At 35.1% G+C, this 144,179-nt stretch overlaps 1 protein-coding gene across 5 annotated transcripts; it reads right to left on the bottom strand.

The window, feature by feature from the left end:
• Positions 1–40,430: 40,430 nt before the first annotated feature.
• DNAAF11 (dynein axonemal assembly factor 11) lies at positions 40,431–141,007 on the bottom strand. 5 transcript variants are annotated; one of them, XM_074265413.1, is made up of 12 exons: positions 140,932–141,007; positions 115,190–115,357; positions 111,022–111,099; positions 104,175–104,347; positions 98,261–98,493; positions 90,615–90,800; positions 85,106–85,183; positions 78,922–78,987; positions 76,555–76,624; positions 71,731–71,826; positions 47,878–47,960; positions 40,431–41,977 (listed from the first exon to the last, which is right to left on the bottom strand). In XM_074265413.1, exons 4-12 carry the CDS (start codon positions 104,241–104,243, stop codon positions 41,800–41,802), a joined length of 1,059 nt encoding a protein of 352 aa, XP_074121514.1. In that variant the 5' UTR covers positions 104,244–104,347; positions 111,022–111,099; positions 115,190–115,357; positions 140,932–141,007; the 3' UTR covers positions 40,431–41,799. The 5 variants fall into 5 exon arrangements, with proteins under 5 accessions (XP_074121514.1, XP_074121504.1, XP_074121477.1 ...); XM_074265403.1 differs by having other exon boundaries at positions 140,871–140,960; XM_074265376.1 differs by lacking the exon at positions 140,932–141,007 and adding an exon at positions 129,366–129,468.
• Positions 141,008–144,179: the final 3,172 nt, after the last annotated feature.

The raw sequence follows: 144,179 nt of genomic DNA, 5'->3' as shown, positions 1-144,179 counted from the left end.
AAATCAAGTAAACAAGCATTTATTAAGTGCTTACTAAGGGCCAGAAATAGTGCTGGAAATAGAAATATAAATATATAGAAGGACAGATCCTACCATTAAGGAACTTTCCTCTCCTGGAGGAAGACAGAACATAAAAGGGTGAGGAGGGAAGAAGAATAAAAGTATCTGGCCAAGAGCATTGTAGAGAAAGTCCAGGAGAGTAAGGAGTAGAGTCTTTCCTTCAAATGAAGGTTCTGCCAGTAACCTAACAACCAGAGAGATAAGCTGAAGGTTCATTATGGAGGGCATGTTCAATATATGAAGTTCATACATATGATAAATTTCCAGAGTGAAGAATTTCTAAGGCATTGCAAACGTAATTCCAAATTCAGGAGAGAAGTGAAGATAAAGAGAGGGATAGCAAAGATGATATTCTTGTCCTGAAGAAACTTATCAGCTAGTCCAAGGGCTCTTAAGCTGGAGTCTATGAATTAGTTTTGTTTTGTTTTGTTTTTAGTTCTGATAACCATATTACAATATGATTGGTTTTCTTTTTAATCCTATGACATTTATTTTATTAATTTAAAAGCTTTATGCTAAGAAGGGTTTCAAATTTCACCAGGCTACCAGAGAAGTCCAAGATGCAAAAAAAAAAAAAAAAAAGTAAAGAACTCTTACTGTGGTTGGAAAAACTGAAGTCACATTAAAGGAACAACAAAGAAAGGTATGAAAATATGATTTGGGGATAGTTGGGAGGAATAACTAATGCAACAAATGGAAGAATTGGGATCCAAAAAGATTTTTAAAAGTTGGAATTGATCAGATGACATTCACAAAATGAAATTTAACAGTGATAAATGGAATTATACTTAAGTTAAAAAAAGAAAATAAAAACTTCATACATTCAGTACTAAGAGCATTCACTGGAAAACAATCATGTGAAAAAGATTTAGAATTGTTAGTGGAGTGAACTGATCATTAAACATGACTCAATATCATGTTGCGGCAGCCAAAACATCCTACAACCCAATCTGATCTATTATTATTTCATTGTTGTTGCTGAAAATCCTTTCACTGATGAATATTATAGTCCATTGGTAACTTAGTAAGTTGTTTTTGACAATTGCTGAGGATGCAAAATTCGTCATGATATGAGTATCAGGAGCTTAAGCAGATCACCCTCAGATATGTAATCCAACATTGTGCCCATCACAATCAGTCTTGGCAGCGTTGAAGGAACTGTTAGCTTGTGCTAACCTGGTGTAGCCTTCAGAATTCCAGGTTCATTTCCATGCCATGCTGAGGCATCCAAATGAAATTATTTTTTATTTTATTCTGAACTTAAAAAATAAAACAGGCATTTCCATAACATAGTAGAATAAAAAAAGATGAATGCATGTGAAATGCAAATTGTACTGTACTATATACATATTTTATTGTATTATATACAACTTGCTATTCTTTTAAAATATATAATTATATATCATATGTATTAAATATATAATAAAGGTTTTATGTGACTTCCTTTTTTTTCTTCCCTCTTCTCTCTCCCCATGCTAGAGATGGCAACCATTAGACTCAAATATGTAAAAGCATTCTAAATATATATTTCTATTTATCAATTCTTTCTCTGAATGAAGATAGAGTCTTCCTTCATGTATCTTTTGTAGTTGATTTGGGTATTTCTAATGATCATAATGATTTTGTCACACAAAGTTACTGTTAAAATGATATTGTTGTTACCTGTACACAATATTCTCTTGCTTCTGCTCATTTTGATCTTCATTATTTTATGCAAGTCTATACATCTTTTTCTAAGATAATTGAGCTCATAAGATTTATAGCACATTAGTACTATCATTAGCACAATCATATACCACAACGTGTTCAGCCATTCCCCTATGAGATTTTAATGGAGGAATACAATCTGAGGATGAATTAATAGGAAATCTAGTAAACAAAGCAAGAGGCCATAGTCCCTTTGTACTCTGTTCTCATCAGTCCAATACCCAGATCTAGATATCACATTTTAAAATGGTGTTGATAATCTGGAATATATTCAGAGGAGGGCAGCCAGAATGCTAAGGGAACTTAAACCCAGGAAATATACAGATTGTTTGAAAATATCTAAATGATTAGTTTATTTTTAATAGTTTTTTTTTATTTACCAGATATATTCATGGGTAAGTTTACAACATTGACAATTGCCAAACCTTTTGTTCTAATTTTTCCCTTCCTTCCCTCCCCCCCATGGCAGGTTGACTAATATATGTTAAATATGTTAAAGTATAAATTAAATACAATATATGTGTACATGTCCAAACAGTTGTTTTGCTGTACAAAAAGAATCGGACTTTGAAATAGTGTACAATTAGCCTGTGAAGGAAATCCAAAATGCAGGTGGACAAAAATAGAGGGATTGGGAATTCTATGTAGTGGTTCATAGTCATTTCCCAGAGTTCTTTCACTGGAATACACATTTCCTTATGAATTATGTTGGGAGAGAAAAATCAGAATCAAATGGAAAAACCATAAGAAAAAAATAAAAACAGAAAAAAGTGAACATAGTATGTGTTGATTTACATTCAATCTCCACAGTTATCTTTGTGGATGCAGATGGCATTTTCTATCCAAAGTTTATTGGGATTGTCTTGGATCACTGAACTGCTTAGAAGAACCAAGTCTTTCATAGTTAATTATCACATAATCTTGCTGTTACTATTTGCAATGTATTCTTCTTATTGCTTGTTTCACTCATCATCAATTCGTGTAAACCTTTCCAGACCTTTCTAAAATAAGCTTGTTCATCATTTTTTATAGAACAATGATATTCCATTACTTTTATTTTATTATTCAGCCATTGCCCAAATGATGGATATCTACTCATTTTCCAATTCTTTACCACCACAGAAAGAGTTGCTACAAATATCTCCTTTTCCCTCCTTTATGATTTTCTTGGGATACAGACCTAGAAATGGCACTGCTGGGTCAAAGGGTATGTACAGTTTTATAGTCCTTTGGACATAATTCCAAATTGCTCTCAAAGTGCCATTTTAAACAATAAGAAACAAATGATTTACTTGTATATATGGATATGGATATATGAAATAAAACAAGATTTCAAGGGTTTATCAACTTTTACAAAAGTTTTACCATATAATTTAAATATGCAGATGTGAATCTCATCTCTTTCTTGATTATCATTTTTTAAAGATCCATTGGAATTTATTGTAATAGTAATAGGAAAGCTAGAAAGAGATGAGTGATCTGGGAGAAAGATGATGAGCTCAGTTTTGTCCATGTTGAATTTAAGATGTCGTATAGGACATACAATTTGAGATGTCCAATAGGCAACTGGAAATGTGACTAGAAGTTAGCAGAAGGATTAAAACTAGATGTGTAAATCTGAGAATCAGTATAGAGATTATCGTTGGAAGCAGAAGCTAAGATTCCTAGAAGGAGATGATGAAAGGATCCCGAACAGAGTCTTGGAAGACATTTGCCAATAGTAAGCAACTTTGATGGGTTATCTGTACAGATGTTTAAAAAAACATGTACAGATGTTTAAAAAAAAGGAAAACTGAGAAAAACAATTTGATTTGGCAATTTATAAATAATCAATAACTTTGAAGAGATAAGCATCAGTTGAACACTAAAGTCAAAAGCCAAACTGCAGAGAGAGAACAAATTCACAATTGGTGTATGAAAGGGAAGACTTGTGGAAAAAGAGAATTGGATTGCTGAATGATATCTCCTACATGCATACCTTCCTCTCCCATCCATACAACCATCACCATTATTGAGTTTTATCACCATTACTTGGACAATTACAATAACTTCATAATTGACTTTTTGGCATCATATTCCCACAGGGTGTTCCCATAGTCATTAAAAAGATTTTTTAAAAATATGTTTGACCATGTTATTATCTCCTGCTTAATAAACTCCATTGGTTCTATGGATTACCTGTAAATTCATATATAAACTCTTACATTTGACATTAAAAACTTTTTACAATTTGAAATCTTACAATTTTACAAAAAACTTAAAATTTGCAATTTTATAAACTTGAAAGCTTACAACTTTATAACTCCAAAATACCTCTTCAACCCTGTTACACATCACTCACTTTTATGCACCTTATAGCCTATCAAACTAGTTTTCTTTGTATGCCTCATATGTGATACTCATTTACTTCTCAAGTCCTTTCTACAAGAATGCCTGGAATATATTCACACCTCTCCTCCACCTCTCAAAATCCCTGATCTTTTTCAAGATTCAGTTTATTCTGCTTTCTAAAAGAGGGCTTTCCTACTAGTGCCTTCTGTGCTCATCACCTTAGAACTGTTTTTATCTATTCTGTGTTTTTACCTATATATACACATGTAGCCTCCTCCATTAGCATATATTTTTTCAGAAACAGTGATTAATTTTTCATTTTGTTTTTATGTTTTCAGTACTAAGCATAGTCTCTCAAACATAATAGGAGCTTGGCTTATTTTTTTAAGGAAGTGATGTTCAAAAATCTCTGCCTGAATCCCTTTGATAATGAAAAACTCATTGTGCTCTGAAGCAGCCCCCTGTGTTTTTTATCATGCTGGGCCAAAATCTGTTTCCCTGTAACTTCCACCCATTGGTAATAGTTCCAAATACAGAGCCAAATAGTGCAATTCTATTCTCTCTTCCCTAGGACAATTCCCTCCCTATTTGAATCCTATGAAGATGCCTCTATCCTAAGTATAGTTTTTCTCAGGCTAAAGGCTCTCATCTTTAGTCCTTTCAACTTCTTGTATGATGTGATTTCAAATTCCTTTGATTATTTTCCTTTGGTCAAGATGCAGCTTGCCAATATTCCTTCTAAACAATAGTGACAATAAATGGATACTCAACTCCAGATGTGGTTTAACCAGGATAGAACACGGTGGGTCAATTTTCTCCAAAAAACACTTAATCGGATTCTATTATAGTTCACATCTTTCCAACTTGCAATGCGATAGCAAAGAAAGTGATGGGCTTGGAGTTAGGAAGATTTCAGTTCAAACCTTACATTAATAACTTTCTGGCTCTATGTAGTCATGGGCAAATCCTTTGTGGTTTCTCAGTCTTGGTTTTCTTACCTATAAATTGAGCAAGCTAGACTTGGTCTCAATTTATAGTCAGACAACAAACATTTATTAAGTGCATAGTATGTGCCAGGTTGTGATATAGTTCTTGGGAAAACTGAGCAATCTCTCTCTCTCTCTCTCTCTCTCTCTCTCTCTCTCTCTCTCTCTCTCTCTCTCTCTCTCTCTCCTTTGTCTCTCTCTTTGTCTCTCTCTCTCTTTGTCTCTCTCTCTCTTTCATACTTAATATATATTTATATATATATATAAGATTTTTTTCTTGACTTTGAGTATAGTTTTCTATCCACTTTGCCATTTGGCATCTTAAATACGCATACACAGAGATATTTATATATGTAGATATGTAGTTAAAATTATGCATTACTTGTATTTCAGCTTTTGTTGCATTCTAAAATTGTTGCATTCTAAAAATATTACCTCACAGATTTTAAACGCACCAATTGGGCAAGCCTAAGAACCATTGTACAGGTCCCTAGGATCATAACATTATAAGATTTGGAGTTGAAAGGCCTATAAAAACTATCTAATCTAACTTAATTTTATCTATTGGGGAACCATGGCTGTGAGATAAATATAATTTACTCCAGGTCATAGTGGGTAGCTAGGTGGCTTGACACATACAGCTTTAGGTCTAGAGTAATGAAGACTTGTCTCCTGAATTCAGCTCTAACCTTAGATATTTACTACTTGTTTGATCATGTTACCCTGTTTGCCTAAGTTTCCTCATCTGTAAAATGAGCTGGAGAAATAAATGGCAAATAACACTGGTATCTCTGCCAAGAAAACCCCCAAAATGGTCACAAAGAATCAGACATGACTGAACAATAACAAGTAAAGGTCACATAAATACAAAAGAGCAAAGTTTATCCCAGATTCCATAAGTCCAAGCTCAGTGTCCTCTCTAGTATAAGTTTCAAATTGAATTCAGTGACCTCATCACTCAATTCTAAGAAAATTGGATTTCCATATTTCAAATTATGCCAAAATCAGGGGAGTTTTGTTCCTTTGGGGGCTTCCAAAAATATTGACAGGTCTTGGAAAATGTTCAGTACTAATTTGGGGGCCTTTCTTCTCTGTTCCCTGGCGACAGCTTTCCCAGCAGCAAGAAGCCAAGAATTTCTGCTGTCTAAATGGTGACTGAAAAAATATATAATGATCTCATCTCAGATTCTCTGTTTTTACTGGATTGATTCTAGAAGATGCCCTATATGCCAACCTGGATAATTGTTTGTTGTTTTTTTAGCAGTGGCATTTGGAAGGCTAGCACATCACAGTAATAGTTTTAATATTTTTTGGAGGTCAGCTTGTTATTGAGTAGAAATAGCATGGTGTGGAGGGAAAGCACACTCTCCCTGAAGACAGGAGGTGTGGGTTTGAGTACTAATTCTGCCAGTTATTGATTGTTTAAGCTTGAGTTAATTAGGTTAAATCTTTGAACCTGTGTCCTGACCTGTAATTTATGTGCTTCCTATTCCTTGAGGTTACCCTGAGAAGGCTATGCAGTAATAAGCCTAACAATTTTATAATTATTAAGCATCATCCAAATTTTACTCAGTTTTAAAATCTAGTTTTGTGTATGATTGCCCATTAAATTCTAAAATTATTTTGCCAGCATTATTCCTTTTGCCAAAGACAGGGAGTGGATTAACATGCATGAGATGTGACCCTAAAGGAACAAGATTGATTTTATTGTTTGCTTCATTTCTTGGCTCTGAAGGTAGTTTCCAAAAAGGAAGCATATTTTGAGCACTGGCTGCACTGCTGAAATAAGTGTCCAAAGGACAATACGCATTTGGATGCATAAGCTCTGGTGTCTTTGCCAAAAGTTCAGCCTTATTCCCGCTCTTGTGGCAGAGACCACAACTTTTCTGCATTCTTTATCTGAATTTTGTTCAGTCTTTCAGTTGTGTCTGACTTTTTATGACCCCATTTGGGATTTTCTTGGCAAAATACTGGATTGCTTTGGCATTTTCTTCTTCGGTTCATTTTACAGATGAGGAAACAGTGGCAAACAAAGTTAAGTGACTTGCCCAGGGTCACACAGCTAGTAAGTATGTGAGGTCAGATTTGAACTTAAATCACCCTCATTCCAGACCTAGCTCTCTATCCACTGCACTGCACTCAGCTGCCTCATTTATTTGAGTTTATTAGATTTTGTAATTTCACTGGGGACACCAACATGACATAAAACACGCCTTCACAGTTTTTACAGTCTGCTATGGAATGAGCAGGGTCCAGTGGAAAGAAAGTTATACTTTATGTCACAAAGACTTGCATTCATGCCTTAAATCAGATACTAGTTATGTAACCCTGGAAAAATTGTGTAGTTTTTCTGAACCTCAGTCATTATTTCATCAGAAAAATAAGGGAAAACATGGCATCTACTTCACAAGGTAGCAATAAGAATCAAATGATATGAGTGTGTAAAGCACTCTGCAAACTTTGAAGTACAATAGTGGTTGTAATTGTTGTTATGTGGTCTGCACAAATTATTATGGAAAATGGAAAAAATAAATAGAGGTAAAAGAGATCCAGGGAAGGTGCTATAAGCCACATTAAGGAAATATTTCTGTCACTAGGGTTATCAAAGAAAGAGGTAAGAAAATCACAATGGGTGCGCTTCTCTCTTTTGTAACAAATATTTTTCCCTTGGTTCAATATTAGAGTAGTTATGGCTCTGGTCAACATCTCTTGGGAACCACTGTAAGTTTTATCTCTATTGTAAAGACTATTGTTTTGATTTTCAACATCTTCTCAACTAAAATAAACTCATATGAATCATAGCATTGCTCTTCATCCATCCTATTTTGGTGATTTTCTTACAGTTGCTGTCAAAAGATAGAGACATTTGCATCATAAGGAGTGAAGATTGGATACAAGCACAGCCAAGTGATGGAGAAGTACTTCCTCTATCATTCACCACACTGTAAGAAAATTTATTGAAGGGTTCAACTATTTACAACGTCCACTGATGCATGGTGAGTTGACAATATATAGTAGATGGGCCAATCTTACAAATAGATGGATTGTGAGTTTATTATCGATCTGGTAGAATAGATACAATGGAAATGTCTTGCTTGGTGTAAGCAGATCAATTATTCTTAATAAGTGGAGGTCCATTGAGGTTTAGGTTAGTGAACCCTAAAATCTCTGGTCTTGGGTCTTCCTGTTTTATTATCATTATAGGATAGGGAAGTTGTTCATGGGTAGCTGATTTGGTTTTTGTTTTTGGCTTGCACTTCTTCAATACTGCCATAAGACATTTATGAGAATTAAAGAAGCAAGAAATAATGAAAACTTTGTCAGAGCTAGTATAGATTTATATTAGAATTGTAATAGCCAACTTAGATTCTAGTTCACTCCCATGGGAAAAGTACTTGGAAGGCACTATTTCTAATATTTAACCTTTGGCTTCCACAGTTACTTAGAATCACCAAATCTTAGGGTTCAAAGGATCTGAGAGGTACAATCAACCAACTAGCCAATCAATCGAATGTAATCTTACATAGAGCATTCATAATGAGAGATAGGACATTCTTTATAAATTTGTCTCTATTCAAATACTTTCTGTGTGTTCAGTTCTGAGTACTGAATTTGAGAAGGGGTATTGACAAGGAGAAATATGTACAGCTTTGGGCAATTACAGTATCATAGCCAACGACATTTATCCAAGAAGTGATTATTGTTCATTGAGAAGGACATCCACTGGAAGGCAATCAGAACAGTGTGGGAACATGAAAGAAAATGGTTGAAGGAACCAGGGCTATTTAATTCAATAAACATTTATTACATGCTTATTACAGATAAAATATGTAATAAAAACTATATTATGTCAACTGCTAGTTAGCTATAATATTTAACTAAGAAATGATTCTTTATCATCATAGCTAGCATTTATAAAGAACTTAAAGTCTGCAAAATGCTTTATATGCATTATCTCATTTGACTCTCATCCCAGTCCTATTGGATGGATACTCTTGATGCTCTTTTTATCTTTATTTTGTGAAGAGATTGAGATTAAGTACTTTCCCATTAGTCACACAGCTAGTAAGTATCTAAAGCAGGATTTACCCGAGGTCTTCTTGACTCCAGATCTAGCATTTTATCCATTGTTCCACCTATCCACAGTCCTTCAAAAAAAGGAGCCATATCTCTTTCCTTGAAGATAGAGATATGGGTAAGCACACTAAATAGATGTGAACCAAATACTATGTCAGGTCTCAAGCTCCAGAAAAAGTACTATGGGTACCCTGAAAAAAAATAAGATTTAATATTATCTTTAAATATTTGAAGGAGTCATATAGTAGTAACTCTAAAAGTTAATGTAGCATTTTCTTTTTTTCTTTTTTTTTTTTAGTGCAGGAAGGATTTATTTTACATTCTTGCAAATATGGGTATCTAGATGATTAGACACACCTTTGAAACTCCAAGGCAGCATTTTATTTCCTATCCTGAAGCACAAATCCTTTCCTTGATTTCCCCATTAAATGGATGTTACAGAAGTTTAATGTAGGATTTTCTTAATTGACAGGAAGATAGAATTCAACTCAATTTAAGAACTTTCTAATAATTAGAGAGTTCTAAAAATCAAATGTACAGTCACAGAAAGTAGTGAGTTTATTATCAAATGAAGGTTGAAGAATCACTTGCCAGAGATGTTGTAAAAGGGCATTCTGCTTTTGGATAGTAATGGAATAGAATAATTCAAGTACTTTCAAACTTTTTCTGTTATGTTTTAATATTTGGAATACATCCTTAACTTTGCAGGTTAATGTGAAAGAGTACAACTTGTTTGGAACTCTGCTCAGGTTAAGGAATTTGAGGCATAGTCAACTCCTTTTCCCATATAGCAACTCTATAATCTTTAACAAGTGATTAATAAGAAGAGTGATAAAGTGAAAGCACCATTTACCTTTAGTGCCCTCTCCCCCTTCATTACTTTGCATTTGCCTATATGAATACTTTTTTCTTGAAAGTGATAAAGCTAAATAATGAGAAGTTGCAAGCATAAGGAATGGGACAAAAGACCTACTTTAATACAAAGATAATAGGACAGAGTGCTAGATTTAAAGTCAAGAATTCCATCTAAGATACTTCTTGTGTTTTCTAAGCAAGTCACAACTTTTCTGGGATTGTTTTCTCATCTCTAAAACAAGAGAGTTAGGCAAGGTGTTTTCTAAGATATCTTCCATCTTCCAACTCTCTGTTTCTGTTTCTCTCTGTGTCTCTTTCTGTGTTTGAGTTTGTGTCTTGTCTCTCCATCTGTGTTTCTGTTCCTGTCGCTCTCTCTGTGTTTGTCTCTCTGTCTCTGTCTCTGTCTTTCTTTGTTTCTGCCTGTTTGTCTGTCTCTCTCTGACTCTGTTTCTCTCTGTTTTCCTGTCTCTATTTCTGTTGCTGTATACATCCCTATAAATTGAGGATATTGCTATTAACAATCACTACAAACTGGAGATATCTCCAGCAACAGAAAGGTGATTGGAATCAATATATGTACTAGGTCACATTGGCCATGCCCTGTCACCCGTTTATGAACTTTCTCAATTTTAAAGTAAATGGGGAGATGGGAAGAGAAACATAGAAAAGGAGAAAGAGAAAGAGAGATAGACAGGCAGAGACAAAGAGAGACAGACAGAGAGACAGAGAAAAAAAGAGAGTATATAAAATTGACAATGCAAAATAAATAACTGTGGGAAGATAAGTTTTGGTATAATGAATATGCCCATTGGTTAAAAAAAAAAAAGAATAGTCACATTGAAAGCCATCTTTCATTGTCTTCCCAGACTGTGTGCTTCAGGGGCTAGAAATCTTTCTGTTAGTCCCTAATCCTAGCTCTAAATCTTTGCATTCTCAGTGGTACCTAGTATAGAGCCTTGTACTTAATAATTACTCAATAAGTACTTGGTGAATGAATGACTGAATGAATGAAATTTGAGAATTCAACATTTTGATCGGTGATTTGGATGAAAGTATTGATAATGTACTTGCCAACACAGCTTGGAAGGATAGCTGATATACTGAATTTTAACAGATGGAAATATATCTTGACAGGCTAGAACAATAGCCAAGACTGATAAGGTAAAATTTATTAGGCATAAAGTCCTGTAAGTGGGTTAAGAAAGTCAGCAGCATAAATAAAAGTTGGAAAAGGTTTGACTATACTACAATTGTAGTGCATTGCAAGCTCAATATGAGTCAACAGTATGACATAACTGCTGGAAAAGCTGATGTAATCCCAAAATGCATTAAAAGACCTCAGAAAGGAGCCCAGCACAATCAGTACATGTCCTTTGGAGGATATAGGGGAGAACCAAAAACAGACTTACAAACAAGGAAAAGATATGTATAGGCTATAATATACATTGTTGGAGAGAGTACCCATCAATTTTCAGAAAGACTCAGTCAATAAGTATTTATTAACTGCGTGCTACATGCCAGGTGTAATGTTGAAGGCTGGGGCTACAAAGAAAGGCAACAGTCTCTGATTTCAAAGAATTCACAATCTTATGGGGGAGATAAAGATTCTGGTTTATTTTGTCTCAGACTGCATACAGACAATTATGCTCTGAGAGCCCCCATCTCAATTTTTTTTAAAATGTGCATTATGGAAGAAAAGGTAGAGGGGTAAAAGGGTGAAGAAACTTACTCTCTCACATTATTAAGGTATCCAAGCATAAGACTACAAAATAAGAAATAAAATGATAGAATAGTCATCATTTGTATGTCACTTTTATCTGAATTATTCAAAGTGGAGGGTAGAACATTAAAACACACACACAAACTCAAAGAAATGGGTATAGAAATATATTCAGTCCATTACAAAAAGAAAGAGAACAAGAAGGGAGAAAAAAGCATTAGTCATATGTAAAACTAACCTTAGATTGTAGATCATGGAAAAAGGTTTTCAGAGAAAAAAAAAAGGAAAGGGCAAAAACCTTCAACTGGGATCTGTATAAGGGGAAAGAAAGAAGCGTTGGGGGAAGAAGGTGGAAGCAGATTATATCAAGCATAGATCATGATGCACATTTGTTTATCACCATCCTCTTCTTCATACACAAGTGGTTGGGGAGGGGGATTGGAGCACTAGCCCTGAAGTCAGGAGGACCTGAGTTCAAATCTGGTCTCAGACACTTAACACTTCCCAACTGTATGACCCTGGGCAAGTCACTTAACCCCAATTGTCTAAAAAAAAAGAAGTGGTTGGGAAGCAAAAAGAAGGAAAAGTATAGAACAGAAAGGAGGCAAATACATAAATAGCAGTTAAGTGGCAGAGAGATATGCTAAGGCTGAAGTCAGGTAGATATGGCCTCAGACACTTACTGGCTGTGTGACCCTGGGCAAGTCCCATCACTGAGTTCACCTCAGTTTCCTCACCTGTAAAATGAACTGAAAAAAAAAATGGCAACCAACTCTGAAATCTTTGCCATGAAAATCTCAAAAGAGGTGATGAAAAGTCAGACACAATTGAAAATGATGAAATAACAATACACATATAATTAAATATTATAACTATGAATATGAATGGAACTGAATCACTCATGACACAAAAAGAAGAAAGTAAAATAGGTTAGAAAGCAGAATCCAACAATATATTGTTTACAGGAAACAGATTTGAAGAATAAAAATAAATACACAGTTAAAATAAAGGGCAGGAGCAAAATAAATTATATAAAATATCTAGTTCCATACTGCCCTGCCCTTTTCCTATTCGCTTACCCTCTTATTTCTTTATAAATTTAAAAGACTTTTGTTCTCTTCTAGATGTGTATGTTGGTTTCTTTAACTCTGATGTGATATGAGTAGGGTGCCCTTTAAAAATCTTTCTTTCCTCTCCCCTCCCTATCCCTTTACCTTTTTATTTCTTTCTAAATTTGGTTGGGGAGGGGGATTGGAGCACCAGCCCTGAAGTCAAAAGGATCTGGGTTCAAATATGACCTTAGACACTTAACACTTCCTAGCTGTGTGACCCTGGGCAAGTCACTTAACTTCAGTTTCAAGAAAGAAAGAAAGAAGCAATGTTCAGTGTATGATTCTTTCCACACTTTGAGTCTATCCTTTCTTTGTTAGAAAATGAATGACAAACTTCATTAAATGGTGCTTATTTTTATCATAATTTTTAAGTCTGATAGGTTTTTTCTTTATAATATCATTATCATCATATAAATTGTTTTCCTAGCTCTGTTCCATTCATTCTGCATCACTTTATACTACTCAGGATTCTCAGATATCATTTTTTTTAAAAAAAACAATATTATTCCATGACATTCATATATATGAAAATGAAGAGATTGTACAAATGATTCCTAAAATCTTTTATAGCTCAAAACCCTATGGTCCCTATAGGCTAATCAATCATTTCACATCTTTGAGATTCTATTTCCTAATCTTTAAAATGGGAATAATAATACTTGATCTCTGTCTTATGAGGCCATTATAAGGAAATTTATTTTGTTAATTGTCAGGTATTCTATAAAATTAAGCCATTCTTGTTATTGTTGCTGATAGAATGCCAGGGTCTAGAATCAGAAAGAATAGAGTTTAGCCATCTTCTCCTGAGTAATTCACCTAATCTCTCTTTCTCTTAGTTTATTCATCTATAAAATGGGGATAATAGTCCTTGCTTCCCCAGGGTTGTTGTGAGGAAGATAATGTTTGTAAAGCTCTTGGCATAGTGCCTGACACTGAGTAGATATTATATAAGTATTAGTTATTATTATTATAAATTAATGCCTCTCCTAAATTAAATTTCACTTCTATGAAGTTTACTTAATTTCACCCTTAGCTAGAATCAGACTTTCCACTGTTGGAAATCACATTGCATCTTTTACACAGATCACTAATTGGTTTGTCATTGATGTTATGCATTATAGTTATTTGTTCATATGGAAAATATCATAGAGTTTATATGTTCCAACATCTTCATTCTACTTATACTACTAATTCTTAATAGAAATTAAGTGAATTGCTTAAAATCACAGTCAATAAGCAAGGAATGAATGAGTGAGAATAAATGAATGAATGAATAAATGAATGAATGAATGAGTGGTGGATTGATTTTTGTGCTTTGTTCTCAAAGAGGACCAAAATGACATCACTATGTTAGAGTCGAATTACAGTGTGTCCCACTGTGCCTGATCAGACAATACAAGCTCAAAGGCACAGGTCGGACACCCATAGTCCATATGGACATATATGGCTGGACTAACTTTGCACATCTGGCGTTTCTCTTGGGCGAATTCAATTCTACTTTGCTCATCAAGCCCACCTTCTCTGATGAGGGCACGCCATGCTAGGAGATCTTGTGCCATTGTCTCCCATGGAATACAATTGATTTTAAAGTTCTTAAGAGATATTAAAAGTGTGCCCTTGTATCATGTTTTGGACCACCTTATACACTCTCCACAAAATAATTGTTTTGGCAAGTGTATCTCTGGCATTCAAACAATCAGGCCAGCCCAACAGAGTTGTGCTCTTTGCAGTGGAGTAGGAATGCTTAGCAGTTTAGGACTTCAGCTACTGGTATTTTATACTGCCAGGTGATCTTCACAATTTTCCTAAGATAATTCAAATGGAAGCGATTCAGACAGGCGTACTGTCCAGGTTTCACAGGCATACAACAATGTCAGCACAAAGGCTCTATACACCTTCAGTATGATAGTCAGTCTAGTCCTTTCCTCCCCCAGACTTTCCTTCAGAGCCTCCCAAACACTGAGCTAGCTCCTGCCAATGAGTGTATCAATTTCATTATCAATATGGACATCCCTGGAAAGTATACTGCCAAAGTAAGAGAACTTATCCACAACATCCAAAACTTCACCATTTACTATAATGTTGGTCCCACATATGGATAGTGTGGTACTGGATGATGGAGAACCTGTATTTTTTTGTGTGTTAATTATTAGGTCAAAATTAACACAAGCAGCAGAAAATTGATCCATTCTTGGCTGCATCTCAATTTTGGAGGCTGCATTGAGTGAATGATCATCTGCAAACAAAAAATCTTGCATCTTAACTCCTTCTTCTTTAGTTTTGACCGTAGCCTTTTCAAGTTGAAAAATTTACCATCAGTGTGTTAGTTGCTTTTGATTCCATGTTTGTCTTCATTGAAGGCATTTAACAACATGGCTGAAAACATCATATTATAAAGCATGGGAGCAAGCACGCAGCCTTGTTTCACTCCATTGGTGACTGGGAAAGCTGGAGAGCATTGCCCATTGTTTAGAACCTGCGCAAACATGTAATCGTGAAATCGAGGTCCTGTACTGAAGAACTTCTCTGGGCAACTGGATTTTGACATAATTTTCCATAAGCCCTCAGAACTTACAGTATCACAGATCTTTGTCAGATCTACAAATGTTGTATACAGATTTCTGGTCTGCTCCTGGAATTTTTTCCTGAAGTTGTTGGGAAGTAAACACCATATCAACTGTTCCTCAGCCCCTTCTGAAGTCACACTGGCTCTCATGCAGATGACCCTAGGTGTAGGGTCAACCTATTAAAGAAGACGCTGCAGTAACTAAGAGAGAGATCCCCCATGATTGTCACAATATAATCTATTCCCTTTATCTTTATAAAGATGGACAACAGAGGGAAATTAAACTTCTAGGGCATAACTTTCTCTTGCCATTAATCTGTAAAATTTCAGTCAGCTTTTGTATGCTCAATGGACTCCCTCACCTTGTAAATCTGAGCTGGAATAGAATCAGTACCTGGTGCTTTAACACACAAAAATAGCCTAATGGCATCCAAAATCTTTTCTTCAGTTGGAACTTCAGCTAACTAGTGATTGATTTTAACTTGAGGTAAATGGTCAATAGCTTTAGCACTGATTGATGATGGTCTCTTGAGAACACTATGGAATGTTCAGTCCATCTCTCTAGTCATGTCCTTATCACTAATCAGCGTGCAGCATCATCACTGAGTAGTTAAGATTCACTCTAGGTCTTTAGCCATAAACAGCCTTCAGTGCATCATAAAAATGCATTGGAGTGTTGCTATCAGCATAAAACTGAATTTCTTCTGCCATTTTACTGACCCAAGAATCCTGCATCTCTCTAAGTTTTGATTATACTTTACTTCTGATGAAACTGAATTTAGAGATAGATGAACTGTCCTGCTGGTACACACTGTGGAGTTCTCATTTTTTTATTTGATAGCTTCTGAATTTCCCCATCATTCTCATCAAACCAGTCTTGATGTTTGTGAGTGTTCTAATCCCAGATGAGCAAATGCAGTGCTGTATACCAGTTCTCTGGAAGCTGCCCACTCCTTTTCTGCTCCACTGTTGCCAATTGTGTGTATTGGCTCAACTTACCCTCCAAGTTAGCACTCTTGTCCCAGAGTTCCTTCGGTAACCCATGGGGAAGGAAAGGGAGAAGAGACCTAGTAAAACTTTTTTAGTCAAAGTAATTAAATGGGCCAGTACATCAAAGGGCTGAGCCACGAGACTGATGAGAGACTAAAATGATTATTTTGACTATAGTCCTCTTCTCTGTTTGAAAGTTTGCCTCTGTTTATAACATCTATAATATCTCTATTTTATAAAGAAAAAAACCTGAGGCAGACAATGGTTACGTGGTTTGCCTAGTTAGTAAGTATCAGGTCAGAGACCATGACCACTTTGTCACCAGCCACCTTGTCTCAATAAAATCCAACATCTCCTAATACTTTTAGAATAAGAATTAAATTATATTTGCCAATTGAATTTCATTGCAAACCTGTCCTAAACCTACTTTTCCAATCTTAGTATGCCTTATTGTCTCTCATGTTCTCTTATCACTGAGTCAAATTAACTTTCTTACTGTTCCCCATAGATAGCACTCTATCCTCCAAGATCACTCCTTTGCACTGGCTGTCTTGCATGCCTGGGATGTATTTCCATCTCTTTGAATTCCCCAGTTTCCTTCAATGCACTCAAGCACCTTCTCCTACCTGAGGTCTTTTCTGATTCCTTCTCTCACCTTGGATCTATTTTTCATATACTCAAATGTGTCTCTATTGTCTCCCCCAACAGAGTATAAGCTTTCTGGAGACAGGAATGTTTCTTTTTTTACCTGGGTATTCTCAGAACCTAGTACAGGGCCAGGAACACCAGAGGTAAATGTTGCTATTCATTGACTGATTCTTAAATCCCTTCCCTTCTATACACCTCAGTTTCCTCAGCTGTAAAATGACAGGACTGCACAAGCTTTTTTTCTAAGATTCCTTTCAAATATAAATCCCATAGTCCTCCTTCACTCTCCCCCGGAATCTGGACATGAAGAAAACATTGTCAGAGACCCATGCAGTCTCTAAAGAAGGACTGCCCAGATGCTTTATTGGTTTTCACAGGGAAGATACTGAGCTGAGACTATATTTTCATCTTTTCTGCAAAAACCCCAGTTCTGGTTGATATGTAGGAATTTCTGCCACAAGGACATGGGCAGAAATCACCTGCCACACCTCTAGCAAATCTGGCTCCTGCCTTTCCATTTCACAAAGATGGAGACCACGGCTGCCCTCTTGTGGTCCCAGGCTTCCACAGCACATCCTATTCCTTATAAATCTGACTTTCATACAAGCCTAAAATACCTGTGTTTCAGTGACTGTGAATAAAAATCTGACCCCAGAAGTAGAAAGAGGCAAGAACAACTTAAATCCTATTTCATTTTATTTCCTTTTTTCCTATGAAAGGGATTATTTGTCCATGATGAGCAGAGAAGGATAAGAAGATGGGAAGGAAAGATTATCTTTTATTTTATTGACTTCCTTTGAAAATCTGAGAGAGAACAATCAAGAATATAGTTTTTATGTAACTTAAAGAGAATTGGACACGAAATTAAGTGAGGTAGGTTCAAATGCAAGCAACAACATTTACTATTTCTGTGAATTTTGTTTCTACAGATCTGTTTCCTCATCTCCAAAAAGGGAATGATATTAGTAATACCCTCCTGCATGAGAATTCACAGGGATGTTATAAAGATTTAAAAAAATGTGTCTAAAAATGTGCCTTTTATTGTTATTACCAGTCATTCACACAGTTTAACATTTACACCAGACCCCTATGTCACCACTAGGTCCCCCTAGTAACCCTAAGTTTGTTTCCCTGTAAAGGGGAGCCTGAAACATAAGATAGTGCTTTGAGTCTGGAAGACTGGAATGCACTGTAAAAATAAGACTCACAATTGTATACTATTGTATATGTTATCCTGTGTTTAAGGGGCTGTTGTAAGGAGAATGCCTCTTCAGGGAACAAAAGGGCCTTGAATATTTTTTCAGCTTTGAGATTTTGAAACTAATTGGCTATGAGTTTTGCAACTATAAGTTTTGTCCAGTTATGGATTGGGTAAAGGGTTCTTTGGAGTCTGTTCTAACTTTGGGCGTCTGTGATTCTCTGAAAATCAGCTATTACTGCCCCTGAAAAAGGACCAGGCAAGTGTTTCACTGAACTGCACAAAACTTGCTTCTGCCTGAGAATCCTAAAGGATAAACAGTTAAAGAAGCAAATCTAAGACAATTCTTTCAGATCCCAAAGAGCGAGAGTTCAAAAATCCACATCTGCCAGTAATCCCTGGGTTTCTTGTCAAAAGGATGCTCTCTTCCTTTAAGGCTCTAATACATTCCAAGAAAATTTCTCTTCCAGGAACCAAGTTCCTATTGTATATGATTAAAAAACAGCTACAACAAACAAGAACAACAACAATGGAGATGGTGGTGGTGGTAGGAATAGGATTTAGTAGTAGTAGTAATAGTAGTAGTAGCAGTTGTACTAGCAGTAGCAGTAGTAGTAATAGTAGTAGCAATAGTAATAGCAGTAGCAGTAATAGTAATAATAGTAGTAGTAGCAGTAGTAGTAGTAGTAGTAGTAGAAGTAGTAGGACTAGTAGTAATAGTAGTAGTAGCAATAACAATATTACTAGTAGTAGCAGTAGTAGTAATAGTAACTAGTAGTAGCAGTAGTAATATTACTAGTAGTAGCAGTAGTAGTAACAGCAATAGTAATAGCAGTAGCAGTAATAGTAATAATAGTAGTAGTAGTAGTACTAGTAGTAGCAATAGCACTAGCACTAGCAATAGTAGGAAGAGTAGGACTAGTAAGAAAGAATAGTAAGAATAGTAAGTAAGTAAGAATAATTGTAGTGGCAGCAGCAGCAGTAATATTAGTATAGTAGTAGTATAATAGTAGTGGTAGTCAAAGTAGAAGTAATAGTAGTACTGGTAGTAGTGTTAGTAGTAATAGTAGTGGTAGAAGCAATAGTAGCAGTAGTAGTAGTAGTAGTAGTAGTAGTAGTAGTAGTAGTAGTAGTAGTAGTAGTAAAACACAGATTTCAAAAGTAAAATAAGTCAAATGCATATGACAAATAACTGCCCAAAATGGGATTTAGTCTTGATTTAGTTCAAGTTTCTAATACAATCTGAAACCTACAAAAGAATAATTAGGGAAGAAATCCAAGACCAAAGTGGAACCTGCACTTCTATCTTTCTAAACTAGCAGATTTTCCCAACTGACAGGTGCCTGGTCCAGCAGCAGCACTTTACTGCTGCTCAGACCCAAACCAAGGACAGGGATTTATAAAGCTCAGGCAAGTCAGGCCACAGTCAGACTTTGCTCTGAGGTTACCCTGAAATCCTGGAGCAATCCAACATTCAATACCCCAAGAAAGCAGAAACAAGCCCAAACCAGACCTTTCCTCCAGAAGTGTCTAGAATCCAGAACTAACTTAAAATCTGAAGAGAGATAGGGGGAAGGGGTGGAAGGAGAGAGAGAGAAAGAAGGAGAGAGGAGGGAGGAACAAAAAAAGGGAAAGGAGAGAGAGAATGAGGAGGAAGGGAAGGGGGAAAGAGAGGGGAAGGGAAAGAGAGGAGGCAATGAGAGGGGAAAGAGAGAGAGGGAGAAAGTTGTATATGTGAGAGAGAGAGAGAGAGAGAGAGAGAGAGAGAGAGAGAGAGAGAGAGAGAGAGAGAGAGAGAGAGAGAGAGAGAGAGAGAGAGAGAGAGAGAGAGAGAGAGAACAGAAATACATTTCACTCAGGAGGAAAATAGAAGGAAAAAGAGAGAATGAAGAATTAGAGGAAGGGTAGAATAAAGGCGAGATTGTTCCAAAAACAAAAAAACAAAACAAAGCAAAACAAAAAACAAACAAACCCTCTAAGAATATACAAAAATATTTATAGCTCCTTTTGAAGTGGCAAAAAATAGAAATCTAAAGGATTGCACATCAATTAAGAAAGAATTTATACAATACAAATGTGATAGAACACTATTATACTATAAGAAAGGATGACTTTCAAAGCAATGTGGGAAGACTTATATGAATAGTGAACAGAAGCAAGAGAATAATTTTTACATGGATAACATTACAATAAAAACAAATAACTTTGAAAGAATTAGGAACTTTGATCCATGTGATGATCACTCACGATTCCAGAGAACTAATGATGGTAATGGGGTACAGCTTCTAGGGAAAATGTAGCAATAATCCTAAAACCACCGGGCCTTGGGAGTAATGTAGTTAAAAATTATAGTTCTTCCTTTAGCTTCTAAGGGAGATGCAGCGATAACCCTAAGGTTCCCTGGCTTTGGGAGTGCTACAGTTCCACAAACATTACTGACAAGTCAGACAAAAATCTGTAGGTCAATGATAAAGTTTCTGAGACCAGATCACTCCTCAACTCCACCTCTAAGCCATAAAATTACCATATCAGTGACATGAAGTGCCTGGTCTCTCTTTTTCCTATAAATTTATCTTCTTGCTCCTGATTCTTTGATAAATTCTTTTGGAACTTAGCTTGCTTTAATTGGTGTTACAATTATAATAAACTTTGTCCCTTGATTTGAAAATGGGTCCAAGTCTGCAAATTCTTTTGAGACACCTTGCAGCATTAGTCTGGAACCCCAACTTTTTTTTGGGGGGGTCTCATTTGACCCCCAACATTGATATATGCTATTCATGTATTCAATCTTGAATGAAGGATTCAAAGTGAAAGATGAGATATTTTTCAGACATGGTAAATATGAAAATTTATTTTGCATGGTTGCACAAGTACAGATTTATTACAGAGGTGTTTCATTTTGAAAGACAAAGAAAAAGAGGGAGGGAGGGAAGAGAAAGAACAAGAATAGATTATTCTGATTAAAAATAAGTTTACTTTAAAAATTGAGGAAAGAGATGATGATTCAAGATTCTTTGTAGTACTCACATGCACATAATGTAAACACACACTCATATCGACCTCAGTTTCAGACACATTAAATCTCAAAGCTTTGGCTATGCAGGTAGGTTCATGAAAGAACCAAGGATCATGAAGGTATGTTCTACAATTGAATGTCTTCCCAAGGGCACCTAACTAGGGTGGTAGCCAGGTGATATAGTACATTGACTGTTGGGCCTATAGTCAGAACACCTAAGTTTAAATCCCATCTCAGATACTTACTAACTTAAACTCTGTTCCAGTTTCCTCAACTATTAGATGGGACTAATAATGGGACATTACTCTCAACTAAGCTAATGGATCAACTAAGCTAGTATTTGTAAAGCAAAATACCTGGCATGTAGTAGACATTATTTAAATGCTAGTTATCATTGATATTATTATAATTATTTTGGAACATTTCAAATGTAAATTAAAGATTTTGTAAAATTTTCCCACAATCTTTTAGAGGCACATAGAACTTTATGTCTGTGTATTTGCATATGCATATCTGTATGTATATATGTTTATTTATTTCTGTATGCAATGTTACAATAATCAAAGGAAACGCATCTGAAGTAAGTGATGTTTAAATAAAACAAAAACTGGACCAGGTCCAAATAATATCTCCTTAGAGAAAAGAATTGCTAAAGCTAGCATTTATATTGCATCCACTATGTGCCAAACACCATGAGAGGTGCTATTTTTATCTTCATTTTACAGTGGAGGAAACTGAAGTTAAGGGAAATGCCCAGGGTCACATTGGCTGTGACTAAGTTTAGATCAAATACTCCATCAACAGCACCACTAGCTGCTCTTTATATGAAGGTCTATGTGGATTTTAAAGTATACTGCCTATCCCATCATACTCACAAGCCACAATGTGAACATAGCTTCCAAATGAATAGCTCAAGGATAAAATCAAAGGAGGGATATCCTATTAGCAAATGTTAAGGGACCCTAACAGAGTTGTGCTGAGGAATGGAAGAGATTTTTTTTTATTGGATTATTAATCACCATTCTCTGTTGTCTAAAATTGTAACAGCTGGGCTGCAGTGTGAACATTCCTACATGTACTCTGTGTGTGTGTGTGTGTGTGTGTGTGCGTGTGTGTGTGTGTGTGCGTGTGTGTGTGCGTGTGTGTGTGTGTGTGTGTGTGTGTGTGTGTGTGTGTGTGTGTTTGGGGGGTGGAAGCTGCAGAGAATAAGCAGGCTTTCCATTATCCAATTAAATTCTGCCAACTCTGGTCTATTTTAATTAATTTACCATTTGGAAAATGGATCTCAAATTTGAAATATTTTCTTCTTTTACTATCAGTTAAAACAGCACTTACATCAAAGTGCCAAATGCCTTCATCAACATGGACACTGTCTCCAGATTAGTTAGGGAAAGTCTGTCTTCTGTTAATTCATATAAACATTTTAGTTTCTAATTAATTCTGGGCTTTTTTTTTTTGATTAGTCAAGTTCTTAAACTGGCATAGGCAATAGACAAGTGTTGCTAAAGTGCCCCCAATTTAATAGCACCTCATCAAGGCTGATAGAAGATGAGAAATTTTCTTTTTAAGTGTCACCTGAAGGCTGTTAACACCCCCATCAGGTGCTAAGTTCATATTTAATGGGCTTAAGCCAAGAACTCTGCACCTCTGTGATTGCCCTCAGCAAAAGCAGAGGTTCAGTGTAGGCAAAGTTTGTTATCTCCTTTCACCACTCCTGCTTTTAAAAAAGTGATTTCCCCATTTTCTATAAGATGAAATAAAACCTCTTTATTCTGGTCTGACCTACCTTTCCACCTTATTTCACATTACTTCTCTTTACATATTCTACACTTCAGCTTAGCTAGACCAAACTATCAAGCTATTCAAACTGTTAGTTTAATCAAACAAATCGAGAACATTTAAGTGCCTACTCTGTGCCCAGATACCTCCCCACCTCGGTACATTTATACAACTCATTCTCCCTCTTGGAATATATTCCTTCTTCACTTCTGCTTATTGAAATTATTCTCTCTCTTTCTAGTCCAGTGAAGATATTATCTCCATGAAGCTTTCTTTGAGCCTCCTTTATTGCTAACAACCTTTTACTTTTCTCATTTTTCAATGGCAATTTGTCTGGATCTTTCTTTTGATACTGTCATAGTCTTCATTCCATTTATGTACATGTCATATATCCCAGAAAGTTGTACAATCACCGAATGATAAACTATTATTTTCATATTTTATTCCCAGGTTTCCATGAGCCTAATTATCATTTTATGAACCAACATTAGTTACACAGGGTAAGAAGTGAGGAAGATAAATTCTATAAGGAATCTGATTAGACCCTTAAAATTAAGTCAACATATGCTTCAATACTTATTGATAACAATACAAAAGTAGACATAGTGAAGGATCTTGGCAAGTGTATCAGAAAATATATTTTGGGAGGGGCAGCTAGGTGGATAGAACACCAGCCTTGAATTCAGGAGGACCCGAGTTCAAATGTGATCTCAGACACTTAACACTTCCTAGCTGTGTGACCCTGGGCAAGTCACTTAACCCCAGCCTGGGGGGGAGGGGGGAATATATATATATATATATATATATGGAATAAAAAATGAGAGAGGCAGGAAGAGTCTGGTATACAGAGTGCGAGTACATTTCATCATTTGGTTTTGTTGTGCCAGCTCTTCAAGGCTCACCTATGGGCCACTTCCAACAGGAAGTCTTTCTTAAAGTCCTAGTACAACCCTCTATGTCTCCAAATTAAAAATAATAATAATAATAATAATAATATTGTATTTATTTATTTAAATATTGCATTCCCTTTCTAGAACGAAAGCTCCTTGAAGGAAGATATTGTTTTGTTTTTTGACCTTTGTATATAAGATATCTAGCACAGTATCTAACAGGGAGAACCTTCAGGCAGGTCTTACACATCATCAATACCTTATAAATATTTGTTGAGTTATGCGGTGATACAAGGCAACTCCAATAGACTTGGGATGGAAAATGCCATCTATATCCAGTGAAAGAACTATGGAGACTGAATATGGATCAAAGCATAATATTTGCATCTTTTTGTTTGTTTTTTTTCTCACTTTTTTCCCTTTTGGGTTCATATTACTGTAGCTTTCCAATAGTATTATTAGTATGCAGCCCAAAGAATAACTCTCTTAGACAGCTTACTACATACAGCCCTATTCCCACATAATAATGACCTTCTAGGGGCAGCTAGATATTACAGTAGATAGAGTACTGGGAGGATCTCAATTCAAATCTTACCTCAGATACTTATTAGTTGTATGATCCTGGGCAAGTCACTCAACCTCTGTTTCCATATATGTTAAAAAACAAACAAACAAACAAAAAAAAAAAAAACTAATAGCAGCACTTACCTCCCAAGGTTGTGGTGGGGATCAAATGAGATAATAATTGTAAAACATTTAGCAGAGTGCCTAGCAAATACTTAGTTATTAGTATTATTATCATTATTATTAATGCAGAATTAGGCAAAAAAACAAAGACAGTGGTCATTAAATTCTTTTGGTTACATGTAATGTCCTGTCGTCTCTCAACTGTAATCCTTCTCTGGGAGGAGGTTTCTTTTCTATATATTCTTTTCCTATGTGAGCAGGTTTCTTGAGAAGCTTCTGGAGCCTTCCCCTCCAAAAGTGTGGGATTGCTGGATTTGCGAATCCACCGGCCATCTTCTCTGACTCAATCCAGATTGCTCTCCTTCCAGACTGCCCTCCTCTTTTATCCTCCCAGAAAATGGGCTTGTGGGAACTCCTCCAACCAATGAACTTGCTCCTTTTAAAGGCTGTGTAAACTCCTTTTAAAGGGTCTGAACTAAAGATGTGAAAGTAGAAGAATTGTTAAGTACTGACTTAGCACTTAGTAAGAACCTGAGTCACACATTCCTATTAAACATTTATGAACATGAACGCACATATATGTACATGCATGTGTATGTATGTTTACTTATAAATGACATTCTATAATATTAAATTACACACATTATTAAAACACACATAAAATAGATATTTTAAAAAGATGAAATATTTGATCATAAAATCAATAAGGGAGCTACTTGAATTTTGAGGTTCAGGAATGTCATGGTCAGATTTATTTTTTAAGAAAAAATCACTGTCGTGTGAGCAGGGGAGACAATTAAGGCAGGAAGATGAATTAGAAGGTTATCTCTATGGTTCAGGCTAGAGGTTATGAGTCCTAAAGATAGAATGGTGGGCAATGCAAGTAGAGTGAAGGGGACAGAGTAGAGAAATGTGGTAGAAGACGTGATAGAATGTGACAATTGATTGGATATGGGATATGAATGAATGTGAGGAGTCAAGAATGACAGCAGAGTTTTGAATATGACAATTTCTTTAGCAGAAATAGGGAAGCTTGGAGGAAGGATGAGTTTTGTAGGAAATATTTTTTCTTTTTATAATTACAGCTTTTTATTTACAAAATATATGCATGGGTAATTTTACAGCATTGACAATTGCCAAGCCTTTTGTTCTAATTTTTCACCTCCTTCACCACCCCACCCCCTCCCCCAGATGGCAGGTTGACCAATACATGTTATATATGTTAAAATATAAGTTAAAGACAATATATGTATACATGTCCAGTTGTTTTGCTGTACAAAAAGAATCGGACTTTGAAATAGTGTACCATTAGCCTGTGGGGGAAATATATGGTAATGAAGAATAAGATGCATGGTTGTATAACCAATTCATGGTTGATCTTAGTGTACAATTTACTCTGTCCAACTGAAAAAGAAGGGGAAAGAACAGAATGGGGCAAAAATTACTGGTCATTGTCCTTGAATATAGAATCTAGCCCCCAGATCCTTGCAGAGGGGCAGAGTGGGCCCTTGGCTAAAAAAGAATTTTACTAAAAATATTTCTCATGGCAAAGTTATAATTCCCCTGAAGGTCCATTATCAACTGGACAAAGGGAGAAGCTGGGAGCTTAGATAGCCATGAAAAGCCACCAATGAGGAAGTGTTGGTGAGAATAGATGAAGAGGATCATGAGATAGCTCTGGAGATGAGCCTCTCACTGAATTTGAGAGAAACACGTTATACCGAATGAAGAAGATAATCCTCCCATTGTCTCTGTCCTAGGAGGGCCACATCTGGAGCTCTACATCCAGTCCTAGCTATGGATTTGGGGAAAGACATTGACAAACTGGGGCAATTTTAAAGGAATATAATAGCCATGATGATGAATGAACTGGACAATATGTCAAGTAGGGATCATGTGAAATAATATGAGATGTTTAACTTGAAGAAAACATTGGGAGGAGAAAGGACAAAATGATGGCTATTTTGGAGTATTGAAAAGGCCACCATGTGGAAAGGAGATTAGGCTTATTCTTGGCCCAGAGGACAAGGTTAGGATTAATATGTGAAAGCTGCACAGAAGTTGATTTCAGCTTAATGTAAGGAAATAAATCCCTTAACAATCTGAGCTTCAAAAGTGAAACAGCCTTTCTCAGGAGGTGGTGGGATTTCCATTTTTGACAGCTTTCTATGGCTGAATCATTACCGGTAACCATACCCTCCTCTAATCCCTATCCCCCCTCAGATGAATGGCTTTGCCTTTACTCCTCACAATTACACTCTTTCCCATTAAAAAAAAGGGGGGGTGATTCTCTGATGAATCTCTTGATCTCTTCCTAGCATAGATCCTCTTCAGCTTCTGATAATGTCCATTTCCTTCAACACTATTAACTCTAATGATTGGCCCCTCTCTTACCCCATTGCATGCACATCTTTTTTCACCATGAATCTTATATAATCTTTATTTAATCACCCTATACTGAGCCAGTTATGGTATGTATCTATTTTCCTTACAAACACTTATGCTTTCTAACTTTCAATACTGATGAACACCACAAGGTGAAAATTTCCTCAAAAACATGAATATTGCCTTTGTCCCTCAACAAAAGCTGATTTCTATTCAGCCCTATAAGTTCTCTGACTCTTAAATCCTTCAGGGTCAAGGTAGAATTGAGTTTGGTTGAATAATTGAACAGTCCTCAGTGAAAGAAATATGGACGCATATATAATGAAAGGAACTTCAGAAATGAAGTTAGAAAAACATGGTTTCAAGTTTTAGTTTTAGTTCTATGGCATTGGACAAGTCAATTTCCCTTTCTATGATGGAGTTTCTTCATCAATAAAATTGAGAGTTAGGCTAGATCATCTTCATATCCCTTCTAGTCTAAAATTTCATATTTAAAGCCCTACTATTTTTTAATAATATTATCCCTTGTATTCATTTTTCCAAATTATCCCCCCACTCCCTCTACTCCCTCCCCCCGATGACAGGCAATCCCATACATTTTACATGTGTTACAATATAGTCTAGATACAATACATGTGTGTAAATACCATTTTCTTGTTGCACAATAAGCATTAGATTCCGAAGGTACATGTAACCTGGGCAGACAGACAGTAGTGCTAACAATTTACATTCACTTCCCAGTGTTCCTTCTCTGGGTGTAGTTATTTCTGTCCATCATTGATCAACTGGAAGTGAGTTGGATCTTCTTTATGTTGAAGATTTCCACTTCCATCAGAATACATCCTCATACAGTATTGTTGTTGAAGTGTACAGTGATCTTCTGGTTCTGCTCATTTTACTCAGCAACAGTTGATTTAAGTCTCTCCAGGCCTCTCTGTATTCCTCCTGCTGGTCATTTCTTACAGAGCAATAATATTCCATAACCTTCATATACCACAATTTACCCAACCATTCTCCAGCTGATGGACATCCATTCATCTTCCAGTTTCTAGCTACAACAAAAAGAGCTGCCACAAACATTTTGGCACATACAAGTCCCTTTCCCCTTCTCGGTATTTCTTTGGGATATAATCCCAATAACAGCAATGCTGGGTCAAAGGGTATGCACAGTTTGATAACTTTTTGGGCATAATTCCAGATTGCTCTCCAGAATGGCTGGATTCTTTCACAACTCCACCAACAATGTATCAGTGTCCCAGTTTTCCCCACATCCCCTCCAACATTCATCATTATTTGTTCCTGTCATCTTAGCCAATCTGACAGGTGTGTAGTGGTATCTCAGAGTTGTCTTAATTTGCATTTCTCTGATCAGTAGTGATTTGGAACGCTCTTTCATGTGAGTGGATATAGTTTCAATTTCTTCCTTTGAGAATTGTCTGTTCATATCTTTTGACCATTTATCAATTGGAGAATGGTTTGGTTTCTTATAAATTAGGGTCAGTTCTCTATATATTTTGGAAATGAGACCTTTGTCAGAACCTTTGCTTTTAAAAATATTTTCCCAATTTGTTACTTCCCTTCTAATCTTGTTTGCATTAGTATTGTTTGTACAGAAACTTTTTAGTTTGATGTAATCAAAATCTTCTATTTTGTGATCAATAATGATCTCTAGTTCTCCTCTGGTCATAAATTCCTTCCTCCTCCTCAGGTCTGAGAGGTAGATTATTCTCTGTTCCTCTAATCTATTTATGATCTCATTCTTTACGCCTAAATCATGGACCCATTTTGATCTGATCTTGGTATATGGTGTTAAGTGTGGATCCATATCTAATTTCTGCCATACTAATTTCCAGTTTTCCCAACAGTTTTTTCCAAATAATGAATTTTTATCCCTAATGTTGGTATCTTTGGGTTTGTCAAAGATTAGATTGCTATATATGTACCCTTTTTTGTCCTTTGTATCTAATCTGTTCCACTGATCTACCGGTCTATTTCTTAGCCAGTACCAAATGGTTTTGGTGACTGCTGCTATATAATATAGCTTTAGATCAGGTACACTTAGACCACCTTCCTCTGACTTTTTTTTCATTAGTTCCCTTGCAATTCTCGACCTTTTATTCTTCCATATGAATTTTGTTGTTATTTTTTCTAGGTCATTGAAATAGTTTCTTGGGAGTCTGATTGGTATAGCACTAAATAAATAGATTAGTTTGGGGAATATTGTCATCTTTATTATATTCGCTCGGCCTATCCAAGAGCACTGAATGTCTTTCTAATTATTTAAATCTGACTATTTTTGTGGCAAGTGTTTTGTAATTTTTTCATATAATTCTTGACTTTTCTTTGGTAGATGGATTCCCAAATACTTTATACTCTCAACATTTGTTTGGAATGGTATTTCTCTTTGTATCTCTTGCTGTTATATTTTGTTGGTGATATATAAAAATGCTGAGGATTTATGTGGATTTATTTTGTATCCTGCCACTTTGCTGAAATTTTGAATTATTTCTAATAGCTTTTTAGCAGAGTCTTTGGGGTTCTCTTAAGTATACCATCATGTCATCTGCAAAGAGTGATAGTTTGATTTCCTCATTTCCTACTCTAATTCCTTGAATCTCTTTCTCGGCTCTTATTGCCGAGGCTAGCGTTTCTAGTACTATATTGAATAGTAATGGTGATAGTGGGCAACCTTGCTTCACTCCTGATCTTACTGGGAAAGGTTGCAGTTTATCTCCATTACATATTATGCTTACTGACGGTCTTAAATATATGCTCCTGATTATTCTAAGGAATAATCCATTTATTCCTATACTCTCAAGAGTTTTTAGTAGGAATGGATGTTGGATTTTGTCAAATGTAAAGCCCTACTATTGAAGAAAAATTCTCTGTACCTGAAGTTTCTTTGCACTACCACGTTGGATTGAGTTCAGTAATGACAATTGATATCAAGTTTTTGAGGTTAGCCTATCCCCATTATGGAAGCAGGCCTTTCTCAGAGGAAACTCAGAATGACCAGAAATGACTCTATGTCCTTTTTAGACCTTAAAAGTATTTCACAAAAATGAAAATCTCCAAATAACAATATTGTGTATAATGCTATTGAGTTCTGATATAAGCATATATAATTGGACTGTGGTATAAAATCCTTCTCCTTGATGGATGAGGGAGAGTCTGAATTGTTCCCAGGACTTGTCTATTACCTCTCTGGGGAAGGATGGTTTAAAATGTGAACTTTTCTTTAATTATTTCCTACTCCTCTCTATTTCCCCTTTTCTCTGGAGGTTTAATCAGACACATCCTGTTATAATAATAAACTCACTTTTCAGTCAAGGGGAACAGGATGGCCCTAGGGGTCATATGGTCCTTCCTTTACTCTCAAAAAAAAATTATATTAGACATGATGCTATTGGCACAATCACAATATCCTGGAGTCCCCAGTTATGAAAAATTCCTAACATTCAGAAAGAGTTTTGGCTCTCTGTCCTAATTTAAATTTTTTGTGTATCTCAAACTAAAATCTACTTTCTCTATACTTGAGACAAGATTATGATCTGAGGAATTTCAATGTAAAAGAAGAGAGAAGAGCTTATTACAGTGTGTCTTTCTCTAGATAAGCACAAGATGGAGGGAAATTGAGGAAAGATCAGACCTTTTATGGGAATTTCCTTGAGTTCCAGAAGAAGGGAATACAACTCAGAGCTTCAGCTCAAGCCCTTTGTTCCAAGATGCTTTCAGAACGAAGTGGTTCACCTGGGCTCATCCCTCTCTGCCATATAGTTTCATCTTGTTTCTCCTTTTGGTTTCTTCTGCTAGCTATTGCCCTTGTGTCAACATGGCTTTTATAGATCAGCTCATTATTTCTCCATCCTTTCCTTTCAGTCTGACCTCTCACAGGCTATAGATGTCATTTTTTTTAATGGATGTCACTTTTAACAATTCCAGGCTTGTCTTAAGTTTTCTTTCTGGTTCAGAGATTATTGTATGCCAGATCAATTTCAGAGTTTGCTAGGATTGCTTGTCCCTCTGAATGACAGATCCCAAAATGCCAATCACTTATCAAATTCCTATTATACTGGCACCTCAGAAAATTTCCACAAGGTCAAGCACATAAGGGTCTTTTCTAAACCATGTATCTCCTCTCAGTCTAGCACAATATTCTATCTACAGTTATTGTTGTCATTCATTCTTCCTTTTTGAAGAGGATCAATAACATCAGGAGGAGGATGTCTTAACATGAAAGTGAATTGGATTCAAATGAGGCAAGGTTGTATAACCATCTCTCTCCTCCACAGTGCAGTGGCAGGACATAGGTCAGGAAAACTGGCACTATCCCTGGATGCAGTGGGAAACACTGCCTTTTTAAGCTAATATCTTTCCCACATTTCAGTTTGTCTGAGGCACTATCCCAATAATTAAAGGCTAGGTAAGAATTGAAACAATAGATGACCTAATTTGCCTTCATAAATGTTTGTTGAATTAAAATTTATTCTATAATTTTCTATGTTTGAATTCAATAATCCAATTCACAGACATTAGTAAGCACTTACTATATGTAAAGCACTCTACTGGGATCTGGAGCAATAAAGAAAAAAAATCCCTTTCCTTATTCATATTACTGTAAATCATGGAAGATAAAATTTGCAAATAACTACAATATAAAATAGAATATAACAAATGCTGATGAGAGGTATGAACAAAACGATGTGAAAAATTTTGAAGGGGAAAGGAACACTTCTTCTTGAAGAAATAAATGGATACTTCATGGAATATGTGATATTTAAACTTGACCTTGAAATATAGGAAAAATTTCAACCAGTAGAAATATGGATAGAAAGGAAGATATATCCCCAGAATTGATATGCAGGCAGAAAAGGAAGACAATCGTAAATACTCTTGATGGCAAAAACCTAAAGTATTGAAAAAGGAATAATTAGAAATAAGGATAAACTAGAAGGTGCAATGGTCCTTGAATTCCAAGTTAATGAGTTAATATTCTATAGGTAATGGGGAGCCAATGAAGGATTTTGAGCAGAAGAGGGACGTGATGAGAGCTGTGAAAACATTACCTGCTGGGTCTCTAAATTAGATTATAAAGGGAAAGTAGAAGAGGCATTAAGAGGCTAGTCTAAAAATACAAGTGACTAAAATTATCAAAGTAAATTACTGCTGACCACAGTGTTAGAAAGTACATCATTAAGGAGTGCCAGAACAATAAAGTAGGTCATTATCTACTTTCATAGCATTTGGCTCTGATTACAAACTTTACCCACAGTGTCTTCAGCCTTCCAAGCAGAACAATCGAGATGAAGTGTCAAAAGGAAGTTAGAGGAAAAAATAATCCATCAATAAACAATTTGCTATATTTAGTGAGTGTCTATCATCATGTGCCAAACAACATGCTTAGAGATAAAAAGCCAAAAATGGCATAGACCCTGCCCTCAAGGAACTGACATTCTGTGTGGGGGAAGCAATACACACACACACACACACACACACACACACACACACACAAAACACATTTATGTGCACAGATGTATATGTAAATATATATATAGGTGTATATATACACATACCTATAAAACATATACATAATTCACATACATACAGATATACATATAGAGACACATATATACATTTATATTTAGTAATTTTATGCTTATATACATTCATATATTTATCCAAAGTAAATGTAAGATAATTTTGGGTAAAGGAACTTGACAGACAGCTAGAGGAATCAGGGATCATGTAGTGATAAATGTATTTACTATACATTCCTTGGACTAAGCATTGTTTACTTATTTATTTAATCTAACACTATTAGATAGCACTATGGAAAGGACTCCATCCTTTCTTCTTCCTTTTCCCTTCTGGAAAGGGCAGGAGCTAAATCTTGCTTGATTGTCTTACTCAAACATTCCACTCTGTCCCCATTTCTTCCTTATATGCAAAGAAAGAGTATTAATTAGATATACCTTGTTACAATAAGTAGCTCACTTTTTAATGTAGGAGAAATGTAACAAACCTTAGTTTCATGTGTTCCCTTTCTTTGCTGCCTTATGAGATTTGTATGAGATGAAAAGTTTTTAGCACAACCACAATAGCTTGGAACCCCAGTTTGGAAAATTGCTAGCATTAGAACTATTGGTTGACTATTCATCCAAATGGGTCTCTAGCTAACACTTGGCCTTTTGAAACAGCTAGGTTTCACTAAATAGAATACTGGGCCTGGAGTCGGAAAAAAAATACCTAAGTTGAAATCCAATTTCTTACACTTGCTGTGTAACCCCAGGCAAATCTTTTCACTTCTCTCTGTCTTAGTTTCCTCAACTGTAAAACAGGAATAATAATAGCATCTATCTCAGAGGGTTGTTATAATGATCAATCAGTCAAAAAATATCTATTAAACAACTACTATTCTGCAAATAAACACTGAGTTGAGTGCTGGGAATTCAAAAAAAAAAAAAAGGAAAAAAGATAGTTCTTGCTCTCAAGGAGATTACAATTTAATGGATCAAATGGGAGATTTATAAAACACTTAGTGCAGTTTCCTCCCTTCTTTCCTTTTCTATATAAACAAGTTACACAAAACACGTTGTGTCACATCCTAAAGGCAGCAGTTTCCCATCAGATAATAATTTCCAATCATATCTCAATATAGAAATATCTTAGCTATCCATAACCTTTTTGCAAATGGTAAATGCTTAGAAACCAGCAATCCTAAAGCCTTTGTTCTGTAGTAGGAAATAACACCTGATTTGAATCTTGAAGGATATCCCGAGTTCAAATCTCTCCACGGACACATACTTTATCTGTGTGACTCTGCAAAAACTTCAGTTTCCTAATCTATAAAATAGGTCATCTATCTCACAAGGTCATTGCGAAGATCAAAAGATGTTATACTAAAATACTTAGCAGATCTGAAATTACTATATAAATATGAGTTAGTACTATTATTATTATTATTTTAGGTATGATTGGCAGTTTCTGCAAAAGCACAAAACTGGGAAATGATATGTCATATATGAGAAACAGAAATTTTGACTCTTATATTGTGATTTGCATTGTGACACTCAGGAGAGTGTCACCTCTGGTCCATTCCTCTACCAAGAACTTTGGTCTTACACAGATCCAAGTTGGATCCTGAGACCTGATTGATAAAGAAAAAGAATTAATCATCAAATTCCTTAAAATCCTACCACAATACTAGTTTTACCTAAACCAAGTAGATTGAAATACAATTAAACATCAGTTAAATAGAGCTCTTCCTCAACTCTTTGTAAACACACCTCAATCCCTCAGTGACTGGAGCCATAATTCAGTATTCTAAAAATAACAATAATACAATTTTTGACTTTAATATAGGAATGAAGCTGTCATTTCATATGCTGGATAGATTTGACAGTTAACAGCTGGCCTTTAGAAGGTGTTTCCATTATGTGACCTAGGTGGAACTTTTACAATCTATTAAACAATAAAGAAGTTATAGGGCATTAACAGATTTCCCTTGAAGAGTTCCCAATGAGAGACAGTATTTTATTCATTATAGCATCACAGAATATTAGAGTAAGAAGATATTTGGAAATCATGTAACCTAATATCATAAATTTATAGGTAAAATTGTTGAGACCCAGAAAAATTACAATAATTATTTTCCTCCTTCCATCATGCCTGAAAGAATCAGTGTTTCTCCTTCTTACCAAGGATAACCTCTCTCAGCAAATTTTATCTATCCTATCCTTCATCTTAAAGGATTTTGTTCATTAATTATTCCCCCTTACATACATTTTCTTTTTTACCTTAAATTTTATTAATTTTTTTAGCATTCATAAGCTGTGAAGGACTTTGCTATTCTCAGTAGTACAATCATCCACAACTAGTCTAAAGGACTTATGATGAAAACTCCTATCCATACCCAGAGAAGGAAATGATTGTTCCTCAATTCTCTCTTTATCTGTATCTCTCTTTTTAAAAAAAAACTTAATTTTTCTTGAGGGTTGTTATTTTCATTAAGTTGGGTGATCTGTGTTTTTATTCATAACTTGACTTTTTATGGAAATGTTTTGCATAATAAGTGGGTTTCTTAATTGTCAATGGGGATAAGTGAGAGAACCTAGAACTCAAAAAAATTAAAAACAAACATAAATTTTCTTTGTTTTGAACAAAGGAGAATATTTGAACTGGGGAAACATTAAGTAAAGTAAAATAAATTTATTTATTTTTAAAATTAAATTTTATTTATTTACAGTCAGTGAAAATCTATCTTCTTACTTTCCCATCTACTTCTCCTGTTTAAATGAGAAAAAAAACTTCTGGTTACAAACATGTATATTCAAGATAACAAATTCCTATATATGTTGGCCATATCCAAGGCAGAGAGGGAGGATGGGAACCATATCTTAATATGCATCTGAATCTATCACCTCTTTTTCAATCATTATTTACCACCTACCAGATAGTCCTTTCCCCACATTTCTAAGTAAACCTTATCTGTCCTTCAAAGGGGAAGCAAGGTGATACAGTGCATAGACTTCCAGACCTAAAGTTAGGAAGACTAATTTTCTTGAATTCAAATCTATTCTTAGGCATGTTTTAGCTGTATGATCCTGGACAAGTTATTTCATACTGTTTGCTTCAGTTTCCTCATCTGTAAAATGGCCTAGAGAAGGAAATGGCAAAGCACATTATTATCTCTGCCAAGAAAACCTCAAATAAAGCCATGAAGAATCAGATATAACTGAAAAATAATTAAATAGAATATCCTTCAAAATCTGACTCAGATTCTCATCCATAGGAAAAGAGTCTTTCAGTTCCCAAAGCTTCTCGTGTCTAAGCCATTGAAAAAAGTTTCTTATGGATAAAGCTATTTCTCTTAGCAACCCTCTTTAAATAAAGCACAATAGCAAAGTCAACATCCAACATAACATACTGCTTTTTATTTTCTTCTCTTTTGAAAAAGCCTCAAAGATATGTACTCAGTCCTGTACCATTTTTCAAAGGAAGCATTTGTATGTCTTTTCACAATAAAACATGTGAGCATGTGCCTATACAGAAGTGGGAGTAATTAGAACTTCTTAGGGCAACAGAATTCTGGATTTAACAAAAAAATATAATTAATGACAAATTCATACTTAGAGAGTTCTTTGGTGGTTATTTCCTGCTTATAGAAGTGGTCTTTAAAACACTTACAGATGTAACTGTTAGAGAAATTTCTTTTGGAAAAACCATCAGGATAACTTAATTGGTTCTTTAAGACATATTATTTGTTCATTCTCCAAATGTCTGTTCATTTGACTAGAATGACAAATCAATCTGTATTTGCTATACCAATTGAATTTTAATATTTTGATTAAGTACAGAAGCGGTTGTCACATATCAAATCTCAACCTACTTTATTTTTTAAAAGCCAAGTTGTTTTTTTTCTTATTCAGTTCAGTCATTTTTCAATTGTATCTGACTTTTCTTGACCCATTAAGAGTTTTCTTGGCAAAGATACTTGACTATGTCCTCCTCCAGCTCATTTTACAGATGAAGAAATTAAGGAAAACAGGGCAAAGCGACTTATCCAGAGCCAAACATCTAATAAGTATCTGAGTCCAGATTTTAAGTAATGATTCCAGCTTTGGCACTCTATCCACTATACCTTCTAGCTGTCTTTTTTTTCTTATGGATATCACATATTTAGTATTTTATTATAGTAGTGGTAAAGAGAATGAGGGGAGATAGGGGACAAATGCCTATATTTTCCTTTAATTCTCTATTTTCTATTTTCTTTTTCCCCTTCTTTCTCTCTGATTAGCAAGAGAGATACAAAGATTGTACAGTGAAACACTAGACTAGAATAAACTGAATAGAAGAAATCTAACAGAATTATACAATAGGATATAATATTCTCCACATATTCTTTGCTTCATATGACTCTAGTTTCACCAATTGTATCCCCTGAACCTACCTCCTTTGTTACTGCTGCTCACCATTCTGCAATGTGGAGTCTCTATCTGTGTGTTTTCTATTAATTAACAGTCAGTTGACTCAGTTTTAAATTTTTATTCTAAAATTAAACGCCATATAAAGAATATTTCTATGTAAATGATAAAACACATAAAAGAGAATTATACAATTGTGAGGCTCCATTTCACACTACTTGCTTTTTAAAAATTAACTCCATATATTACTTTCAATACTGCCCTGCTTGTATGTGCTTCCTTCTAAATATCTATTGTTCATTTCTGTAGAAAATAGATTTTAGTAGCCCTTTAGGAACATAATTTTTCCTAATTTTAGCAAATTATCCTTTTTTCTCCCATAATCACCCTCACTCTGAATGAAGAACAAAGATGGGGATGGGGAAGCCTCTTGTATGAAATAAACATAGTCAAACAAAACAAATACACAGCATGTTTGAAATCTCTGTCAGGAGGCAGGAAACATGATTCAATTTATGTCTTTTATAGACACTATTGATCATTGAATTGATCTGAGTCCTTAAGTTTTATCGATTTGATTTTTGTTGCCTAATACTATTTCAGCACATTAATACATCACAATGTTCCCAACCATACCCCAATTAATAGACACCATCTCCTAATTTCTATATGAATTCTTTTATTTTAATTCCTCCTTCAGAATTAAAAAATTTATTTTGATCACCTCTTATTTCTTTTCCAATATATTTATTTTTAACTTCTTCATACACCAGATTCCCACCAGTTTCTCCATTGAGTTCCTGTATATATGTAAATTTGTATTCAATAGTCATTTGTCTGAGATTAGTGAGATACATCTGATGTCTGCCACTCCTTTTGTCATAGGTGGATACTCTTCTTCTCATTAACTTCAATTAGGGAAAAATAGTTAATTCCATTCCCTTTTTCCTCCTTTCTGTACCAATGTATTCCTTCCAATCTTTCATTTTATTTGCTTAAAAATCTTCAGAATAAAATCAGTAAACCCTCTGTTTTTCTTATTTAATTTCCTTTAAAGACATTACACTTCTGAAGAGACCCTTGTTTCTCCTCCATTAAAATGTTGTTACTGTATCACTATTAGTTTCCTTAAAATTATTCAAATAAATGTACATTTCTAGAATTATGCATACCCTTGCATTTATATTTTCAAGTTCTTAGTATGAGTCTTTTCAGCAGAACTACTTCTGCTTCTATTCCATTAATGATATCTTTCCCCTACATGCTTTGCTTTAAACCCCACTCTCTCCATAGATGATATTCAACTGTGAAAGGTGATTCATGGTTGTAAGCTTTAAAAACTCTTCTCTGAATTATAGAAGCAGCTTTCAGGTCATTCAAAGACCTGATTCTGATTTCTTGATACTTGAATGCCTTTTTGGATGCCTGCAATGTTTTTGTTTTTGACATGGAACTCTAGATTTTGCCCATGGCATCCCTGGGATTTTTCCTTCTAGAAGTAATCAGGGGATTCTTTTCATCTTTATTTAACTCTAGTTCTAAGAGATGTAGGCAGTTTTCATTTATGAAATGACATGGCCAAGGAATAAGGAAGATGAGAAAATTTCTTCTCCCATCATTGTTCTCTGCTATAGGTACATGGGACTTCCATGTGATTGTCTTTCACTCTCTACACTTGTTGACTACTTTTTCCCCCTATTTTTTTTTTCAATAGGACTAAGGAACATGAGTGATTCTCTCAGCCAATCACTGGGTGGTTTTTGTGTGGCATTGCTGGGGTTCAAGAAGTTAACCTATATTGTCATCATTGGCCATTTCCAAATCAATAACTTACTAAGACTGAGAATCATGCACTCAGGGCAGAGTTTGTTCCTTTCAGGAATTTACCAGGAGTTAGGAGTCAGAAACCCAACAAAGATATGTATGGAATCTGATTGATCACAATATGCACAGATTTAAAGGACACAGGATGGGTTTGTTACCATGGGAAGGTCCTAAAACCTTGATGGAATTGTGCATGTGGTTACCCGGAATGCATACAGAAAAGCCCACTGGAAGGTTGGGGGGATGTAATGACCATGTTAGTACACCTGGATATCTTAAAATCAGCTGGAGTCAGGATAAGCAAAAGTCTTTATTCTTGGTCTTTTGGGGTCAAAATCAGGGGATTAGATATATGAATCTCCACACCTTTCTCTCTCTCCCCAGCTAAAGAATGATCCTGCCTGTCCTACTCCACCCTCTCAACTTTCTCATATTTCTCTTGTCTACACCCACAGATCGAGCCAGAATAATTGGGCAGGGTCATCCTCCAAGCATATGGTAATAGAGTATTGTCCAATTTGTAATTAGCCTCTAGTGCTTGGTTGGACTCAGTGCAACTCTGATTTTCAACCTTTTATAGGGGGTGGGTGGGTAATGATATAATTACCCTGATTGGGCATAAATATACCCAGAGGACCGAAAAAAAAAAGTTCACACAGGCAATATGTCAGGTGAAAGATTAACTAAAGTTTGTAGTTTAATGTTCTGTTCTACATCCTATTGGTGCTGTTTTATTGGTCGATTTCTATGTTATGTTTAGATTTGATGATGAAATTATAGACCATGTAGATCTGTACCTGTACCTATCAATTAGTGATTGAAGATTTCTGTGGGTTTTGGGATGCAGAGAAGACCTATGGGCTAGGGGTCAACAATTAAAATCCCATCGGTATCAGTTACCCAGTTGCTTTAACTGAGAGCCAAGATTCTATAATCTTCTCAAGAAACATGTTTTTGTGGGATTGTATATAAACTCCTTAGCACTTGTAATGATATTCAGGGCTTTCTGCAAGTACATCAATTAAAGAGAAAGGGAGGTTTCCTTTACAGAGTTATAGTTTTGTCATTTTTAAGTGAATACTAATAACAAAAAATTAAGAATTAAAGGAAATTGGGATTAATCTAGAAAGACTAATATAAGAAAATAGCCAATTTTAGCTGTGGTCTTCTGGGAAAACAAATAGGATAGACATATTGGATTTGCATGCAGCCAATAAAAAGGAAGGCTTTTTTTTCTGTCAGATGTTCCAAGCAGATTAAAAGGGAAAAAAGGAAGATGACACATGCAACTACAATCAGAAGGGCACTTTTTCTAAATGAGAAATGCAAAAAAAAAAATTCTTCTTGCCTACCAGTGTCTTTACATTTACATATGGAAGTTGCAAGAATTGATGCTATCATTTTGGCCATTTATGTGATGTTTTCACAGCATGAAGTGATTTTGAATGCATTATCTTGTTTCATGTTCATAACTTTGGAGGATAATTATTAACTCCATTTCACAGATGAGGAAATGGAGATATTAGAGATGTTTCTACTCAGCTTTGATTCTGTTGCATTGCAATACTATTCCCACTATCATGCAGTCTTTAGATAAGAAGGGAAATCCTATTGAGAAGAGTTTCTATATAATACTTCCATGCAAGAAAAGCAGAATAGCACAAGACATAAGCCTATTTTGTTATATCAAACTTTTATTGAGTCGATGTATATCATTTTTATGTTTGAGAAAGACCTGATTTGGTATGTCAACACTGGCTTATAAGGTATAACACTGGCTGTATAAGGTAAGACGAATTGGGGATGGTTTTACTAAGAGCTAGAAAAGCTTTTGGTATAGCTACAATAATTACACACACAGCACAGAGATCTAATGAGTTTATTCTAAGTTTTCAGAAAATATGTACAAGAAATTAGATCTTTTCTTTTTCTTAGTTCCCCTTTTTTTTGCCTCTCTGGTAAGTCTGTTAACCCTTAAAGATGTGAATTCTCTAACTTCAGTTCTGAGTATAGATGTATCAAGTAGCTTTAAGACTAAAAGGCTAATCTTGACCAACAAAGACCATTGGAAACATTGTTCTTGTCCCCATCTTCCCTAATCAAGAGAAACTCACCAGCTTAAGACTTCCTTTCTGGGAGTTAACATGCCTACAATGATTTGAGTCACCTCCCAGAAAGACCAGTGGCTCCAGCTTTAGAAACTTTTGCACTTAATGAATTCTTCCTGTCTTGACTGTTTATTAAAGCAGCTTTATTAGTTGCTGAATATAATGATTGCTTCTGACTTTTGCCAGCAATCTTCCTCCTTTACTGTTTTCTTAGGTAGGCACCTCCGTCCCCTTCCCTTTGGAAGCCTTAGAGCTCTCAAATAAAGTTAAACTGTTGTGATTTCTGTCAACAACAACTGAACCCAATTCTCAAGCATAGACACCGACATACTACTTCCTCTTTCCCTATTCTAGTCTGCAGCCTCTGGTTGATCTCTCCTGGCTCTCTGACCATCAGTAAAGGCCAATGAAAAGCTCAAATCTTTTCAAAGACACAAGCCTATTCTACTTTGGGATCATATTGCTATGTTCCTACTTCTTACATCTCTAACCCTAAGAGATTAGAATACAAGTTCACAATTAGAAAAAAAATAAACATACAGAAAATAGATTCCTAGCTAACATTTAATTGTAGAATAATGGCTCCATATAAAGATAAATTAATGACTACTTTCCCATTCAAATAACTTTATCTTAATCTACTGACCATTTGCTTTCATATGTTCTTACAATATTCATGTGATTGATATGAAAAACTCAGTAGAAAAATATTATTAAATGTTCATAAAACAAATAATTTCTGATGTGTTACGACAGAATCAATAGTACAGAAACAAAGATATATGTTATTCTTAAAAGAAGATTATTCAAAGTAGGTAAAAATATAAGAGAAATTATTTTGCTACAAATTGCAATGCAATTTTAACTTAATATGATGACATTTTCTAGACTTAAAGATCATGCAGATCAGAATTAAGTAAAGTAATTTTTGAAGGTTTTAAATCAAAGGTGGAACTTCAGGGTTATCTTCAAAGTCGGAATTTTCAGCACAGGGTACAACTGGAGATTTAGCTTGGATTTTTCTGGAAGCAGGTTTTTTCTCTTGGACTATATTTGTCACATCAGGAAATGAATACTTGCTAGGATCTACTTCTAGTTTCTCAATTTGTTTGCTTCTAGAATAACAACAACAAAAATAAAGAAAATATGATTATGAAATCAGGTACTTTCAAAGCTATAAGGTGATTTAATTTAATAATTTAAATTAAAGTTTCAAATAAACTCAATTTAATTTAATAATCATGTATTAAAGATTGAATTATGTTCTGCATTCTGGGAAATATATCAATTTTAAATAAAACATGATGTCTTTCTATCAGAATAATAACTCATTTATATAGTGCTTTAAGAGTTATATAAACAATCCTTTAAAATGTGTATAAACAATCCTAGGAAATAAACAATGCACATATCTTCATTTTACAGGTGAGGAAACTTATTTGTCCAATATTACACAGCTAAAATTTTTACCAAAACTTCAGAACTTAGTTTTCAACTCAAAGACCAGTATTCTTACCACTAGAACCCATTGCCTCATTAGCTTACAATCTATTAGGGTGAGATAGCTCAACAAACTAGCTTATGAATCATTTCAAGAATATTAGCACAGACACTACAAACACATATATAGTCTGTTAATGGATGACAGTGGAAAGAATATCAACTCTGTCACTTTCTAGCATATGACTCTGAGCAAGACATGGAATCTCCTTGAGCCAGTTTCTATGAAATAATACTATCATGTCTATCCTCAAGTATTATTGTGAGGATTATTCTAAGTGATACAGTATATGCAAATATATTTATAGCTGTGAATGTAATATAATTATATGCTTTTACTTGAGAATGAATCTACGACTCATGGATGGACCCTCCAGTAATTCAACCAAACATCCCAATCTGTAAGTCTGGAATGTTTTCTACCATGGACTCTCTAAAGAGAATGCACCCAAAATGCCAGAGGCCTTTTAAGTATTTTTTAAATATATTTCCACATTTGTCATGCTGCACAAGAAAAATCAGATGAAAAAAGAGAGATAGAGAAACAAGAAAGCAAAAATAATATCAAAGTTGAAAATAATATGTTGTGATCCACATTGAGTCCCCATAGTCTTCTTTCTGGATGCAGATGAGTCCAATACAAGACCACTGGAATTAGCCAGGATCACCTCACTGTTGAAAAGGGCCATGTCCATCACAAGTGATTATCACATAATTTTGTTGTTGTTATGTGTAATGTCTCTTGGTTCTATTCACTTACATCTGTTCATGTCTCTCCAGGTCTTTCTGAAATCATCCTCCTGCTTGTTTCTTACAGAATGATAATATTCCATGACATTCGTATAGCATAATTCATTCAGCCATTCTCCAACTGATGGGCATCTACTCAGTTTCTAATTCCTTATCACTACAAAAAGAGCTGCTACAAACATTTTTGTGGGTCCTTTTCCTTTTTGGTGATCTCTTTGGGATATAGGCCCAGGAGAGACATTGCTGGATCAAAGGTTATGCACAGTTTGATAGCCCTTTGGGCAAAGTTCCACATTGCTCACCAGAATGGTTGGATCAGTTCACAATTCCACCAATTTATTAGTGTCCCACTTTTCCCACATTCCCTCTAACATTTATTATTATCTTTCTTTTCCTGTCATCTTAGTTGATCTGAGAAGTATGAATTGGTACCTCAGACTTGTCTTATTTTTAAATAATCAATAGTGATTTAGAGCTTTTTTCATATGAATAGAAATGCCATTAATTTCTTCATCTTCACTTTACTTTTCTGTCATATTAGCCAATTTAATCTATGTGAGATGTTGTCTCATGGTTATTTACATTTGCATATCTCTAATCAATAGTGATTTAGAACATTTTTTTCATATTTCTATAGAAATTACTATAGAAAACCTTGATTTCATCACCTGAAAACTACCTATCCATATCTTTTGACCATTTATTATTTGGGGGATGATTTGTATTCTTAGTTGATTCAGTTTTCTATATATTTGAAAATTGAGGTCTTTATCACAGATATTTGCTTTAAATTTTTTTCCAGTTATACTTACTATTTCCCTCCATCCTATAATTCCCCCATCTTTCTCTCTCTCCCCCTCTTCCTTCCTCCTCCTCCTCCTCCTTCTCCTCCTCCTTCTCTCTCTCTCTCTCTCTCTCTCTCTCTCTCTCTCTCTCTCTCTCTCTCTCTCTCTCTCTCTCTTCTTTCACCACTGTCCCTTATTAAAATTGTTTGGCTTCTCACTACTAATTTTTCTCAAAATACCTTCCTTTCTCTTAAGCCCCATTTCTTAAATCTTTCTCTTAGAGTAAGATAGATTTCGTTATTCCCACTTTGAGCCAATTATAATGAAAATAAAGTTCAAGCATTACCTATCACTCCTCTTTCATCTTCTCCTCCACTAGGAAAGGTTTTTGAGCCTCTTTTATGTGAGATAATTTTGCCCCCTTTTTAACCCTTCCCTTAATGCTTCCTTATTTCTGACCTTTTAATTTTATATTTTTAGATATCATCCCATGATAATCAATTCACATCAATGCCCTCTGTTTATATAACTTAACTGCCCTAATAATGATAAAGTTACAAGGAGTTACAAGTATTATCTTTCCATGTAAAGATGTAAACAGTTTAACCTTACTGGATTCCTTATGATTTCTCTTTCCTGTTTACCTTTTTATAGTTCTCTTGAGTCTTTGAAGTATGTCAGATTTTCTATTCAGTTCTGGGCTTTTTATTAGAAATGCTTGATAATCCTCAGTTTTATTCAATATCCATTTTTTCTTAGAAAATAGTGTGGCAGAAACTAGGCAATGAGCAACACTTATCAATCTTAAGCAAAATAAGGTTGAAATGGGTTTATGATTTAAAAATAAAGGGTCGTACTATAAGCAAATTAGGAGAACAAGGGATAGTTAACTTTCAGGTCTGTGAAGAAGGGAGGAACTTATGACCAAAGAAGAACTAGAGAACATTATGAAATGCAAAATGGATAATTTTGAATAAAGTTGCTTTTTAAGACATTTTCTTCTCTCATACGTTTTTGTGTCTCTTTTGTCATTTTCTGTTTTTTTAAGATGTTATTTTCTTCAGTATTTTTGTGCTTCCTTTGCCAAGCTGTTGATTCTTGTTTCATGATTATCTTGCCTCACTCTTATTTTTCCTCAATCTTCTCTTTACTCTCTTTTTTTAAATTTATTTTTTGAGGAATTCTTTTGAGATCATGAAATCAATTTTTGAGGGTTTTTGGTAGCTGTTTTGACTTTGTTATCTTCCTCTGAGTTAGTGTGTTGATGTTCTATGTCACTCTAGTAACTTTCTATAGTAAGGTTCTTATTTTGTCCTTTACTCATTTTGGTAGCCTATTTCTCAAGTATTAACTTTATGTTAAAGGTGGGCTCTTGGATGGAGGGGGTACTGTCCCACTCCCTACTGCTCTTCAACAGGAATATCCCATCTCCTTTTTTCTCCTTTGGCAATCTTCCTTGCCAATTATCTTCCCCTCTAACTTTCAAACTTTCAATATCTTAAGATTCTTTTCCTCATTTCTATACTTAGCTAAGATAGCTCCCATACTTAAAAAAAAACTACTCAATTTATCTTATCACTTCAAGTTATCATCCTACACCTCTCCCATCTTTCACAATAAGATTTCTAGAAAAAGTCACTTATGTTCCTCACATCCATTTCTTCTCTTCTCATTTTTCAATCCCTTTTCAATTGACTTCCAACTTCATTCCTCCATAGAAACAACTCTCTCCAAGACTACCAGTGATCTCTGTCTTGCCAAATGTAGTGGCCTTAAAGTGAACTTGTATGTAACTAGAATTTTAATCATGTTGTTCTTCCTAGACACTTTTTCTTTTTTGAGTTTTCATGATACTTCTCTTCTAAGTCTTGTCCTATATGATTGGCCATTCCTTTTTAGTGTCCTCTGATGGATCATACCCCATTTCCATCTTCTTTGTGTGCTCCCCCCTAGACCTCTATGCTGGGCTTCTTTTCTCTTTAAACTCCCTCTTTTGGTGCTTTAATAAGTCACCATGGATTCAATTGTTATCTCAAGGCAAATAACTCCCAGCTCTGTCTATCTATTTATCTGTCTCTTGAATTATGAACTATTTTCCATTTTCCAGTTGTAGGCACCTTAAACTCAAAATGTCCAAAACAGAATTCATTTGTTATTTTCCTCTCACTTCCCTCTATTTTCTTCCCAAATTCCCTATTATGACTGATAAACCCACTATCCTTCTACCAAATCCCCTCTTATCTATGTATATTTCCTCCTCCTCTCCATCACCCCAACTAATCAGTTACTAAGCCTTGTCAATATTTCTTTTTTTTCTTGGCATGGCATAGTGGAAAGAATGATAGTTTTAAAATCAGAGGAATTTCATCTGAATCTTGGCTCAAGCATTCTAATGCAGATACAAGGACTGGGCAGTGATTTCATTGGAATAAGGAAACTGGGTAAGAAATCTCCCTCTAAAAATGTGGGCTAACATTTTCTTTGCAACTTGGAGAGTTAAATTCAGAGGTGATTATTATGATTATGATTATATGAATATATGATTATAATTATAACATATATAATGAGGTGAGATAACTTATCTGGGGACAAAGGGCTAGAAATCAGGTGCTCTTCACTTTGAGGTAATAATTGACACTGAGCACTTTTCAGAAAAGTGTTTCATGTTCATTCTCTTATTTGATTCTCACAAAAATACTGATAAAGTAGACACTATTATTAGCTTCATGTTGTCAATGTGGAAACTGAGGCTCAAAAAAGTGAGAAAACTTGATCATTAGCAGACATCCAATAGGCAGGGAGCCAGGTTATCTGACCTGAGAAGCTGGTTTCTAAGGCACCAACATTTAAAACATCATTTTAGTTTGGAAGTAAAAAAGATTATTTTGAGTGAGGGAATGGTTGTCACTCCTGCTTAACTTAGTCCCCACAAGATCCCTGTCCATAAACTTCATTATCCACTACCTATATCTGTTATCCTTTTTTGTCTTGGCTTACCCAACTTAAATTACCTAGCCTTACCCAGAGGATATCCATCCATGCGATAAGCAAACTATGTTGACCAGGAAAAGGCAATGATAATGTCAATAAAATATCTCCTCCCAAATTATAAGCACCATAGACAGCCTGGGCAAAGACATCTTGAATGTGGCGATAAGTGATTGCAGCACTACTGAGTAATCAAGCTGATAGATTTCAAAAGGCAATAGTATAGTTAAGGAGGGCATGCATAGCTTGAAGAATCTTACTGAGAATTCTGTGAGAAGAGCAATCACTGCAGTAAATAGAGGTCCTGTCATCTGAAAGCCAGGCTCCTAATAAATTCGATGTTACTTGTCAGACTCAAGGTTGACACGCCTGCATAGTTCTTCTTCTTCCTGTGGCTAATCTTTTGCAGTGCTATTCAGCTACACTGACCTGGATTTCTTATAATTTACACATATAGTTGGAACTTAAATTGCTATGTGGAAAAAAGAAAAAATCCTATTTAACTGATTGGGAGGTAGGGAGATTACATTTCATCTAAGAACAAAGACCACACCTGTAGTTCAAACAAACCTCCTCTTTGGAAGCCTTTGCACAAACTCAGCTGTCGCCTTTAATCAGAGATGTGCCCAACACCTTGAATATGTTAGATTAGAGGCATAAATATAGCTTATTCATAAATATAGCTTACTCTTTTCTGTGGTTACAATATCGGCATACATATTTTCAAGGTATGTGCTGATGATAGGAAATCTGTAACTGTAATAATAATCTGTAAATAACTTAGTAGTTATATGTACTTTTCTGAGGCCATTGCAACTAGCACCTTTACAAATCACAATTTTCAAGTCTCATATTTCTCAGACAAATTTAATTATTTAATAATAACCATTTGTTCTTTTACTTTGTATAATTACAGGATTGAACAGTAATCTCCTTGCTTTGAATTAAAACTGCAAGAATGGAAAACTAAGGTTTTAAATAAAAATTTTTACCTTTTCTTTTGTTGCAATTTGTTTTTTTCATTATTTTTCTCAGGTGTACGTGCTTTTCTGTTAGCAGAGATTACTTCTCCTACCTAAAACAAAGAATGAATAATGTTATTTCTTGATATATCTTCCAAAACTACACAAAATGTGTTTGTATATATACATTGTTAAAGATTATTAAACATTAACAAATTTTCAGCTAATAGGGTCTGAAAGAATAAACTTTGGTATGCTTAAACTAAACAAGTAAGTACTTTTCAATAAAATAAGAAAAACAATGATTTCTGTGAGATCTGAGCTTAGAACCTTTAATTATGAGACAGATAACCTGTCTCTGCACAAAGACTTACATAAAAACATCATCCTGACAAAATATGATAGAAAGAGAATGTGGTTGGTCATGTAAAAAGAAAAGTCAATGACACAGGTGGTTCAATAAGGGAAGACACATATGGTTGGACAATACCTCCAGACCATCAATTATCACCTTTCAAAGTGGAGATAAATTCAAAATCTACATATCCAACTCAAATGTCTTCCCTAAGCATCATTTTCACATTTGTAAATACCTGCTTGTCATTTCCACTTGGATGTTCAAATGACACCTCAAATCCAACATACTCCAATTCATCAGATCCCTATTGATGCCATCAAAATCCTCCTGGTCAAAAAGCTGGTATGAGTAATCTTTGATTTATCTAAACACTTGCTAAATCCTGCCTATTCTATTTTAAGACTCTCTCAAGTTTATACATTCTTTTCCATTCAGACTGCCATGACTCTAGTTCAAGTTACCCTTATTTCCTGCTTAAACTATTGTAATGCCCTACAATAAGAGCCTGATAGGCTCCCTGACTTCCACTCCTGACTTACTACATTCATCCTTCACAAAGATGTCAAGATAGTATAATAGTCATCTAAAGCACAATAATCACCAGGATACTTCCATGCTGAAAAACTATTAGTATTTGCAGGATGGAATAGAAACTTCTTAGCCTGGCATTGAAAGCTTTTCACCATCCTGATCCACAGTATTCTCTTGTTCGCTCTATTATAACTTCAGTGTACTATCAGTTTTTTGATTCTGTTCCACACTCTTCTACATCTGTTATCTGGGCACATCTCATACCTAGAATTTAAGAAACTGCCATCTGCTAGAGAGAAAGTTGAAGGGAATAGAGGGGGTAGTTTTGGCAAGGAGAGGGTACTTCTACTTTCAGAAGCTGAAGGACAAGAGGAAAGACTGGAGATGAAGATTAGAGGTTTTAAGATGAAGATGAGTAAAGAATAGGAAGTTTATATCAAATGCCCTCAACTTTCTCGGTAAAGTAAGAGGCAATATCTTTGGCTTGCAGAGAGGGGGAAGTACAGGAGGTTTAGAATAGTTCCTGAGGGCAATGGAGCAGGGAATATATTAAACAGAAGTGTTAAAGAATACCTTATTAGGAAACTGAGAACGTTTCCCTATAGGGGAATCCAACCACAAGGTAAAACCATTTAGCTGGATATCTGTGTAGGTCTCAGGGAGTAAAGAGGAGCTCTACAAAATTTCTGCGGGATTCAAAGTTAGTTTTAATTACTAAGAAGAATGCAAACTACAGTATGATGCTATGGACATAGAGGATTTTAGGACTATGAAAGGCATAACTTACTGGAAAAAGAAAATGTTAGCATTTATTGCCATACTATTGAAAATTACTGAAGTATTTTTGTACATTATGTGAGATGGAATAAAAACTGCTATACCCAATGTATGTATCACTACTTTGAGTGTTTGTAAGGGACCTGAATAGTCCAGTATCTTTCTAACGAAAAAGGCTGGGGAGCTTGCTTCTGAGACATTGCCAAAATCCTGGTGATGTCTCAGGGAGGTACCTTGGAGAAACTGTAGAACAGGCACAGATGATCTATCACTTGTTCAAGTCAGTTAGCTTTGTATTGAATAGGAGGCTCTTGAATGGGTTGTGGAGGCATTTGTTGTTAGATATGTTAATTGGCTTACCTTTAGTCAGCCCCATCACTTTTGCTTCAGTCTCTCCTGAGGGAGCTCCTTAGCCTTTCAATCAACAAGTCAGGAAAGAATCCATGTCATAAGAGATATTCAGGACTTCTCCCTTCTGAGGTCACACAGTCCCCCCCCAAACGGGCCTTGATTTTTGGCTTTTTCATTTTATCTTTTCCACTGTAGGTGACAGTGAGATATTTGGAGCACCCCAGCATTCCAGACCAAAACTGTTATCTCAAGCAACATGGACCCATGCTAGTGAAGGTTGAAATGACTGGTGTGGCAGTACTAATATACGCACTTTATGAGATAAGCTTTAGGTACAAACTGAAGTTGAGCCTACTGTCCCACCCCAGATTGAAGTGACATAGTTGGGGAATGGTCCCAAAATACTGAGGGGGAATGCTTCTAAGTTTGTTCTTGTTATATTTTTTAAATAAATACAGCGTTAAAAAAGCTTATCAATATTAAGTAATTAAATGGAACTAGAGTAAGAATTACTGACCCCTAATAAATGGTGGTACAAAGTCAGTAGGATTCAAATTAATAACAATAGAAATAGACACATATTAAAAGGTTAACCTGACACTACACTTATATATTTGGAAGCTGCACATGAACCATATCAAGCTATAGTCTGGTATTTTCTAGCTCAAACTATGAGTGGGGCCAAAATGAGAAAGCAGGGGATCTAGGGAGTGGAATGGAAGGGGACCATCACAAGGTTGAATCTGGTTCAAATAAGTGCAGCTCTTAGGTTGCTAGACAATGGTTACATTCATAATTTCCACAGAAATCACAGAATTGCATGCTTTGAGATGAAAAGGACCTCTGCAACCATCTCCCCAATCAATCTGCAAAAGAAATCCTTATTATGAATATATGACAAAGTCATCTATCTTTTCTTCTTGAAGCACTCCAAAAGAATAGCCCATTTTACTTGGGGCCAACTCTAATTGTTAGAAAGGGCTTTTTGGTTTTGTTTTGATTTTTCTTCATGTCCAAATACAAGCCCCTTTGCAAGCCCAAGTTTGTCTCTTTGTAGTAGGTCACAGGCAACTTAATTCCATTATTGTCTTTCCACTGACCTTAAGGTAGCTTTCAATATTGATTTTTGGGGGATTGTGGGGTTATATGATTTGCAGCCACATAACTTGTAGAATATTAATGTTATAAAGATTTTTGTATATTTCTTTCAGGACAGGCCACTGAATTGTTGAGGTCAAAGGTAAGAAGGAGCTTCAGAAGTCTTATACTATAACCCCTAATTGAAACAAATTCTATCAACCACCAGCTAGAAAAAACATGCTGGGATGTGCCAGATACCTCATTCCCACCTAGAATGGAAAAGATAAAACTGAAAAAAGCCAAAAATCAATCTTTTTGAAGACCTTTACTGACAGAGACAGGGACTACCTTTTGAGAGAATGCATTCTATTTGCATAAAGCTCTAATTTCAGAATGTTTTCTTTAAATCAAGCTCTTATCTGCTTCACTAAAACTTGCATCCATTTCTGGGAATTCAGTCCTAAGGGATCAATCATAAGAAGTCTAATCACTCTTCTTTACGATAATCTTTGACTGAAAATAACTAAATATTCTCAAACTATTCTTTTAACAATATATTTTAAAATTTGCCAAGAGTTGAATAGAATTTGTTCATTCATCAGTATTTTAAAGATTAACTTTTAAAAAAAGGATAGTCTTTTTGAAAGTTTTTTTGTAAAGACTTTCTTTTTGGAGGGTGTAAACTAGGATAACGTGATTGCTTATAGTCCTTTTGAACTCTCCCTCCCATTTACCAAGACTCTTTTTAAAAAACTCTAGCAGTTCTTTCAGCTGCATGGGATATAATCCATCAGGGCATTATTACTCAAACTCTTGCTTGCTTATTATAATTTAATTTTAGTTTCTTCTACTTATTAGATTTTTTTATTCTTCTTCCAGTCTAAAGATTATTTTCCTTGGCAGAGAATAGAAACAAAATAAAAAACTGAGTAGTTTTGCTTCCTCTCAATCATTATTTGTCACAGTCCTATTTAACCAAAGACATCCTATCCCCTTTTTTGCTTTTTTGTCCCCTAAAGTAGCTTGAAATGCCATTTTTCTTGTCCTTGTCATTCACTAATCTTAGCTTATGAGAAGTTTTTAATCACTCCTACTACTTGGTTTCAGCATTGTGCCACTTTTGTATTCAACTTCAGTTTTCAGGAATGTCATTTTCTATAAATATGATTTTAAAATCTAAGTTTGTATATGATTTTCCTGTGTCCCTACTGATTTCTTTAGGCAGCCACTTTATTTCTTCTATGCGAGAATTATTTGAATCTTTATATCCAAATCGAAAACATTCTTTTAGGCAGACTTACTTTTCTAGGTATTTCTCTGGCCTCTTGGAAATCTGCTCTTCACAAGTCTAGCATGGGTTGGATCTTGTCCAACTTTTCCCTATCTCCATAGTAAACTGCAAGGTGTAGTGGTCATATCCTTCCAGGAGCAATTTGTTCCTCCTTATGCAAAGTCAGAATTAAGTCCAGAATAACAGTTCCCTTTATCACTTCCTCCATCTCCTGAACTCACATTGTTAGTGAAGCAAATTAAGAATTTAATTTGCAGTTGCCTATCGATGTCCATATAGTTAAAATCTAAAAACGCTACTACATGATGTCTCTGTGGCTCATTCTTTCTTACCTGATGATGATGATGTAGCACATTTTCTTCCACCACAATATTATTTGTGTTTGCCTTTCTACAGACTTGTATTAAAAAGTTTTGAACCAAGCTTCCCCAAATTATGAGCCAATCAGTTTACTATACCAGACTATTACTTCACTGTTTCTGCCCTTCCTAAGATATATCCTTCCACATAGACATCCCAGATATTAATTATCAAACATTCTTCCAAGTTCTTTCCCTCCAGGACCAACTGAAAGGCCAAATTCACATATTAATTCTACACATGAAATTGAAATTAAGAAAAGCATTGTTGCTGTTGAGTTGTTGCAATCATGACCCCATTTGAGGTTTTCTTGTCAAAGATAATGGAGTGATTTATCATTCTCTTCTCCAGCTCATTTTACAGATGGAGAAACTGAGGCAAACAGGTTAAGTGAGTTGGCCAACATCACACAGCCAGTAAGTGTCTCAGGCTGGATTTAAACTCAAGTCTTCCTGAATCCAGGGCTGAAGCTTTATTTACTGTTATCACTTAACTGCCCAAGAAAGGCTCTGACATTTTTCTAATTCTAAAAATAGAGAAATTACACTAAAAACACCGGTGTTTTTTTACTTGAAAACCATATGCTTTTATATACAATCTCCTATTTATAATGATTTCTGCACCTTCTCCATTAGCATATTATTAAAAAACCCTAATATTTACATTTTCACATAATTATTGTATTCTGTGATGATTACAAGTCATATTTACATGGATTAGGCTTGTTTTGTTTGGTCCCAGAGGGCAAAACTGGGGAGAGTAAATGGAAATTGCAGAGAAACAGATTTCTGCCTTACTATAAGGAAAATCCCAAGAATTGAACTCTTCAAAAATAGGACAGGCTGCCTCAGGAAATAGCAAAATTTCTATTGCTGGAGATTGTTAAGAACAGGACTTATCATTTGTTGGAGATATTGCAGAAAAGATTATTTTGGCATGGATTGGAATGGGTAATCTCTAGATCCATTCTAATTCTGTGAATCTTTGACTCTTTGAGGTCCCAACTTTTTTCTGGGACAACTTAAAACATTGCAGATGTATTAACAAGAAAATGGAACATGTGCCTAATTACTATCTTTAAAAAAAAAAACCCTCTTCAACACTATTATTTTTCTGTGTAATAAGCAAGGACAAAGATTCTCTGTGTTTAAAGAAATGCAAATAGCTTAACAAATTTAGAACTTTTCTTCACAGAAAATTTTGCTGCGCTCCAGAATTTAAGGTTTTTGGTTTGGGATTTACTTTTTTTTTTAAAGATCTCTCTGATTGATCTAGTCACAAAGCCTCTTTGCAGGCCAAAAAAAAAAAAAAAAAAAAAAAAAAAAAAAAAAATTCAGGATTAGCTCTCTGAATTAAAACCAGAAAAACAAAGAATTAACACCCAGATGCCAGGATTTCCACTATTCATAGTAATAGCAAGATAATATATTAGCACTATATTTGACTCTCCCCTCACTCTTATTTCTCTTGTAAAAATCTGTTACCAAGTCCTGTTGATTTTATTTCCATATCATTTGATTCTTTCTTCTCATTCTCCCTATTCATATGACCTTATTAGAACCTCTCATTAGCATCCATATGGACAATTGCAGGAATTTCTTAACAGTTCTTCTGCCTCCACTTTCCTCCTCCTCCAAACCATGCTTCATATGTAAAACTTCAGTCAAGTTACTCCCTATCTCAAAAATTTTCAGTGGCTCATCAATGAATATGAGTAAAGTTTATACTATTTTTCTGACATTCGAGGCTTTTTATAATCTTTTCCCAATCTTATCTATTGCTCTCCTACATGAACCCTACTGCTCCTGACAAATAAGACATACCCCTATTCTTCAAATTAGTCTTCTGCTTCCTAGTTTTCATACATGTATTTATTGTGCCTGAGATATCTGAATGCCTTCTTTATCCTCTCACTGATTTGTACTAATCCTTTAAAATATCTCAAGTACTATTTCTTCCAAAAAGCTTTTCAAAGATCTCTCAGTCAGTTTTCTTCTGACATTCATAAAATATGGTATTATAACTCTTTAAAATATTTGGCACTTATTATTTTGTATTACATATATACATATATATAACTAAGTTAAATGAAATCTGGGGAATTGGGAGATTTAATATCTTTAAAGCAGCAATTTGAGTATCAACTACTAATATAAGATGTAAGATATCCAAGATAGCTGAATATTGCAACACAAAGATTATAAACACTTTATGCATCCTCACTCCACCACATAATTGCCCACATTGACTGGCCTTCTTTCCTTCTTTCTTTCAAAAATACTTTAAGACTCAAATACTTTAAAAATTTATTCAATATAAAGAATAATGATTACTTGAACTTAATGGAAGAGAATGGAAAGTAAATAAATGCTACTATGTAGTAGCTTATTTTGTCTCCTTTGAGCCTCACAAAAATCCTGCGAGGTAGATACTATTATTTTATTTATTTTACAGTAGAGGAAATTGAGACAAACGGAGATTAAATCATGGAGAAGCTATCAACAATTACTTTAAAAAATGTTTAGACAAATAGTTCAATTGTATCATTAATCATATCATTAAATATCCTTGAATTGTGATCATTCATAAAGTACCTCAGGGGTCATCTAGCCTTTTATATTATGGAAACATCCCTGGTATGTGACCATCTCATATTTACTTGAATTATCCTAATAATAAGGAACCCACTCCCTATAAGAGGTACCTACTTGACTGATTAATAGAATATGAATGTATTAATTTTTAAATTCCATATCATATAAACTATAACTAAATATAGAATCAAAAGTAGAATAACTTGCATAATTTGCTCTGGATAATAAAGAGGTGCAAAATAAAAGTGATGGCCATAAAATGCAAAGCCACATGTGGAGGTCCTTAAAAGCTGAGTAAAAGACTAGACTTTACTCATTACTGAAAGAACTTGACATCATACTTTTATGTTATATATCAACCTGAGCATGTGAAACAATTACTCCTTTAAGAATTACATGTTCAAATATTTTATTTGCAGATTCTGCTTGATTTTTTTCATTCACTACTGTACATACATAGTTCATGCAATGTGATTTAAACCAACATAATTTTGCAATATTATAACCAAATTCTTTCATATCCTCTCAAAATTCTACTCAACTGTTACTCAGTATGTTACCTGGCAATGACTTGAGCTAACACTGAAATTCCTGCAAAAATAAATGCCCCAAGAATCAATCTTTTTAATGCTGCAATATTGTTTATGCTATATGTCTAAGGGGTTTCTTAGAAAATTGCTTCCAAACTTGTTTTTACCTAATGCCAAATGTTTAGAAAACTAATTAATGCCAGTAGGCAGAGTATTCTAATATGCCATTAACCCCTTTATTTGTACTGCATAAGTAAATTCCTACAAGAAATTTCTATTCCCAGTATTTTCAATCTGTCTAAATTGTTCTGATACCAAGAAATTGTGAGCTATTGCTTTGCAATTCAAAAATTAGTCATTTAGTAGAAAGCTCACAACAATTAGGCCTGGATATTAAAATAAATTATTTTTCTAATAATCCTTATATCAGTATCAATCTAATTCATTTGTTAATTGTTAATTTCCTTAAAATTTCTTCCTGTTGATACTTATCACCAAGTATCTGTAGAATGATGTTGAATATTTTAAACACTTGGGTTTTTAGGATAGAATATATATGTCACAGATAACTTCAAAGTTAATGAAAAGATTGTACTTGCCTCTCCCTTGTTTCATATTGAAGTTAATCAAAGTTCCAGGAGAGCATATTTTTCCTCACTACAAGGAAAAATGTCCTAAAAAATAAAACTATAAAAAAATGAAATTTCCTGAATTAGGATAATAGGTTCCTTCCTTCATCATGACCGGTTTAAGATATTATAGAAAGGAACCGAATTCAGGTGTTGAATTACTTTGGACCACAGGTCATTTTTAATTGTGAGATGCTGCAATTATGAAAATTTATAGTTGAAATTTGCTGCCTTGGTTTAAAAAGTAAAACCAAGGCCACTTTTTACTACAAATAGAACAACTTTCCCAAAAAAAATCCTCTTAAGGGATTTCTCTAGGAAGAATAAACTAGTTTACTTCTTTCAAAATCAGTTTCCTCTTCTCCCCTCTTCCTCATCTCCAGTCACTCAAGTACTTTCTGTCATTTCTCCTCCTTAACTCTTTTGTCATATGTTGAAGTGCTCTTATTCTTTACCAAGACTAGCTCCTCTCCTTGTTTGTTCAATTTATCCTATTCCATCCTGTCTCATCCAAAAGAGTGCCCCCTCTGTCATCCTCTTTCTTTCACTTATTTCCAAACTCAATCCTGTCCAAAACATTTCCTACTGGTCACTGAGGTCTCTTCCAACCTTCAAATTCTATGATTCTATGGGACTGGAAGAATAATAGTGGTTTCAGCAGGAATTATGAAGCTTGGAAGAGGGTAGAATTGAAGAGAAAGATGGTAAGTTCTATTTTGCACATGTTCATGTTTGAAATGAATTTGGGATATCCATTTCAAAATGAGGTAGTTACAGAATTAACCCTTAGAAAGATGGCTAAGGCTGGATATAGAGATATAGGAATCACATGTATAAAAATGGTAACCGAAACCATGTAAACTTGATCTCACTAAAGCAGGGGATAGTAAGGAGAGAGACAAGAGGACACAGGTCTTAGGGGACACTCATACTTAGAGAAAGAGATTCAAACACTTTAGCTTTGTTTTAACAGATATCCAGTTAGATGATTGGAGAAAAAATACTGGTAAAAGATAGAATTGCTGATTTTTATATAAAGCAATTATGTGTATATACATATCCATAAATGTTTTTTTTAATTAAACAAAACTCTCTGAATCAACTATTTTGAAGTTTGTCTTTTTGATGGTATGACACAAAAGATTATCAAAATATTATAGCATAAAGGTGGAAAAAATCATAAAAAATATTTCCTCCTCATTCCCAAAAATGTTTCTTGCCAAAGTTATTCTCAAAGAAGAAAATAGTCTTTCCTAACTAAACTGACTAAATTATCCTTGTTACTTATTTTCATTAGGTTCTCAATGCCTGTTTATTAAAAACAACAACAACATGATGATGTAGAATGGTTCACCAACACCAGATATCTCCCCATTCCTGTCTCTTCTCTGAACTTTGGCATGGTAGAAAAAACAGGAGTATTAAAGTCATGAGAGTTGTGTTCTGCTACTAAATGGCTACGGCCAAGTCACATAAACATTCTAGGCTTTGGTTTTCTCATTTGTACAGTTAGATAAGTAGTCTGTAAGATCTCTAAAGCTTCTCTTTTTTCCCACAAATTTAGTTCCATATCATCTCTCTTTTTAGAAAGTCAGTAATATATCACTAATATTATCACAGTAATTTGTCAGTGATGTTTAAAAAGGCAAGGTAATATATCACTCATGTTTATTTTGTCCTTTTAGAACCTAACTCTTTCTACAATCATCTTTCATCTGTTTTAATATGAATTACCACATTCAGAGGATTACTGAGGCCTGATATGGGATTGTACCCAAAGATTGCTTTTTTCTGCATAAGTTTTACTTATAGATATACAGGGATAGAAGTAACTGTAGATGATTGGAGAAAAAATACTGGTAAAAGATGGAATTGCTGATTTTTATATAAAGCAATTATGTTAGCCCAATTATTAGCCCTAGGTCATAGCAGCTGGTTTGATTTGCTTGGCCTGTCCTGAACCCTGAGGGTGCAATGACCTGTGCTTGCAATTTGTTCTGCAAAGGTCAGGCTCCCTGTGAGATCTAGGTATCCAACTCCTATAAGCAAACATCCTGTCATTTTCCCCAAAATCTCACATTGAATTATGAGACTAAGAATGTTTCTGCTCTCCTGAAGAATTAGGAACTCCTGTAAAGCTTCAAAGGAAAAAAAAATCACAACTATCTGTCTCTTGAGTAGCAGCATAGAAAAAAATAGGTTAACTACTTCAGTGGCAGAATAACCTAAAGAACCTTCAATTTAGTGTTATGGACCTAAAAAAGGAGTGGAAAATTCAAAAGAAATAATCTTTCCCTTTTCTTCTTTTCCCCTCTCCTTTGCTGGCTCCTTTCTCATAGATAAATAGGGATAAATTAAAGAAAAAGTTGTAGGATTCTCCATGAAAGGGAAATAATAATAAAAATGTAGAGGAGAAAAGGGTAGGGTTTCAATAATACATTTAGCAAAACATTTTATATTAAAATTGAAGTCATGTCTGAGCTAAGAGGATTTTTTCCCCTAGTAACCAGTTGAAGCAAAGCATCTTTTGTTTGCAAAATGTGTTGCATTAAAAGAAAAATTAAATTTGTAAATTAGGATAAAAATGTCTTTTTTATACTCAGATAATCAATAAATCAGGCACAATCTCTTTCAGTATGAACCTGGAGTCATGTATAACTTGAACCCAGGGTAAAAAGAGAGGATAAATACAACCTGGAACAGGTTGAGATAAAAGGCAAGTACCTTTTAGACATGATCACTAGCTAATGAGTTCCCATTTAAGGTACAAAATCCACCAAAGAAATAACTTCCTCAACTCTAATAGGAATCTTAACTAACAACAAATAAAACACTAGTGTTAAATAACTGCATCCCTGGCTCTGCTAACATTCCAAGGCTGGAGGAAAGATGCTCACCTTGAGACATCTAACTTTTGTCTCTGTTTCCTTAAAATAAAGCTTAAGCAAGTCAATCAGCTATGAGTACGATTCAGTTACATACTGCTATTGATTCCTATTGTTAGTTGCTGTTTTTCCAAATTGTATTTTAAGAGCTGGTACAGTGAACTATCTATTCCTCCAGATAAGTTTACTTCTGAGCATCACAACAACTTATGCACTATACCTGAACCGTAAAAGAGAACTGTCTGAAATCATACATAACTAACTTGAAATTTATTAGATTTTATGAAATATAATGTGAAGTAACTATCAACGTTTTTGTTTTGATTTTTTTCAATAATTGCATGCTAAGAGAAAGGAAAGGGCTCAGAACCATGTACCTACTTAGCAGAAAGGGATAAAATATAGTGAGGGGTATGTGTATGTGTATATGTGTATGTATGTGTGTGAAAAGCATTCATTTCTTATTCATGAAAAATAATGTAAACTTTGCATCTCTTCACTCACTAAAATTTTGCTGAATTCATATGGAGCTACAAGTATATCCACAAGTTATTCTGGATCAGAATGGATAAATAAATAGCAACTTTTTTAATCTCAATTAATTATTCTTAAAGAACACCCAAAAGGAAAAACCTTGAAATATCTCATGGAATGTGTCTCTAATGTCCTACTAGAGTATCTAAATTAGAGTTTAATTTAATAAATTGATGAAATTGAGCAAGTAAATTCAGATTTTCTGTTAAATAATTTAAAGTTTCATCTTTGTTGGAAACAGCCTCAACAATTCCAATGCTGGGTGAAAATGAATTTGAATATTAAGGTATGCAGGTATAATGTACCAACTTTTTTTTTGTCTTAATAACCCATTATAAACTGATGATTGGAAGCATTGTGCTAGATCCAATAAATGGTTTAGAGAAATATAAGACATAATTAACATCCTCAACAGGTTTACAATATAATTGGAAATGCTTGACTTCAATGATTAGGAAAAAAAAAAGTATAATCATATATATTTAAGGGCAATTAGAAGGCACATGAGAAGATATAAAAAGGAGGTCACTTATCCTAAGCCTCAGGGTTCAGTGAGAGCTTAAAATTTACCAAATAAGAACTAGCACTTCAAGTGTGTTAGCATAATCTCACTAGGCTTAATATCAAACTGCAACACTACATTAAAGCTCAATTCATCCCAAAATAGTTCATTAGCACTGGAAAAAAAAAAAAAAGGAAGGGAGGAGAGCTAGACAAAGCATTTGTTAAATTTTAAGATATATTCAAATTCTATTTCATTTCATTTATTTTTATGTTCTATTTCCTTTTCAGGAAGGTCCATACATAATGAAACAGGACTCCATTGTGGCCTCTAGTAATAATGTATTTTGGATTTAGCATATTCCCTGGAACATAGCACATGCTTAACAAATATTGTTGACTGATTAAAATTCATGAAAAGAGAATAGGGATACAAACTCAAATTTAGAAATCATGAGTATAGAAGTTACTGTGATACTTATGACAAACATGTGAAGCAGGTAGTACAAATTTTGATATTCCCATTATATAAAGAATATAAGCTAATTGAGGGTAGATACTATTACTTTCTTTGTTTGCATCCACAGAGCCCAATACAATATGAGGTGATTACTATTAATATCTATTTAATGGCAGAAAGAAGAGAACTGAGATTTAGGGAACTAAGATTTGCATCAAAGCCCGAGGGACTTGATCCTCTGTCTTTTGTTTCCACATCCTGGTTTCCTGCTGCCATATAATGCTATCAGGTTTCATGGGTAAAGAAGAAATTTAACTAGACCTTAAAGGCAGGATGGAATATAGATTAAATTAGATAAATATGTCTAATAATCAACCTTCCAAGAAGCATTTAAATGTGGCATCCACATCAGAGAACAAGTCATTTATTCAACAAATGTTAAATGTTTATTATATGTCAGGGGGACTATATTTAGTATTGGAGACAATGAAACAAAAGTTAAGGCAGCTCCTGCCTTCAAGGAGCTTACACCCAAATAGGAAAGACAACATGGACATTTATCCATGGACATGGATATATTTACATATATATGTAAAATGTATAAAATGAATACAAATTAATTTGGGGGAAAAAAAAGAAAGGTTTCCTGTAAAAGTATTTCTAGTGCTGTGTCCAAAAGAAACCAGGGACTCCAAGAGGCAAAAGTGAAAAGAAAATGCATCACAGGCATGCATGACAAGCAGTGCAAAGGCAAGAATGAGGAAATGAGTGTCCTGTGTGAAGGAAATGTGGAGAGAAAATATTTTCTAAATCTGATTTGGAACATTATATCTGAAGCTCTCAAATGTGTCCTGAAAGTGTCAGGATGGAAACCCAGAAAAATCATCCGACCAGATATGAACTTAAATTCTGTTTGAATGGTCTTATCATCAGAGACCCTGTTATGTTCTTAGTGTCCCTCAATTGTAATCCTTCTCTGGAAGGAGGTTTCTTTTCTGTTAATCCTTTTCTCTATGAGCAGGTTTCTTGGGAGGCTTCTGGAGTCTCCAGCCAGAGAGAAGGTAGAATCTCAAATCCTCTCCTTCCTGAATCCTGGCTCTGAATCTTCTCGAGCTTCCCTGAAGTTCTCTGGGGAAGTCTTGTTCTTATCCCAATCCAGACTGCTCTCTAGACTCAATGTTGCCTCCTTTTATCCTCCCAGAGAATGGGCTTGTGGGTACTCCAAGGGCTTGTGGGAAGTACTTACAACCAATGAACTTGCTCCTTTTAAAGGTGTAAACTTTTTCTGAATTTAAAAGTGTAAACTCCTTTTAAAGGTGTGAACTAAAGGTGTGAACCCTGAGCTAGAGAATTGTTAAGTGCAGACTTAGCACCTAGTAAGAACCTAACAAGACCTTTTTCAAAAACTCTTTCCAAAGGACTCACCCATTACCAAAAGAGGTGATAATAAGCATGACCAGAGCACATACCAAATGAGAGGGAGAAAAGACCTTAAGAAAGCCAGTATAGCTAGACTGAGCAGAGCTGGGAAGGCAGCAGTGAGTTACAGGACTGGAAGGGTCACAAGGGATGAGACTGTGAGGAGATTTAAATGTCAACGAGCAAAGGGTGACATGATCAGCTCAGTGATCTAAGTTGTAATGTCCTTGGTTGGTTTTCTGAGGTCTCTGGAAGCAGCCTTCATTTCAGTAATCACTACAAGAATAGCCAGGTGTTAAAGTCCAAAAGTCTTAAGTGTCTCCTTCTCCTGGTGCTCAGCTAGCTTTCAGAGAGGCCTTCAGAGAGGACCTGGTTTCAGTGGAGAAAATTCAAGAGACCAGGCCGGCCACCATGAGGCTGATGAAGATGGAAATGAATCTCTCTCCTTGGCTCCCAGAGCTTAAGCCCCTGCCTCCAGTCTGCTTGTCTTCTCTGGCTCTGACTCTGGCTGAGGCTCCTAGCTTATATGCTCTCTTATAATTACCTTATCATATGTGTGAGTCTTGTAGAACTATAGTAAGTACTAAGTACATGTACTGAACTAGAGAACTATTAAGCACCATGCTAAAGTAGATTACCATTGTCTTTATCAATTCCACTGACAACACCTTGTAAGAATCCTCGTTTCAAGTTCAGAATTCTAGCCTGGTAACACTAAGTTAACACTCTTTTGGTGGCTAGGAAGATAACAGGGTGGGGAAAGGCATTTCAAACTCAATGTCCAACCTCACTTCTTTCCTGCTCTCACCTATTCTCTTGCTTTACCATCCCCTCATTTACCCAGAGTCACTCTCCTGGTGTCATTCTGCCTGTCATTCTGCCCATCTGTAGCCTTCACAGTATTTTCCCTCCCCTCCCCTCAAACAGCCACAACTCTGGTTCATGCCTTTAACACCTCCTTGCATGGATTACTGCAATAGTCTTCTAACAGTCTCTGGCCTCAAGTTTCTTCTTGCTCCCATCAACCCTCTTCTCATCTTGTCGGGGTGATTTTTTTCTAAAGCATAGGTCTGACCATATGCTTTCAATGAGCTCTGGTGGTCACCTCTTACCTTCAGGATAATATTTAAAGGGGAGAAACAGAAATTCCCAATTGTTGTTGTCCTCATTCTCAAAGAGGACCAAAATGACATCTCTATGTTATAACTGAGTTAAAATGTGTCTGACTGTGGCCGATCAGGCCAATATGAGCTTGGAGTGATCTGTCACAGGTTGGACACAAATAGTCCCTATGAACAATTGGGGTGGATTCTCTAATTTTGCATATTTCACATTTCCTTGGGGCTAATTCAGTTCTGCTTTGTTCATGGAGCACGGCACCTTCTCTGATGAGGGCACAGCTGGGTGGTTCTGTGCCTGTATCTCCCATGTCATACAATTGATTCTAAGTACTTAAGAGATACTTTGAGGATGTCCTTGTATTGCTTTTTTCTGACCACCTTGTGAGTGCTCGCCCTGTGTAAGTTCTCCATTAAATAATTGTTTTGGCAAGTGTACATTCAGCATTCGAACAATGTGGCTAGCCCACAAAGTTGTGCTCTCTGCAGTAGAGTTGGAATGCTTGGCAGTTTAGTTTGAGAAAGGACCATAGTGTCTGGTACCTTATCCCACCAGGTGATCTTCAAAATCTTCTTAAGTCAGTTCAGATGGAAGCAATTCAGGTTCCTTCATGGCTCTGGGATTCTGTCCAGATTTCACAGGCAGACAACAATGAGGTCAGCACAACGGCTCTGTGGACCTTCGGCTTGGTGGTCAGTCTACTACCTGGTTGGCTCTCCCCAGTCACCAATGTTGTGAAACAAGGCTGTGTAATTGCTCTCATCTTTTTAACAATGTTGTCAGCCATGTTGTCAAATGCCTTCAATGAAGACAAACATGGAATCAAAATCAGCTACCGCACTGATGGTAAATTCTTCAACTTGTAAAGGTTACAAGCCAAAAGTAAAGTGAAGGAGGTATCGGTGCGTGATTTTTTGTTTGCAGGCAATTGTGCACTCAATGCAGCTTCCAAAGCAGAGATGTAACAATGTATGGATCAATACTCTGCTACTTGTGCTAATTTTGGCCATGAGAAGTTTGAGGGATGACAAAGTTTGGAAAAGCTATTGTGTCAAGTAGGATAGTGAGTTGATAAGGGAGGTATAGTAGGATTGCCCACAGGCAAGGAGGGAGCTGTTGAGGCTATGCAACATAAATTTGCTTGTGATTAGATGGCCTCAGAGGTCTTTTGTAATTTTAAATTCATTTCCCTACAATATTATGGAAGAACAGTATAATGTAAACCAGGCAGGAAAAAGGAGTTATATTAATAATTGTAAAGGCTACAAAAAAAGTCCTATAGCAGGGGTTCTTAAACTACAGCCTGTGGGTCAGATGCGGCCTGCTAAGGACATTTATGCAGCCTTCCAGGTTATGGCAAATGGACTGAGGGGTGGAGACAGAGTGTGAGGTTTTGCTTTTACTATAGTCCAGCCCTCCAACAGTCTGAGGGACAGTGAACTGGCCCCCTATTTTAAAAGTTTGAGGACCACTGGTCCTATAGGGACTAAGAAGTGAAAAGAAACTATCAAATTTATCAACTCAGACTTTTTGGAGATTTTTTGAAAAGGCAGTTTTGGTAGAATTGTGTAATCTGAAGCCAGACTGGAATAGGTTAAACCTTGCATGAACAATGTGAAAATGGAAATAACAACCAATAATAGTCTTTCAAGGGAGAATAGCAATTAATGGAAAAAGAAATAATAGAAAATTAATTTGGGAGGATGGCAAAGTGTTTTTTTGGAGTAAATTTTGTTTGTTTTTGAGGACAGGGTAAATGCCCAACCAAATGTGTTTATACATGATGCAGGAGTCAGTGGATGGGAAGATACTAATGAGAAAGAAGGATATGTGGACAAAGACCATTTAGGAATTGCATTGTAATATTTCTGAGGCTCTTAAACATGGTCTGAAATTATTAGGATGGGAATTCAGAACAATCACCATATCAAATATGAACTTAGACTGTATCTGAATGCTTCAGTAAGCTTGGAACTACTCTAGAACAGGTTTGTTTCAAATGGGTAGGGGGACAGTCTACAGACTGAGCCCAGACCGAAGCATAGAGAGACTGGGCCAAGGAGTTGAAGATGGGGGGGAGGAGGGAGGGAATCAGAGCATTGCAGCTTCCAAGCACCTGGGAATCTTCTGTGAGCCTCTTAGTCTTAACATCAAATGATATGGGCCACAACTCTGAACTTGAAACAAGGATTCTTACAAGGTGCTAATTCAGTGGAGTTGATGAGACAATGGTTATCTAGTTTAGCTTGGTGATTAATAGCTCTCTTAAGTTCAGTATGATTGACTTAATCTTACAATAAATAATGGTTTCCCAGTGATATAATGATTGGTTTATACTCAGTATGCAGTGTCCTCAAACTTTTTAAATAGGGGGCCAGTTCACTGTCCCTCAGACTGTTGGAGGGCCAGACTATAGTAAAAACAAAAACTCACACTCTTGTCTCCGCCCCTCAGACCATTTGCCACATAAACGTCCTCAGCGGGCCACATCTGACCCACAGGCTGTAGTTTGAGAACCCCTGGACTGTAGAGCATATAAGCTGGAACTGAGAGCCAGAGACAGACTCAGAAGGGCCAGACACAGACTCAGAGGGAATGGAGAGCCAGACTCATTCACTTCATCTCACACTACCGGGTGGCCGGCCTCCTGCACTTCCCCCACTGAGACCAAGGCTGATCTGAAAGGCTCTCCAGAAAGCTGGCCAAGGCCCCATCTAAGGAAACTAGATTGTGAAGGACATAATAAAGGATTTGGACTGTAACACCTGGCTATTCTTTTGGTGATTACTCTATTGAAAGGAAGGTTGCTCCAAGACCTCTAGAAAACCATCCAGAACATTACACTCATAGACTTAACTCTTAACCAAAAAAATTAACCCTTTAACAATGGAGGATCACAATCACCACCAACATACACACACACACACACACACACACACACACACACACACACACACACACACATACATATATCCAAGGAGAAAATTGCATTGCTAACTGGTCTTTCTGCTGGAGCAGTATCTTGAAGAAAACTCATAGGGACATCTTCATATTCTAGGACCCTATGGGGTCACATAACTGAATGTGGGGGTCATGAAATTATGATTATCAGTAAATGCTTGACTGGGATATATATTTTATATATCCATATACCCAGGGTCCCATAAAATCTTCTTAGGCAAAAAAGAGTAATGAGTGGAAAAAGTTTAAGAAGCCCTCCCTGTTCCAACGCAATTCCTGGGAAATCCAGGCAATGCAAGACACAACCATTCTAGGGCTTAGGGAGATCTGGCCTTTATTCAACAAATAATACAGACTATCTAAAGACATCAAGGTTGCAACTAACCAAGTTATCTCCTGGCATCACATAACAGCCCTAGCTATTTAAAAGTCCTAATTAACATTGCCTTAAGACTGACAACAAAATTACTTGACATGTATTTCACACAATCTTGGTATCTCTGATGGATTTATCTAAATATGATGTTAACATGTAATGAGCTACGTTATAACACAGTTATAATTGAGTTTGTGAATGATGATCATCCTTAAAGGTCAAAGCAATTCATATCTCTAGGTCTCAGTTTCCCCATTTATGAAATTAGATAACTAGACTAGGTGACCTCTAAGATCATTTCCAAATGCACAATAAAGTATTTTATCAGACATACCTTAAAACTCTTAATTGCTGACATGAAAATGAAATAAAGTTAAGATTCTGCTTTCCCCCTTCTCATGTCTTTTTAAACACTCTCCCAGATGTTCTTATCCACTCCCAATAATCAACTCTGAAGATTACTTCTAACTATATACATCTAATGCCCTCTCCTCATGACTTTATGTCCTTCCAAGTCCCTGCATATAGTAGGTGCCTAAATGTTTGTTGACATACTGACTCTAAATTTTTGCATCTGACACCTCATATTTAACATATCTAAACTGAATACTTTTCCCAAAAAGCTTCTGCCAGCTCTACCTCCTCCATGCCTATTGATAATCCAGATCTTCCCAGGCCTTCAGACCTCAAATAGAAAAGATCTTGCCCTTTCTCTTTCTCTCACCTGCAAACAGTTGTCAAATCGTGTGGCTGCTACTTCCACAAAGTCTGTCACATCCATTCCCTTGGCAAGCATCCTAATTCAGGTCTTCACTTCCTCCTAACTTTCTGCCACTTGTCTCACTCCATTTTTCCTCCTCTTCCTATCCTGCTCCCTGCATAATTTTCTTGATTCACACTATTTTTCTCTACTGAATCTTCGATAGTTTCCCATTGACTACTGAATAAAGTAATAGCTTAAAATTCTGATACTCAAGACTTTTCACAACCAGTAAAGGGCTAGAACTGAGCAGAAACACTTAACATAAGGTAACCTAGCACTTAAGGCTAATTACCAATTGGACAATTCTCTAGGACAATTCTCTATTAACATGCTTGGAGGATGATCCTACTCAACTCTGTACTGGCTCCATCTGTGGGTGCGGACAAAGAAGGGGAAGAGAGATCAGAGGGCGGAGTAGGACAGGCAGGATCATTTCTTTGGCAGTGGAGAGAGAGAAAGGAAGTGTGGAGCTTCCTATATCTAATCCCCTGATGGCAACCCCAAAAGACCAAGGATAAAGACTTTTGCTTATCCTGACTCTGGCTATTCTAAGATATCCAGAATACTAACACAGTCACAACAATAACCTATCTACTCTTAGCCCATACTTCCCTCCCTCTTGTCTTCTATATCCCAACCAAACTGATTGTTCACTTGTTGATTGTTTATTCTTGGCATGCCTTCTCTCATTCAGTTATTATTCTATAAGAAATAATAAGCAGGTTGATTTAAGAAAAGCCTGAAAAAACTCACATGAACTGATGCTGAGTGAAGTGAGCACAAGGAGAATATTGTAACAAGATTATGTGATGATCAACTATGATAGACTTAGCTTTTCTCAGCAATATGGTGATCCAAGACAATTCCTATAGACTTGGAATAGCAAATGCATCTGGATTATAGCATACCAGTTTTATTTATTTTTGTTTGTTTATTTGCTATTTCTTTCTTGTGTGTGTTTCTCCTTTTGTTCTGATTTTTCTTTTACAATATGACAAATATGGAAATATATTTAAGATGATTGTACAAGTAAAAACTTATATCAGATTACTTGCTGTACTGAGGAGGGGGGAGGTAAGGAAAGAAAGAAGGAAAACTTTGGAACTCAAAATCTTACAAAAATGAATGCTGAAAACTATTTTACATGTAATTGGAAAAATAAAATACTATTGAGAAGAAAAAAATTATCATAATAATGTTCTTTTACTTTTCCTTGCATTTATCCTATCCCCTAGTATATCACAGTTCATATTGTTTTATTCAGCTTATTAAGTTATAAAATGACTGAGGACAAAGCCTTTCTCTAATTCATCTTTATACCCATAGGATGTAATACTTGTAAAATAAAGATAAATTTCTGTGTAACTATGCTGATCAAGGTCACACAGCAAGTTAGTCAAAGAGTCAAGGCTAGCTGTTTCCTACCTGTGACGAATGAAAAACCTGAGAGAGATTTTCTAGATGAATTTTTTAAAAATCTTATTAATTAGACTAACTAATCAATAAATTGATGATTTCTCCCAGTAAACAAAGACCTCTAATGAAGATACTAAATGCCTCAAATATTTTTCTTTGAAAGGGAATATTCCTATTAAGATAAATTAGCAATTATTGGTGGACATTTAAATAAGGAGATGGGTTAAAAATCTTCAAGTCCTTCTGATGAAAACATGGTTTGACCATGATATTCAGCCATCTCCAGCAATATGGATAGAGGATCTATCTCTACCAGACTTCTCTGGTTGGTTTTCTCCTTCATGAGCTGGTAAGTCTAAACATTCCTGGTGTGCAAGGACTTGGGTCTATTCCCTAAAAGCAAGAATTCACCTAGATTATGTTGTATTAGTACTCTAGTTTACCTAGTTGGGTGAGGTCCATGCCCAAATCCCTATGGAAGGAAGGAAGGAAAGAAAGAAGGAAGGAAGAAAGGAAGGAAGGAAGGAAGAAGAGAGGGAATGAAGGAAGAAGAGAGGGAAGGAAGGAAGGAAGGAAAGAAGGAAGGAAGGAAGGATTTTGTTTATGGGGAAGGGAGAGATCAATTCCCTTTATTAGACATAAGGGGAAAGCCTAAGAGCTGGGTTCTTCCTATAACTGGCTCTCTTTCCAAGTTATAGAAATCATCTCTCTCAAGTGCTAGATACTGATTTCAGTAATCTTCTACCTAAACACTCAGTTAGCTAAGACTTTTTAAAGGTCACCAGGATGTGACTGTGTTTTTATCTATCAACAGCTGCTCGTAATCAAATCAAGTTGATAGAAAACTACCTTCATATCTCCTAAAGAAGCAAGGATATGTCAAAACTCTTCCAGTTAACACCTTAATATCTGATAAAGGTCCACTCAGGTTGTGAGTCACTCAAGGTCACACGTCTTTTACAAAATACAAAGTGATATTCAAAATATTAAATTCCGCAATCTCATCAAATGTTTGGAGGTACCAAGATGATCAGTAGTCCCATGATCAATTCTCTACTATAATATTATTATGTTATATCAGATATAATTTCTGGAAGCAAATCCAAGGAGAAATGTTTTAGCATGCTCAAGGAAATATAATTACAAATTATGTACAAATACATACATATATAGTAATAATCATTTATACTGTAATATTCATTTGTAGTATATATGTATATTATATATTCTATATATTTAGAAAGAGAAAAATGTTCTAACTTTAAGAGTATAATAAATATATATAAAAAATCAAATATAGTAAACTCTGAAAGTATTTTACATTCAAGAACTGAGAAATGTGAAAAACAGCTCTGATGTCAAAAAAAAAAAGATAAAATTATGAAAATGAAACAAGGTAACAAGATTTCCCAATTATAAACAACTCCCGTAGTGTGAATTAGGTATTTCTGGAAACCAGATCAACTATTACAAGGAAATAAGGTATTATTTTAGGCCATTAAAGGAGGAATTAATTGTATCTAATGAGTTTATAAAATGCCTAAATCACTCTTGGGTTACAGTATTCATATTCAGGGAATATGATTCAATAATCATAGTAATTGTGATCATGGCAAATTTCCATTCCCATCTATTCTCGTCATATAGCTTTCCTTATTTAGAGAATTAGGAAATTTTCTGCATGACCCCAGAGGAGAAAATTAGAAACAATGAGTGGAATTTGTAGAGGCAAATTAGGCTGGAGAACAAGGAAAAAATCCTTAACAATTAGAGCTGCCTAAAAGTAGAATGGTCTGCCTTGGAAAATTAGTGGGTTTCTCCTCACTGGAAGGTCTTCATGTTGAGACTAGATGACTAATCAGGGTTTAGGCCAAAATATTAGAAGCAACATATCCAAAACTGAATTGCTTATATTTTCTCTTAAACCAAAAATTCTTAATTTTTTTTTTTGTGTGTGTGTGTGTGTCCGACATCCCTTTGGCCACCTATTGAAACCTCTGGGTCTCTTCTCAAACTAATATTTTTAAAGCATGGAGCAATCCATGGTTTATAAAAGAAACCAATTATATTGAAATAGTTATCAAAATGTTTAAAAATCAAGAATCTTTGGTTTAAGAGGAAAGAAAATTAAATTTTGGATATTTTACATTTGTAGCACTTACTCTGTGGCTACTTTCCTTACCTCTTACTCATGCTGGTGGATCAGTGCCCCAGAAGGTATTAACTTAATCCCACACAGTCATAGTGGTAGCAAGAGTACTTTGTTACAATGAAGTTAAATAATTAAAAACACTATTACTTTTCTGCATTTGTTGTCTTCGAAACTTTTAGGGTTTTCTGCAACACACCAAAGTATAAATTTAAAAATATATGTTCCTGTCCATATGTATCACATAAAATTATTGTTAAGAAACATGTGTTATTTTATATCTTAGCTTCCATTTCTATAACCATAAAACTGTTTGATGTCCTCTAGAAAGAGTATCACTTGGGTTTGGATCCCAAGTCTGAATCTTACTATGTGTATATGTGGTCCTCAGTTTCTTTATATATAAAATAAATGAATTGGACCAGATGGAATCTGAAGTACTTTCCAAGCTCTAAATCTTTGAACCTATAGTCCTAGATATCAAAAGTCCTTTTCAGATCTAACTTGCAATCATTCTATTTCAATAGTATTAAATAGGAGAACCTGCCTTTCTTTACCTATTAAGGTACCCAGTGTCTTAGGATCCCCAGGACTGTTGATTTAGGATGGGAAAAAACCTTAAAGTTCTGATCCAAACCACTCTTTATACAGATGAGGAAATTAAGGTGCAAAGAGTTTGTATGAATTGGCTAAGGTTACAGGGACCTGAACCTACTTGTCCCTCATTTTAATCAGTTTCTTCATAAAGATAAAGATTTTTTAAAAAAACATCTTTGTCTGAAATCATTCTACTACAGACCTTTGGCATGGTGACCACCAGGTGTCCAGTTGTCTGAGATCTTTTGGCAAAACTACTATCTGGTTTCACTTCAGCGGGAAGTACAACTTGAAATGGCTGAAAACAAACCAAGAGTCATGTAGTGATGTACAAAGTAAATGGGTGATATAAAAGTAAATGGCTATACATATATATGTTTTATAGCTAAATCGTGCCCATAACACACATGTTAAAAATCTAATATTTCAGTAATTTAAGGTTCTGTGGTCTCCTTACTGTGAATATTCTCACCACCAATTTGGATTGTAACCCTTTAGCAGCTGATCAGTGTGAGTTTCTGTGCTCCTTCTAGTTCTTAGCCAATACCAAATGCTTTTGGTGACTGCTGCTTTATAATATAGCTTTAGATCAGGTACAGCTAGACCACCTTCATCTGAGTTTTTTTTCATTAATTCCCTTGAAATTCTCGACCTTTTGTTCTTCCATATGAATTTTGTTGTTATTTTTTCTAGGTCATTAAAATAGTTTCTTGGGAGTCTGATTGGTATAGTGCTCTAAAATTTCTTTCTTTGTTACTCAATCCTCCTACTACACCTGTCAGATTGGCTAAGATGACAGGAACAAATAACGATGAATGTTGGAGGGAATGTGGGAAAACTGGGACACTGATACATTGTTAGTGGAATTTTGAAAGAATCCAGCCATTCTGGAGAGCAATTCGGAACTATGCTCAAAAAGTTATCAAATTGTGCATGCCCTTTGATCCAGCAGTGTGCTACTACTGGGCTTTTATCCCAAAGAAATACTAAAGAAGGGAAAAGGACCTGTATGTGCCAAAATGTTTGTGGCAGCTCTTTTTGTAGTGGCTAGAAACTGGAAAATGAATGGATGCCCATCAATTGGAGAATTGGGTAAATTATGGTATATGAATGTTATGGAATATTATTGCTCTCTAGGAAATGACCAACAGGATGAATACAGAGAAGGTTGGAGAGACTTACATCAACTGATGCTGAGTGAAATGAGAAGAACCAGGAGATCATTATACACTTCAACAACAATACTATATGAAAATGTATTCTGATGGAAGTGGATATCTTCTACACAGAGAAGAGCTAATCCAATTCCAATTGATCAATGATGGACAGAATCAGCTATACCCAGAGAAGGAACACTGGGAAAGGAGTGTAAAATGTTTGCACTATTGTCTTTTTACCCAGGTTACTTATACCTTCGGAATCCAATTCTTACCATGCAACAAGAAATTTGGTTTTACACACATATATTATATCTAGGATATACTGTAACACATTTAATATATATGGGATTGTCTGTCATCTAGGGGAGGTAGTAGAGGGAGGGAGGGGAAATTTGGAAAAGTGAATACAAGGGATAATGTTGTAAAAAAATTACCCATGCATATGTACTGTCAAAAAATTATAAAATTAATAATATATACATATATACATACATATATATAAATATATATACATATATATATATATGTAAAGAAATTTTAGAACACTGGCTACAGGAGATGCTATTAGATAATTCCTTCGTCCACACTGCCAGTCTCAGTTCCTAGACTCAGAAAAATAATTTCTATCACAAGGGAGCAGGGGCCCTAAGGAACAGTAGAACTTCAAACTTCAAGGAATAAGGAACACATATCAGGAGAACAGTGACCACACCTATCTCCAGATCATATCACTTTGGAAGCACTGAAAATTTGAAAGCCCCAGAACTAGTTCAAAAAACAACAGCATGAAAAAGCTTGGAGATTGGGACACTCCTTCCTCCACCTCCAAGTGAACATAACCCAATTTAAACATAAAAAAGGACAAAGTCAAGATAAAATAAGCAAATGAATGAATGAATCAACTGACCATAAAATTATGGTGATAGGAAATCTCAAGATACAAATTCAGAAGACAAGAATGTCAACACAGCAATAAACAAAATCTCAAGGAAAAAATGCAAATTGAAACCCAAAAAACCCAAAAACAATTGTTGAAAGAGTTAAAAAATTATTCTAAAAATAAGAATGATTGAAAAAATTGGCAAAATGAGAGCAATGCAAGAAAATTATGAAAAGACAAAAGCTTTTTTTAAAAAGACACAAAAATATTGAAGAAAATAACACAAAAAAACCTCAAACCCCCAAATTAGCCAAATGTTTAAAAAAGGGGTTACAAAAGCTCATTGAGTAAAATAATTCCTTAAAAATTAAAATTAATCAAATGGAAGCTAATGATTACATTTACACAATAAAACAAAGTTAAAAGAATGAAAAAATAGAAGAAAATATGAAATATCTCATCAACAAGACAACTAATCTAGAAAATAGATTAAAGAGAGATAATTTAAGAATTACTGGATTACTTGAAAGCCAGGGGAAAAAATAGTGTAGACATCATCTTCTAAGAAATTATAAAGGAAAACTGCTCTAATATCCTAAAACCAAAGGGTAAAATAGAAATTAAAATAATTTACTGACTAGCTCCTAAATGAGATCCTTAATGAGAACTCCCAGTCTAATGCCAGAGCTCCCAAATCAAAGATAACAAAACTACAAGCAGCTAGAAATAAAACACTCAAATATTATAGAGACATAGTCAAGATCACATAAGATTTAGAAGTTACCACATTAAAAGAGCAAAGGTCTTAGAATGTGATATTTCTGAGCCAGGATTACAACAAAGCATAACTTACTGAGCAAACCTAAGTATAATCCTTTGGAGTTAAAAAAAAGTGGATATTAATAAAATAGAGGACTTCCTTAAACATTTCTGATGAAAAGACCAGGGATAAACAGAAAAATGTGACTTTCAAATACAAGACTCAGGGAAAGGATAAAAAGAGAAACGTGCCAGAGAAATCAAGAGAGAATCAAAAAGGTTAAACTGCTTACATTTCTACACTACTAGGGCAGCTAAAAAGACTCTGGAGGGCAGGATAGTAAGTCAGCTATGTTGGGATAATTTAAAAAAAGAGGGATGGGCAAGAAAGAAGGATGAATTGAGAGAAGAGTTAAGGGAAAGGAAGAATGGGAAAAATTATCTCACATAAAAGAAACATGAAAGAAAGAGCTTTTACAGTGTTGAAGAAAATAGGTATGCATTCCAAAGAAATCAAAGGAAAAGAACCATTTATAGTAGCTCTCTTTGTGGCAAAGAATTGGGAATTGAGGAGATGTCCACCAATTGAGGAATTGCTGAATGAGTTGTAATGAAACACTAAAAAATGACAAGGGAGGGTGGTTTCAAGAAAACTTCGGAAGAGCTACATAAATTTGATAGAGTAAAGCAAAGCAGAATGAGATCATTGTATATAACAACAACAATATTATAGCAATGATCAACTATGAAATACTTAACTACTCTGATCAAGACAATGATATAAGATAAATCCAAAGAAAAATGTTATCCAACTCCAGAAAGAAAACTGATAAACTCTGAGTGATGAGTATGAGTGAAGAGGGAATCATACTTTTTCTAATTTCTAAATTTTATTGCTTTTTAAAATTTGTTTCACTACATGATTAACATGGTAATACATTTTACAGACTTTACATGTATAATTGATTTCATATTATTTTCTTTTCAATGGATAGATAAGGGACTAGAAAGAGAAAGAACATTTGAGATACAAAATTTTTAAAAAATGTTTAAAATCAAGAAACATGTTATTGCCTAAAGATAAAAATATGCTTTTGATAAATTAAAAACCAAAAATGGAATTGTGTTATTTAACTTAAAACAATTATTTTTATTCAAAATGTGTATGTCAACATTGTCATAGTAGAAAACCAATAAATAGACATATTTAAACACTATGAAGTTTCACAATTTCTAGCAGTCATTAATTGTTTAACTGCCCTTCATTAACTTGGTTAACACATTTTCTAGTTTAATTAAACTTGTCTAAGGACAACATACCTTTAAAACTAAGTATAATTAATTTAACAATTTGATTTTTTGAGCTTGCATTCTTTTTCCTTCCAAAGCTTCTCTGTTTCCAAATTTTCCTATTATTATCAAGGATGCTATCCTCCTTCTAGAAATCCAGACTCACAAACTGGATGTTATCCTCAACTCCTCACTACCAGTCACTCTATATGCTTAATTTCTTATATTTCTATCTCCAAAACATTTCTCATATTATGTCCCTTTCTCTAGAATCACATAGCCATCAATCTGGTAGGGGCTCCTATCAATACATGATGAGACTATTGTGGTTGGTCTCCCAGCCTCATAGTCCTTCCCTACACAAATGTACCCTCTGCTTAGTCTTTTCCTTTAAAGTGCAAGTCTGACTATGTCACCTTTCCATTTCCCTCAAACTTCAAATTGTTTCTTATTAGCTCCAGAATCAAATATAAAATCCTCTCCATTTAGCATTTGAAGCCCTTCACAATCTTCCTATCTTTCTAGTCTTCTTATCCTTTACTCTTCTGCATGTAATATGTTATTTAGCTACAATGGTCTTTTTTGCTGTTTCTCATACATAACACTGTTTCCTGATGTGGCTTTTCACTTACTGTCCCATATGCCCTGAATATTTTCCTTACTTATTTTTACCTCCTTGACTTTCTTGGCTACCTCCGAGACAAAGATCCTTCTAAAAAAGATCTTTCCATAATCCCTTCCTCTAACATTTAGTAGCTATCTTGTAAATATATTGCCTGCATGTTTTTTCATCCTTTAAAGCTTTTTAAGGACAAAGGCAGTTTTTGCCTTTCTTTATATTCTCAGTTCTTAGCACAGTCCCTGGTATACATTAAGGGCTTAATAAATGCTTGTTGATTAGCTAGATAATCACACTATCACGTAAATCTATACCTACCTTCCCCTTGACCAGTACTCGAACATAAGTTGGCTGCACATTAACATCCATGAGAGAAGTATCCATGAACCTTCAAGATTAAATGCATCACAAAGTTGTAATTTTATAAAAATATAAATCTATAGAAATCTTAATCCAAATATTCATGAGCACTTTAAGTAAATTTAATTCTATTCAATTTAAAAACATATTATACTACTACAATGTTCAATTTTTATTCTGGTGACTAGTTCTCAAAAATTAAGTCTCAAATCAAAGTTCCAGGAAAATCAATTTAATAGGAACTCAGTTTAATAATAGTTCCAGTTTTAGAACCATTAATATAATTTATATTTTATCTTTCTATCCTTAAATACATGAGATCTATAACAACAAAGACAAATATGTATCATAGGAATATATTATTTTATATCCTTCCATTATAAAATGAAGTAGCTACACACCTTTCCTAAGAATCTACTAGTTCTACCACTTTCAATCAGTCACTTTGTAGATAATAATAGATTCCTCAACATTGTTATAGAGTGGCTTCTCATTCTACACCTGATCCTCACCAGGAAAATAAGGCTATGTCCATAGTACCTGTTTTTGTGAGTTTCTGTGAGGCTTTTAAATGAGATGATGTGTACAAAGCCTTTTGAAAACATTAAAACTACTAATTTTTATTGTCCCTTTTTGTTAACAAATGACATATTACAATGATGAAAAGTGCTATCTATTTCCGTCGCAACTGCTCTTTGGAGTCGGGGAGAGCAGTTTTCTTATATATTATGAGGGAATATACTTTGTGGAGAGTATATTTGTTAGTATGTATCTACTATATCAAAACAGAATGTTCAATAAAATGATAAATAAATCACATGACCAGAAAAATATTCAGCAAGATGTTCATATGAATTGAAGAGAGTTGACATAAACTAAACCAGAAGTATCAGACATACAGCTTGAAATGTTTCCAAGTATAGTGCAAATCAGACTAAAATGTAATTGGGAAACACTTTTTAAAATAAATAACAATACATTAAGAAATACTAATAGGTAGTTTTCATTATGTAGCCCTCAGGGATCTTTGTGTATTTCCATTTGTATTAAGACATTAATGAACTAAACCACAGCTCATTAAGTCTTCTGACCACAGGATTCTCCCCAAAACATCAGTCTCTCAGTTCATTAGCTTGCTAAATTGATGTGGCAGACCAAAAAGTTGAAGTGATTTTAGACTGCATTAAGGTTATAGTTCTACTCTCCTTTGCTGTGGTCCAAACACACCTGGAGCACAATGATTGGTTTGGGGCTTTATAGTTTAGGAAGGACATTTACAGTGTGAAGAGTGACAAAAGGAAAGTGACTAGTATGGTGAAGGGACTCAAAATCATGGTGTATGAAGACTGGTTGAAGGAATAGGGAATATTTAATTGGAGAAAAGACTCAATGAAGATAAGCAAGCTGTCTTAATATCTGATATATAGTCAGACGATCCATCCCAAACATTCACAGGTTTGTGTCCAACCTGTGGCAGAGCCTTCCAAGCTTGTATTGATCTGATCAGCCAGAGTCAAACACACTAACTTGATTCTAACAAAGTGATGTCAATTTGGTCCACTTTAAGAACAAAGAACAACAACTGAACCAAAAGAATGAAGGGGTAGAAGAGGAGTTAAATATTCTTAGTCACAGCAATAAGGAGAATTTTCAGAAAACAGGTTGTCTTGATAAAATAATTTATAATGATGTTATTCAAAATGAAATAGAATATTCTCAGAAGATAGTTTATTCACCCTCATTAAAGGTCTTTAAACAAAGGTTGGAAAAGCACTTCTTGTATGTTATGTGGACTCTTCAAGCATGGACTGGACTGAATGACTGAAATCTTTAAGAGGGAGGGCATTCAGAAATCTGGTTGCTCATATTATGAAACTGGCCAATGCCATTCCCATGCAAAGTATAATGAAGACAAAGGATAATATGTTCATACTGGTCCCTGAGCTTTTAGGTTTCCTTACTTGTATATACATTTTTGTAGCCCTATATAACATCTACTCAATACAAAGATATTTAAGGGGAATGGGCAACCTTTGTTGCCAAGAAGTGTCTATGAAAAAGCTACTATGTAACTTGTCTGAGATTGTAGTGACCAACATTACAGAGACCAAAGCAAGAACAGACATTCCAAAAGGGAGACGGTGGAGTTTCAAATATTTAGCATCTATCTGCTTCTGAGGGTGCTTGTTGTGGCACTGTCCAATTCTCCCTGTAATCTCTAATAATAAGTCACTGAGGTTTGCTATCTTTTTTCATTTAGATACAAGAATAAATAAAATTGCAAGCTAAGCAGTAACACCACAGAGAGTAATAAAATACCTTTACCTATATACAGCAAGATCCAGGACAATTTGATTATTTTCTTCATCATCTTTCAAAGAAAAATCAAGCCTAGTAAAAATTGAAAAGATAAAAAAGAAAAAAAATTGTTCAGTAATAAATGGATAGACAAACTCCTCACCACATTATATTTAAAAGCAAAGAAGATGCCTGCCATCTAGGGGAGGGGGTGGAGGGAAAGAGGGGAAAAACTCAGAACAGAAGGGAGTACAAGGGATAATGTTGTAAAAAAAAAATTACCTATGCATATGTACTGTCAAACAAAATGTTATAATTATAAAAATTAATAAAAAATAAAAAATAATATAAAAAATAAAATAAAAGCAAAGCAGGATGCATCACAAAAATTTTTATTGATGTGAGCATTTTGTTATTTGAGCAACAATATTTGTCTTTTATTTCTAAAACATTCAGAGTCAAGCAAACATTGAAAATGAAATTGGATTCATATATAATTTTTCTAAACATAGCAATATTTATGGTAAATTAGATATATTTAACATTGATGCAGAAATAGAGACATCTGGTGGTAAAAAATTTTGTTAACTTATTAAATTAATTTTTGCCAAAGAAATATAGAAGATTAAAATTTATATATTATAAATAGATGACTTATTAATAAGACAGTAAGATATATTATTTGGTAGAGATAATGTGGGACTTCAGATCTTTGTTTTACTTTACTGCATAATTAGAAGAATTTTATTTTTCTTTTTTTAAACATCAAAGTGGGAAAGGTTGAAGACAAGGAGAAAATAGATTTTATTAATTGAAAAATAAATTAATTTGGTCATGGGAAGAGCTAGATAAATGCCTCCATGACCCATGGATGATCCTCCCAAAACATAAATTAAATTTCTATGCTTAGGACACTCAGAAACCAAAAAAAGGCAATTAAACACACAATACAAAAGTTGATACTCATTGACCCTGATCTTACTCAGTATCCCCCTAACCTTCCATGCTACCCACAGTGAGGTACTCTTAACAGACTTAAGGATACAAAACAAACTTACATCAAAACCTATCTCAATACCTGGTTTCCCCCTCCCTTTTTCTCCCTTGGAAATCCTAGTTCTAGGTTACAGAAATTTACTTAAGCCTTAAAGGCCAGCTTGCCCATAGGTCTTAAAGAATAAAAAACTGCTGAGGGCTAAAAACTGGATGTACCAAAGCTGCAAAGGATTCAAACTTCCAGTGCTGAGGAAAACAGATTCTGAATTACCTATGTCAGGCCAGACAACTGAGGAACAAAGGGGGTTGAACAGATCACCAGGACAGGACATAGAATATATGTAGGGGATATGTAGCACTCCCATGAAGTAGGAGAAAAAAAGTATAGTATCCACTATAATCACTCAAAAGTTGCTTGGGACAGAGGACTAGGTTGAGATGCTGTGAGAACCAGCCTCCACTGAAATCACACTCAGAGTGGATAGAGTCAAAAAGTGAGTAATAAGTGGAAATTACTAAGCTTATACCTTAAGGAAAACATAAGAAAAAAGTCTCCATATACGCCAAAATATTTGTAGTAGCACTTTTTTGTGATAGCTATAAATATGAAACAAAATAATTGTCCATCAATTGGGGAATGGACAAATAAATCATGGTGCATGAATGTAATATAAGGTTACTGTACTATAAGAAATAATGTGTGTGAAGAATATACAGAAACATGGAAGGAGCTTCATGAACTGATGCAGTGTATGAAGCAGAGCCATAGAAACAATAGACACAACAAAATACATAATGGAAATGGAAATGATACACCAAAAAATCAAAAGAAAATGTAATAAAATTATAAAGGACAAGTGAAAATCAAATGAAAAGATATGAGAAGACACTTTCAATCCACTCCTTGGGAGAGGTGGGAGGTACACAGGGAAGTATACAGATACTGTATATGTTTCAGGAATTTTTCAGCATATTAATCAGTTGTGTTGGTATTTGCCTCTCTCTTCAAAAATATTATTTATCATATCTAGGAGGGGTATACTATGGTGATACAAAAACATAAAATATAAGAACTCATTTTTAAATATAAATTTATTTAAATGTGTAAATGGAAGGCTTATTAACAAAAATTTCCATAGTTTTCCCTTCTTTAACTGACATTCCTTAAATTTTATACATTGTTTCCAAAATCTCAAAAATATGTATATGGAACTGCCTTTCCAAAATTTTCTCAATCTCCTTCTTTTATTATTAGCCTTTTAATCTTCATACTATCTGATCTTCCTTCTTCCACTAAACTTTGTTTTGTGTTTTATCAACTTATGATTTCATCAGCTCCTAAAGAAGAGTACCCCTCCCCCCAAAAGTGTGGAACATGCTCAGAACTTCTGGGACTACTGGGAGAGTAAATTACCCTCCAGCAATACACAATCAGTATGTGTCAGAGGCAAAACACAAACCTAGATCTTCCTGACTCTTGATTTACAGATTAAATATTTTTTAATAAAATGTATTATTTTGTCTATAATTCATATAATTCTCCATAGTGTATCCCCAAATGGAATTATGGTACATGAAATCAATTTTACAAATCCACAAACACAAAATCAAAATAAACAATAATGCATGCTAAGTAACCACACAGATGTAAGTGCTGTGTGAAATTCGGGATAATTAAGTTATTTTTATTAACAATGAGGACTGGGCCTGATCAGATGAAGGAGGTGGCATCTGATTTGGTGTTTGAAGGAAGAAAATAAATTCAGTTAAGTGAATTGAAGAAAGTTTAAAAAAAAAGCCACACATAAGGAATGGTGTGAACAAAGGCTTATAGGTGAGAAAGCTCCAACTGTCTTTGGGTACAGAAAGATAGTGACCCAGTTCAGCTGCAACATAGGGTAGGAAGTAACAAACTGAGGTTGAAAAGAAAAAGTGGTACTGGATTGTTGATAGAAATGCAATCTGAATTTGATTCTGTAAGCTATGAGGGTGTAGTGAAGATTTTCAAGTTTAGCAATTTCATTTATAAGGAAAATGAATATAACAATAAAATAAAGATAGATCTGAGAAAGGAAAAAGTGTAAGTTGAAGCCTTTTAACAATGAAAATAAGTAATCCAACAGAAAGCGCTTTTGAAGATATTGTAAGAATACTGAAGTGAAGAAGGATGCTTAATTGAATCAGAAAAACAGAACATAAAGACCTTTATAAAGGAAAACATCTCATAGATTAAGTATTATTTTAAACTATAGCAAACCTACCCAAACAAAACTATAACCAAAATGATCTCTCAAGATTGGAATGGAATAGATCCATATCCTGCCACAAGAGAAGAAATTCATGGAATTATAACATCCAATTTTTTTTTTAAATTGATCCTATATCTAGCTTTTTGTACACAGTTGTTTGTTACCTTTCTTATTAGACCTTAAATTTTTGAAAGCAGAGATTGTCTTGCCTTTCTTATATTGAGCACTTAGCATAGTGCCTGGCATATAGCAGGAGATTAATCGATGTTTACTGATTGTCTGATAACAGATATATGATTTCATTCCAGTGATGTCAACAGCAGCTTTTCACATCTTCTTCAATTTCTTAGCTTTAACCTCCAGTTAATCCTCCAGCATACTGGTGGATGGTCTCTAAATCTCTTCATCCATTTCAGGTATACCAGTTGAAACAGATGGGCTGTCCATTGATTATCCATCATACTGACTATCCAAATCAAACCACCTCCAGTGTCTCTCTACTGCTTCCAAGATCAAATAAAAAATCCTTTATTTGGCATAAAGCCCCTTGTAATCTGGCTCCTTCATACTTTTAAGTCTTCTTATACTTTATTACCCTTCTCCATACCTGTGATCACTAGATCTGGCCACTTTGCTGTTCTTTAAACAAGATATACATCCCCCAACACACTGGCTGCCCCTATATTCAGAATTTTCTTTCTCCTTCACTCTGCCTCTGGGCTTCTCTAGCTTTATTTAATTCTCAGATAAAATGCCATCTTTCATTAAGAAAGATACATTTCCTGGTGTTTGGTTTTTTTTAAATTTCTGCCTTGCAAGAAATCTCTTATTTATCCTGTGTATATCTCATTTGTATATAGTTATTAGTAGTCATCTATTAAATTGTGAGCTCCTTAAGGGCAGAGACAGTTTTTGCCTTTTTCTGTATCCCCAATCTAGCATCTGGAATATAGTAAGATAAAATGAAAAGAGAAAGATTTCGCTGATCACCTCAAAATAAAAAAACCTCAAAAGAAATCCCAGAAATATCATAGCCAAAATCTAGAATTTCCATTTTAAAGAAAAATATTTCAAGCAGCCAGAAGGAAAATATTCAAGTACCAAAAAACAATAGCTACAATCATACAAGCTTTGGCCCTTCTGCAATAAATGAGATGAAATCATGGAATATCATAATACAAAGGGCAAAACACATGTATTTACAACCAAGAATAATTTATACTACTACATTGATTATAATCCAACATAAAAAAAGATGAATCTTTAATGGAATAGAGGACTTTCAAGGAACAAGATGAGACCTAAATAGAAATTTTGAAAGACAAATACAAGAGTTAGAATAAATCTTATAAGGTTCATTTATATTACCACAAGAAGGTGCTGGAAGGATATCAAGTACTAACATTTTAATAGAGAGAGGAGAAAGAAGGATTCCTTCAGAACATCAATATTTTCTGAGAATACTGAGAGAATTAAGAAAAGAGAATCATGGTGGAGGGTAGATTGATCCTACTATTAAGGTTTTAAAAGTAGAAAGAAAAGGAAGAGTAAAAAGAACATAGTAATGTTGGAAAGGAGGAAAATAAGGTGAAACTTACTATTTTTCATAATTAAGGTTCAGGAAAAGAAGACTATACAACAAACCTGAAGGAAGAGATGAGGGTGTGAAAAGGTCTAATTTTTACCTTTATCAGAAAAAGGACAACAGAAAGAATAAGCAGATACACACACACACACACACACACACACACACACAAGCTCTTATACACTTGCTAACAGTTAGCTATACAAAGTTAGTTCAGGCAGGAATAGGGAGTAATAGTTAAGAGAGGGGATAACACTAAAGTGGGAACGGTTGCGAGCAAAACCAACTTTCCTGATACTGAAGGAAAAAAAAAATTAAGAAATTTTAAGGAAAAAAAGAGAAACAATGTAGAAATTAGGGGGGTGGCTATCAATTGGCAAATATTTGAACAAATCATTGTATGTGGAATGAAATATGATTACAAAATAATAAATTATAAAATAAATGGCATCATAGAATCCAAAGAAGCATGAATACATAATTTTAAACAACTTTTTTAGTTAAGAGCTTTAAATGAATCAATGATCAGATAACCTATTATGAATCATGTTACCCATCTCCTCTCAGAAAACTGATGCTCCATGGAATGAATTTGTTTTATTTCAGATTAAGTGAGAAGTAAACAATATTTTTGTGATTGTGTTTTGAGTCTAATTCTTAATCACCCTTCATATAACCTAATACTATAAATTATCAAGTATAATAAGTAGTATGTAATAGATTGCTGTATTTAATATAAATTTCTTTGATCCAAAAGAGTGGTGAATTTATGTCAGGTTTAAAAATAGATTTATAGGGGAAACAGTCATAAGAGGCATCTCAGTATGATTACTAACCTATTCACTATTAATTAAGAATAAATTAATATTAATTGTGTTTATTTAATGTATTTAAATCAAATATAGCAATGTTCTAACTCAAGAGGCATGTTCATAATATTTGTCTATAATCCTATTGATAATACAAAGTGAAAGATATACCCTATTAACAACATTAATTGGTTCCACAAAAACACACTACTGAGTATTTAAGAGACAGTTTCATAAAAAAAAAAAGTATTATAAATAGGAAATCGGTTAAATAATACTTGGTTATAATGCATTAGTTGAGATAGTCTTATGTGTGGAATGTTCAAGAAATGTTCATAAACATTAGCTAAGTTGAATCTACTGTTAAAATTTAAATTTCAATCTGTTTAAAAATATAATTAATTTGTTACTTGGGAATATTGGGGGGGGAGAGAAATGACAGTTTTAGAGCTGCTGAACTAGTTAAAATTGATAAATATATTCATTGCAAAGCATATCTGTTATTAAAAACAAAACCGTGATTACAAATCCTACTAATCTTATTTCTTCAGGTTACTGTTTTTCTCACTTACTTGGGTTCATTAATATTCAAGACTCGTCCATCTGCAGTGATCAAAGTCCTAGGGGGCTTTTCTTTCTTCTTTTTGTCACTAAGAATAAACAGAGAAGAGGAGGGTAGGATGGAGATGGAAGGAAACTCATTTTATTAAAGTAAAGGGAGTAGCACCTCAGCAAAACCAACCGTTCATGAAAAATAAAAGAAAAACTTCTGAATGTCACCAATATTTCACATGTCAGTTACTGTGATTATGTCATTTGCTTTGAAATTAAAATCAGAGAAAGATTTCTATGTGGTTATATGTACATCGTTGTGAAAGAGCTTTTGCTGCTCTTCAGTCATTCCAGGTCTGACTGACTCTGTGACTCCCTACTTGGAGTTCTGTGGTGTTTTGTCATTTCCTCCTCCTGTTCATTTTACAGATGAGCAACAGAGGCAAGCAGGGTTAAGCGACTTGTCTAAGATCCCACAACTAGTTAATGTCTGAAGCCAGTTCCAGGCCCAGTGCTCTTTCCACTGTGCGCCCAGCTGCCCAAAGGTCCACCTTTTCCTGAATGATCCATATAAACCAATGTGTACATGTCTGTGAGGATGGGAGGGCCTGAGTGTATGTGTTACAGGACAGTGTTCTTCCTTTACCCATTTAGCTGAGAATGGAATGGGACCAGTCTGGGGTCAGTTCTCATCAGCAGGGACTTCCCTTCAAAATGGTACCTCCCTTGTTCTTTCCTATTTCCCTTAAGTAGACAAAGAGCAGAGTCTTTTTTTCCAAGGAATCCTCATTGCCCCAAGTACAGAGACAAACTATCGTTCCTTTGATCCAGACCTAAATAGTCATAATTTAAGGAAAACAAGGAAAATTTAAGTATACCTCTGGATACTTGCTAACAGTTATTTCAACACTGAGAGTGAGAAGCTCCCATTCATATGGTTCCATGTGCATCCCACCCATGGAATACAGGGGTGTATGTGTGTGTGTGTGTGTGTGTGTGTGTGTGTGTGTGTGTGTGTGTGTGTGTGTTCAATGACTACCATTGGCCAAAAGGAGGAGCAAAAGCCAACCTCAGGTCAGGTCTGACATGAGTGAAGGAAAAATGGCAGCTAAAGAAAACCTATGTCAACTTTATAGCTATTGTTGAATTTAGTTCCCAAATCCTGTGCCCAAATTTACGTTTTTGTTTCTTTATCTTTGCATGTATTTTAAGAGTTGCTTCTCCTCCATATTCCTGCATGGGAGATCTGTGGTTTTTATCAAGCATGCGAGGAGATGTGCACATTGAAAACCCAAGTGGCTAGGGAAGTGCCAATAATGAATGGCTATCCCATTTTATTTATGGCTTATCTAGATGCTTGCCAAAGTATTTCCCTACTTTGTGTGTGGAGCCTTATATTTATTTAAAGCTATAATTTATAATACACCATAATTGTTTCATGAATTAACAGAACAGTATATAGATGACTATAACATTATTTAATATACAACAAACAGATGTTTAGGGGAAAACCTGTTTTTCAGTTTGCCTCCAACCTTGCTTTTTTATTAGTAAAGAAAAATGTATGAAGTCACTAGCAGCCATTCTGTGATGTGTTCTTTTTTATTAAATTTGCCTTTTGATCTTTATCATGGGGATTGGGAAGATACTCGTGGTTCATTTTATGTGTTTTTTTTCTTAGATAAAGATACTTTAAAAAACAGCCAAGTGTATGGGGAAGAGACAGCTGGCCTGGAGTTGAGAAGATCCGAGTTCTAATCCAACTCAGATACTTATTGGCTGTATGATCCTGCGCAAGTCACTTAACTTCTCTTTACTTCAATTTCTTCAACTGTAAAATGAAGATAATAATAGCATGTACCTTACAGAGTTGTTATAAGGATAAAATATTTTTAAAATTTTGCCTGTTTATTCCATTCCCACACTTCACCTCCCAATGTTTTAAGGATAAAATGAGACAATATCTGTAGGGTATTTTGAAAGTTCAAAGCAATATATAAATGCTACTCATTATTATTAAATGAATTGACAACTTCTTTAATTTGCTAATTATGTATAGATAATTTTCAATATTAATTTTTGTAATATTTTAATTCAAAATTTTTCTCTCTCCATTCCTTCCCCACCAAGGCAGCCATCAGCCCTATAGCTACATTCATGTAAAATGTTTTTTCCATATTAATCATGTTATGAAAGAAAAATCAGAACAAAAAGGAAAAAAACTATAAGAAAAGAAAAAGAAATTTTAAGTGAAAATAGTATGTTTTGATTTGCATTTAGTCTCCATGGTTCTTTCTCTGGATATGGATGGTATTTTCCATCACAAGTCTACTGGGATTGTGTTGGATTACTGTATTGCAAAAATAAATTTTTTTAAAAGAGTTAAGTTTCTCATAATTTATCATCATATAATGTTGCTATTGTGGTTATTATGTTCTCCTGCTTCTTCTCATTTTACTCAGTATCAATTCATGAAAGTCTCTCAAAGTCTTTCTGAAATTATCCTGCTGATTGTTTCTTATAGTACCATAATATCCCATTACATTCATATACCACAACTTGTTCAGCCATTCCTCAATTGATGGGCATCCCCTTGATTTCTAATTCTTTGCCAACATCAAAACACCTGCTATAAATATACTTATATATGTCAGTCCTTTTTTTCCCTTTTCTAAGATCTCTTTTGGATACTGATCTAGTAGTAGTTTTGCTGGATCAAAGGGTATGCACAATTTTATAGCTCTTTGGGCATAGTTTGAAGTTTCTCTCCAGAATAGTTGGATCAGTTCACAACTCCACCAATAATGCATTAGTGTCCCAGATTTCCTATATCCCCTCCAAAATTTATTATTATTTTTTGTCATCTTTGCCAATCTGATAGATGTGAGATGACACCTGAGAGTTGTTTTAATTTACATTTCTCTAATCAATAGTGATTGAGAGAATTTTTCATAAGATTATAGATCTGCATCTATTTTCAGAGGAAAAATAGAATATTTTTTACAGTTAACCAAAATGGCCTATTAGTTATTAATGCAAATTCTCAATGAAAGAACTTAATAAGAGCACAAGTAAATCTGTTCATCAAATAAAATCTTTCGGTGAAATGAAAATACCCCTACTATTATCATTTTGGTGTAAAGATAACTCTGGATTCTCAAAAGCTATAGCAGTGAAATATAATCTTTGATAGATCTTATCAATTTGGAAAGGTTTTGCATTCAAGGTTATTGAAATATTGCATCTGTTATCTAAGGTCTCATGTTGTTCAGTGCAAAGTGGCACTTTACCAGAAACTGGCTACTACAACTCAAGACCAGAAGGAAGATAGTAATCTGTATAAGGGGAAGTATTATCTATGCTGATGAAAATTATGCTCTTTCAAAGAATCAAAGTCAAAATGTATGCTAAAGTTCTGTTAATTATAAAGTATAATGAAAACATAAGCCATTATTGTCACATTTATTATTTTAGGAACTTTTTTAAAAAAAACACAGAAATTCTTCTAGGAATCATGGTAACTAAATGGTATAATGGAGATAATACTGGACTTGTAGTAAGGAAGACCTGAGTTCTGATTCTGTTTTAAATTTTTCCTAGGTAGGTCTGTAACCCTGAGCAAATCCCTAAGCCTCTCTCAGCTTCAATTTTTTCTATCTGTAAAATGTAAGTTATAACAGCACCTGTTATTTCACAGCATTTTTTGTGAGGAGTGAGATGTTTTAAAAATATTTCACAAATCTAAAAGCTATAGATAGTCAGATGATAGATAGATAGATGGATGACAAACGTAGAAAAATAAGAGATTACAAACAACAGATAAATGAAACTGATGCACAGAACATAGAGATAGAGAGACAGATATAGATATTTATGCATATATATATATATATATATATATATATATACATTAGCTATTATTTTAAAATTTGGTGACTACAGTGAAACCCTGATTATATTAAATGAGTGTATCTCTCTCTCTCTCTCTCTCTCTCTCTCTCTCTCTCTATATATATATATATATATATATATATATATATATATATATATATACTAATTGATGATCTAAATAATCACAACACTATGAAATGTAAAATTTTGATTACTGATATATTTTTATTGATTTTGACTGATTAGATTGATATTAATAATTCTGATTATATTAAGAGGGTTTTGTACAAACAAAACAAATGCAGACAAAATTAGAAGGGAAAATGAAGACTGAGAAAAAAATTTTACATCCAGTATTTCTGATAAAGACATCATTTCTAAATTATATAGAGAATTGACTCAAATTTATAAGAATATAAGACATTCTCCAATTGAAATTTAAATGATCAAAGGTTAGGAACAGACAATTTTCAGATGAAAAAATAAGGCAATTTCTAGTCATATGAAAAAATGCTCTAAATCACTATTGATTAAAGAAATGCAAATTAAAACACCTCTGTGGTGCCACTTTATATCTATCAGATTGACTAAAATGACAAGAAAAGATAATGATAAATGTTGTAGGAGATAATGCACTGTCTGTGGAGTTGTGCACTAATCCAACCATTCTGGAGAGAAATTTGGAATTATGCCCAAAAAGCTATAAAACTTCATATCCTTTGATCTAGCTATGTCTCTACTGGGCAAGTATCCCAAAGAGGTAATAAAAAAGTGAAAAGGACCCACGTGTGTAAAAAATATTTGCAGTAGTCCTTCTTGTAGTGGCAAGGAACTGGAAATTGAGTAGATGCCCATTAGTTGGGGAATAGCTGAATATGTTATGGTATATAAATTTAATGAAATATTATGGTTCTATAAGAAACAATAAGTAGGCTGACTGGGAAGACTTACATGAACTCATGCTCAGTGAAGTGAGCAGAACCGAGAGGACAATGTACATAGGAAAAAAGAGGATTATGTGATCTTTCCAACAATGAATTATTCAAAGCAATTGCAAAAACTTGGAATAGAAAGAGCCGTTTGTATCTATGGAGACTGAATGTGGATCAAAGCATAGTATTTTCATCTTTTTTCTTCTTATTGTTAGCTTGAGGTTTTTTTTTTCTTTCTCATGTTTCTTTTTCCTTTTGACCTTATTTTTCTTGTGCAACATGACAAATATGGAAATATTTTAAAAGGATTGTACATATTTAATTTACATTGGATTGCTTGTTATCAAGGGAAGGGTAAGGGCAGAAAACAGGGAGAAAAATTTGGAACACAAGGTTTTATAAAGGTGAATGTTAAAAACTATTTTTGCATGTATTTGGAAAAATAAAAAGCTATTATAAAAAATCACCCATAAACTATTCAATATCATCCAAGTTTTACATATTTAATGATGGTCTAAAGAACTAAGTTTATTACTAAAAAAATTTTGGTAATGTTTAATAAGAGAAGGTCCAAGAAATTGTATTTAACAAGGAAAATTAAAATACACTAATAAGAATTTTAAGCTAACATTCTAAAATAATCAGTGAACAAAGAAATGTGATTTCTAAGAATTTAATCAGTTATTAAGGTATAAATTCACAATACCTTAATTTTTCTTTATCTTTCCTTTGTTTTTCCAAGTATCGATGAGTTTCCAGTCTAGACTCAGGGCTAAACAAGGTGGGCTTCTCCCAGAATTCCTTCTCCAATTCATCTGGTGTCTTTTTATTAACTTTGCTTTCTTCTATTTCTGAATGTTCTTTTTCATCCCTCTGAAGCACAGAATATGGACTAAAAGAACAAAAGGATATGAAAATAGTAAAATCAACAGTTTTTTCATATTAGAGCACAATGATATAACTGTTACCTAGAGAATGACTATCAAAACTGAGAGAATATCTATTAAACAAAAGAAATATTTTTAGAGGTATCATACTTCATAGTGAGGCTGCTGCAAGGGTCAAAAGAAAGAAGACAGTAGAGAGGATTCTGTATACTCTCAAGTCAGCTCATTTATAATGATAAAACATTGCCTTTTCTGATTTTTTAAGATTTTGTAAATGTCTGCTACTGACTTGCAATGACTTGCAAAAGAAATATCTTGGTGTAGTAGAGAGAGAGACAATTTCAAACATTTACTGGTTTTGAGACCTCTGGCAAATTAATTAATCTATTAGTTCTCTAAGCAGAGTTCAAAGACTTTAAGTTGCAGAGAAGTAATAAATAAATTAAATAAAATATTATTTAATAAAATTATTTAATAAAAATTATAAATTAAATAAATAAACAAACAAACAAATAAATAAATAAATAGATAAATAAATAAATAAATAGATAAATAAATAAATAAATAAATAAATAAATAAATGAATGAATAAATAAATAAATAAATAAATAAATAAATAAATAAATAAATAAATAAATAAATAAAAGAAGTAATAAACCTGTTACGATGGTAACTGGGTAACATAATGTATATAGAGTACTGAGTCGAGAGTCAGAAAGACAAGAGCTCAAATCCACCCTCAGACACATACTAGTTATGTGAACCTGAAAGAGTAACTTGATCCTGTTTGCCTCAGTTTCTTTATCTGTAAAATGAACTGGAGATGGAAATGGCAAACTGCTCCAAGTAACTTTGCCCAGAAAACACCAAATGGGATCAGAAAGAATCAAATGTAACTGAAACAACTTAACAGCAAGTGACCTACATTGTAAAGGGAAATTTCTTCACCAAAGACTTCCCTATCAGAATTACCAGACTCCTAATTGTGAATCACCTCACTTTGGAGACCTTATGTTTCCTCCCTTAAAAAATTAAAAGGTCAGACTAGAATTCAATCATTCTAATTGGTTTTAAATATTTCAAAGGCTATCTCTTGAAAGATGAAGTGTACTTGTTCTTTTTGGTTCCATAAGGCAATAAGAAGCTGCAGAAATTTTGGTTCAGTATAAGAGAAAACTGCCTAAAAGTTAAAGCTATCCAAAAGGAGGTAGTAGATTTGTCCTCAAGTACAACCTGGAAGATCATTTATGAATCATGCTATAAAGTGGATTATAGCTCAGGGATAGGTTGGGCTAGAGAGTCTCTGGGATGTCTTCCTATCTCTCAGACTTCTGATGCCCACACTAACTGCTACAAACCTTCTCTTTCTTCTTTCAAGGTTCCTGGGTCTTCAATTTTCCCTGCTTTAGAGAAAGAGATGCCCTAAATTACATGCCTAGCACCTCATTCATCCCAGGCTCCTCCAGGCCATGGTTGCATCAAACACCTCATCTGTCCTGTGCATTTTCAGTCCCTCCCTTTCTAATGCTTACTTCTCCTCTTCAAACATATTCCGGTGTCCAATATCATAAACAACACAACGGTAAAGCCTCAAACCTCTATGTACCCTTTGCCTTCAGTGGAAAAGCAATAGTATCACAGCAATAGATATTGATTTAATTTCAGTAGACGTTACAAGAAGTTAGAATAGCCATTAAACCCCTTATTAGAGACTGCCATTCTAATAGTTGCCATTCTCTATATCTTTTTTCCTTCTTAGCAAAAAACCTTGAAAACACTGTCAACAGCCAATTCCTCTAAGTTCCCTTCCTTGTACTTAGTCTCTTGAGAGTGGAAAAGTGTTAAAGCTCACAGCCTAACTCACTTATTAGTTCTTCACTGTCAAGTCCAAAACTTCACTGAGCTGGCTACCTAGATCATTGTTCTTCAAAGATTCCCTAGTCAAATGGCTATAATGCTGAGCGCAGGATACTGAACCCAAATATTCCCATGAGTCACACTGCTAGGACAGACTCTATTTCCTTCACTTGTAACTGAAAAGTACAAATAAAAGAAGGCCCAAACTTTGACTTTTTTCTGGGGCTGTATGACCTCACCTGGGTAGGGACAGCACTCTGGGCTGCCTCTTTTATATTACTGTGTCTCTAGTATGAATAAAGTCCTATACTCCAGGCAAACAGCAGATTAAATCAACTCTGTTTAGGTAGGCAGATTTAAAGAAAAGATAAGTTCTATCCAGAATTCTAATGGGAAAAGGATGCTCCCAACAACACTAGGTACTGATGCAGAAGCAGGTATGCATGCACCAACTTTTCTGCTTCCCATTGGCACTCCCAGGAACTTCCCTATAAGCGACAAATGTTTCACATGGTCTGGACGTTCATCAAACCCATTTTTATGCTACCTTTTATTTCATAATTTTGCCTTTATATAATATTGTATACTATTATATATTTATATAATTATAATTGTATAATATATATAATAAAATATATAATAAATGTAATTTATATAATAGTATAATTTTACACTATTTTTAATAATACAGAATGTGACTAGGGATTGTTTCATATGCTATCCTTAGCACCTAACAGTGTCACTTTTTAATAAATGTTTTTTAATATATTTATTCATTTGTTTATTTATTTATTTTGTTTGTTTATATTTATTACTGATTGACTGATTCTTCTCCCCCCCCCCCTGAGGCTAGGGATAAGTGACTTGCCCAGGGTCACACAGATAGGAAGTGTTAAGTGTCTGAGATCAAATCTGAACTGGGGTCCTCCTGAATTCAAGGCTGGTGCTCTATCCACTGTGCCACCTAGCTATCCCTGACTGATTCTTAAAAACTATGATGTTTTATTTCTGGCTTTAAAACTGCTCCATCATTTTGGATGCCAGAAGGTGGACTCCCATTGCACATTACTCATCCCTCTCTTCTTCCCGAAGGCATCATGAAGGTATGGACATTTTAATCAATTTCTTAACATAAGTTCACTTCCTTCTCCCATTATCTAACCTGCAGTGATAAATTTTAGCTGCCAATAACAATTCGGAACCTGGCTTCCAGAAAGACCTGTCTCAGACATTTACTAGCTATATAATCCTGGTTTAATCATTTAACATTTGTCTCCCTCAACAGTAAAATGGAGATAATTATAGCACTTACTCTCCAGGGTTGTTGTGAAGTTAAAATGAGATATTTGCAAAGTACTTAATACAATGCCTGGCACATACGAAGCACTTAATAAATGTTTATCTCCTTTCTTTCTTCCTTCACTCTCTCTGCAATCCGGCTTCCAATCTTAACCTTCAATTAAAACTTCTTCCTTCAAAGTTATCAATGATCTCTTCGTTGCCAAATCTAATTCCTTTTTCTCAATATAGAAATTTCTTGACCTCTCTGTAGTATTTAATATTGGCTTCTGGATAGTCTCATTTTTTTTGTTTGTTTTGATATGTCTCTCTCCTAGTTCTTCTATTTGACTTCATCAAAGCTCCCTTTGCTATATTTTCATTTATGACATGTATACTAACTACAGATGTCCTCCAAAGATGTATTCTGAACCCTCTTCTCTTTTCTTTTTTATACTCTCTTAATTGTGGATCTCTTCTGCTACCATGTCACAGAATTATCTTTATGTAGAGGATTCTATATCTATTGATCCATCATTAGTTTTTCTCCTGATCTCCAGTCCTATATTACCAACTGCCCATTGAACAATTCCAATTCTTAAACTCTATGTATCCAAAATAAATTTTTTATTCTTTTCCCCCTAAAATTCACCCCTCTTCCAAACTTGATTATTATTATTATTAAGGTCATTGGTATTTTTTCAATAACTCAAAGTTGAAACCTTGATATCATCTTTGATTTCTCATACTTCACATTCCCAGCTACCAAATTATTTGTTTTTCTCTACATTTCTTAGATGTATCTCCTTGTCTCTACTCACAGCCACTACTCCCATAATCTATTCTCTGAACTACTGCAATAGCTCCCTGATTGTTTTTCCTGCTTAAAGTCATTTCCCATTTCAATACATCCTCCACAAAGCTGATAAAAGTGATTTTCCTAATTATAGTCTGACCATATCACCTCTTCCTGATACTTAATAAACTTCAATTTCTCCATAGTCTGACCATATCACCTCTTCCTGATACTTAATAAACTTCAATTTCTCCTATTTCTGTGCCAGTATCTATGAATGTTTATGAAATGCTCTCTTTCATCATTTCTATTTCTTAGAATCCTACACCCCCTTCAAGTTCAAATATCATTTTCTGCAGGTCTTTCCTGATCCCTGCAGCTACTAGTGTCTTCAAATCTATGGTTACTGTTCATCAGCTCTATGGGTTTTCTTTGTTTTTTTTTCCTTTTTTTTTAATGTTTCTTACCTATACTTCTTTATCTGCACATTGTCTTCCCTATTAGAATGTAAATTTCTTGTGAGACTTTTTTTTTTTACTTTTCCATGGTTTTCCTTGCATTTTATAATTCTTGGAACATTACAAATGTTTAATGTTTGTTGTCTGATTGATTAAACCAGTAGTTTTATAAAGCACAAGATTGTAGTGACAGTGTTAGCACCCTGGATACTTTAGAATCAGCTGGAGTCAGGATAAGCAAAAGTCTTTATTCTAGATCTTTAGAAGTAGAAGTGAAGAGAGTTAACACTTAGGATCTCTGTGACCTCACTGTCTCATCTCTCTCACAGAAAAGACCCTGGCTAGTCTCCCTGCACCTCCTAGTCCCTCCCACAATTCTCTGTATACACCAAAGGATTGAGTCAGCACAGGATAGTGGGAAGGGCCATTTTCCAAGCATATTCTTATAGACTATTGCCCAATCAGTAATTAGCCTCAAGTGCTCGATTGTCTGACCTCAGTGCATTGACTCAAGAGTTTCAGCCCCTTACACAAAATATTTCTTCTCAGTTCAACAATCATTTATTAGCTATGTGAAATTTCCATACTAGGTGCTGGCAGGGATTCCATAATCCCTGTCCACTCTGAGCTTACTCTTCATATGAAAAATAATGCAATATATCAACAAGTGACTGCAATATAAAATAAGATAGAGGAGTAATCAAAAACAAATGTGAAGAATAAGGAAGGGAGGATCATTATCAAATGGGTAGTTAAGCTTCATGGAGAATGTGGGGAAAACAAAACATAAATGCAGCTGCTTCTTCCACACAAAAATAATTTAATCTTCTGTCTTGTGAGCAATGACTTGTTATAATGTTAAATATAATGTGCTCAAAAAGGCTGGGTGTAAATTTAAGTTGATAAAGCTTAAAATAATGCCTCTAAAGTCTATCTAGTGAAGCTTCAGAGTATATTAATACTTTTGGGACACCCAGTATAATAAAAACAGGATAGAGAAGAAAGATATATCTGAGTCACTTATATCCAGCTAAATACAAAAACACACTATAATCTGCACAATAATTTTGGTCACTTTAAAAAAAATTCAAAATACAGGTTTCCAAGGTAAATGTTATCATATCAAAAAACTATTGCAATATTTGTGATTGAAGCAACCAGCTGAATTTTTTCTTTTTTTTCTAATTTCTGGCTAGTAAAAGGTTTACAGGGTACAACTTTCAGTCTTTTGCAATCTAAATAATAAGGTTTAGATAATTTGGAAAACAAAATTATCAGCAAATACATGTTGAAATGCATTTTCTTTTAGAAAGTGAACTACTGGAGTAGCTAGGTGGCACACTGGATAGAACACCAGCTTTAAAGTCTGGAGGAAGACCTGAGTTCAAATTTGACCTCAGACACTTAACACTTCCTAGCAGTGTGACCCTGGGTAAGTCACTTAATCCCAATTGCCTCAGCAAAAAAGAAAAAGAATAAAGAAAAAGAAAAGTGAAATATATATTTTACTAGGAAACCACTTATAATACAAGCCCATCCCTCTGAAATGATTTCACAAGGAAAACTATTAATAGATCAGTTTCAAATTGACCAATATTTCAAGACAAATTTCAATGGGTAATAAAATGTTCATACTGTGAACAGTGTGATTGAAATAAACAGAAAAAATAGTCAAAAAAATAAAAAAAATCAGCAAAGATTACTGTTGAGTTGGACTTGAAAACATATTGAAGACTTTTCTTTATACAAAATGAATATTTAAGTATAAATATAATAAAATTTGCAAAATATAAAAGATAACCAGAGGTATGCTTTGTGATGCTCCCAATGAGGGCATGCATTACAAACTTTTTCAACAGCATATATATTACATTGTTATGATTCTTACTAAGACAGTTGAATTGATAGAGACAATAATTATCTAATTTAGCATGATTCAGCATGATTGATCTGATCCTACAAGGAGATTTTATGGGCCAGAACTTGAAACAAGGTACTGAGTGGAATTGAGGAGACAATGATTAAATCTAATTTAGCATTGATTTAATCCTACAAAAAATAATGATTTCCTAGTAATGTAATGATTGGAGTACTCAGTGCACAGCACATAAACAAGAAGCTCTCAGGGCCAGACACAGAACCCCGCAAGCCTATTCTCAGAAACGGAGTCAGATTCATTCCATATTCCATCTTTGTGCTGGCTGGAAACATAGAGACTGAAGCTGGAAGGGCCAAGGACTAGCGGCAAGAACCAAGGAGAAAGGCTTCTAAGAAAGCTAACTGGGCCCAAAGAAGGAAACAAGACTTAAAAAGATAAAATAAAGGATTTGGACTTTAACTCCTGGCTGAATTTGAGGTGATTATTGAACTGAATTGAAACTAAGGCTGTTCTGGGGCAGCTAGGTAGCGGGGTGGATAGAGCACCAGCCCTGAATTCAGGAGGACCCGAGTTCAAATCTGGTCTCAGACACTTAACACTTCCTAGCTGTGTGACCCTGGGCAAGTCACTTAACCCCAGCCTCAGGAAACTAAGGCTGTTCCCAGAAACCCCCCAAGAAATTGCTCTCAGAGAACATTGTATTTTAAGAAGAACATTACATTACATAAAGGCAGATCTGTAGATTTATAAGCTATTTGATTAGCACAATTTAACATATAATAATTTAAATGTAATTGAAAGTACAAGGCTGTAGTAAAAATGTGCATACATATATTGATGGAAAACAGGGGTGCTGGGCCTTTTTTGATCATGAAAATTGTTAGCAGTCTGGTGAAGCTCACAGACCTTTTTTGGAATGAGGTTTTTAAATAAATAAAATACTTAAGACTGACAAAAAAAACCAATATGTTGAGCTACAGATTTCAAGATATATTTTTATTTTAAAGTTCATGAAATTCAAGATAAAACCCCCTGATATAAAAAGACCATAGTGTCCATAATTCATAAGATTATCATTTATAATCAAGCAATTGGAAGTTTATAGCCTTGGAAGTAAAAACGTTAAATGAATTTGTAATATTTCTATTAATTTTTGAATCACAAATAAATACTAAATATGAATGTTAGCTTACATACATAGTGTTGTTGATGTCTGTGTACCAACGTCCATCGAAGCCTGGTTTACTTTTGTTTTCCTTCTGTTTTTCCTTCTCTTCCTCTTCTTGAAGTTTTCTCTCAGCCTCTCCTTTCTCTTTGGATCTTTTGAGGCAATAAGCCTTTTCCTGTTCTCTGATTTTCTCTTCAATTACTGGGTAGTTCTGCAATGCTTTAATTCTCTCTGATCGCTCTATTTCTTTGCCATCCAAACGCTTATAATAAAATCATAATTATAACAAAAGTAATAACAAAATAATTTTTAAAAGTAGGGATTCAAATTGACTTTATGTTGACCTTTATTGGAATATTATAACTACATGAATTTCATAAAAGGGACATAAATAATTCATGAAAAAATAATTCCAGTGGCTCCATTACCTCCAGAATCAAATACAAAATCCTATTTGGTGGTAAAATTCTTTACAATTTTAACCCCTTCTTATTTTTCAGTCTTCTTATACCTTAACCCCTTCCATGTACTCTACAATCCAATGACACTGGCCTCTTTACTGGTGCTTATACAAGACACTCCAATTCTTTATATCAACTGTTTTCAAGGGTTGTTCCCCATGCTAGTACACACACCATCACTTTTTATCTCCTATTTCCCTGGTTTTCTTCAAATCTTACCTAAAGCTTCACTTTTTAATGGAAGCCTTTCTCAGATCTCTTTAATTTGTATCACCTTCCTTCTGTGATTGTCCCTAATTTATATATCTTGTTTATATATAGGTGCATGCATGTTTTCTCTTTCATTAGACTATAATCTTTTTGACTGCACAGACTATTTTTTGTATCCCCAAAATTCAGCACACATAGTGCCTGGGATATATTAGGTGCTTAATAGATCCTTATGAACTAAATGACAAAATATTTAAGCTTCTGATAAATATTTGATACTCATCAAATACAATATCTAAAAGGAATAATTTAAAGCTCATTATATGCTATTAAAACTTATATAGTTTGCTAATTATCTTTGCCAGTAATAATAATGTTAAATTAACAGTTCTGTCAATGATTAGCTCTGTTCCATTTTCTTCATATTTTAATAAAGTCTGAGTTTTAAAATAACATAAATGAATATATATTGATAGATTTAAATAATTGTCTTTTTCCTGCTTTTTGGAATATGTTCTAAAGATACTGTTTTAAGAATTTCAATTTTGAGAACGTGCCATCTCTCCTAGTCTTATTTCTGCTGTGAAATTTTAGTTCCACAATCAATTAGCAATTAAGTATCTAATATGTGCCAGTGCTCAAGCACTGAGGATATTAAGGACTAATATGAAATTGTACTTGTCTTCAAGGAACTTAAAATCCTATAGGAGAAACAGCGTGTGTGTGTGTGTGTGTGTGTGTGTGTGTGTGTGTGTGTGTGTGTGTGTGTGTAAAATGCAAGGAAAACAGGGAAAAAAGCACTGGCAGATGGAGGGAAAGACTTCATGTAGAAAGTAATATGAGCTAAGAGAAAAGAAGCAATTCAAAGAGGTAAAAGCAAAATAGAAATGCGTTCCAATCAATCAATAAACATTTATTAAGTTCCTAACATGTGCCATGCACTGAGCTAAATATTATGGATACAAAAAGAGGCAAAAAACCCAAAGCAAAACAAAAAAATCTCCACTTTCTAGGGATCTAATTTGAGGCAATATGGGTGGGGTGGTTTGGGGACAAAAGGAGGAATGGTATAGCCGGAACAATTTGTCTAGAATGAAGAATGTGTGAAGGAGGGTAATTCATAATGAGGATGGAATGCAAGTTTGGAGCTAGTTTGTTAGAGGTTTAAATTTTAAAAACAGAAAGTATATTTGATCCTAGAAGTAAAGAGGAATCCTTGAAGGTCCTAAGAAGGGGAGTAATGTGGTCAAAGATTGTTTTGGAATTATTATTTCAGCAGTTGTTTGGAGAATTGATTTAAGAAGAAACTTCAGACAGAGACAGAATAAGGAAACTAGATCGGAGGTGAGAGGTGCCATAACACAAGATGATTCCACCACAATAATCTGCTCTTCCCCATTAATAAGAATGAAATCTAAAATACAATTTTCTTATTGGTTTCCCCAGGCTTTGGAGAGATAAAATTTTCAGTGAGGAAAGCAAAAAAAAAAAAAAAAAAAAAAAAAAATGTTAGCTACTCTGTTTTTGGTAGAAAAAGAGCAGAAGATAATGAGTTCTCTATCTCTGTAATTGCATATCTCAGAGCCAAGCCTGTAAACTCCTTTCCTCATCTAGTTCCAGACTTCCTGGAATATATATACTTCAATGACGGTATCACTTAACTCTCTGCTTTCATTCATCCCAAACATTCTCCAGTATACTCCCATTACCTGGTTCCCGAATTTCCTGAAATATATTCAAAGCTATTCCCACCCCATTTTACCTATCCAGAAAAAATATATTACCTTACTAAACTAAATTTCAGTCATGGGTCTTGGTGTTCTCAGTGCTAAAATAGTGTCTGGTACGTTGGTAAGTGGTTATCCTTCATTCTCAAAAAAGACCAAATTATCACTATCTTGGAGTCAAGTTAGTGTGTCTGGCTGTGGTTGATCAGACCGGTATTAGCTCAGAATGTTCTACCTCAAGTCAGGCACAAATGGTCCATGTGAGCATTCAATTCTAAAGTTCTTAAGAGAGACTGTAAGAATGTCTTTGTATTTTTCTGACCATCATGTGAGTGCTTGCCCTGTGTGAGTTAGATTGCCTTCAAGTGTTTTTGCTTAGAGTCAAAGAATGGAACCAAGAATAAGAGATGAAAATGGCACAGGCAGATTTCATGTCAATGTGAAAAACAGTTCCTATCATGTAGACTCAAAAAAATGAATGGACTGCCATGGAAGGAACAATCTTGTTTCATTGACTAGATGGTCTTTGAGGTTCCTTTCAATGCTGGTATTCAATAATTTTATGATTTTCTTATATTAATGAATAGTTGTGAATACTGAGTCAGTTAAAAGACATTCAGATCCTAAAGAATCTTTAAAGTCTCAAGCTAATTAATAGAAATATATTTAGTCAGAAACAATGGCAAGAAGAGGCTATGGCAAAGCTAGAACCAGGTCAGGCTTGCTGGGTCTCAGTAAGATATGATATAGATTAGAAAAAAATTCATACCCAGAAGTTTAATTTTATGTATTTCATGTTCTCCAAAACTTCCATGCTAAAAAACTGGCACCTTGTCTCTTAAAGGAGACCTGTTGATTGCTAATCCCCTGAGGGAATACAAGCCTCAATCAACCTGCACTAGTTATAGTTTCTAGTCTGAATGAGGGATGATTTCCAGAGAAACTAAGGAAACATTATTTCCCTAATGGCCTGAACATGCTCTCCAGCTTGAGGCTATCATGGGAAATTACTTTCAAAATGAAGCCAAGAAAGGGAAGATACCAATTATACTTAAAATATTAAATGAAAAATCAACATTGTTATGGCTCATAACAAAAACAAAAATAGTTGTACCAAGAAACCTACTCTAATCAAAGCTTTCAAAAGCCACAGGAAAACTTACTCTAAATCACTAGTGATTAGAGAAATATACATTAAAACAACTCTGAGATATTAGGTAACATGACAAAAATGGAAAATGATAAATGATGGAAGGGATGTGAAAAAATAAAGATATCAACACACTGTTGGTGGAATTGTGAACTGATTCAACCATTTTGGAGAAGAATTTGGAAATATAACCTAAGAGTTATAAAACTTCATATCCTTTGATCCAGCAATTCCACTACTATATCTGTATCTCAAAAAGTTTAAAGAAAAGGACAGAAGACTTAAATATATGAATATATTTATAGCAGCTTTTTTGTGGTAGCTAGGAATTGGAAATTGAAGGGGCAACTATCAAATGGGCAATGGATGAAAAAGTTGTTGGCATATGATTGTGATGAAATACTATCTAAGAAATAATAAGCAGGAGGATTTCAGAAAAACCTGGGAAGATTTAATATAAAGTCAAATTAAAATTGAGCAGAATCAGAACAACATTATGCACAGTAACAGCAATATCATATGGATGATCAATTGTGAATGATTTGATCTAAGACAATGATCCAAGGCAATTTCAAATGCCCCATGATGCAAGATGCTAATCACTTCCAGAGAGAGAACTGATGGACTCAAGAGTGCAGAATGAAGCATTCTTTTTTCACTTTATTTTTCTTGCTTCATTTGTTTTTGCAAAGTGACTAATATATATATATATGTTTTGCATGACTTGACTGTATAACTGATCTCATACCATTTGCCTTTTCAATGAATGTTGGATGGAAAGAAGAGAGAAAATTTAGAACTCAGAATTGTAAAAAAGTGAATATTAAAAATAAATTAAATATGGAAATATGTTTAAAATAATTGCATTTATTTAACCTATTATCAGAGTACTTTTTCTCTTGGGGAGGAGAGAGGCAAGAAGAAAAAATTAGAATATAATGTTTTACAAAAATGAATATTGAAAACTCTCTTTACATGTAATTGGAAAAATAAAATACTGTTGAAAAAAGAAGCCCACTCTAAAGAAATATTCATAAAAACAGAATTATTACTGAAGAACACGGTGTGATTTTACCTACAAATGCATTTAGAGTTATCTCCCTCCCAAATGGTCATACAGACTGTTTGTGTCCAACCTGTAGTCGAACCTTTCAAGTTAGTATTGGAAAGATCAACCACAGCCAGATATATTGTACATTGACCCTGACAATGTAATGTTATTTTGATCTTCAAGCAAAAAGGACAAACAACAATATCTACAAATTTATAAATCTGGGGCCACTTAGTATGCAAATTAAAAAACCTTGAAATCTTCAATAATCTCTCAAAGTAATATAATATAATAATTTACAGATATTATATGCTATTTCCTTAAGAAAAGACCAAATTTCACTTATTATATTTTATTTAATAAGGCAAAGAAACATTTATTTCCTTTAGAATGGTATCTATAAAGATTATCAAAATACAAAAAAGTTTCAAACGTTAAACGTAAAAAATTTCTGTTATCTATATGATCCACCTATGCAGAGATCTGCTGACAAAATTGACCAAATTTAGCATTACTCTAATTTTTAAATTTTAGAATTTTCATGTTGTCAGTTCAATTATTATTAAACACCTATTATTTGCAAGGCAAAATGCTTAAATCCTGGGACTACTAAAAAAAATAATAAAGCAAAGGAAAATACCTGTCCTCAAGGATTTCAGAAACTAAAGGGAAAACAACAAGCAAACAAATATGGACAAACTATATAAATAGGAAATAACAATGGGGACACTAGAATTAAGAGAGATTGAGAAAGGCTTTCTGTAGAAGACGGGATTTTGACTGGGGCTTAAATGAAGCCAGGAAAGGCAGCAGTAGATATGAAGGAAAGCATTCCAGGTGTAGAGGCCAGCCAGAGAAAATACCCAGAGTTAGAAGGTAAGAGTGTCTTGTCATAGAACAACCAGATTGCTGGTGGTAGTAGATCAAAGAGTATGTGGGGTGAGGGGGAGTGAAGGGATTAAGTAGAGGAAGGGGTGACATTGTTAAATCTGTGTTTTAGCTAAATCACTTAGAGGGAAAAAAATCTAGACTTGAGTGAACAGGCAGATGTATCAGCAGTCTACTCCAATAGTTCGGGGGTGAGGTGATGAAAACCTGCATCAGGTTGGTGACAGTGTCCAAGGAGAGAAGAAGAGAAATGTGACAGAGGTAAAATTGATAGGCCTTAGCCACAGATTGGATATGTGGGGTGAGACACGTATATTGTGAGTTTGGGGACTAAGGATGGTTCTGTTCTAGAAAGCCTTAGCAATGTTTGGAAGATAGGAATGTCTGGAGAGAAAGATAATGAGCTCAGTTTAGGACAATGTACTGAAGTATTTGGAACCATTAAAATATTCATACTTGCAGTTGTGGAAGAGTAGCAACCACAAACTCTCGGTATCCTTCAAAGTCTGCACACGGATTACCCATAAGAAAAATTTCTTTAAGATTTATATTATATCGAAGAATTTTAATGCTGCTCAATTCTCCAACAAAATTTACTGTCAGATCAAGTTTTTCTAATCCTTCACACCCTGTAGAGGGGAAAATGGTAAAACAATACCAAATGGTAAGGAAAGAATTCATGTACTTATGCATAATATCAAAAATAGCAATAACATTTATAAATCACTGCTTAACTACTGGTTAATTTTCTAAGTATATTTGAGCATCTCATTTGAGCAGGCCATTATATGAATTGAGGAAATAAAGAAGTTGTAATGCTTGATATCAAGGAACTCATAAACTAGGAGGACAAAACACACAGATAACTATAATACATCATAACATATGATAAATGTATTAGAGTTGCATAACAAAGTGATTTGTGAGGGACAAGAGGTGAAAAGTCATTCATTTCTTTAATAAAATGTTAGGGTCTTTTGTGTGCACAACGATCTAAGAGTGATTAACTCCAAGGAAATCTCCAGAATAAGTTTTAAGCACTTGTGGCATATAGCTTCTCCCAAATGTAGGAAATAATGTCCCTAATTCCTATACAAACACTTCAGGTACAATATCAGTATTAGGCGATAGCCCTCCAACAGCCCTATTAACTGGGAGACAATCAAAGGGATTTAGGTCCTTAGAACAAGGTAGGGGAAAGCTAGATGGTGCAGTGGATAGCACACTTGTAGCTGCATTCAAACCAGCCTCAGAAACTTACTGTGTGCAAGTCACTTACCTCTATTTGTTTCAGTCTCCTCTTCCATAAAATGACTTTGAGGAGGAAATGCAAACTTTTCCATTATCTTTGCCAAGAAAACCCCAAATAGGGTCACAAAGAGTCAAATACTATCGAAAATTACTGAACACCAACACCAACAACTAGAACAAAGTTCCTTCACTGAAATACCTTCAGATACTTTCAAACAAAGGGTCATTTTCTATTATTTCATTGAACTAATTAAGGAATTCATCAAATTGATCTAAGGCTCCTCCCTTCAGGTTCCTTTATAATATTATCACAAAATTATAGAGAGTTGGGAAACAAATCTCTGTGAGATCCTAATAGGAAGTGAGAAGACTGAAGGGGAGGTTCATGGAAGAGAAGACATTTGGGATGAGTTTAAAGAATGAGAAGGAATTCAGTAGAAGTGGAGGCACACTCCAGGTCAAAGGAACATTCTAAACAAAGACAGAAGAATGTCATCCATGTTCAGAGGAAAGAGAACAGTCCCCTTTGACTGGAATACAGACAACATGGAGAGGATTACTAGTAGATAATGTTGAAAAGGATTGGTGTGAGACTGCCAAGGGTCTTAAATGCCAGGTAAAAGAACATGAATTCTCACTTGGTTGCAAATAGTAATGATTCCTTTGGAGCACAGGCTGTGATTTTGCAACAAAGAGCTACAGAAAACTTTTTTTTTCCAGAGCTGTGAGTAAGAAAAACTATTCTAGCAAAATCATAACAGATAAATGGAAAGATCTGTTAAATGGCTACTACAATAGTGCAAACTGGAAATAAAAATCATAAGTATGATAATCTTGTCAGTGGGAATCCAGACAAGGGATAGATAGAACACATGCAAATGACTCAATTCTGAAACTGACTATTAAAAAAAAGTGAAGGGAAAAGGGGGTCTAAAAGAACCTTGCGTTTACAAACATGAGAGAAAGGGTGAACACTGCTACCCCACACATAAGAAATAAGGAAGGAGGCAGCTAGGTGGCTCAGTGGATAGAGCACCAGCCTTGAAGTCAGGAGGAGACCTGAATTCAAATATGGCCTCACACACTTAATGCTTCCTAACTGTGTGACCTGGGCAAGTCACTTAACCCCAATTGTCTCAGCCAAAAAAAAAAAAAAATGTGGAAGGAAGAGTAGGATAAGGAAGAAAGTTCAGTTCAGTTTTGTGGAGATTGCCTATGTGATGCCAATGGGATATCCAGAACTTGGAGATTCACATCTGGAGGTCAGGAAAAAAAAATATCAAATATGAATAATTTAGAGAAATGGGAATGTAGCACAATTCCTGGCCTACAATAGATGCTTAATACATTTGTTTATTGAGGCAAAAAAAGTAAAACGATGTGAATGACAATACAAATATAAATGAAAACATTAAGAGATTTTGTAATTCACATTAAATATAATAACCAATGTCTGTTTCAGGGAACTTAATTCATTTCATCATTATGAAACAGCCTTCTTCAAAGTAGGGAAGTAGTGAATTATAGATGTGGGAAGTTGCTAGCCTTCCAGATATAGCTAAGGGTCCATTTTTTTTTTTTTTGTTTTGTTTTGTTTTCCTGAGGCAATTGAGGGTTTAGTGATTTGCACAGGGATTCACAGAGCTAGGAAGTGTTAAGTGTCTGCAACTAGATTTGAACTCAGGTCCTCCTGAATTCAGGGCTGGTGCTCTATCCACTGTACCACCTAGCTGCCTCAGGCTCTACTGCTTTTATTTACCATACCTACTGTGTCTACTGTTTTTATTTACCTGCTTTTTCTTATTATATAATGGATTTTATATTGGGACAGGGATGAGAGGATTATTTGGGAAATGTCTTTGGTGTAACAACAAAATGCATCAATAAAATGTTAAAATGAATACACACACATATTTATACATGTATATATATATTTATATGTATATATATACGTATATATATATATATATATATATATATATATTCACATACACACACATGTGTGTATATATATATCCTCTTACTCTCACAGACCACAGTTTGTTCAGTGAGAATCCACTTTGTCGCCAGTTTGTTCATTTTTCTGCATTTTTTTCTTGCTCTAAAAAAGCACTATTAAAAACACTGATATATGTGGAAATATTCCATTGATCTCCTTGAGGTATAAATCCAATAGCAGGTCTGATAATTCAAAGCATAGATATAGTTCGCTAACTTTCTCAAGAAATTCTAAAATGTATAACAGAAGTTATAGTTTCACCAACAATTGATTAGTATGCCCATTGTCTCACAGCCCTGCTCATATTGTTTCTTTCCCTCTTTTATCATTTTTGCCAATGTGATATGTATGAAATAAAGTCACTGCATTTACTTCTATTATTTGTAATATAGTTCATTTTAAGATATGATTGTTTCTTTTGAAAACTGTCCTTGTTGATTCATTAGAAAGGGGCACTTCATCTTCTATTTTATCAATTTTCTATAAATATCTTAGACATTATTTTATCAGAGATTTTAATAAAAATATTATCATTCAACATCTTAATTCTGGCTGCACTGCTTTTATTCTAACAAAAAAACTTTTAAATTTCATAAAAAATCAAAATTCCTGGCTCAAGTTAGACTTTCAGCGTACCAAAACTCCAAGTTTTTCTCAAATTTCTTTCTAACCAAACTGCTTCATACTTCTTTTGCAGTTGATTATTTGACTCCAACTGTAGATTTTTACATTTGATCCTATGAAATTTCACTTTAGGGACACAACCCAATGTGCTTGCCCATTGGCAGCTTCTTGGATCTTGACTCTACCAGCTGGCATTGTCAGGGAAATAATAGAAATCATAATTATTTTTCATTATTGTAATAGACTAATAACTTAGAAAAGCCCCAGCCACCTAGAAGCCAAATAGTGAAAATTAAAGATAAATTTTAAAATGGCAAACTAAGGGGCAAACAAGAATACTCTAAAGATTTTCAGTAAAATCTGCAGCAATAATAAAGTGATTTATCTAGGTACTATATCCATAAGAGATAATCAAAATCAATAAAAACACATATTGCTCAGTTTATAACATAGACCATGGTCATTTTGTCAGATTTCTTAATCAATATCCTTATGGTAGTCAAACAATGTAGATAGATAGTGAAGAGAGTCCATAATTGAACTGGAGAGAGAGGTGGAACAGTATTGCATTGGAAAAATTATGCAGTAATTTCAATGATTCCAATTGCTCACTGCCACCAAAAACAAAAAAATCCCCCCAAAACATCTTTTTAATACCAAAATTCTCTTAGTGATGCCATATAGCTAGAAAATCATTTTTAAAAACATGACCTTGGAGAAAAATAGAAAATGATAAAAAAGTAATTAAAAGATGTAATATGAATGTCAGTAGGCTACAACATGTTACCAACAATTTCCTATATGTAGAAGGTGGAATAAAGCATTGATGCAAGTCATGTATGATCTGGAACTTGTCAGGAATAAACACATAACAAGCCCAAATAGTGTATGGGCATTTTAAAAATGCTAAGAGAATCAGACGAAGGCCCCTAGCCATCAAGTATATCAAGTATATCCTCTATGGAGGAGTTACAGAATGACATTGACAGAAGTTACACAGGATAAGGTATAGACATAAGGATATCTGTATCAATGAAGAGAGAATACACATCAAGGAATCATAAATCCATTTAAAAAGCACTAACAAAAGTATCTCAGATTTATGGTATACTTTGTAAACATTTAATGTCTTATTCACAACATCATTATTTTAGCCATTTTACATTTCCTGAAGAAACTAAAATTCAAAAGTGAAGTGATTTGCCCAAAGTCATAGACTCCATTCCATGATAAAGCTGGATAAATCACATTTTACTAATATATCAATAGGCTCTGTTTTAATTGAATTTATAATCTCATAAAGGACAATATAATTTACATACACATTATAACAGAAAATGATCAACTATTTACCAATTAAAAATACCAACTATAACATACTAGTTGCTATACTATACACATTTCCGCCAAAGTCCCCACCTTGTATAGGCTTCAGGGAAAAGTACAGAGTAGAGAATTGAGATTCTTCAAATTGGAAAGGTGGAGATAAAGCAATGAAAGCATCATGAAAAGGGGAGTTCTGGTCTTCTAGATGGCCATTTTTAAGAAATTTATGATTTAAGTCTCTAGTATCATATTCCTCTTGAATTATTTTATCAACACAAATGGAGTTTGTATGGAATTGTAAATACATTATTAAAAGTAATAATAATAGCTCATAGTTGTGTGATGCTCTAAGATTAATTGCATTTTACTTGTATTAGCTCATATTCCTCATAATAATACCATGGAATAGGAGTAATTATTAGCCTTGTTTGACTAGTAAGGATTCTGAGACAAGTTAAGCGATGTGCCCAAAGGCCACATAGTTAGGGTCTGAGGCTGGAGATGAATGCCTCCTGATTCCATTCCGGAATTCTACCAAGTATATCATGCTGTCTTCTGTAGGTGATTATTCTAGATATGGAAACTAACATGCACATACAAGAATGCTGTGTACCCAGAGCATGATAAATACATTTTTATTCCTTATTAATGAGGAGGAAGATAATGATGATGATGATAATCATCAAATAAGTGAAGCTGGTGAGAATATCATAATATGCTTAAAACATTATTCAACTTATTAAAAACAGTTCTATACCACAATTTTTTAAAGAAATGTGTTTAAAGAAACAACATGGTATAACAGGAGGAACAGTAAATTTAAGAATCAAAAGTCCAGAATTCAAGTTCAGCCCCATTATTTTCTATCCCTGTGTGCTAGGGCAAAGTCATCTCTAAGATTCAATCTCCTCACTTTATAGAACTATTAAATGTAATCAATGTAATATGAAATATATATGTACATAAATATACATATATATAATGTGAAATATAATTACAAAAAGGGAAGTATATCAATATTGAGAGGAAGTATGACATGTTGAAAACTAAACTGAGATGAAAAGACTTTATGGAGCCAGTCCACATCTGATACACTGACTGTATGATGGTGGGTAAGTCTCAACCTCTTTGGGCTCCATGAAAGTAAAGTGATAAGTCACCAAACATTTTCTGATCTGTACTGGGAAGGAAGATACCTTCTATTGGATCTCAGGCATGTCCCTTAACTTTCCTGGGTTTCCTTATTTATAAAATGGGGAGTTTGGTTCCTTCCAGCTCTAAATCTATATATAATCCTATAAAATCATTTCTTGATCAAAACTATTCCTCCTCAACACACACATAAAATAATCCTCTATCTTTAAGTTTAAATTATGCTGAATTACTTTCTTACATCTATAGTTTCATCACAATTCTAAACCTGGTGTGTACAAGTTTTTAAATAACAGTAGCTGTCCTTCATATTGTGTCTACTGTGCCAGGCACTGTGCTAAACACTTACATATATTATTGCATTTGATCGTTTCAACTGAGAGTGTTGTAGGTACTATTATTATCCCTATTTTACAATTGAGGAAACTGATGCAGATAGCAATTAAGTAATGTCCTCAGTAAGACTCAGCAACAGTGTGAGTTTGGATTTGAACTTTTGTCTTTGTGATTCCAGCCCCAGCACTCTATATAACTGCACCAACTAATTGCCTTTTTTAATACTTTGGTAACTATATTTCAATATAACTCAATACAATTAATTTCTTTGGTAATTTTTAAATTTTATTTTCTGCATTTAAATACATACTCTTAAAAAGAGTGCATGGGCTTTACCAAACTGTAAAAAGATTATATAGGCCCCGCTTTGGGTTTGTCCTACAAGTAATAGTGAAGCCCTAATAACTTAAAAAATCTGGGAGCTCAAGAAAAACTCCATCAAGTCTTAGATGTATATAATAAGTAATCTTCTATGACTGAAAAACTGATAAAAATAATGCTTTCAAGTAAGAAATATATGTTGTTAAAATAACTAAAAATTTATTAGCAACCAAATTCCTTTATTCTTTTAGTTTTAAAAATATTTATTTTCAACATTGGAGATAAAAGTCTTACCTTCCAAATTTTCAATTTTTTCAATGTTGTTCAAAGCTAAATTCAGATACTGCAATTTCTTTAGTCTGTTAATATTTTCTGAAATAAGCCAATAATTAAATTAGTTTTTATTATAAAACATTTTGTACAGATCAAATGGTTCACACAGACAGTCCAAATGAAACAATCTCTGAAGTCAGAGCAGCTAGCATAAGAAGTATTGAAGATAGGGGCTCAGTCATGATTCCTTGTTGTTACATTACTGTTTTCATTTAAGAAAAGATCAACATTATTATTTTTATAAACTAGCACATAAAAAGCAAAATGAACTTATCAATTAGTGAAAAGATAAGGTGTTTTTTAAATTGTGCCTTACATTTGTACTCCATTTGGCCTGAACAATAAAAAGAATTACTTGCTATAGAAATGTAAAGACCTAGCTTCTAAATTCTAATAATGGTTAACATTTACATAGGGCCATATGACTTAGCAATTGCTTTCCTTACAAGCAGCTAGTGAAAGAAAAAGATTAAATACTTCACAAATGATGACAAAACTACACAGAGAAGTGATGTCACTAGAACAAGATCAGTGGCTTAGTAAATGAGAGAGGGTCAGGATAGGAAATGAGATATTTGGGGCCTAAGTTCAATATTTCCACTACGCTGCTTCTCAGTTCAAAAATCATCTAAAACCAATAAGCATATGAGTTTATGTCTGGCTTGCCAATGATTGAATGAATAAATGAGTATAAATATATTTAATTTATATGTTGTAGTTATCTATTACAGAGAGCTATTATAAAAAGGCACAATCTACAGTCTAATATATATGTTCACTGACATTTGAAAATTCTAATATGAGGTAGAAACTCTATAGCTTTTAAATTAAAATGATGGGATCTCAAATAGACTATGTAATAACAAATTCAGCTGTGGTCCCATTAGTCAAAGACCCTTCGTCTCTTTAAGGAACCTTCCTCTGAGTTTGGAATCTGCTCTGTAGGTAACAGTGATCCTGAAAGGTTCTGAAGAATATGAGATAATCCAAGATAGACAGATGAATCAATATATCTAGGGGTGACAGAGGGAGACCACCTAGGGGCTATTTTCATATAAGATTTAGAACTGAAGGAGATCTTAGATGTCATCACGTCTAATCCTTTCATTTTATGGATGAGGAAGCTGAAACCCAAAGAAGGAACATGGCTTGCTCAAGATCAAGCAGGCTATAACAAAGCTGGAATTCTAATCCGTCTACAAACTACAAGGTGATGAAGTTCTCAACTTAAGCTCTAAAAGTGAAAACATAGAAACATATAAAAACATATAAAAGAGATTATTGGGAGGTGGGAGAAGGAATTGGATTGAATGAAATCACTGAGTGAATATGGGGGGAGCTGAAATCATAAATGACTCAAATTTTAATCCTAAATAACAGGAGAAATTAACAGAAATAGGAAATTTAAGAAGGGCAAGAAAGGCAAGGGAAGCAAGATGAGGGATTGGATTGTTGAGTTTCTGTGGAACATGTAAACTGAAATTCCAAGCAGGCTGTTGGAAATTTAAAAAAAAAAAATCTCAAGAACTCAGGAGATAAATGAGGACTGTAAAACAAAAATGGGATTTGACAATATGGATGTGAATGCTAAATTTGAGAACTAAATGAGATCAATGGAGAAAAATGCTGAGAACAAAGAAAAATGTCCAAAATAGGGACTTAGTGTAAAAGTAAATCCACAGTAATGTGGCATCCTGCAGCCAAGAAGCACATTGATGCCATAGAATAGTCAAAGAAAATATATAATGATAATAGACCCCTACTCTATTCTGGTGATTAGAAAGGCCTTTATCATAGGATTTAGTTGGTTGCTATGCTTGGTTTTCAAAGAGGACCAAAATGACATCACTATGTTAGAGTCGAGTTACAGTATGTCCGACTGTGGCTGATCAGACACATGAGCTCGGAAGGCACAGGTCAGACACCAGTAGTCCATATGGACATCTGGGCTGCCTTCTCTAATTTTGCACATCTCACGTATCTTCTAAGTTAATTCAGTTCTACTTTGCTCACAGAGCCCAGCACCTTATCTGATGAGGGCCTGCCATGCTGGGTGGTCCTGGGCCAGTGTCTTTCCTGGTCATCCATTGCATCTTGAGTCATTACAGGATTTAGGACTGAAATAAATGATCACTAAAAGTATAGTTTCGTTGGAATAGAGGGAACAGAACCAGATTCCAGAGGGTTAAGAGAAGAGTTCCATTATGCAAAAGAAAAGTAACAAAATCTTGTATAGTTAAAAATATTTGGAAGTAAAAATTAAAACTTTTCAACAATTCTAGAAGGGCTTAGGATAGTATACTACCATTTATTAGTTTTAAAAGAAGCAGCTGTGAAAATGAAGAAACTGAGAAACTATTTTAAAATTATACAATTAGTACTAAACTTCAATGTCCCAATGCATACAGGCTGGTGATTTGATGTAACAATATTTCTTAATTCATCTGTGTGCTAGAACTTCTAATTTTTACTAAAGATCTTTGAAATAATTAAAGAAATGTGTAACATTTCAGTGTCTAATAAAAAGTAATGCAAAGTCTAAGTTTTCCACAATTATAAATTATTCATAAATAACAGCAATAGAAAACTCAAATTTTAAAATTTCACACTATATGTACCCCACACTTTACAAAATCCCAAAAATCTTTTTCATATGCCAATATTTACATTAATAGAACGTTACTAACGTGTAGCAAGGTGACATTTCAAACCTTTCTTGTTCTCAACCTCAATAGAAATCTTTGTTTCTTCATCTGAACTGAAAAAATATTTCATATCTAACTATAATTTAATAATGGACTTTTCTGTGTAATTATTTGTGTATATATCTATATATCTAACACATCTATCTTAATACACTATGAGAGTACCAACCATCTCTTTTGCAGGCATTCACCAGTGTGACTTGCTTTGGACATGAATACTTGTGACCCCAATGAAACTTTTTCTCCTTGAGGCCTTCCCCAACCTCACCAGCTGGTAGTGACTTCCCTCATCTGTTCTCACTGCGTTTATATTCTAATAGCACATTTGATCTATTGGGTATACATATTCTAATTCGCATTCCATTTATCTTAGCTTAACTACTAGACTGGATTATAAACTTCATGAAACAAAAGTAAGCTGTTTTATTTATCTTCATATAACCTTGAGTGCCTAACATATATTTTATATGACATCTTCAAGGATCTGTTATTTTATTAGTGAAGGTACTCCCTCACTAACAAAAACTCATCCTCTTTTGTGCATAAGTAATCTTAAATTGTGATAAACTAAATTTATAAATTCACCTAGTGACTAACCTAGTGATAAGACTCTTTGAACTTAGAAATACTGGTCCTCAGAAAACAGATATGTATAGAAATAGTGTATTATAGCATGGGAATGAATATACATAGCACACACATACACATTGTGGTGTATGTGTGTATGTATTAATATTTATCATAAAGTCTGTTGTAGAAACCATATGCAAAACTTCTTCTATTTAGTAGGATGAACCTATCCTGGCATAATCTTTGAGAATAATGATCCATCTGATTAGAGCTTTAAAAAACAAATAGCTCATCTTAGTTGCTTAATAAATATTTCCTGCTTCTAATCAACTCAAGTAATAATTTCTTCCCATCATGTCCATCTTTATTTGGGCAATAAACACTATAATAATAATGATGATGATGATGATACAGCACTTTGTGACAAAGAACTCCTACCATTTCCAGCAATCTTCCTCACCTCTTCCAGTTCCTTCATGTTCCCCTGGCCTGGAAGACTGGAGCAAACATTTGGCTAATCTTAGGGACATATCCTTTTTAATTGCTAAACTTTTTAGCTAAGTCACATGGAGTCACAGCAAAAGCTCAAGGTTACAAATTGCCAAATGAGATACACTTCATTTTTCTACCTTTGTAAACTCTCTGATGAAAGATATGACATATAGCTGAACTGATTAATAGATGGTGAAGGGAGATAATAAATTCAGCAATTAATCCCTGAATAAAAGAGTTATCTTGGCTTGTCCTTTGAGCTATCTTTTCTAGTTCTACATAAAAGATTGATGCTTCCTTTGAGAAAGAGTTTTAATTCAAAAATGCTAAATAAAAAAGAGAGAAAATTACCCAAAACTTACCAATTTTTGCAATGAGATTATTTTGAAGGTAGAGAATTTTTAAATCCTGACACCATTTGTCAACATTTTCTAGTCTTTCAATTTCTTGTTGGTGCAAGGAGAGTTCCTCCAAGGAAAAGATTACAGAGTCGTTATGTTCTGCATTTCGCCTAATAAGATCTTCAGTAACTGAAAAACAATTTGTCATTATTATATATATTTCATTCAAAATAGCCTACTGTTTACTGATTTATGAAAGGAATAGTTTACTCTTCATCTAGAAAATCAATTCTTTGCCCTTAAAAAAATTCTCAAAAACATGCACTAGAACAGTATTATGATTTAAGTTTGTAATAATAAGGTCCAAATGCCCAACAATTATTATTAGACAGTGTAACATCTGTGGGGCAAGGGAACATGATACCATCATCATCAGTCAGTCAATTATTAAGTATCTACCTACTATGTGCCTGGCCAAAGAAGCAAAGAAAAGCAAAAGGCAGTCCCTGATTTCAAGGAGCTCACAATCTGGTTTGGATTTACAAAAAAATAAAATATTCAGGATAATTTAGAGATAATCAATAGAGGGAAAGCATCAGAACTTTGGGGGTTCAAGAAAGGCTTCCTGTGGAAGGTGAGACTTGAGCTGAGACTTGAAGGAAGCCTGGGGACAACAATGAAAGTTCTACTTGTGGGAGTATGGAATCAGGAAACAACTTGTAGGAAGCATAGCAAGAAGACTAAAGTGACTGGAGAGCAGAATACATATGGTGAAAAGGGAGAAGGTGTCTATAAGGAAGAGAGAAGGGATGAGGTTAGAGAGGCCTTTGAAGAAAGGACAAAAAGCATGAGGGTTAAGAAAATCCCAATGAATCCAGCCATCAGTCAATCAACCAGAATTTTTAAGCTCCATATGTGAGGCACTAAGTGCTAGGGATGCAGAGAAAGGTAAAAACAGAGGCCCTGTCTTCAAGAAGTTAACATATTAATGATGGAGCCAACATGAAGACAACTATGAACATAAAAGATGTATTCAGAGAAAATGGGAGGTGATCTCAGGGGAAAGATATTAGAAGTGGAGGTTGGGGAACGGTGATATGGGAAAGGACTCTTGCATAAACTGAGAGTTCAGATGAGTCTTGAAGGGAGCTAGAGAAGACGTCGGGAGACATAAGGATTCAGAATAAAGGAACAAGAAAAAAAGGATGCAGACAGACCTTTAAAGGACTTCCACATTTAATGGATATGCCTTCGAGGAAGATCTAGGACATAAGATTGAGCAGGAAGGAGCGGGGAGGAAAAGAGCCAGGAGAGAGTAGTCATGAAAAACAAAAGATGAGAATATCCAGGAAAAGAGAATCATGGATCATGTCAAAGGCTGCCAACAAATCAAGGATGGGAGAGAAAAGCCCTTGTATTTTGCACTTAAGGAGTCACTGTAACTTTGGAGAAAGTATTTCAGCTGAGTGATGAGGTCAGGAGCCAAACTGCAGAAAGTTTAGAAGAGAATGAGAGGAGAAGTAGAGACATTGATTGTAGACAGATTTCTCTAGGAGACCAGCCACAAAAAGAGGAGGCATACAGAATGAGAGCTAGCACAGATGGTCAGATTAAGGGAAAGTTTTTTCAGGACAGAGGTAGGAGAGGTGGATGAGAGAGAAGAGAGAGCGGTACGTAGGCAGTAGGAGAAAGCAGGCCACAGAGAAAATGAAAATTAGTGAGAAAACAGGGATGATAGAGGCAGGGTGGCAAGCTACTACAGAGAGGCTGAATTGGGTTAAGGATAGAGATGGGATCGCCTTGGCAAAAAGGGTCACTTATTCATGTGAGATAGATATGGGGAGAAATAGTGAGTAAAGATCACTGAGTAATGGAAAATGAGACAGCTCTTAACAAATGGTCTCTATTTCTAGTTGAGTATTAAGCAGGGTCCTCAGCCATGTGAGCTTGAGGTGGGATGAAAAATTTTAGAACAGCTGCTATGGTGGGTGAGATAGGGAATAAATTAAGGAGGTATAAAGGACTGCCTTTATTACAATGAGGACTCAGTTGAGATTATATAACAAATTTGGAAGGGATCTAATCAGTACAATTTTGTTCACTAACACATAAATAGGAATAAAGATAGAAGACTGTAAAAATAGTTCAAGGATAGGGCTTAGCAAGGTAAGATCTGGTACAGAATAAGAAGACAACAGACTCCAGGATAAAAGATAGTATAAAGTTGAGTCAGTTCACCAAGTGTTCTAAATGGGGAAGAGAGGGGATTGTAGCCAGTGGAGGAATGACAGCCTTGGAAAGAACTGAAGACTGTAGAAACCCGACATCAAAAATAATGAACAAGTTTAGTGGTCACAAGGCAGAGGGAAAGATAGAATGATAGAAGATTATGATCCAATAAAATAATTTCAGATTTAATGTACATGGAAATGAATACTCCTGGGTTAGAGGAAGACCAAGTATATTACCATATCAGTATGTAACTGAGATGCATAAGAAAAATAGATTGTGGGAAATGAATCGAGGAACTGGGAAGTTAAGATTTTGAAGGAATATCATCAAGTATGTTGAATTCCTCTACAAGGAGAGCAGGAATTGGGACGGAGAGAAAGACTATGAATGGACACTAGATTCACTGAAAATGGAAGGAGAAGAAGATATATATCAGCTATAAGAATCTTGATTGGAGGATAAATATGGATTGAGTGATCCTCAGAAAAGGATTAATTAAGTTACTGAATGATGGTGGTAGTTGGAAAGTCTGGGTGTGGCAAGATGTTAATTATGCCAGAGTAGATCAGGAAAAGTATTAGTGTGCAGCACTGAAGATATCATTGAGATTGAACAAGATAAATTTGTAGCCACTTGTTCTGAGTGCAGTTAAACTGATTTCCTCTAGCTGCAGTTTGCAGCATATGAATAGGAATAGAAAAGGCAGATGATATGAATAAAGATAAGTAAGGAGAGGACAAGGAGACCAGAGAGCCAAAGGTAGAGAATGACCTGGGAGTTAATAGATGGATCAAAATGACAGATTTGCATAGAGGAAGCTCCAAGGAAGATGCATCATTACTGATGTATGAAACAATAGTGATGATTCAATAGAAGACTAGGAACACTAACATAAGTAGCACTCCCAAATGTCAAATAAAAGAAAAGCTAATTGGACCAAGCGGTTGCACCAGTTTGCTTACTTTTACTAGTGGGTTCTTATGGCAGACATTAAGCATGTTAAGGAACTTCTTTACCTTCCTGCAAAGGAATTGTCTTCAGTACTCTAAATCTTATTAAACTGGGGACACTTGTCTCAATTTTCAGTAGAATGACACTTTCAACTGGTTAAAAGGGCTATGAAGATGAGATTGGCCATACTGTACTACATTAAAATATAGAACCAGAATGGCACTGGTCCAGGAAAATAGAAATAAGTGATTTGATTGGTTTGGTTTAGGTCTGGATTAGTTTTTTGATTTTTTTTTTTTTTTTTTGGCTGAGGCAATTGGGGTTAAGTGACTTGCCCAGGTTCACACAGCTAGGAAGTGTTAGGTGTTTCAGGCCACGTTTGAACTCAGGTCCTCCTGACTTCAGGCCTGGTGCTCTATCCACTGTACCATCTAGCTGCACAGTATTTTTTATTTTTTTAAAGGACCCAGAGAAACTCAAGACAAGGCTTTTCACAGATGAAGACAAGAATCAGAACATGAATGATATTGCTGAGATAAATATTTATAACAATGGAAAAAATAAACTGACAGAAATTAAAGATGCTATATTAATATAAAAACACCATGTTTTCTATACTTTAACATATTTAACATGTATGGGAACTACCTGTCATCCAGGGGGTGGAAGGAAGGAGGGGAAAAGTTGAAACAGAAGTTTTTGCAAGGGTCAATGCTGAAAAATTACCCACGCATATGTTTTGTATATAAAAAGCTATAATTTAAAAAAAAAACCACCATGTTTTCCAAGTTTATAAAGAAAAAAAAGGGGGTATGTCTCAAGTTTAACAAAATTTTTACTTATCACTTTAGAGCCAACACTGAAGGAAGGTGGATAAATTAATAGTTATCAATATATAGTTAATCAATAAATATCAATAAATAGTTAAATCACCTTAAAATAAGATATTTCAGAAACAAATGAAAAGGATAATAAGGTTTAATAGTGCTTTGGGGATAACTATGTATTATTTCTTAGTTATACAAGATAAATAAAAAGTACCATTCTCTTATTCTCTATCTCTACAAAAAGAATAATATATCTTAGAGTTGAAATAGCAATACTGTAACAAAAGGGCAGATGTTGACTAATCAACGCCAGCTATTTGGACCAACTATGATTTTGATTAGATGATCTTTAACATAATATTTTAGGGTGGAGAAATTTTGGGAAAAGGATATGTAAGGATAATACAGCATTTGAATAACCATCTACAATCTTTACTACCCCCTTGACTACTGAAAAACAAAAACAAAAAAAAAACAAAAAAAAACCCACTGCCTTTCAGATCTAAACACTAAAAATTATTGTTCTGCATGACAACCCAATGCAGCTCCTTCATATACTTAGTTATGCTAGAGTACAGGAAGGTTATGGGTGACTAAGGGAAAATGAAAATGCAAGCAGAAGACAAGGGACAAAAGACACAGCATTTTTGGAAAATATTTATGTTCCACACATACAGGCAGTATGAGTGATGAAGGCATTTGGATGCAATTTCTCATAATCAATTTTATGTTGTTTGGCTAAGGAACTTTATAAGGTTTTAAATTCTAAAACTCATCTCACTTCATCATCAAGGTTTCTACATAGAAGTTCATCTACCAGGAATAATATGGATAATTAAGATTATTCTTGTATCACTCTTCCTAAAAGCTCCAAGGGAATACTAGTCCAGCTCTAAGACTGATCATACAGAGAATCTGAAGCATTCTGGAGGATTCCCCAGTAGCTGACTTATAACTGACAATTTTTTCTTATTAATGTGCCACAGTAAAGTTCTCAGAAATAAACAGCCTTCTCAGTCCTGGGAATGATTCAAGATTAATCAAAATTTTCTAGGGCTATTCTCTCTGGACATATATTCTTATGAGAATTCTGAGATAGACCAGTTTACTCAAAGGATGTAGTCAGAACAAGACTAAGTTGAATAACCTGACAACTGGTTGATTAGCTATCAATTTGTGGAATAAGGCGTCTCATGAGGTTTCTTGTGAATTCCCTATCACATTCACAAACAGAAGTAAATGGTGTTGAGCAGCAGTAATTGTTGAAGACTGGAGAAAACAAAATCTCTGGTAACCAGAAAAGAGCACAAATCTGCAGATTTCACAAAGACAAAAGGTAAGACATTTTTAAACATTCACTTAACACAGCAGGAAAAAGGCCACACAACAGCAGTAGTAATACATAATTAAAGTAAATTAAAAGAAAATGGAAAATCACAGAGCAAGGTAGAACTCTGAAAATTTGAAATTGCCCACTGGTTCTAAACTGTACTATATTAAGCCAGAGCTTTCTGTAGTGTACTATTTTACATCACCTCAGAAAATTGTTTCACCACACAGCTTCCTCTGTAATGGCAAACATTAGTTCTAAAAACAGATTCTGCAAGAAGAAATATGCCTGAATACCTTCATGAAATTGGAAAATGATAGCATTTTATTTTGCAGTTTTAATCTGAACACATTTTACAATTTTACATCTAATTTAGATCAGGTACATTCTATAAGAAGTATTGTTTTCATAAATTATTTTAACCTAATTTTTTTCAAGTAACAAAAATCTTTTTTCCTCCCTTCTAAACCTCCTCCCATTGGAAAACAGAAACAAAAAACAAAAACCCAAACTCTTGTACTTGTAAAATATATTTTACAATAATCATAAAATTGTAAAACATATAGATCAAGCAAAACAAATTCCCTCATTAAACATGCCCCCCAAAAAAGTGTCTCATGTTGTATCCTGAATTCAACACCTTTCTATCAGAAGGGTAATTTCTTCTAAAAGCTATTTTAAATTATCTCCTAAAAGTTAATAAACCTTGTCACTGTTAGGCATACACCCCAGAAAGATCAAAGAAAGAAAAAAAGGACTTGTATGTACAAAAAATATTTATAGTAGTTCTTTTAGAGGAAGTGAAGAAGTAGAAACCAAGAAGTATGCATCCATTGGGGAATTATTAAGCAAACTATGCAATATGATTATAAAAGAATATTATTATGCCATAAGAAATGATGGAAAGGTTTTCAGAAAACCTTGAGAAGACTTGCATGAACTGAACAATTTAAATAACACCAAAAAGACAACTTTGAAAGGCTTTCACAAGTTATCACAATTCTCTTCTTCCCAATCAATACTTCTGAGAGACCATTTAGCCAAGGATCTCAAAATATCTAGCAAATGTTAATTTGACCTCATGGGATTGTGGTAATAGAGGTGATTACTTAATGGATAAAACAGAGACAAAACAAAATAGATTTGAGAAAAGGTTTCATTAAAAAAAAAAAAACTATTGAATTTCATTTTTTTTTCTTATTTAAAATATCAAGGACCCCGGTCACATATGGATCCAATAAAGTCACTTAAAATTTGTCCTGTCATAATCTTCCTTACTTTCTTGGATTTATTTAAATAAATTTAAATAAATTAAAATAAATGGAATATTAGAGGTACTCTCCCCATTTATTTAGCCCTTTCAGCAGAGAGTACTATTGAGAAAGCCAATCCAGCCTTATTATAAGAGACTTATTTTCAAGTTATTATTTCAATCCCTTAAGGGATTAAGGCCATTGACACTTGAGGGTACAAAAAAGACAAAAGATGAAGGTGTATAGAGGAAAAGGAGAATTACTCAATTTCTGTTCTTTGGTGTTGGCTGGATTCTAGCTACACTTGTTTTAGCATATTTCAAAAGTGCCCCCCCAAGACCTAGTGGCTTTTAAGTGGGGAGGTTAGTGTTCACTCCCTGGGAATTTTCTGACCTACTCTGCCATCTTCTCAGAATCCTTTAATATCTTGTGTCTTCGGTCCTTATGTCATTTTTTTTTCTGTTTTCTCATTTCAAACTGCCATTTATGACCCACTGGCAGATTTGGATCTTTACAATACTGAGAAACACTTATTTGACACTTTTAGGGTTAGTTAGAATATACTCTGCCTTTTATATACAATACCTGCCTAACCCTGGGCATATAACTCATCCTCTGGCAGCTCTAAAATTAACAGTTACACCTGACGTGCTAATCTGCTTCAAATAAGGAATTTACACATTGGGTGTTCCCATGCTGATGAAAACACTGGACTGAAACTTTTTTTTTTTTTTTTTTTTTTTTTAGTTCTGGACAGGAGCCCAAGGAAATAAAAAGGTTTTCTTTAATTCACTTATTAATAAACAAGTATTGCTAAAGGGCCTTCTATGTTGCAGGCTCCTGAGGGTAAAATTGAGTGGAGAACAAAGACCTTGAGGCCTTTTCAGGACAACACGGCTACTGTTCTGACTTCCTTACAAACTTGCATGGATCTACAGGTGACAGTATTCCCTTCCTGCTGATGCTAAGAGATTCTGAGCCAGGGACTCCCATAAAGCTTACAGAATAGATCCCCCAGGCAGCTGAAATTTCTATGACTCTGTGACTCTCTGAAAGCTATCCTAAATTATCAATTGTGACCAACCCAACTTTTCCCCTGATCATACATATTCTTGCCTTAATCCTTAATGTTATCTTTTATCTTATATCTCATGTAATATGCTGTAACCTATTTTATCATCTCCATGTGTTTTTCCATTGCCTTTTGGGTCACCTGAAATTTTGTGTTTTGGTTTTTTCTCAGTTCATGGAATTTTCTGACTCACAGTTATATAGCAACATCAGAACATTGGTTTGCCTCTTGCATTGATTTCTTAAAATTAGTACAGAGAACAAAGTGTTTTCTTTTGCTGGAAACCTCACTATATTTGCCTAAAGTAGCTTCATTAGACGACTAGGTAAATTACAAATGAGAACAGAAATTTTCCAGTTTGGAGCTATTTTCAAATTAAAAAGTGTCTTCAGTATTGTGTGAAGTTACATAGTAAAAACAAAGGCAAACGGGATTACATAAACCTATAGGAATAATTTTCATGGACCAGATTATATTTTAAGATCCCAATTTGACTATTAATCCAAAATGTGAATTATCTTATTAATAATATTATTTAGATAATACTTGTGTTCATATACTAAATAGATTATCTAGAAAGACAAGAAGTCCCAAAGGACTTAATGAGAACTTATCAGCTTTTAAAGCTTTTAAAACACAAAATGTTTTCAATGGCACAGTGGATAGAATACCAGCTCTGAAATCGGGAGTATCTGTATTCAAATCTGGTCTCAGATATATAATATTGCTATGTGATTTTTGTGCCCGTCACTTAACCCCAATTGCCTCACCATAAAAAAAAAAAGAAAAAACATAAAACTGCACTAAAGTTTCTTGTGCATCGCACATGAAAAAAAACCTTTCTTCTACATTCATTGTCCACTAATAAAAATTCTTATACTATGGTACTAAAATTGAAGGGAGCAATCATTATGGAATAGACACCCAATTGCATCTCCAAGCATTGATCATGTGACTGTTAGGCAGGTAAGTCCTTAGACTCCCTGGAATATCAGTGTCCCCTTCCCATGCCATCATCTAGGGAAGCAACCTTAGGAAAATTCAAGCTGACAACTGCCTCTGCAGGAGCTAAAGCCACCACTGATAGGTACAAAAACACAAGTTTTCAACAGCACAGATGATTTAAAATCAGAAGTAGGTATTTTATCCATGAAAACACTAAAGTTACCATCAACATCACTGCTCTTCCCTCGGGCCTATGGGATCTTTCCATTTAAGTTCTTCTTTATGAGTTGTTTTTAGACTCATTAGAATGTGCTCCTTGAGACTTACATGAACTGATGCTGAGTAAAGTGAGCAGGACCAGGAGATCATTATATACTTCAACAACAATACTATATGATGATCAATTCTGATGGACGAGGCCCTCTCCAACAATGAGATGAACCAAATCAGTTCCAATAGAGCAGTAATGAACTGAACCAGCTACACCCAGCGAAAGAACTCTGGGAGTTGACTATGAACCACTACATAGAATTCCCAATCCCTCTATTTTTGTCTGCCTGCATTTTTTATTTCCTTCACAAGCTAATTGTACACTGTTTCAAGTCTGATTCTTTTTGTACAGCAAAATAACTGTTTGGACATGTATACATATATTGTATTTAACTTATACTTTAACATATTTGATTGGTCAAACTGCCATCTGGGGGAAGGAGTGGGGGGAAGGAGGGGAAAAGTTGGAACAAAAGGCTTGGCAATTGTCAATGCTGAAAAATTACCTATGTATAAAATTTTGTAAAAATTAATTTAATTAATTAAAATTTAAAAAAAAAAAAAAGAATGTGAGCTCCTTGAAGTCAAAGACTGTATACATAGCCCCGGACCTCAGCACAGGGCTTTACCCCCAGTAAACACTAAATCTTTTTTCATTCATTCACTTATAAGCACTAGATGGAGTATTATGGGAGGTTAGTGATCCTCATGACCATATGTTTAAAAATGAGCTGAAACACAATTCTTCCATTGCTGCTAAGAACCAGAAAAGTGGAGAAAGCTGATAGGTTTTGTTCTGCTTTGTCACTTTTTCTGAGTCTTTTCTCTTTTCACTGCCTCATTATCAGAGAACTGAAGTGGCTTTATGAGAGAGAGAGCTTTAAGGAAACCCCAAAATCCTCTAGTCCAAGTGGATGGGGAAGAAAATAGAAGCCTACAAGACACAAAAGTAGCAAGTATCAGAAGTGGGATATGACCTCAATCCCAGTGATCTCTAAAGCCCCTTCATGCTCTAGAAATCCATGTCTTTGGTTCTCTGATCAATTACTCCCTTTCCAACTATGTAGTAGCTTTATAAAACAAATAATATTTTCATTTTATAAGACCAGAACGAAATAAATCTGGTGAAATGAAATAAATTGCATACATACACACACACACACACACACACACACACACACACACACACACACACATACATACATACACAAAAGCACAGGAATAATTAAGTCTTCACCAAGTTTCTTTTTCTTTCTTTTTTTTTTGGCTGTGGTAGTTGGGTTAAGTACTTGCCCAGAGTCACACAGCTATAAGTGTTAAGTGTCTGAGGTCACATTCGAACTCAGGTCCTTCTGACTTCAGGGCTGGTGCTGTTGTATTCACTGTGCCACCTAGCTGCCCCTCACCAAGTTCCTTTCATCACAGATTGAGTCAATATTAACAGCGCTCAAAATCTATCCTCCCTCTCTCTGTCTCCTTCCCTAAAACCCAAACTTCAATTTGTAAGCAAAGGATAAAGGAATTCTATAATTCTATTTTCTGTTGTCTGTGCTAATTCTGGCCTAAAAATTAAAACCAAGAAAATACAGGTGGTCCATCAGCCAGCACGACACCATCCGTACATAGTGATAATGAGGTTGATGCAGGTATTATCAGAGCTAGTTCAGGCTTTTGAGGTTCCCTAAATGTGGGAAATAAGAAGTACTGGATTGTCTTCCAAACTGAAGGTCTACAGAGCCATTGTGCTGACCTCATTACTGTACACCATGAAACCTGGACAGTCTACCAGCACCATGCCAGGAAACTGAATAGCTTCTATTGAGGTTGTTTTAAACAGATTCTGAAGATCACCTGGCAGGATAAGACACCAGACACTGAGGTCTTTACTAGAACTAAATTGTCAAGCATTCAAACTCTACCACAAAAGAGTGCCTCAATGGGCTGTCCACATTGTTCAAATGCCCAATGTACACTTGCCAAAAAGACCGTTTTATGAAGAACTTACCCAGGGCAAAGTTTTGCAGGGTGGTCTGAAAAAGCAATACAAGGACTCTCTCAAGGTCTCTCTTAAAAACTTAAGAATTGATTTATGACATGGGAGACACTGGCACAGGACTGCCCAGCATGGCACGCCCTCATCAGAGAAGGAACTGTGCTCTTCTGAGCAAAGCAGAATTGAAGCAGCTCAGTTCAAGAAGCTCAAGCTGTGCAAATTTAGAGAATACACCCCAAAGGTTCACATAGACTAGTTGTTCCCAGCTCTTAGTAGATCTTTACAAGCTTACATTGGTCTGATAAGCCACAGTCCGAAGCACTGTAATTTGATTCTAACATAGTGATATTTTGCTCCTCTTGAAGAACGAAGAACAATAACAAACTAACCTGAAATCAAAACCCCACAACATAGATATAACCTATTTTCAAAAGTAAGAGGTGTACCGATAGCCATCAAGCAAATGGATAGGGATTTATTAGTTAAATAATTATTTTTCATAAATTATTCCTATGTATTAAAAATAGAATATTAATAATGCAAAAAATATAAGACATACTTTTATTCCTGAAAAGAGAATAACAATGAATTAAGTCAAATTAGCATCCCTAACATAGGGCCATGCAGACTTCTAAACCTCCTCAAAGAGAAAGGAAATGCACTGTCGGCTAATGCACTGTTGGCTATCACTCATGCCAATCCAAAGGGCAGGCTTTTAGCCACATCTTCTTCCTATTGCTCCATTCTCCAAAATAAAACATGATAATGGATTTAGAGGTAGAAAAATATCTATCAAATATAACCCTTCATTTTACAAATGAAATTTGACAAGGGGAGGGTTATGTGACTTGCCCTTAGTCACCTTACTTGTAAGCAAGTAGATGGGATTTGAGCCTGGCTCCTCCTCACTCTAAGTTCCTACTACTCTTAGAGAACCAAGACGAGTATGGAGGGGGAAAGTCAAGAAGGCATATCTCTTCTGTTGCCAAAAGGGGAGAACAAGATTGATGTGAAAGACCTCAAAAGGATTGTCCAAAATTCCCCCACTATTAATGCTGGCTATCATTTGCTTCTAGTCATGCAGGGTTTTTTTTTTTGTTTTTTTTTTTTGCTAAAATCTAAACCCAATTCCTCAGCTTCTCACCAAACGTGAGACAATAGCTTATCTACACCCAAAACTCCATCAGCAAAAGTCAGTTCACAATAGAATGCTGGCTCCTGGGTCCCGTCTTCACAATTCACTAAAACATACTGCTTTGAATCGAGGCAGACACACTAATCATAAAAGAAAATTCAGTCTGTAAGCCAAAGGAGAACAATCCCAAACCAAGTACTAAGGCCAAGTGAGGAAAGGGATGTTCGCTTTATTCAGATAACCAGAAGGTGTCCATGCTAATATAGCCAAGGACAGAAGAGGCAGGGAGACCTTGTAACAGGGAAAAAAGAGACCGGGCCAAGAGATGGAGGGGTAAGGCTGGAGATAATCAGAGAAGGAAGGCACTAGCATTAAAGGGTTTGTAAAAGGCAGAATTTTAGCTGGGACTTAAGGGAAAACAGGGAAGCCAAAAGATGGAGATGAAAGAAATGGAATTCTAGGCATATGGGACAGTCAGTGAAAATTCAGTCAGAAAATAGGGTCTCAGTGTCTCCCTCTGTAAAATGTTGAAGTTGGTTTAGACTATCTAAAATGTATTCCGTTTTATTTGTAGTTTGGTTATTTTTCAGTCCTATCCAACTCTGCATGACCCCTTTTGGGGTTTTCATGGCAAATATACTAGAGTGGTTTTCCGTCTCCTTCTCTAGCTCATTTTACAGATGAAGAAACTGAGGCAAACAGGATTAAGTGATTTGTCTAACGTCACACAGCTAATAAGTATCTGAAGCCAGATTTGAGCAATCACGAAGAGAAGTTTCCTGACTTTGGACCTAATGGGCATAAGGTTCTAATTAAATAAGGAACTAAATTAAAGAATAAAATAATTGAATTGCAACTTCTATACAACAATCCTAGTTCTGCCCCTCTGGGACCAAGCAAAATAATTCTGATCCTTCTTGTACACCATCCCTTCAAAACCTGGGCTCTCTTCTCAAAACACTGCTCTTTCAATGGCAAATTCTTTAGTGCCCTGTGAGGCCTTGGGATTTTGCACTGGAATCTTAGGGGTTCTGTAATCTAACCACCTCATTTTTGAGATGAGCAAAATCAGGCCTGAGAGATGAAATCACTTGGCCAAAGTCATACAGGCAGTAAGGAGCAGTATCTGGAATCTTTAGCTCCAGGTTCAGGGCTCTTTCCATCACACTAGTAGGCCGCTGAGCTCACCCTCAAACCCAGAGCCTCTAATTCATTAAGTATTTATTAAGTTGTGGTATGCCCCAAAAGGATCACGGAGGAGGAGAAGGGGAGGGAGAAGTGATGGATGAAGAAAAGAAGTAAAGAGAACGATAGACTGGAGAAAGATGGAAAAGGAAGGGGAAAGGCGCACAGGGAAGGAGATGGGTGAGAACCGGGGAAAGGAGGAAGGAGGGAGTATGGGAGAAGAGAAGGAGAAAGGAAAGAAGAGAGATGGGAAAGGGGAAGAGAGAGAGAGAGAGACACCGGAGAGTAGTGGGGCGAGGAGAGACGGGAGGAGGAGCACGAAGGGTTAAATTAAGGGGAAGGGAAGGGGAGATTTGTAGGAGAGGAAAGAAGGAAAGGGAGAAAGGGAAGAGGAAAGGAGAAAATGAAGGAAAGGAGGAGAAAGGGGAAAGACGGCAGTGATGAAGGAGTAAAAATTCAAAAGGATTAGAGAAGGGGAGAGAGTGGGCGAGGGAGGAGGAAAAGGAAGGAGGGGAAGAAGGGAGAAAAGGAGAAGAAAAATGGAGGGAGGATCGAGGAAGATGAAGAAGGGGTAGAGAGAGAATAGAATTGGGAAATTTAAACGGTGGAGGAAGAAAGAAGGGGAAAGGAGGGAGAAAAGATAAAAGCGGGGGAAGGACAGTTGGAGGAAGAGGAGAGAAAAGAGGGAAAGGAAGAGGATGGAGGGAGAGGGAAACGGAAGAGAGAAGAAAATATGGTGGAGGAAGAAAGAAAAGAAGAAAGGAGGGAGAAAGGAGAGAAGCAGGGGAAAGGCGACGGTAGACGAGCAGGAGAGAGGAGGGAAGATTAAGGTGGGAAGTACAGATAAAAGAGGGAGGGAGGGAGAAGGAGCCCTTGCTCCTCCCGGACCCCACCCTTCAGGGGCTGCCCCTCCCACGAGGGGCACGAGGGAGGAAGGGGGTCCCGGGACTTGGGCCCACAAAGCCGAGGCAAACGGGAAGGCGAGGCGCGTGGGAAGCGCTTACTGCGGCCCATGGTTCCGCTCCCTCTCCGCCACCTGGATCCAGCCGCTCGGCTCCCTCGGAGTTTTTGTGTTGTGGTCCCAGGGTTACCTTGGAAACAGTAAACTCTACGGTGGCCGTGTGGAACCCAAGCTCATTACTGGAATTCGATGGCGGGAGGGAGGGGAAACAGAAAAAGGGGGAGAAGGGGAAGGAACCCGAAAGCGGAATTCTAGATTAATTTATTAGTTGTTGAGTGGGGGGGAAAAGGTCCCGAGAGATATAGTACAGTGATGCTTAACCTTGCATGCGTGAACTTTTTGTTTTAATTTTGAAAACGAATTATTTTTCTTGTAATCTTAAGTATTTTCTTTTATTCATTTAAAAACATGGGGTTCCTAGGGTTACCAGACAGTCTAGGACCCAGATTTGGAATCCCTGATCCGGTCCTCTATCCTGATTTTGCAGATGAGACTGTCCCCTGCCCAGTATCACACAGGTAGCCTCTGCAGCATCCTTCCAGCCTCCTGAGCGTGCCCAGTATCACACAGGTAGCCTCTGCAGCATCCTTCCAGCCTCCTGAGCGTGCCCAGTATCTCACAGGTAGCCTCTGCAGCATCCTTCCAGCCTTCTGACTCCAAGGTTCCGCGCTTTCCTCTGCACCAGAGCAACTCCCCAAACCAGAGCAAGAGAAAAACCAAGCCACGGGAGGAACGAGGGGATGGCAAAAGCCACACCTTTCCCTTGGGAACTTTTAGGCTATGAAGATAGGAGGATTTGCTTATCTCCAAAGGACCTCAGCTGCACAAGCATTACGCCAGCCTGGCACAGATTGACTGGCAGGGACACTCAGGGAGTCCAGCTTGGGGTGCAACAACAAATTATGTCAACTCAGGGAGACCTTCGTCCTTGACCCATTCAGGGCCTCCTGCATGTTCTGGGCCCAAGATTTCTAACACTACAAATGTCAAAAAGACAAAATCAAGGTACCTCAACAACCCTTATCACACTCCTTAAGATTCAGCTCCTCCTGGAAGTTTTCTCCTAACAACCCCGTTTGTTCTCCAGGCCAGAGGAAAGAACAGTGGTTTGGAATCGAAGACAACTTTGTCTTACTTGCTCATCCTTATTTTATAAACGAGGAAACTGACTCCTATAAAGAGAAATTGGCTTACCCAATTATTTTCCATGCTACCTCTTCCAGCCCCCTTGCCATGATCAAAGGAAATAGATCAATAGGAATAGAAATGTAAGAATGGATCCAATTTCACACTGGTATCAGTTTTGAGGATTCCCCAAAGATAATTAAATACATCTTCTGCTCTTGCTTTTGGTTGTTCTACATCTTTTTCTAGCCCTCAACTGCCCTCTAGTGACCATTAACAGTACTGCCCCCTACCTGGACCACACCCTTGGTGTGCTGGAAGCAGCCTCACACAAGCAATTATACCAACGTTTTCCATTTGATTATTCATTCACTCAGTAAGGTCTCCAGAACAGCCCCACAATGTCAGTCTAGCAGTTGCTAAATCCTGTCTACTTTGCCTCCATAACATCTGTCCTTTCTTCTCCTAATGTAAACTCTTTCTCCACTACTGTAATAGTCTACTAATTGGTCTCCAAGCTTTCAGTCTCACTCACCTTTTCCAATTCTTCCTCCACACAGCAGACAAGATAATCTTCCTAAGGCAATGAAGCCATTTCCTGTGAGGACTTCTCTGCTGTATAAAAGAAATAAAATACATGGTTCTTCCCTTCAATCATCTTAAATATTAATCTTTTACATTTGTATAGTGCTTTTTACATGTCTTGGTTAAACCTTGAAGGTTAAGCCTTAGGAGATACTATTATCCATCCTGATTTTACAGGTTAGAAAATAGAGACCATGCTTACAAACTATTTGAAATAAAAGATGCTTTAGTGTTTGCCTAGCTAGCTGTGATTAGAGAAATTTATTCAAGCATTTATTAATCACTTATTTTATGCAAGGAAGTACAATAGGCACAGGGAGACACTGAAGCAACCTTCAATGAACTTCCATTTCATTGGAGGTACAGCATGTATACAAATAAATATAAGGTAATTTGAGGAGAGATGAAGATCATTCACAACTGGGATGATAAGATTTCACAGAGCAGATGGCACCTTAGCTGGAATTTGATTCCAAACAAAGATTTCAAAAAGGAGAATATATTTAAGAATCACAGGAACATTTTTCCCCTTTCCTTGTTTTCTCTCCCTTCCTCTCACTTTTCTGAGCTGTTTCAAAACCCATAAAGGATATATAGGCAGACACACACACAGTCCTTTGCTTTTCTCCTCTCCCCTAGCCTGAATCTCCCAGATCTCATTCAGACTGCCTGATTATTTGGATGAGATGGGAATCCCCAATTTTTCTGGTGAGATGGCAGATTGCCAAGCCTTACCATCTGCCCTGCTCATTCCCTGAAGACCTCCCCACATCCCAGTGCTTTCTTACATGCACATAATCACTCTCATATAACCTGTGAGATACAACCCAAAGATCCATCTGCCCTGAAGTTCAATATTCTTTTATGTGTTGCTTCCCCTCAGTTTGAGTGTGAACTCCTTGGGAATAAGGAATGTCTAGCATTTTTATGTCTATCTCAAATGCTTAGCATATAGCAGGCACTTAACAAATGCTTTTCCTTCTTTCATTCCTTTCAGCCATGAAGAATGGATTGTAATACTGCGTAGAGAATGTAGATAACAATAACTAGTTTGAGATTAGCTAGTAATTCAGGTTGCCTGGAATTTAGAATGGATGAATAGAAATAAAGTGAACTAAGCTTGGAAAAGTGTAGTAGAACTACACGATGAAAGCTGAGAGCAGATAGGTGGCTACTACAATAGTCAAGAATATAAGTAATAAGGGTTTGAACACATTGGTTGTCTATAAGGCTACAGAAAAAGGAATGGATAAAAGAGGTGTTGTAGAGATAAAATCAGAAAGGTTTGGCAACTGATATTATTGATATTACTGATTATATGCTGATTAGCATACTTTAATCAGCATATAATCAGTAATATCAATAATAACAACAACAACAGCAATATCAATAGCTAGCATCCATATAGCACCTATTATGTTCCAGGCACTGTGTCAAGTGCTTTACAAATATTAACGCATTTTATACTCGAAATAACTCTGAAAAGTAGGTGCTACTATTATCCCCCATTTTGCACTTGAGGAAACAGAAGCAAACAGATTAAATGACAGAATGTTAGCTAGATACCCTAAAAAAATCAACTAATATGAGATTTTTTTTATATGAGAAAGGAGAAAGAAAATTTAAAGATAAATAAATGTCAAAAGCAGTGAGAAAGAAGTTGAGCTGGAATTCAAACTCAAGTCTTCTCCCAAGAGAGGAATAGAGCTCTTTCCATGAGATCAAGCAGCCTCTTACATAAATACTTAACCAAAGAACAAGTGGGAACAGAATTCAAATTCAAGACTTCCAAATCCTGAGTCATACAAACCCCCTCTGCTTCTGGACACACCAATAAATTATAAAACTTACAAAGGAAGCTGCTTAGTGGATAGTGCTCTTAGAAAGATCTGAGTTCAAAACCTGATACTTAATAATTGTATGATCATAGGCAAGTCACTTAATCTTGGTCTCAGTTTTGTTGTTGTTTAACTCTGAAATGGGGATAACAAAATTACCTCTCTCCAAGGTTGTTAAAGAGATATCAGTAAAATTCTTAAGACAGCACCTGATGTATAGTAGTAACTTAAATGCTCATTCTCTTCCCCCTTAAAAAAAAAAAATTCCGGTGAATATATAACAATATACTCATTGAGGGTAGCTAGGTGGCGCAGTGGAGAGAGTGCTGGGTGTAGTTTGGAAGAGCTGAATTAAATCCAGCTTCAGACACTTTTTAGCTGTGACTCAGAAAATCATTTAATTCTGTTTGCCTCAGTTTCCAAATGAACTGGAAAAGGTAATGGCAAACTACTCCCAAGAAAACCCCAAATAGGATCACAAAGAGTTGGACACAACTGAAACCACTGGACAATAACAAAATTGAGGAAAATTTACAAAGTAATAAAAATAATACTTCCCATAGTAATATCAATACTGAAAATTTATGCACCAAATGATATAACACCCAAATTCTTGAAGAAAAATTTAAATAAATTACAGGAGGAAATTGGCAGTAAAACTATACTACTGGAGGATCTCATACTAATGTCCCAGATACTGTGTATATGATAAGCTCTGTGCAGACAAAGAAAAAAGACAGTTCTTATCCCCAAAGCTTTTTTTTTTTTTTTTTTTTTTTTTTTTAATGGAGAAGACACCACACACAAAGAAACCGAAAAGTAAGGGGATGTAATGGAAATGATGTAATGGCGAGTCCAGCACAGCCAGGTAGGAAATGAAAAGATTGTTTGAATGAGTGCCCTTCTTAAATGGAAGAACTGGGAGGATCAACTCATTACATCGTCATCCAGGTAAAATGAAGAAATTTTAAAAAGAGAAAGCTTCCTGAGTTTCTTTTACACATTTCAAATCTTTCAGTTGATGGCAAATACTTTTGTCAATAAGTACTTATAGAGTAATCCAGTCAGCACACTAGAGAAGGTCGAAAAGAAGACCCCATACAAAACCACATGTCTCAAAGAGAGGTTAGCCATCTCTTCATTTCCTAACTACCTTCATGTTCCAGGAATCTCTTCATTCTGCAAGATTCACATCAGCCCTGAAATCACAGAGATTTCCCAGAGAGATCTTCCAGAATTTCCATTTAAGAAGAGTACCCATTCTAATCATTTTTTCATTTCCCACCTGGCTGTGATCTTCTGGACTCTCCATCATGGCGTCCCTTCCACTGAATCCCTTTACTTTTCAGTTTCTTTCTGTGTACTGCCCTCCTCCATTAAAATATAAGCTCTTGGGGGGTAAGAACTGTCTTTTTTTTCCTTTCTTGGTCTCCCCAGAACTTACCACAGTACCTGACAGGTAACACCCACTATGATTACATTTTTATTGATTGACTGAACATTCTTTACAGCTGGCAGGAAATGGGCCTTTAAATTTGTGTTCATTTTGTGGTCATAGAATGGCAACTCTTAAGATAACTCACATTCTACTTGTATTAGAAATAGTCTCTCCTTTTCAGGGGTTCCAGGTAATAAGGAGCAAATTATTATCTGCTCCCTCCACTTCCAAATTTATGCTTTGGGATCTTTGTGTACAATAACTGGTTAAGGGGAATAATAGTATGAGACTAAAATGTTTCTTCATTTATTCAACATTAGCTAACAAAACCAGATGCCTTGAGGCTATGTGGGCCCATATGGACACCTATCTCTCAAGTTATAACTGGGGGGAGAAAGACATTTTCTTATGGGTAAAAGTAAAAACAAGAAACAAAACTTGCAGGATCCTAACCAAATGCTATAGGTATACATCTCCCCAGGGAGTTCAGGAAAAATGATGGGATGTTTTCTCAGATGAGAATAGAAGGCCTTAATTATTAATATAGTTATGTATAAATTGGACAAGCCTATATATATATATATATTCTAGACTCGTCACACTGATTTATTTACATTCCCCAGAGGGAAGGTAACCCAGTTACAAAATTCTGAGAAACAAATAAAGCCTTATCCATATAACAAAACAGGATCATAAAAACACAAACACAAGACAATATGAAAGGTATGACAATTGTCATATTTCAACTCTAGGAAGGCAAGGGAGATTTTGTTCAACTCAACAAAAGTCTCATACACTTAGGATATTTAAGATGCATAACAAACACCTAATTACTATTCCATTTTTAGATGAGCTCACACAGCTAATAAATGAAAGAACTGAAACTAGAATAGGGCGTGCTAACTTTAAGTCAAATGGTCTTTGGAATGTAGCTTTGTGGCAGACCTAATGAGGTAAGTCATCCAAGGTGATATTACCAGTAACTTCCCTATTTTCACCAGTGTATTTTTATGTTTGAAGATCATTGACCCTAGAAAAGATATTATTTCTGTCCACATCTGTTATTTTCAAAGGCTAATCCTGCAAAGCCATTTATTTCTTCAGCACTTATCAAATAAAAGTGTATAATTCAAAATGTACATCAGAGTTTACAAAGATGAGCAAGTTACTATACTAATCTAGAAGCCAAAAGTCTAGCAGAGGAAATAAGACATGTAAATAGAAAACTATGATATACTTTTAAATATAACAAATTTTTAAAATAGGGATAGGAATTGGGTCTATGATTTTATTGATATGGGTAAATGATCTGAGGAGGAACTTCCTCTTATCAAATTTCCCTAGAGTAGTCTAGGTTTTGAGAGATAAACTTACCCAGGGACAGAGAGTAGGTATATCTCACCTTTGACATAAAAAGTAATAGTGGAAATAAAACACTCCGAGAAAAATAAGGTAAAAGAGATACTACTTTTTTGGGGGGAAAGAACAGAAATCAAGATAGCTTTTGTTAGAGGAGTAAAGGCCTAAGCTAGTCGTTAAGGTAGAAGACCTACAGAATCATCAAATTATCAGAAGTCATGTAGTTTAATAATCATATAAAGCATGAATCTTCTCTGTAACATCTCAGATAAGTGTCCAATCTGTTTGAAAATTCTGTCCTGTGAACTGAGACAAATTTATAAGAATACAAGTCGTTCTCCAATTGCTAAATGGTCAAAGGTTACAAAGACAGTATTTTCAGATGAAAAATTAAAGCCATCTATAGTCATATTAAAAATTCTCTAAATTATTATTGATTAGAGAAGTGCAGATTAAAGCAACTTTAAGGTACCACTTCATTGGTAAGATGTCAGGAAAAAATAATGATAAATGTTGGAGGGGATGTGGGAAAACTGTGTGTGGGATGGGTGCTAGACAACCTTCCCCCGAATTAACTAATCAGAGACACCTTCAGGTACAAAGAGAAAGCATTTATTTAATCCCTTCAGGGAGTGGCCCAGACACACACCTGGGAGCCATCCCAACTCCTGCCATGTGCCTCTGGAACTTAACCAGCTTCCAGCTTCTCCAAGATTTAAAAAGCAAAAGACCAGCCTTTTCATTGGCTAGACTAAAAGGACATAACCATTCTTGACCAATGTTGTCTGCTTCTTGTGGGTCCTCTCATTTCCTAAGGGTCTGGCCTTTAGATACCATGTGATTCCCTGCAATCCAGAGTTCAATACTAGGAATAGGGATCATGTGACTTCCTGAAACCTGAGGCCCAAAATCTCATCTTCCCAAGATTATGTGACTTAGTCTCAACACTTAAAAAATTTCACCCAATCAGTCCCATTCAGCTGGGACACTAATGCATTACTGGTGGAGTTGGGCTGGAATAGTTCCAGCCATTCTTGAGTTCTAACTATGCCCTAAGGACTGTATAAAACTGTGCATACCCTTTGATCCAGCAGTGCTAGTACTGGGTCTGTATCTGAAAAAGATCATAATAGAAGGGAAATGAGCCACATATGGAAAAATGTTTGTAGCAGCAATTTTTTTTTTGTGAAAGAATTCAAAAATCAGGGGAATGATCAATTGGGAAATCACTTGACAAATTGTGATATTTGAATATAATGAAATACTATTATTCTATAAGAAATGATAAGCAGGCTGATTTCAGAAATTTCTGGAAAGACTTACATGAACTGATCTTGAGTGAAATGAGCAGAACCATGAAAACATTGTATACAGTAATAGTAATACTGTATGATGATCAATTATGACAGGCTTACTCTTCTCACAATACAGTGATCCCAGACAATTACAATAGACTTGGGATGGAAAATGCCATTCATACCCAGAGAAAGAACTATGGATACTAAATGCAGATAGAAGCATACTATTTTCATGGGTTTTGTGTGTGTGTGTGTGTGTGTGTGTGTGTGTGTGTGTGTGTGTGTGTTTCTTTTGTTCTGATTTTTCTTTCACAATATGATTGATATGAAAACATATTTTAAATGATTTTTACATGTATAATTTATATTAGACTCTCAACTTTCTTGGGGATAGGTGGAGGGATGGAAGGAAGGGAGAAAGAAAACAATTGGAACTCAAAATCTTATAAAAGTGAAAACTATCTTTACAAGTAATTGGAAAAAATAAAATACTATTAAGTGTGGAAAAAAAAAATTCCTTCCTGTGACAGAGAAATCTGTCTCATTCTATTGCTGGATAATAGATCTGATGTTTAGACCATTTTCACTTTATGTCGACCCAAAATGTATGGTACCAATACTGCAATTTCTACCCATTGATCCTGGTTCTGCCCTCTGGGACCAAGTAAAATAAATCTAATCTCTTTTCTATGTGGTAATTTATCACAGAGGGCAGAACCAGAATCAATTACCAAAAGGAAAGGCTTATAGTGAATGTGAATAGCCTGAAATCCATGACCAAAAAGAAATGTACAATCATATAAAGAATATATCTAGGGGGCAGCTAGGTAGCACAGTGGATAGAGCACCAGCCCTGAAGTCAGGAGGCCTTCATTAAAATCTGGCTCAGACACTTAACATGTCCTAGTTTTGTGACCCTGGGCAAGTTATTTAACTCAAATTGCCTCAGCAAAAAAAAGAAAAAAAAAAAAAAAAAATATATATATATATATATATATATATGTATATATATATATATCATATATGTAATGGTTAACCAGAAAAGGAAGGAAATATATAAAAGAAGTAGCCAATAGTATCTTATACATTGCATATGTATCCATATAACATCAGGAGGTCTACAAGATGGCTCCAAACATGTTGGATAGGGAGAGCCTATGAATCCCACAGGTTATAATGGTTTTGTTGAGCCCTGGATAATAAGCCTTAGCCACCCTCACTTTCCTTGCAAGTAAAACTGAGAGAATTGAGTTTTTAAAAGAGCCTAGGAAAAACTTTGAAGCTTGGTCACCTTTACTTACCATTGTGTCATAAACTCCAGGTGCATTATCTCTATCCTTGCTAGGATAATTCCCCCCTTTGAATATTGCCCCTCTTTGCTGTCTCCAGTCCAAGACCTTCTTAATTTTGATCCCTATCCTGTCAGGATTAAGTTAAGATCCTTTCCTGGGGACCCACACTTAACACCACATACTAAGATAAGATCAAAATGGGTCCATGATTTAGGCATAAAGAACGAGATCATAAATAAATTAGAGGAACAGAGAGTAGTCTACCTCTCAGACCTGTGGAGGAGGAAGGAATTTGTGACCAAAAGAGACTAGAGATTATTGATCACAAACTAGAAAATTTTGATTACATCAAATTAAAAAGCTTTTGTACAAATAAAACTAATACAAACAAGATTAGAAGGGAAGTAACAAATTGAGAAAACATTTTTACATTTAAAGGTTCTGATAAAGGCCTCATCTCCAAAGTATACAGAAAATTGACTCTAATTTATAAGAAATCAAGCCATTCTCCAATTGATAAATGGTCAAAGGATATGAACAGACAATTTTCAGATGATGAAATTGAAACTATTTCCACTCATATGAAAGAGTGTTCCAAATCATTACTATCAGAGAAATGCAAATTAAGACAACTCTGAGATACCACTACACACCTGTCAGATTGGCTAAGATGACAGGAACAAATAATGATGAATGTTGGAGGGGCTGTGGGAAAACTGGGACACTGATACATTGCTGGTGGAGTTGTGAAAGAACCTAACCATTCTGGAGAGCAATCTGGAATTATGCCCAAAAAGTTATCAAAATGTGCATACCCTTTGACCCAGCAGTGCTACTCCTGGCTTATATCCTAAGGAAATACTAAAGAAGGGAAAGGGACCTGTATGTGCCAAAATGTTTGTGGCAGCCCTTTTTGTAATGGCTAGAAATTGGAAAATGAGTGGATGCCCATCAATGGAGAATGGTTGGGTAAATTATGGTATATGAATGTTTTGGAATATTATTGTTCTGTAAGAAATGACCAGCAGGAGGAATACAGAGAGGCTTGGAGAGACTTACATCAACTGATGCTGAGTGAAACGAGCAGAACCAGAAGATCACTGTACACTTCAACAACAATACTGTATGAAGATGTATTCTGATGGAAGTGGATATCTTTGACAAAGAGAAGATCTAATTCAGTTCCAATTGATCAATGATGGACAGAATCAGCTACACCCAGAGAAGGAACACTGGGAAATGAGTGTAAACTGTTTGCATTTTTGTTTTTCTTCCCAGGTTATTTTTACCTTCCGTATACAATTCTTCCTTTGCAACAACAACAACAACAAAATTCAGTTCTGCACATATATATTGTACATAGGATATACTATAACATATTTACTATGTATGGGACTGCCTGCCATCTAGGAGAGGGGGTGAAGGGAAGGAGGGGAAAAATTCGGAACAGAAGGGAGTACAAGGTTGTAAAAAATTACCTAAGCATATGTACTGTCAAAAAATGTTATAATTATAAAATTAAAAAAAAAAAAAGATCCTTTCCTGGAATTATGGCTCCTCTGTCCTCCCAGTGTCCTCGGCCCCCGCCCCCCATCTGCCTTTGTTTCCCCTATGAGATTGTATATTCAGGTTATATATTCTGTTTGCAAACCTTAGTTAACTAAACCCTATATAAGTTCTCTGCCTCAGTTTATCTGTAGCAAATGCTTTGGACAAGAGTCTCATGAAGTTAGTTAGCTTAAACTCTCCACATTAAAGATTAAAAACCAATCTCTGCTTGCCACAGTTTCTCTTGATTGTAATCTATATATATGGAGGAATTAACCTTTCTATAATTAGTTCAAAGGTCTATCATATTATTAAAGTGTCTATATTCAAAACCTTGAGATATTAAAAAATAATGTGTCAGTCAGTTGATTGATATTTATTGATAAAATTCATTAAGTTCTAAGCACTATGCTTGGAACATAAAGGCAAATTCCATGGTCTCTGACATCAAGTAGTTCACTTCTTTGATCAAATCTCACAGTGGTTCCTATTGCATATTAAATAAAATGCAAACTCAATTTAGCAGTCAAAGCCATTTAGAAGCTGACTAAAGCTTTCCCTTTCTGCCTTATATTACGTGTCCTTTCATGCACTGTGCATTATATTCCCCCCTCAAAAAAAAAAACCAAAAACCTAGCCATCATTCCCTAAATTTATTTTTCCCTCTCATCCATTTGCATTCAACATTCCCACCTACATCAACAAAGAAAAAAAATCAGAAAATTTTAATACGTTTAGTTTGACTGGAACACAGTATATATGAAGGCAAGTATTGAGAGTTAATGCTAGAAAGGTAAGTTGGGGTCAGATTATGGAAGAACTTTCTGAGCAAATAGAAGACTTTATTTGTGAGAATGGGGAAAAGATGGGAAAGGAAGAAGGGAATCCTCATGGAGCAGGAAGGAAAAAATATACTTGGGATATCCTGCCTTCAAGTTAAAATGGGTCATTCCAATAATCAAAAAGTGAGCAAATCAGGACTTCACAATATGTCATAAAATCTAAAATGCAAGTCTGATCACATTACTCCTCCCCCTTTAATCAACTCCTGTAGTTCTCTATCACCTCTAAAATCAAAATCCTCTGCTTGATATTCAAAGTCCTTCCTAACCTAGTCAGCTCCTACCTTCAGTCTTCTTCACTTTTTATCCTTGTGGAACCCCACACACAATGAGTTCTGTGATCCAGTCACACTGGTTTTGCTTTTTTCTGTTGTTGTTATTCAAACAATACACTGCATCTCCTGACCTGGGGCATTCTCACTGGCTGTTCCCCAGGTCTGGCAGTTCTCCCTCAAACTCAAAAAATGTCTCTCAAAACTCAGTTCTAGGCCCTCTTTTCTTCTCCCTCTAAACTATTGATAATATTATCAGCTCCCATGGACTTAATTGCCATTTCTATGTTGACAATTCTCAAATTTACCCAACCTGCCTTAATTTCACATTTCCAACTACCTTTCAAACATTTCAAACTGAATAAACAGTGGTTATCTTAAACTCTGAAGGAAGATTCTAAAGATCACTTAGTAGTGATGAGGTTGGAGACCTGAGGGTAAGAGATCCCCTAACTGCAATAGGGATCCTATTGGGTTGAGTAGGTTTTGCGAAAAAATTCCCAAAGCCCAGTATATACAAACAGGAGTTTTGTGGCAAAGAATGGGTTTATTTATGCTAAGAAAGGAGTACCTTAAGAAGAAGTGGGCAATTCCTGATTAGAAATTCAGCAAAGATGAGTTTACACTGAGAAGAAAATATCTCCATCAATGGGCAAAATCCCATTAGGACTTCCACAAAGATAGGTTGACAAACCCTTGGTTGTATCAGGTCAGTCTTGGCCTGGAGCAGAGAAACAGTTTGAGCCACTCAATAGAGGATGTTGACTATGCCCCAGGCCGAGATTTCCAGTTGAATGAGATCACTTATCTGGGAGTTGTCTGGGTGGGCCCCTCCAGGAAGGTTTGAGAGTCAGGAGCACCCTTCCCCCCAAGAGGACACAGTTTACATCAGGACCTCCCCCAAAAGATTAAAGGGGACACAATTTACATCAGCAATCTAAGGCACTACACTGATATATTGTTGTTGACTTTCTTTCTTGAAGACAACCAAGATATCACAGAGGTGATGCCTTGACATGCAAGTGAATTAGATTTAAGGGAGTAAGGGAGAGCTATGCAAGGTCATCTGACTCACTTTCCCCTCCAGAGTCATCTGGGTCCTGTGGTAAGATACAGATCAAGACAAGTGGAGATAGGGGCAGCTAGGTGATGCAGTGAATAGAGGGCCAGCCAGATACTCAATATTTCCTAGCTGTGTGACCCTAGGCTTAACCCCACTTAACCCCAATTGCCTCAGGGAAAAAAAAAAAAAAAAAAGACAAATGGTTGAAATGGGAGACCTTGAGGTTCTTTTTAGAACTAAACTGCCAATCATTCAAACTCTGTTGCAGAAAGTACAACTTCAATGGGCAGACTATATTGTTAAAATTCCAAAAATACACTTACTTAGAAGACTATTTTATGGAGAATTCACACAAGGCAAATTTTACATAGTGGTCAGAAAAAGCAACATTAAGATGCTTTCAAGGTTTCTCTTAAGAATTTTGGAATTGATTGCATGACACAAGAGACTCTGCCACAGAACCATGCAACATGGTAGTTGATGTGCATAACAGAACTGAAGTAGCTGAAAAGAAACAAGAGATGCACAAATTTTAGAGAAATAACCCCAGTTATTCACATGGACTATTTATATGCCTGACCTGTGATAAAGCATTCTGAACTTCTGTTGGTTGGATCATTCCTACTAAAAACACTAAAGGATATAGGAATAAATGGAGTTTTCCTTAAAATGATCAGTAGCATTTATTTAAAACCATCAGCAAGCATCATATGTAATGGGGATAAACCAGAACCATTCCCAATAAGATCAGGAGTGAAACAAGGGTTCCTCACTATCACCATTACTGATGAGGTTTAGATTTAGGGAACCAAAATGAAATTAGGGTTTCTGGAGGTCAGGGAGTTAAATGATAAGGTCTAGTGGCAGGTTTGGGGTTCAGGGAACCAAATGGAGAGGTTTGGCTCCCCTGTAGCCCCTTGGGATTCAGTGCAAGGGTAGGGAGTTTTGGGAACTCCCTTCTGGCAGCGCAGAGGTTCTCTGTAAAGGAATTTATAGACCTGAAAACCTAGATTGAAAAAAGAGGTTTATTATAGGAATTGGAAGTAAGGTTAGAAATCCTGACAGAGAGGTATAAAGTCTGGTTAGGGAAATAGGTGAGGGTAAAGAGAAGATAACACAATATTATTCCAGTGTGCAGATCTATGGAAAATGGAGTTTTGCATTAAGAATGCAGTTCTCAGTGGACAGAAGGTCCTGGCAGCAAAGGGAGCTGCCAAAGTCCATCTGCAAAGACCTTAGCTGATGGAAGATGATTGTATTGGTTGTCTTGGTGGGGATTGGGAAACCCAAGCAAATCAGAACCAATGGGGGCTGGGAGAACCCAAGTTGACTCATATCTGGTGGGGCCTGGGACAAGCCTGGATCTCCTATTGGAATTCAAAAGGATGCTTTTGACCAGGATTATGAATCAAAGGCCCTAGCAAGGCAACTTTGTCTGGGGAGGATATGCCTCAGCCAGGAGGGGCTGAGAATCTGAAAGGAATCACAGATCAATAGGAAATATAGTTTCTTAAAGGGACCACAACCTGCTTCAATTACTATTCAGTATTGTATTAGAAATGTTAGCTTTGGCAATAAGAGAAGAAAAAGAAATTAAAAGAATTAGAGTAAGTAATGAGGAAACCAAATTATCACTCTTTGCAGATGATATGATGGTATGCTTAGAGAATCAATTAAAAAAAATACTAGAAACAATTCACAACTTTAGCAAAATTGCAGGATACAAAATAAAACCACATAAATCATCAGCATTTTTTATATATTACCAAGAAAGTCTGAAGCAAGAGATACAAAGAGAAATTCCATTTAAAATAATGGTCAATAATTTAAAATATTTGGGGGTCTATCTGCCTAGACAAAGTCAGGAACTATATTTCCACACAAATAAAGTCAGATATAATCACATGGAAAACTATCAAGTGCTCATGGGTAGGCCAAACAAATATAATAAAAGTGACAACACTACCTAAATTAATCTACTTATTTAGTGTCATACCAATCAGACTTCTAAGAAATTATTTTACAGATATAGAAAAAAAAAATAAAGTTCATATCGAAGAACAAATGGTCATGAAAAAAAATGCCAATGAAGGTGGCTTTGCTGTGCCAGATCTAAAACTATATCATAAAGCAGCTATAAACTATATCATAATATCAAAATCATTTGGTATTGGAGTAGTTCATCAGTGGAACAGAT

Source organism: Sminthopsis crassicaudata, chromosome 1 (genome assembly GCF_048593235.1).
Source record: "Sminthopsis crassicaudata isolate SCR6 chromosome 1, ASM4859323v1, whole genome shotgun sequence".
Lineage (NCBI taxonomy): Eukaryota > Metazoa > Chordata > Mammalia > Dasyuromorphia > Dasyuridae > Sminthopsis > Sminthopsis crassicaudata.
The sequence above is the reverse complement of the archived record's forward strand: the minus strand, read 5'-3'. Positions and strand labels throughout refer to the sequence as shown.

Bases quoted from the DNA above. Each gene is read 5' to 3' on its own strand.
- DNAAF11 (XM_074265376.1), bottom strand. The intron at 104,348-111,021 runs GTAAGACTTTTA...TCCCCTCTACAG, and splicing joins AAAAATTGAAAATTTGGAAG to GGTGTGAAGGATTAGAAAAA. The intron at 85,184-90,614 runs GTATTGTGAATT...GTTTATTCTTAG, and splicing joins AAAGATAAAGAAAAATTAAG to TGACAAAAAGAAGAAAGAAA.